The 144,179-nt window shown below is 32.6% G+C and overlaps 8 protein-coding genes across 10 annotated transcripts; 4 read left to right on the forward strand and 4 right to left on the reverse strand.

Moving 5' to 3' along the window:
• Positions 1-5,886: 5,886 nt before the first annotated feature.
• Positions 5,887-15,395, reverse strand: LOC130640738 (uncharacterized). The gene is made up of 10 exons (XM_057447267.1): positions 14,984-15,395; positions 12,824-12,986; positions 12,561-12,641; positions 10,588-10,824; positions 9,862-10,032; positions 9,479-9,511; positions 9,190-9,267; positions 7,865-8,197; positions 7,567-7,680; positions 5,887-7,155 (listed from the first exon to the last, which is right to left on the reverse strand). Exons 1-10 carry the CDS (start codon positions 15,047-15,049, stop codon positions 7,109-7,111), a joined length of 1,323 nt encoding a protein of 440 aa, XP_057303250.1. The 5' UTR covers positions 15,050-15,395; the 3' UTR covers positions 5,887-7,108.
• Positions 15,396-15,539: 144 nt separating this feature from the next.
• Positions 15,540-34,619, reverse strand: LOC130640737 (CLK4-associating serine/arginine rich protein-like). Its single transcript, XM_057447266.1, has 21 exons — positions 34,398-34,619; positions 33,783-33,880; positions 33,511-33,549; positions 29,265-29,324; positions 29,022-29,101; positions 28,533-28,620; positions 28,029-28,147; positions 27,198-27,235; positions 26,585-26,643; positions 26,398-26,476; positions 26,144-26,214; positions 25,921-25,962; positions 25,135-25,263; positions 23,998-24,714; positions 23,533-23,560; positions 22,852-22,912; positions 22,703-22,761; positions 18,926-18,972; positions 18,515-18,552; positions 18,221-18,276; positions 15,540-16,029 (listed from the first exon to the last, which is right to left on the reverse strand). The coding sequence occupies exons 1-21, from the start codon at positions 34,494-34,496 to the stop codon at positions 16,021-16,023; spliced, it is 2,016 nt and encodes a 671-aa protein (XP_057303249.1). The 5' UTR covers positions 34,497-34,619; the 3' UTR covers positions 15,540-16,020.
• On the reverse strand, positions 30,138-32,661 carry LOC130640740 (probable ATP-dependent DNA helicase RecS). The gene is made up of 3 exons (XM_057447268.1): positions 31,766-32,661; positions 31,393-31,453; positions 30,138-30,952 (listed from the first exon to the last, which is right to left on the reverse strand). Exons 1-3 carry the CDS (start codon positions 32,293-32,295, stop codon positions 30,944-30,946), a joined length of 600 nt encoding a protein of 199 aa, XP_057303251.1. The 5' UTR covers positions 32,296-32,661; the 3' UTR covers positions 30,138-30,943.
• Positions 34,620-39,390: 4,771 nt separating the features above from the next.
• LOC130640741 (cilia- and flagella-associated protein 61-like) lies at positions 39,391-81,339 on the forward strand. Of its 2 annotated transcripts, XM_057447269.1 has the most exons (41): positions 39,391-39,583; positions 46,677-46,827; positions 48,299-48,375; positions 48,559-48,626; positions 49,049-49,169; positions 52,133-52,200; positions 52,405-52,469; positions 52,602-52,725; positions 53,044-53,080; positions 53,173-53,216; positions 53,307-53,337; positions 54,451-54,482; positions 54,625-54,682; positions 54,757-54,793; positions 57,118-57,200; positions 57,963-58,002; positions 58,384-58,452; positions 58,928-58,998; positions 59,072-59,161; positions 59,299-59,335; positions 59,580-59,657; positions 60,080-60,217; positions 60,940-61,008; positions 61,797-61,849; positions 62,076-62,151; positions 62,386-62,436; positions 62,596-62,672; positions 62,804-62,905; positions 63,186-63,272; positions 63,433-63,589; positions 65,097-65,193; positions 66,069-66,242; positions 66,915-67,033; positions 67,480-67,528; positions 67,719-68,006; positions 73,847-73,923; positions 74,669-74,779; positions 78,645-78,748; positions 79,248-79,338; positions 79,693-79,752; positions 81,052-81,339. In XM_057447269.1, the coding sequence occupies exons 1-41, from the start codon at positions 39,444-39,446 to the stop codon at positions 81,190-81,192; spliced, it is 3,642 nt and encodes a 1,213-aa protein (XP_057303252.1). In that variant the 5' UTR covers positions 39,391-39,443; the 3' UTR covers positions 81,193-81,339. The 2 variants fall into 2 exon arrangements, with proteins under 2 accessions (XP_057303252.1, XP_057303253.1); XM_057447270.1 differs by lacking the exons at positions 73,847-73,923; positions 74,669-74,779; positions 78,645-78,748; ... (1 more) ...; positions 79,693-79,752; positions 81,052-81,339 and adding an exon at positions 71,772-72,903.
• An 11,266-nt stretch (positions 81,340-92,605) lies between these two features.
• Positions 92,606-94,215, reverse strand: LOC130640742 (protein transport protein Sec61 subunit beta-like). The gene is made up of 3 exons (XM_057447272.1): positions 94,119-94,215; positions 93,837-94,036; positions 92,606-92,852 (listed from the first exon to the last, which is right to left on the reverse strand). Exons 1-3 carry the CDS (start codon positions 94,119-94,121, stop codon positions 92,765-92,767), a joined length of 291 nt encoding a protein of 96 aa, XP_057303255.1. The 5' UTR covers positions 94,122-94,215; the 3' UTR covers positions 92,606-92,764.
• A 320-nt stretch (positions 94,216-94,535) lies between these two features.
• Positions 94,536-100,533, forward strand: LOC130640744 (lysine-specific demethylase 8-like). The gene is made up of 2 exons (XM_057447275.1): positions 94,536-99,159; positions 99,286-100,533. The coding sequence occupies exon 2, from the start codon at positions 99,314-99,316 to the stop codon at positions 100,496-100,498; it is 1,185 nt and encodes a 394-aa protein (XP_057303258.1). The 5' UTR covers positions 94,536-99,159; positions 99,286-99,313; the 3' UTR covers positions 100,499-100,533.
• Positions 100,534-101,017: 484 nt separating this feature from the next.
• On the forward strand, positions 101,018-129,362 carry LOC130640743 (titin homolog). Of its 2 annotated transcripts, XM_057447273.1 has the most exons (20): positions 101,018-101,107; positions 101,216-101,372; positions 101,460-101,525; positions 106,320-106,430; positions 108,982-109,114; positions 109,778-109,812; positions 109,988-110,540; positions 110,852-111,083; positions 111,588-111,914; positions 112,529-112,717; positions 113,003-113,070; positions 113,481-113,618; positions 113,995-114,049; positions 114,289-114,391; positions 114,661-114,849; positions 115,993-116,053; positions 116,147-116,201; positions 116,303-116,353; positions 116,625-116,727; positions 117,395-129,362. In XM_057447273.1, the coding sequence occupies exons 1-20, from the start codon at positions 101,063-101,065 to the stop codon at positions 117,445-117,447; spliced, it is 2,724 nt and encodes a 907-aa protein (XP_057303256.1). In that variant the 5' UTR covers positions 101,018-101,062; the 3' UTR covers positions 117,448-129,362. The 2 variants fall into 2 exon arrangements, with proteins under 2 accessions (XP_057303256.1, XP_057303257.1); XM_057447274.1 differs by lacking the exon at positions 106,320-106,430.
• LOC130640745 (uncharacterized) lies at positions 101,553-106,167 on the forward strand. The gene is made up of 2 exons (XM_057447276.1): positions 101,553-102,856; positions 103,986-106,167. Exons 1-2 carry the CDS (start codon positions 102,748-102,750, stop codon positions 104,204-104,206), a joined length of 330 nt encoding a protein of 109 aa, XP_057303259.1. The 5' UTR covers positions 101,553-102,747; the 3' UTR covers positions 104,207-106,167.
• Positions 129,363-144,179: the final 14,817 nt, after the last annotated feature.

Consider the following 144,179-nt stretch of genomic DNA (forward strand, 5'->3'; position numbering starts at 1 on the left):
CAAATGGGCTACGCTCGCTGGCTTAGCTCCGCAAAAATGGAGGGCACAAGCTCATGAAAATTTTATTGAGAAGTCCTGAGCAGAAAACCCCTGTGAGAATCACAAGAGTTTTTTAAAAGAACAACGATTTGCTCTTAATGTATTTGTTCGAGGCTACATGGACACATGGAAACGGGATATTGGAGATGAAACTTTTCATTGATTCACGAAGAAGACAACGTGGACGACAAATTTGCAATGGCAAATACTTTTGAGGGATGTACAGTTGGACATGTCCCTAAAAATCTCAGCAAATTCTTCCACCGATTTACAAAAATTCCCAACTGCGAAATAACATTTCGAGTCACAGGGAAACGTATAAACAGAGGGACTGGTTATTGTCTGGAAATTCTAGTTCTATACAAGTTTGTTGGCGTTGATAAAAGCGTTATTGGGCGAAAAAATATTAAAAAGATAATTGTAAATAAAAAAGTTAATAAATGTACGAAATAAAGATGAAAATCGAAATTTTACAATTTTTTTTTATTTGTCCGCTTTACACAAAGTTTTTTCAAGGGAAAATGCCATTTGGTGTGAAAAAGTGTCCGTTTTATAAAGTGTCCGAATTATAACTGTCTGCCTTGTTTTCTTGAGAGAACTTGACCTGAAATCAGTCCGTTCTAAGGAATAGTGTCCATTATGAGATGTCCGTTTTAGACCATGTCCGCTTTCGAGAGATTCCACATGCTTACAACGTCACTCAGAATATATAGCACTCCATTATTTTGCGTTTTTCGGATCTTTAAAATACACAAATAAAAGTTGGGAAAAATTTAGTCACTTTGTTGCCGAGTAAATTTTTAAATTTAGTTGCCTTTTGCGGACTAATTTCCAGATCGAAAATGACCACGAAAGTTTGAAGACTATATAAATCAGTCAATTTCAATGATTATTTTTCTTTTATGTGAACATTTCCCTGCTTTGAAACGTGTAAAAAAAAATGAGACTTCTCTTTAAAAATGTTATTCAGACTGATCCAAGACTCTTTTTAGTGTTCTTGTTTTTGCCGTTATATTTCATTGATACCGATTTCAAAAATGCGCAAAAAATCAAAATGGCCGAAAAAGAAAAAACAGGCAAAAAATTGGTCGTCGGCAAAAAAAAATTAGTCACCTAGGAAAAATTTGATCACTTTTTGGCCACTTTTTTTACCAATAAAGTATATTACGGACTTTACGAAACAAAAACGGGGACTATCTGCAACGACATTGTACCGTTAAACTTTCGAAAAAGTGTGAAACTGACGTAGAAACTGACAACAACCCGTTTAACGTACTAAATTTTGAAAAATCTTAAGGTCGCTTTTTCTGCGTGCTTTTTTAGTAATACTTTTTTGTAACATTCTACTTAATTCTTTTCGAGTTGAAGGAGAAAATGCAACTTTGTTTTGGGAGTTTACACAAGCATACTCCACAATTTGGCTTCGCTTATGAGCATGGCAAAGAAGCCTTAACAATAATGGGTTTTAAAATGCAACCAGTTTGTCGGGTTGCAGTTTTGCACCAAAAAAAAGTGTGAATACTGATATTATCAACATTTTAGCTATGGAATTGTATATTTAATGTTTCGTCGAATAAAAGCAAACGACATAATGAAACATAAAGGCGTGTGGCCAGTTTACTTGTGTGGGCTATCAATTATAAAAACTTGTCCGTTTAGTCTGTAATTTTCTCAGTATGTATTTATTTGCTGTAGTTTGGTCCACGTTCATCAATTTTTTTGAGAAATCTTATCGTTCTCCTCAAACATGCTAAAATAATAAAAATCATTAACTAAACTATAGTTTATGCAAAATCCATCAAAACAAGTTTTAGGCCAATAATTAGGCCGAATTTCACAAAACGGGCGTGACTTGGCTAGTACGGTTAAACTAATTAAAAGTCCCGGTTTAATTTTATTTGCATATCGACAGACAATGTTAAATCTTTTGTAAGAACTAATTTTGTAGGTGGAGTGTGCAGTCGGTTATTACGATAAAACCACGAAAACGTTCCTTCAGACAGTTCCTTTGATGTAGTTCTTTAGGTGTAGCTTTTTAGATGTAGCTCTACATTCTGTTTCTCAGAGTTCAAAACAGAATAATCCGAGATAAGTTAGGAGGACCCCCAAACTGTCGCCATAACACATTGGCGAGTATGACGCATTATACGTACCGATGTAATGACGATGCGATGGCAACTGCATGGCATATCAAGTCAAATGGATATAAATCAGATAACATTGTATTATATCCGTGTTATTTATTATGCAGCGCGGTAACAAAGAGCTTATTTTGTTGATTAATTTATTTTTTAATCTTGTTTGTGATATCCTTTGAGAATAAAACAAAAACAGAAGTAAAATTAAAGCATTCACTCAGAAACTAGCTTGTCTCAAGACATAACTTTTAATAGAACTCAAGCATCAAAGTAGAGCATCGAAGACGGTTAACCAACTGAAAATTGCATCTATGAATTCAACCGGAGCCGAGAAAACACCAAAACAAATTCGACAGGAAGCCATTATTAATTCTTATGGACTGAAAATTATAAATCAACAGTTAGCAGTAGAACTTAATTGTTCCAGTGAGCACATGCGACAATTTTTAACGAGAGAGGAGAAAGATAGAAGAAAAATTAGAAAGAATGAAGAGAAATTATTAAGTAGAATTTTACAACTTGAAAAATGAATATTATACAACAAATCAAATACAAATCATAATGTTTGGGTTAAACGCCCCTTTAAATAGGCGCATATGTGGAGGAAGGTGTTTTGACAAACGCCCTATAATGTATCCGTACTATGGAAAGACGACAAACTTAACATTACTATCTCGTTATTGGGAAGTACATTAAATAAATAAATACAAACAATTTTATTTATCCTGGAGAAAATGTCTTGACTTCGAAGTTTGATTGGAAGAGACAAAAATAAACAATATATTGAATAAGAATTAGTTGTTTGATTCTTATCATCTGGTATCAAATTGCCATTTGGCAGAGAAAACGAGAATGTAGTAAGCATAATTAGAGTGGTAGCTGGAATAAAGTAAATACGGTGTCGGTTTTCTCTTTTATTCCAGCATCTTCACTATTCCCACATCTCTAGGAAACCAGCCTTTTTTGCGTGGATTGAAAATCAATTTCGCTTCCTGCATCCTAGATTGTTTCATATTTTTATCGAGTTAGTACCATAACTGCGTTATAGTTTCCATAATCACGCTCTTCCAATATTCCTAGTTTTCTAGTAAATTTGCATTTATATCTAAGGTTCAAACGACATACAGTGGAATCTCTCTGAAGCGAAAACCATTGGTACAAAAAAAATTGTCCGCTTTATAAAGATTTTGTCAAAAATAGTTTTAGGCAAAATTTTGTCCGAAATATGTTTTTTAAACTTTATTTTACAATGATAGCGAATTGAGGCGAAAATATAGAGTTGATCTTGAGAAAAGCTGTCGAATAGGTAAAAAAATATTTGAACTTGTAAAAAATTGTAACACGCCTAAAATAGAAAAATATAAAAACATCGTTAAATATTTTTTTGTCGTCATGTCTTCTTTATAGGGAGCATTTGTAGTGAGAAATTTCATTCACTTAGCTTTATGAATGTCCACTTTATAGATACTTTATTTATAAGAGTTTAGCCTAAGATCTATCTGTCTTAGCTATCAGAGCTATCCGCTTTAGATGGTGTTTTTTTAGCAGTTTTTCGCTGTAACAATGTGTAATACTTACTGTAATACTTATCACATACCGTTTTTGTGTGATAGTATAGAACTTACTATTTTTTAGCATTGACCGAGTGTATAAATGACATTTCAACAATCGTCTGGTTCAACTGTCTGGCTTTTGTACTACATAACGCAAAAATAAACCTTATCCAATTAGTGTAGGCTGAATTAGCTGGTATATGCTGAAAATTAGTGATTAAGTATGGGAGTACTAAATTAACTGATTTCCACTATTGTAACTTCGACAAAACAGATTGTAATAACCAACCGTATAGAAAGTTTAAGTCCAAGCCAAACACTCTTTATTATAAAAGCTATGTTTAAAATAAACGCATAATTTTCCCAAATGTTTAAAGGTTAAAATAGAAATCACGGGGTACATTTGTCTCACATTTTAAGTCTATTTTTAAGTATTAGGTCTTTAGGGCAATGTGTTTCCGCTATATGTGGTTGGCAACAAACATGTTCAAAAAAACCACAGAAGGCTTTCTTAACATACTTTACATAATTTCAGCTTCAGAATCAATTACAAATCAATTTTGGCTCAAAATGTAGAACTCTTTGTGTACGTATATATATAAGTCTTTTAAAACCACAGTAAGTAACATAAATTAATTCTAGGATGCTGCCAAGAGATTATCTGAACTTACATTTCCGTGAGACATATGCTTTTCGATACCATTTTTTGTAATTAAATTATTTTAATTAAAAAGGTTTCCACAAAGAATTTGTTTCCCAGACTAATAAAAACTAAAAATGTCAACTCGACCATTAATTAGTGAGTCTGAACAAATGGATGCTTAACGGAACAGAACAAACCTGGCAAAGAGCATGAAAATGTACATCTTTTACGCTTTCGTTGTAAACTCTATTAACATCGAGCTTTTTCGGTGTAGTGTAGTAATGGCTAAGAGGGGGAGGTTGCAAGCATGTTTCTTATTTCAACAAAGAAGCCATTTATCCAAAAATTGATGCTCATGTCATTACACTTGGTACATCTATAGAATATTGCATTCAAAGATTGTCGAGTTAAAAATACAAATAAAAAAAATACAAAGACGTCATTATGTCACTAAATTTGGTTTGTATTTTAGTACCCATACCTCTCTCTAACCACTTCTTGGTTACCATATAATAACCAAACGCAACTCACAACACTCTTACGTGGACGGAAAGCCAGCATGTATGCAGTGCTCTCGTATTGCGTTTATGGGACGAAAATGCCGCAATAACAAAATTTCAACGCTAATTCACATGTTCACATGCTTAACAAAAGTTATGCTCTGTCAAAAACGCCGAAGGCACGCGAGGAGAAGTTTGCCTAAAACCTTTTGTGACGCAAAACAAAATAGACATTGTTTTTTTAATAGAAAGTAGCTATTTTACGGAAACTAGTTCCCAGGCTCTGTTGAATTTTCTTTATATTGGTCGGTCGTAATCAACGCTTTATTACTCGTCAATAAGCAAACTGGACATCGGTTGATTTATATATATTTATATATTATTTCTAAAAAAACAATGAACATTTATTTTACAAAACAAATTTAAAAAAAAAAAGAGAATTTTTATTCATTTTTAATTTATAAAACATTTGGAAATTTTAGTATGACCTTAAATTAAATTAAATCAAATCAAAAACCATATTCGGACACGTACATGAGAAGACGGCTTTTTTTTTCGTCTTAAAATCCTTAGATTTACTTAACACGATTTCATTAAAGGGATTTGAGTTCTTGCATAAAATCCCTGACTAGACACGGCTACAGAAATTATAAAAAATAAATTACAAACTGTTGCTTCTTCACAAGTCCAAATACCGTAATGCCTCGATTAAAGTGGAGTTCAAATATGAGGCAAGACAAAGACAAGACGTTTACCGGGATCCCAACCTCATCAACAATTATACTTAAAAGTTTGTGTTTTTATGGATAATTCTTTTTTCGAACAATTTCGTCCCGCCCCGACTAATTAGGATACCGCTTGAGCTAAGCAGGATCCCTGTTCAGGCAGAACGTTCTTAAAATATAAACATAGTGTTATAGGACGAACAAGATACTTTCCAAAAGTTAAAGAAGACAAATGCAGTAGAGTCTCCATAACTCGAACGGCCAGGGGGAAAAGGAAACCGTTGGAGTTAAGGAGACGTTCGAGTAGTCGAGGTTTTCAAGTTTTTTCCAAATTTTTCCCTTATTTGCCTACCAGATGAAAAAAAACAGTATATTAAGTACGTAGTCTTACTTATTGGGGGTTCTGGGTTGGTGAAATACAGAAACAGAGCGTTTTAGTTGTTTTCTGCTCAAATTTATTGAAAAAATCAGTTATAATTGATTGTTTACAAGTATCATCATAATCTCGTTTGATGTTTTTATTCAAGTCCTTTAGGAAAGCCAACGTTTCTTCCCCAAATTTCGAGAAAGCGTTGTTGTTCGAAACACAAACAAAACATTCGAATCATGCATTCGAACAATATAAGGCCCACAACACACGTAAACATTAAAATATGAAAATGATAAAGAGTTAAATGATCAGGAAAACTCTTATCAATTTTTTTCAAAATGCCACAAAATTCGAATTATGGAGTCAAAAAACTTTAAGAACAAAATAATCTGTTCGACTTAAGGGAACATTCGAGTTATGGAGGTTCGAGTAGTAGAGGTTTTTTTATAAGAGTTTATTAGGAAATTTTCACGGTGCCAACGAATTCGTTCGAATTAAGGAGACGTTCGAGTAATAGAGGTTCGAGTTATGGAAACTCTACTGTATGACAAACTTCTTTCCGTGTAAAGACAAGACAAAATTACCGGGAAACGTCCTGCGCCGACAATCGTTCTGTCCGGCCTCTCATGTAATCGCAAACCCCCCCCCCTCCCCCCTCCCCCTAAGCCACCAGCTTTAAAAAGCGAGAGAAAAAGTTTTAATAACCACCCACCCCTCAAAAAAGAGCAGAGCTATTCTATATGCTACGGCTGTGACATCGCGAAAGTTTACCCTAACGGTAAATGAAAGAAAACCCTGGGAACTAACTGGATGCAAGTGGTCATAACCAAGTAATTAATTTCCATTACAAATGTAGTTATAAAATCAACATCTCTTTTTATAAATAACCAATCATATTTATACACATCAGTTGTTTATTAAGTTTCCATGGATACCATGAACGTTATTTCTAGTCAGTTTTTATTGATTCATTACACTCTTGTGTCTCCATTACAACAAGTTTGAGGAAAACAGATCTGCGCTTTACAATATACTTTTCCGACTGTTCTGTTTTATACAGTTGTTGTACAGCAGTGCGTATCTATGAGAAGCCTCCTCTTAACTCTTATACAAATATTTCAACTGTTTGCGCTCTCTTTTTCACGTTTTTATATCTCCTTTCCAAGTTGTCAAAAAAGAGAGAAAATCTAAAAATAAAATGTAGACTCGCATTAATAACATAACAAAAGCCTGACCTGCCCCTGGAGTTACAACTGGATTTGTATCATAAGTTTATTCTTAATATATCGCTCTTTCTCCTGTGTAAAATCAGTTTTACGCAAAATATTCTAGGGTTGGGGCTTATTAGAGGAAGGGGTGTTCTGCAATGTTTAACTATATCAGAAAACGTTGAAAAAATACAGAAAGTCAATCAAGGTTGAAGGTTAGAGAACACCACATCGCTAAGTAATGAAAAAATATAGATGTATGGTGCAGAATAGATACCGAATCTATTATTATTATTATTATTATGAATGAGATGCATCAGTTACGCAGGCCCTGCTCAGTTATTAATTTATAAATCAGAGATTATTCGACGACAAAATACCACTGCATACCTCTACATTTGCATGTTATGCATCCATTTTTATCTCTTTCAAAACCAGCATTACACGACAAAGTACAAAACGCAACAGGAGGGCAGCCTCCAGTACGTCGGGTTGGAAGAATCTCTAAAAAAAAAAATGGAAAGCACTAAAATACAAGGGTTTTATGAAAATGGGTTGTTCTCAGCTAGGCCTTAAGAATACTTGTTCATTTCAACCATTTGAAATTTCAAAAACTCCATAACAGGTTCTCGGAAACAAGGCTAAAGAAAAACTAGGTTGTATGAGATTGGATCAAATAAAATCTTACTTTTTCCTTTTTCGTTCATCTTTTTCTTTTTTTTCGGAACAAATGCGCCATCTTTTTTAAACCCTAAGCAAATTCTCCATTCCTTTTTAGTTATGTATAAGTCCTGGTTTACATTACATGAATTTAATAACGAATTCGTGCAAAGCGTCGAAATATCTTTTAACTCGTTCTTCACAACTTTTAATTCGTTTTCTTGAAGTGCGCCATTTTTATTTCTATCAAGCTGCTTGAATTTCCAAACAAGTAACTTATTGATTGTGTGCATACTTCGAAAACCACGCTCAGCTAAGAAATTTTCAATGCTTGTTTTTACTGGCTTTATGAAATTTGGTTCTATAAAAAAGGCGCGAGATTTAAAAAACAACAACAATTTTTTGGTAGAAAGTTTTTAGCTCCTTTTGTGGGTTTGCGTCGTATGATTAGGGCGAAGGAGGAAGGGCGAAGTAAAGATTACGTCGAAGTTATTAGGCCGCCATTTTTATATAACCCGTAAAGGCTTAAACTGATGTTGTCGAGCTAAAAAATATAGGAATGTAGAAAAACCGAATGAAAAAAAATATATATAAAGGAAAAGAAGAAATTACTAATCCTGGTTCACAAGGATTCTTATTTTTTATTTATTTTATGGTAGAATCTCAAAGTTTCTGTAGTTCCGAAAGTTTTCAAGGCTCAAAACTAAATTTGTGATAAAATAGTATCTGACATCAAAACTAACAACAACAATAACAAAAAGCAACAACAAAGACAGCAAGAAACAACAAAAATAATATCAACAAACAACAACAACAACAAAGAGGACCACAACAACAACAACAACAATAACGACGACGATAAACTTTAAAAACAATTAAATAATTATTATCACTTTACGTAGCATGCTGTGAATATGACCACATTACAGAATCAAGAGTGGAGACATTGCAGTCTGTTGAATATTTAACTTGAGCTTATCTGGTCTTAAAAATTAATTAGCAAGTTAAGTCATAATTTTTACAACATCTTGTGAAAAAAAAAACGTTCTATCTGCTTTGTGACGTATACGTTAAGTGAAAGTATGTAAAATGTACAGGTTTCGATTACGTTTTATGTTTTTGCCTAACAGATGTCAGATCTAAGACACCATTTTAAACTAAGAAAAATTTTATTCTTTTGGTCAGGAAGAAGAGTGTAAAAAAACCCAGGTTAGTGTTTGGGTGAGTAAACAAGACGTATGTTTTATAAAAAGCCATTGATTGAATATTTTTTAAGAGGGTGGTTGCAACTGCAATTAATATACACACAATAACTAAATAACTAGAAATTACTTCCGATGACCAATGTATTACCTTTAGCTATGATTTCATCTTCTATACTCGTTTTGTATTTTGAAATTAAATCTTCCATGTCTGATTCTGTACATTTTGCTAAGGGGAAACATAAATACTTTCTATGCAAGAACTGTAGGTGCATATATGACGAGAGTTAAATATTAACAGTTAAACAAATTTACTGACTAAGATTTCAAACTTTCAACAATTACAATAATTTTGTCGACTTAGGAAATAAAGTTAACTGCCTAAAAGGGGGAAATTGTTTCCTCAATTACGATATAAACGGAAAACGTTCGACACTTACATGTTAGTGTTTTTCGAGCTTCCCAATTTTCTCCTAAAAAAGAAACAAAATCGTTTTTTAACCAAATTCACACAAAATATATCTTTTAAAATGAATATTTATTTTCGTTCTCCAGTTAGAAGCAACTTTTTCACTAAATCTAGCGGACTAAAAAGTAGAAAAACCAACTAATTGACCATTAGAATCAACTTCGGGGCGGCTTCGTACCGTCAACATATCATAAGCATAAAGAAGCTTAGGGACAAGGTTGTACGATAACGAAACATTTATAAATAGCTGCCTTGCCTACTCGCCTAATCCTAAGTTTTTATAACACGGTTTTACATCGAAAAAACTAGTGAACATCATCAAGATCAGATTTAAAAAATTTTAGACTCACTTACTCACTTTGGTGCAATCGTATTTCTGTTTGTCTTCTTCTTTGAAGTGGATAATAACATTTCCATCATCAGCAGAACAGTAGCACACATTTAAAACACATTGCAGGGCTGCGTATTTCCCATCTTTTAGACAACTAAAGTCTCTAGACTTTCCTGTACAGCGGGCAGTTCGTTCTAATGGTCATATAAATTACAGTTAGTGGTACGACATGGATAAATAGATAATTAGACACATTTTTGTCAATCTCACGATGAATTAAAAAATCTAGGCAATATCAAAGCTGTTCCTTTTTAAAATTTAACTTAACTTCATTTAACCTTTTTTCTGAACAAAAGTTTCCATTAAAGCGTTTTCAACATTAAGTAATTTGGCATGCTTATTAGAATTTTTTCTGGTCGTATTACTTCTATTAGACGCCAACGTTCAAACATTAGGAAACTGTAGGCTGGAAAGCTTAATATAAACAGACCTAACGGAATATATATTCTTGAATATTCTTAAACAGGGTTAGTCAAAAGTATTCGTTGTTATTCGTAATGGGAGGCTGAAACTTTGTACTGATTCTTGGATGTTGGTTGGTTAGAAAGACTTCAAAATGGCGGCTCAAAGCTTTAAAAATACACGACCAAGAAATTTATATTCAGGTAATTTAAAACCTCAGTTTAAAACCTCAAAAGTAAAAAACTAGTAGAATCCTTTTTCGTAAAAAAAAGAACTAGTCAACACACCTGAGCTGGTACTTGTCATAAAGCATCCAATAAATTCGTCTTCCGTAACTTTTTTGTCGTTATTTACATCACAATGCTTTGCCATTGTTTTTAAGCATTTTCTGCTCTTGCGATATTTTTTAAGTTCGCGAAAGAGTATGGAGAAGGTTTTATATTTCACATATTGTCTTTTTGTTTTGTCCAGTTTTAAAAAATTCATCTGTAAACACATTCTCAACGTTTGATCGTTTGGGATGCCTACGAAGAAATATGTCGACATAATTTTACTTCTCTAGAGGTGACGCTATACACAAATCCGATGCTAGAGACGGACGAGGTTAAATCATTGAATTTCCGCGCCCGAAGGAGTAGGAAATTCTTTAAAACCGTCGTTTTTTCTTTCGGAGCATTTTTTGAGAAAAAATCGACCCTGGGATTTCACGTTTCTCTGAGAGGAGGATCTAACTAACCCTGTCCCAAATAGTCAATTGCAACGTCACAGATTTAAACTTCGTACCCAAACTCCCTAAGTACTGGGAAGTCATCTAAATGACGTTTCAGGCCAAATTGGTATTTGTTTTTGGACAAAATTTGGCACAGTTAACAAAAAAGTATGCTGAACATGATGGTGACATTAAAATTTTAATTTTTTCCCACCTTAAATGTCATTTTAGGCCAAAATTGGTCCAAAAATTAAAACTACTTTATTTTGGACAAAATTTGACACAGTTAACAAATAAAGTATGCTGAACATGATGGTGACATCAAAATTTTGATTTGTGTCACCTAAATGCCATTTTAAGCCAAAATTGGTCCAAAAATTAAAACCACTTCATTTTCGGTAAAATTTGGCACAGTTAACAAATGAAGTATGCTGAATATGATGGTGATACAAAAGTTTGATTTTTTGTCACTTAAATGTCATTTCAGGCCAAAATTTGTCCAAAAATTAAAACTACTTTATTTTGGACAAAATTTGACACAGTTAACAAATAAAGTATGCTGAACATGATGGTGACATTAAAATTTTAATTTTTGCCACTTTAAATGTCATTTAAGGCCAAAATTGGCCTAAAAATTAATACTACTTTATTTTCGACAAAATTTGGCACAGTTAACAAATAAAGTATGCTGAACATGATGATGACATTAAAATTTTAATTTTTTGCCACCTTTAAATGCCATTTTAGGCCAAAATTGGTCCAAAAATTAAAGCTGCTTCATTTTCAACAAAAATTGGCAAAGTTAACAAAAAAAGTATGCTGAACATAATGGTCACATCAAAATTTTGATTTTGTGTCAACTAAATGCCGTTTAAGACCATAAACGTTTCAATCGCAAGACTTTCAACCATGAATGGCTGTATTTTTTGTTAGCACGTTTTGTTTGCGTTTATTATAAGATATAATGTCACTTGTGTGCTTCATCTTCAGAGCTTCATGCACCAAACCTCTTCGAATGTTTGGCACGATAACACAACGAATAAGCAGGTTGTCATCAAATGTTTTGGTAGCGAACGGAAATTCTTAGAGCCCCCAGGGCTTCTTGTTTGACATTTAAATAGTATACACCGTAAAATGTCGTTTTTTTAGAATAAAATGTTGTCGTATAATATTCGGTATATCGTATAGCGTATACGCTTCGCCTTAGCGATTGACAATACTCATAAACTTCATTTTGTATTTTTTATGTTTAGAATAGGGAGGGATGATGTAAAACTTGAACGACAGATCGACGTTCAGCATACACTTTTCGAAAAAATCGGAGGATAATCACTAACCGATGCTTATTAAAACCGATGTTTATTATTCTTGCAGTAAAATTTTTGACTTCCGTTTTGCTTTAGTTTTCATTCTCACTCTCCCCCACTTTTCCTTCTTCCGCGTTTCATTTATTGTTTCTCACACGGAGAGTATCTTAGTACGTATATTTGTTTTTTGTTATCCTCCAGGGAAGGTTGTTTACAAAAAATGTCTACAATTATCTGTGCTTACCAAACTTTTGACAAGGTGAACCACTAACTTCAAAAAACTGTCGTACCAGCAGCTTTCTCGCAGTTTCTTTGTCTTCGCATTCTGAAAAAAATTACGCAAAACTAAATTTAGGAAATTTAAACAGAAGGAAGAGTTTACAACCTTCGGTGCCGGCAAAACTAAAAATAGGACAAGACACATGAAAATGGTGACAAAAATGTATCGACTTTGAAACCACATTCGCATAGGTAAAACAAAGTGATCGAAGGGTAGGTAGGATTTACCTGTACATCTGCCAGCGTAGGCAATCTTTATCGATTTTCCGTTCTTGCAGGAACTTTCTCGCAGCTTGCACAAATTTTTATACGTCCTCATATCTGTTCCACAAATTGGATCAACTGGAATGTCCGGACATCTTCGTGTTGGACATAAGAATGACGTCACTCCCTAAACATAGCATGATCGGGGAGTAAAGTACATATTTCGTGACACACGGTTTGTTTGAAGAAACGTCTTTTATTAGAGCGTTTAAATTTTGTTAATGCTAAACGGTCTTATTTAAAACTAAAATTCAACTTCATATTTTCTTCAAGTAACCGTAACAAAGTATTTAATTTTGGGCACGAAAATGCGCTTTGCTAAGACTATACCAGACCTTTTGCAACGAACAAACTGAACATTATTGTTGTGTTGAAAGGTTTGATAAGGCTTGGGATGTTCCAAAGGCTTTTTTTTTAATCTATAACTGATTCCGTTTTTATTTATAATCTAAGGTTGTCACACTAACTACTTCTTAAAACTTAGATGATTTTTTGCTTAACATGCAGCTTGGTAGAATAATCAAAACGTTTAAATTTTGCGTTGACATACCTTTATATTCAACGAGAAGTGAACAAGCACACGTCGAGTCGGTGAAGAGAATAAGGGAACTTTTGTGCTAGTGAAAGTCTCGGTAATCTTCCAAAATTTTTTCTATTTCATTTTTATTACTCAGAGAAAGTAAAAACTTAAACTTTTTATCATTTTCTTTGTCGACATCGGCATTTACTTTTAGTTTGGTTCTTATATTATCTATTATAATGCCCGTATACGTCTGTCCGTCCGCCCGTCTATCTGTCACGCAAAATGGTAGCTTAGCTGCGACGGACGAACCCGTGGATTTTTCCACGGGCTAACGACTAGTTTTTTATTAATTTAGGTCTGTCAAAATATCATACAGTTACAGCAATAAGATAAAAGACACCTAAACTACAGATCTAGGTCAATGGCTATCTCACTTAAAGATCTCTGTCTGTGAGAGGTTATCACAACAAACTTCGGGGAAAGAAAAGGAACTCCAATGAGCAAAATAGGGTCTTAATAGATGGGGACTTGATGGTCAACCTATCTTTATTATACACCGGTCACAAATTTTTTTGCACGAAACGATTGCTGCAGGACGGCACAACGTTTTTAAGGAATAGTCCTGGAGGCGAGGAAGATGGATTGGGTAAAATATGTTGTTTTCGAATATGTAATGACTATTTTGACCATAATTACACAACCCCGTCATCATTTTCTTACATATTTTAGCGATTTTAATGTCACAGGTTGTATCCATAGGTTGTCATCTGAATTTTGTACATTCAGTATTAACTCTTTATTCCTGTCAATTTCTGACTAAAATTCTTGACGTTTCTCCGATTTTCCTAGCTATTTTACACGTATTGAAATCTTAGATTATCTAAAAAACATGAAATTTCGTAATGATGAAGAGTGTAAAAGAACAAATCTAAAATTTAATCCATCCTAATATCGTAAAAAATAAAAATAGATTAACCGCTTACACCTAAAATTCATGACAGATTGGACACCCTGTTGTTTCAAGGTCTTTTTGTATAAGTAACGTAGTAAAAATTCGTCATTATTTCTCTCACATTGTTTTTACAAAAAGACACCTAGCATTAAAAGAAGTTAGCACCATCTGAAAAGCACTTAAACAATCCGGGTAAGGTTACATTTTTGAAATATCACGAAATCCGAAGATGTTGATTTATGACAGAAAATTGATATTATAAAACCTCTAAAAATGGTGTCTCAATTGCTAAATGAAAACCCGTGATTTATTATTTTTTTCAAACCGATAGTTGAGAAGGGTGTTAATAATTTGAAGTGGGTTGACTTTCAAATTGAAATCTGAAAGAGAAGGGCAGTAATAACCAGAGACCTTTACTCAAATTGACTCATCCTGAGTTTTGTATAAAAAAAAGTAGAGTGTAAGATTTACAGTTCTGTTCATTGTGTTATCAGACTTATTTTCAGAAAAATATAAACATTATTACTGCGGACAAGCTAAGAAAAATAATTTTCAAAGAAAAAAAGGTGCAAATAGCTGTTAGAACTTCCATCTACTGAAGATGATGGCACAATCTAGGGTAAGAAAGAGAGACAGCCAAATGACTTACCTGGATTACAAATATGATGGCAAACAACATTGCTTGAGGGTTGTATGGATGCAACATGGATATCATCTTTTAAAAGTCTCTCCTGTAACACAACTTTTTTATGACTTAAGAAAATAAACGTTTTGTAGCTTTCCGCTTTTTAGTGCATAAACCATTTACCAGAACACTATTTTAAAATCCGTAAAATATTTCCTTGCAGTCAAAAATACGTTCTTACACTTTTCATAACATGTATGTATAGATGTGTATTGTGAACCGTAATTCCACAAATAGTTTGAAATGCACTAAAAGAATTTTGACCTTTATTTGTTTAGTGCCATTAAACATGTTTTAACAGCGAATCGCCGATTTATTGATCAAATGCTTATCGTATTTATCCAAGGAATTGACAAACAAATTCGATCCGCGTCATTTAAGGATTTAAGCTGAAGAAAAGACTAGACTAAATATTTATGTAATATGTCTACAAGTTGTTAAAGTTTTATGAACTCACAACAATAATTTTAATCGATTTGTTTAGAAACTTTCAAAAAAAAAAAAGAAAAAAGAACTTCCATTGACGAAATCACGCTACAACTATATTTACTGATATATTGATAAAATAATCTCCACTTTGTTTTGAGAAACAAACTAGCCGTTGGAGTGTCATGTAAACATATACAAAATATAACGGGGACATAGCAAAGGTATAAAATCTCCGTGATAAATAACCAAGAGACGTTTGTTAAAATAAAAATCCGATATGTTTACTCAAAAGATTTATCGCCTCAAGAATAAGATACGTGAAAAATCACAGACGCCACTTGACTAGACAAATAAGTATAAGCAAAGTCACCAATTCACAATATATGGGTGATATAAAAAAATTGGGAAATCAAGTCTAACCACGACAGTTCTGAAGTGTCAAAGTCTCATTTTCTATCGACATAATTCCATATACGTCTCATTCAGCAACATTTCACGTTTCCAAGATGGGCGTCATGTAACAACGTCACGAACTTCTTTTAACGGTTTGGTTTTGTCACGACGTCGCAAGTCTAGGACGGCTACAAATGAAGGAACAGCATCCCGTTAGAGATAATAACACTTTTTCTTTTTAAAATCTAACACAGACAAACACGTTTAATTTTTCGAGATTCGACTTGTTTAACCAGTTTTCTTTCAAAACGTTACCTTTTGTTAAAAAAACTCATGGTTTGTAAAGGCGCTTATTGGGGGCGTCAAAATAACGGGGACGTTCAATGGAAACATTAGGATACATATAAGGAAATAAAAGGGTTCAGTTGCGTGATTCTTATCGCACTAATATTTGCGTTAATAATCCTTCAAAGAGTAAAAGTAGTTTACAAGAAAAGTAGTTTGTAATCCCAAGGCGGAAAATTTAGTCTACGAAAGCATGATATTGGGTTTATTTAATTAGCTCAGGTTTCGCGACTTTCGGCAGGTTAGCCTTACTGAGTCAGCCTTACCTGTTCACACAAGCTATTAAATTTTCAGACTAAACCTCCTCCAATGCAGTCGATAGGGGTAATTCTATTACCGCTATCGACTGCATTAGAGGAGCCTCTTTTATCGTTGCGTGTAGTTTAAGGAATAAAAAAAAGCAAATTACCAAAAACTATGTTTTTTTGTAAAATTCATTATCGACGGGTATACATCTCATATGGAAAGAATATTATATATAGAATATAAAGAATACTTTAGAACAGGTAGCGGCTTAACTTGCAAAAAGTATTTTCGTCACCGAAATTATATTTTTAAATTTTTATTGAGTTTAACATACATCTGAGATAATAAGAAGGCTTTGACGGTGTTTTTTATTAAACCTTTTGTGTTTTTTTAGGTGTAGCTACGCAAGTAAACTCTTCGTTCTTTTTATTTTTATTGTTTTATTTGCTTTCCATCAGTTTGTGTTCATGTCCGACAAATCACATCACACAAATAACACAAAGAAAGTAGACATTTTTGTGAATATTTTTATTTTACTTTTCCTGAGAACTGAAAAAATGTAATTATTTGTTACAGAATATGAGCAGTGTATTACAGAAACAGAAAGAAAGAGAAAAGAGAGAGTGAGAAATACAAGGTAGATAGTTTCGTCAAAATGATGTTGTACATCAATTTTTGGTTCTACTATCCAGAAACAATCGCCTTTTTGTTCGTAATTTTTTAGCATTTTTTAACCGTTATATGAAATGGAATAAACTAATAATCTCATATTGGGCCTTAACATAACTTATCTAACGTCGAAGTCACACTGAACAGTTGAAAACACATGTACTTCACTAATTTTAGATTAGCCACCGAATTCACGCTAGATTAGCTATGATGTAAACATTTATCTTCAATTTAACCAATCGCAGCTTGACTTGGGCTAATACCAAATTTTGTTCAACTTTCTATACATTTTTTGTAAGCAACAGAATATTTTGTTGTCTGTTGACTATCGAACGAATACTGACCGGTTTTGATGCTGCGCTGTGACTGAAAGATTTTCTTATGCAAACAAAAAATTAAAAAACATTTTTTTGTGAAGTTGTTCTTTCCAAGACACCGAGAAAAAAAGCAGGTTCGATTTTGTTACTTCAGAAATACTAATTTGTTTTGTTTACATAATGAATTTAATTTTATAGATAAGACGCAGTCGGGTCATAACCAGTTTGCGAGGTCTGTGCCCCCGATCAAGGGGACAAAGCTCAAGCGAAGTCTGTACTTTCAAGCCACGGCTTTAAATTTGACATTAAAACAACATAGCCGGTAAAAATCAATTTTAGGAAAGACTAACTTACATGTTTGCTTGCTCACTTAGGCTGGTTTGTCAATCGGAATCAAACCATTGTCACGTCTTTTATCGTACGAAACTTAAATGACTTTTTATTATTATTATTATTATTCATATTTACACAGGTTGACTACGTCAGAATATATACATATCTGGTATCAATGCAGGACCTAAAACTGTTTTTCTATAACCTCTGTTGTTTCTTTTTTTTCTGTTTCTTATATTTACCCACTTCGGGCTGGTCGTTTTTTACAAACTTTCTTATAAGCCCGGGGTCAAAAGTACAGACTTCGCTTGAGGTTTGTCCCCTTGATCGGGGGCACAGACCTCGCAACCTGGTTATGATCCGACTTGAACGATTTCAGCCTTACTTTGCTTAAACATAATGCTTAAAAAGGCATTTTAATAGACAGCAGATAAAGAAAAAATTAAAATATTAAGCGGCAAAAACCTACCGAGCGACTGCGAGATTTGTAGCGAAATTTCGCTGCATCATAACTTGGCAAATGACCTATGAAAATTTAAAAGTTTTGGTCATTCAAACATAGGACAAGAACAAGAAAGAAATCTAACAGCATGTAATGCCTCAATTAAAATAAAAATCTGACCAATGACTCGTTTTCACATTAGAAATGCGATAAAAAAATACACAGAAGTAACTACAGTTCTATTGACGGATTACACGAAGTAAGATAGTACTTCCATATTTACAGTTCACACAAATACACAAATGCGAATGGGTACGCTACCTTTAGGGGACGGAGAACGACGCCTATTATCGTGGTCTCTACAATAAAGAAGTAATTATTCTAAATAATTTATTTATTAAAAAAAGGGCAAGGTGGGGGGGGGGGGGGGGGGGGGGGGATAAGGGATATTATAGGGACATACTTTGCTGGTGCTTTATTTTGTTCAAAGGAAAATTTGTTGAAAGAAATGCAACATCACTCTAGCTTGCATGACAAGCAAGCCGGTTCACGGAGAGACCAACACATTTCTTTCAATTTCAAATAAAGGTCCCTGTTTTAAACTGTAGCTACAAATCTAACAAGAATCAAGTATAAAAAATTCATAAAGCCAATCAGGATGAATAAATTTGTTTAGTAACAACAACAACAAAAGGTAGTTAACGTTTACGCTAGTGTAAGCAGCATAAATACCTCATTCTCATCATACGGCTCATTTCGTATATCTGTATATCTCTCTCCTAAAACAACAGAAAAAACATTGAAGTAGGATTGCATTCGTAGTGTGTTACGAAATGTGTATTGAAGTTTTATAAACTACAATTCTTCCTTAAAAATAATAGGGATATTGAACTGTCCAGAACGATACAAAATTTGTCTGTTAAATAATGTTTGTAGTTGTGTATATTTCAACTGCTGGAATGTTCTTGTTTGTAGAAAAAACGCTCTCTGCGATTAGAAAATTTTGACAAACGCCATGAGCTTCAATTTTTCACGATATAATAAAATAGTATATTATGCAAGAGAAAGACTGTAAATTACTGAGTAGTTGACCAAGTTCAGTGGAACTTTTTGTGATTCGAAAAACCGCAAAATTTTTGCACTTTAGCAATATTAAGCGGTTGACTAAGTTTAGTGGTATTTGCAAACTTTTATATTCGCGGATGATTAAAAATTAAGTTTCGTATTACTTTAAAGTTCAGACTTCTTATTTTAACTTTATTCAAGGGTTGGGATCTAAGAATATCGCGGAATGGATTTTTATGATTAAATCTAATAACATTCCTGCGAATAACATTCCTGCGAATAACATTCCCGCGAATAAAATTTCGCGGCTTAAGACTCTCTGATATTTCGCAGAATTAAACTTTGTGACATTTGTGAATAAAACGCGTTACAGAAAAATACTTCTGTCACAAAGTTGTGAAGTACGCGCAACATGCTTTCACACTGCTGGTAAAATAACAAAAACTAGACAGAATTATACAGAACATGATTACACTGTTCGGCATTATAGTATTTTACAGTTGATTGGACAAACAAGTGCGACTACTTTTGTGAGAGCAAATATGTTAATTAACCGTAGTTTATTTAAAATATTTGCTAATATTGTCCTGATATGCTACGTCACTCCATATATGGACCGAATAGAAATGCTGCGTAAGCTGCGAGTGCAAATAGAGAGACCAGCGACTGAGCTGTGGTCATACAATAAATACTACCCAAGTATTGAGAGCATGTTTTTAACTGAGGAAGTTATCGAAGAAAGTGTATCTAATCATGGAAAACTTTCAGAGGAAGCCATTAAAAAACAATTCCTGAAAGCATTGACAGGACAAGATGTAAATTTATATATATTTGGAGAATCTGTGAGTGTAGGTGCGGACCTCGGTGAAAACAACATAGAGAACATCTACCATTATGCGCTTGCTGATTGGTGGAATAAAACAATAGGAAACGTGACGGGTAGCAAAATGATTCGTCGCGTTTTAGCCGTGGGAGGTGTAGCTACAGATTATTTTGATCGATGCTGGACCGAATATCTAGAAGACAATGAAACATTCGATATTGCATTATGGGAGTTCAACATCAACGATGCATCTTTTACGAATGGAACATCGGTCGAACGATTTACAAGAAGTGTATTTTCCAAATTTAACCGCCTAGATTTATTATTTACTATATTTTACACAAAGAATCTTCTCGCAGCAAAGAGACACAGCTTGAACGAAGACATCGTGAAAGATAATGCGGAATATTATAACTTAACATGTATAAACATAGAACCAATGACCAACCATTCAACGGAAAAATTAGAATTACAGCACATGTACACCAAAGATCATCCGTCAATTCTGGCGCATGCGCATATGGCTTTATCACTTATTTCATACTACACCAGAGTGCTTCTTAGACTACTAGATTCACTTGTAGATGAAGACACTAACGACAAAAAATATTTAAACTTAACATTGCCGTCTCCAAAATTCGTAAAAAACGACCACTACGACACGACTTGTTGGACGGCCGTAACTTTCGACTTCAACAATTACAACTTAAAGCACTCTCTTTTTGCTTTGTCAGCTAACGCGAGCAAAGGATTTAAACAGGTATTGGATGGATGGAAAGATGTTCCAGAGATTCGCTCTGATATGACTGGAGGTTACAAAACAAGCGAAGCCAACGAACATCTCTATTTAACGTTTAACGTGACACGCAACGAAAACCAACAGAGCAGAGAAGTATCGTTAGCGTTTCGGGGAGAACCAAACACTTATACATCTATAGAGATGATAAAACATGCTTTAGTTGAAGCGAAGTATAATATCACATCACGAAGTGCTGGCTTGCAAGTAATCCCACTTGGTGTCTTCTCAAAAGGGAGATGGACACTGCATGTTGAGTCAATACGTGGAGGTATACACATATGTGCCGTTATAATATGCTAACATAAAACGTTAAGATGTTGTCTTCACAACTTCAGCTTCATCACAACATATGGTCACAATTTTAGATAAAAAAGAGGACTGGCATCGGGCTAAGGATAAGTTAGTTTTTAGCAAGCAATAAAAAAGTCAACTTGCGCGACGGTAACGCTCTTCACCACGGCACATGGATGTTAAACATCGTGCACACAATAACATGGGAGCCGAGACCATTTATTTACATTTGCGGTTTGTTTGTTTGCCTTAAGTACAACTGCGAGTTTAGACGAAATAAACGTGTTACAGAATCTACGAAAAGAACTTAACCATGTATACGGTTTACCATCCATCTAAATTGGCGCATGCGCACATGACAATATCTTTAATATTTTACTACAGAAGCATCATCTTGCGAACAATAGATGCCATGCTCGAAAATGGAAATCTTGTGAACACAATTATGAACATTAGAAAGTTACCGTCGCCTGTATTCGTCGAAAATGATTATTACGACACTACGTGTTGGACTGCCGTAACTTTCGATTTCAACAATCACGACTTGAAGCATTCTTTATTTGCACTGTCAGCAAACAAAACAGACGGATTTTTACAGTCTTATTCAGAAATTCGTAACGTACCTGAAAGACGAGTTGATGCCACCGGTGGGTACCAAGCAACACAATCAAAAGAGAAGTTGTTTCTAACATTTAATATTGGTCGCACTGACCAAACAAAAGAAAGAGAAGAGTTTGAAGTGTCAGTGGCGTATAGAACAACCACGAATACCTCAGCTTCATTAAAGATGTTTACAAACGACGTGTTTGTTTTACCAAAACAACTAATCATTCTATCAACAGATTACGATGCGCTATTTGTAGCTCCACTGGGGTATTTTCATGATGGCAGATGGACATTGAGTGTAGAAACACTTTGCGCTGGGATAAAAATATGTGCAATAATTATATGCTAAGTTGAAGTGGAATATACTTAAATAAAACTTTAAGAAGAATATAAACACTCACTGGAAACTGGAAAAAACAATTATTTGTCGTTTTATGGGTTAACACAACTTTCAGACAATAAACTTCAATTTCATTTTAATCATGAAGACTTCTTCAAAAATCATGTATATAAAAATTGACACCCACTCAGGACAGTGCCATTAAGAATTAGTAAGATAGATAATAAAAATTAGATAAAAAATATAGATAAAAATTAGAGAGAACAACTGATACAAGAAGAAACATTTCGACATTACGACAGAAATATTTTTAAGAGGGTGATAAACGATTCATTTCGTTAAACTCCAACGCTGCATTTGAAAATGGCTGATAATACGCAACACAATTTGCAAAATTCGATTTATAGGGTTGCAATTTTTGATACATTTTTTCCCCAACTTTTTATGTCCAACATGTCTAACTTTTGAAATCGCGAATTCGACAAATTGAATCAAACAAGGGTGATACAAAATGAAGGTTTTCGAATCCGGCAACCAGGATTCAACAAAATGAATCGTGTATATCTAATCTAAATGGTGTCTTACCTCCATTTCTTGATCTTTTGCGATTTGTTTTTTTTGCTCTTCCCTCTTATCAACTTTAACTAAAGATTTATAACAAATAACATTATAATAAATATCATCTGTAGGAAATCAGGGTTATGTAATTGGAAACAAACAAACAAAACCCTCACTCTGCTTGTTTAACATCTTCTGCATTCTAAGTTTCATTTTTTCACGTGGTGTCAATTTATTCTGCAACAAAAATAAATTACGTGATGGACTTCCACCAAAAAAATTATAAATTAACAATCAACAATCCCTGACGAAACGTATTGATACAAGTTGGCAAATTTCGAAGTTCGTCACTACAAATAGTTTATAGACGATTTCCGCAATAGCTCTACGCAATTTGAACTTATTAACGTCTACGGCGAAATTAGGACTTAGGATCTCAGGTTATTTGGTTAGAAATCAACTCCTAAAATCAGCTTATTGCTGCTGATGTCAGCGGTTTCCCAAATTTCGGTGGATTATTCTGTAATGGGGACATGCAACTAGTGCATTTTAAGGCTACTGATCTAACCTACGCATCTAAAAAAGTAGCACTTCCACGCCAGCATTAAAAAATGGCCAAAAAGTGCAACTGTCTCAAAAGATCTTGAAATTAATTTCCCATGCCTTTTATAAAAACATTCATGAACATTCATTCATAAAAATGTTTTCAGGCAACAATTCAAAGAGACACGAAAGCACGACTTTTAAATTTCATCCCGTCATTCTGATGAAATCAATCTGCTGACTGCCTGACAATATTTTCGAGTCTGCTGACCTAGTGACAACCCAACAATGAAAGTAAATAGAAGAAAATTTACCTTATCAACTGGTGTAGCTTTGTTAGTACTGAAAAAAGAAAACAATACATGGGTGTCTTACTTATTATTTATGCTAAACAAACTAGCCCTAGCGCGTTGTAACGTAAGTTTCGTAAATTTAAACCAGCCCTAGCACGTTGTAACAGAAGTTTCGTAAATTCAAACCAGCCCCAGCGCGTTGTAACGTAAGTTTTGTTAATCCAAACTAGCCCCAACGCGTTATAACGTAAGTTTCGTCAATTCAAACCAGTCCTAGCGCGTTGTAACGTAAGTTTTGTATTTTCAAACCCGTCTCAGCGCATTGTAACGCAAGTTTCGTTTATTCAAACCAGCCCCAACGCGTTGTAACGTAAGTTTCGTAAATTCAAACCAGCCCTAGCGCGTTGTAATGTAAGTTTCGTAAATTTAAGTCAGTCCTAGCGTTTTGTGAAATTAGTTTAATTTAGGAAAATAATTTCCACTTACCCTAATCTCTTCATAATTGCTCGATGTGGGGACTTTGATCGTGAGCGACTTTCTCTCGAAAGACTGCGCGAACGTTTTCCTTTCGAACGACTTCGCGAACGTCTTTCCTTCGAACGACTTTCTTTTGAACGACTTCGCGAACGTCTTTCTTTTGAACGACTTCGCGAACGTCTTTCTTTTGAACGACTTCGCGAACGTCTTTCTTTCGAACGACTTTGCGAACGCGATTTAGTACGGGATTGTCTTTTACTGTCTATTTTGGATTTTTCAGGAGACTTTGATCTCTTATATCTTTCCTCTCTTGTTTCAGTTGACTGTGAGCGTGATCTAGAATCCTTTCGAGACCTATCCTTGCGCGTGGAAGATTTTGAGTTTTTATTTGAGTTGGATCGCTCACGTGAGCTGCTACTACTGGAACGAGACCTATGCGACCTATGCCGACTATTAGAATGTCTCTCTGATCGATCACGCGAACGTGACCTAGAGTACCTATGTGAGCGGTGTCGTGACCGAGACCTTGAGCGTTTACTATGTCTGCGTCTATCCCCAGAACGTGAACGTGATTTGTGTTTATTGCCAGAACGTGAACGTGAACGGGATCTGTGTCTGTGTCTGTCACGGGATCTGGATCTACGATGTCTACTATTTTTATTTCTCGACCTAGATCGACTGCGAGATCTATGGCTAGAACGGTTTCGGTGCGAATCGTCTTTTTTTCTATTTGATTAAAGTCATAACAGCAAACAGTTTTAACAAGTATGAGTAAAGTTCAAACGCAAAAAATAACGTACCATAATGGAACAGCAAATCGATAACAGCAACATAAAACGAAAGAAAACAAGAGAAATAATTAGCAAAAATAAAATAGGAATAGGTATAAAAATATAGAGTTATACATGAACATCCTTTATTTAAAATTTAATCAGATCTGAATCAAACATTTATTATGCTCAACCAAAAACAACAAATGGAAGTATTTGAATTTCTTTAAAGAATTAATTCGCACAATGTGTTGCATAGAAACTAAGAACCCAATTGAAGGATCCTTATTAAAGTCAAGAGTAAAAACAGTAGAATTTAAGCAACTGAAACCATAAAAACAGACAAACAAAAAAAGGGAAAAAGTTATATACCGACCGAGGATGCGATTTTACTTTCGGAATTTTTTCGTCTTTTACAATATCACCTCCGAATTCAGTTATGAATTCAATTTTTTCTTCAACGATGGGCGAGTTAGAACGAGAGGATGACGATGAATCGCTTTCCCTTAAAGAAAGTACAAGTCATACCCTAAAATCTCAATGAAACACGTACTCCGTATTTTAGTTGAAAAGCCACACGATACTGTTTTAGGCCAACCGCAAATCAATTTACAGGAAAGGCGTTTTAAGCAACGTTTACACGATTGAACTTGAGGTTGAAACAATTTGTTGAAGTACTTTTAATAATGAAAAAGAAATTAACCCAAGATTACTCATATAACGCCCCTATTTTTTCAATCTCTAAAATAACAAGGAAAAAAACGTCTTAAATACGAAAGCTGTTTTAATGCAAAATTTTCACATTTTTTATTACCTTTTACATTTCTCTTTTAAAATCTTTTATCTTCAAATTTTCAAATTTTATTTTCAACACAAAATCCCTGCAAAGTTCCTTAAAGCTTTGAAAAAAGATCCTATTTAACACAGATAATATACATATTATAAACAATGGAGACTTTCTTTTAAATTTGGTGAAAAATTTGAGATTACTCAAATTTATTTACCTGGTTAAAAGCAGGTTCCTATTTGAATCGTGAAAACGCTGCTTTAAAGCAAACTTTATTAATGGTGCATTATCCTCTAGTTTGTTAATATTTGAATTGTGCGTAATAGTGACAAAAGTGTGACCACAATGTTTCTGTTAGAAAAACATGAAATATACCTATCATTGTCTTGTGCTGAAGTGTCTTCCTGAACAGCAAAGCTAAAATATACCATATAAGTTCTTGTAAAGGTCTAATAGAAATAACACGATCATCATTACCAACAAAAACGACAACAATACCACCACGGAAAATAACTCCACACACACCACAATCGATAGCAACAACAGAAAATAACAAATACAATTCACATTAAAAAATAAACAATGAATTCTTTTTTACCTTAGGGGTGATCCACGCATTGTTTTTTGCTTTATTCGCAAACACCTTCGAGCTGACTTCCCCTTTCTGCCCTAAATTCAAAATAACATCGCATTTCAACATAAGAACTGCGATTACATTGAGTTTAACTTCACCTACCTTTTCACACACAACACTACGTGTCTTTTTAATTTATAACCAGTGAGGTCAATCACAATACATAAATCCATGGAGCAAAGTAGAACATCAAGAAACAAAGGAATAAAACGGCTTACAGGCATTTTTGAACGTTCTTCCTCTTCTGCTTCAAGCAACTTTACATATTCAAATTCTTTCTTTTCAAGTAAAAGTTGCCTAGAAGAAGGAAAATTTTCTGTTAATATACAGTATGTGCAAAAACATAATTATATTCGTGGCTAGATAAAAGCAAATGATAAAGCTGATGGTTTAGTTTCTACTGACTTGCAATATTGTCCATATCCCACACCATATCTCGTGGCTAAAGCATCCAAGTGATTTGTCTAAAACGCACACCAAAATCTGTGTCAAACGGTCCAAGAAATAAAATAATCATACTCATCAAAATATTGTCATATGTCAGAAATTGGTAATATAAGTCTATTAAAACTGTTAGAAATGGCATGGCATTCTAAGTGTAAAAATGGCGTGGCATTCTAAGTGTAGAAATGGCGTGGCATTCTAAGTGTAGAAATGGCATGGCATTCTAAGTGTAGAAATGGCATGGCATTCTAAGTGTAGAGCTATTAAAACTTCTCAATTCTCAGAAATATTTTTAATTGACAAGTAGATTATTAAAAATACAATGTTGTTATAATGTACAAAAAAGCACGCTGTTTTGTGTATAGACAGACAACATTGTATTGGCTTGAGAATTTCACAGTTTACATAAATGCATTATTTACAATCAGCCTGTCTAATTCAAATTTTTCATGTCAGCAAAAAAGTAAGGAAATGCAATGTCTTTTTCCTGCTGACTTTGTTAATAATAGTATTTGAATCAGGAATTGGTGAGTGCGAATTAAATAAGAAAGGCTGTAAATAAAAATAAACTGACCTGTTCCTGGGTCAACTCCAACACATTAACGTTAATATCTAAAAATAAAATAATTTGTTAGTATGATTCACACTGTTCGCAGATACCTATCTTAAGGAAATAATTTTTGGGAGAACTAATTTTTCCGAGAAATGATTTGGGGATAAAATTTAAATTTTGCGAGAACTATTTTAAAGACTTTTATGTAGTACACATAAAATAAAATAAAGACTGCTAAAATTGATATTCACATTTATGTCGTTCTAAGTAAATCAGTAAAAATAATAAAAAAAATTAGTGTAATTTAAAAAAAAAAAAATAAAAATAAAAATTTCACGAAATTTGTCAATTGAGTTTCCCAAATAATTTGTGCAGAAACCAATTTTAACGAAATTGATAAAACTAGTGAAAAATAATTTGTATAAATTTTCACAACGAAAATTAGTTTCCTTATTATCAATTGCACAAAATTTTTTATATTCCACCTTTTTTATTTCCCTCAATAAGACAGGAAATAGGTAGAATTTGATTAACCACACAAACTGCTTTAATTGTCCATATGAAAGTGTTTAGGTAAATAAGTGGTCACATCTTAGAAGCATACCTATACCCTATAGCCTATAGTTATGGTGGCTGCTTTTTTAAATAACTGTTAAAAATAGCTGCTGCTCCTTCTTAAAATCAGGTAAAAATATGTTAACGCAAATTTTGAATGTTAAAAATTTAGAGAATCTTTATTAAATAAGAAAACAGAAACATTTATCCAAGAAAAAAAACCATCTTGTGATTGCGAATCTTAGCAAATTTGAGAGATACTTAGAGAAATCAAACTGTAGCCAAAACTTTACATACCTATATCACTCAACTCTCCATCACTTTCCTCATCAGTATCATCCCTATCATCATCATCCGACACAGCTGTGGAATCATCATATTTGTAATGGATTTTTGCTTTTGCTTTACTTGCAGATCTTAACATTTTAGTATTTATCAAGACAAGACTAAGTTGACTAGCAGGATTAAAAGAGAACTGAGCTCTAAGTTGGTAACATAACTAAAAACCCAAATTTTCAAAAATCCGGTATAGATTTTTCAAAGTATATAGTAACACTTTTTAATCTATAAAATTTAAAATCTTCTTTGCAATTTACTATTTTTAGCTAGTGTATAACTTCTGGCTAATTGGGAAATATGTCTTTTTTTAACTTTATTATTCCCAGTTGTATTTTTTATTGTTTTTAAGAAGCAAAAAGGGTTAGTCAGGCCATCAAAAAAATTAGACAAAAATTTTAATTAAGTTTGAAACTTAATTAATCAAGTTTGCAAAATTAAGCAAATCAAATAGTATATTTTTACTTTTGTTTCTCCAGCTGGGCCTGTTCAGCCTGTTTTCTTCCAAATGCCTCCTCAGCTTCTAACTGTTTTAAGTAGCTTTCTTCGGATGCTAAAACAAAAAAAACAGTAAAACACAATGTTACTATACTTAAAGAAAGAATAATGACTGATGAAACTCAAAAACACGTTTTAGCTCAGATTAACTGCTTTTGGCTTTGATTTAAATCAAAACATCAAAATTCAATAAAAAACATATATCATTCCAGAAGGTATATTGCCTGTAAATATATCAGCCAGGACTTAAAATATATTCAATTTAGAACAATAATGAATACAGCAACCAATTTTTATTAGAGTAGCTAGTAAACAAAATAAACAGTTCTTTCTTAAAAGGGGTTACAAAGAATGTTTTTAAGTTTATCAAAATAAAAACTGGTAATTCAAAGCATGCTTAAAAAAATCCTGATGTAAAAAAATAAGGACTTTGATTTTGTCCTTGCTTTTTAGTACCTCCTGTTGCATCTATTTGCACAAGTGTTCTGTATCTTTCATAGTTACATTTTCTTTCAAACTTTTCGTCTTCGGGGTCACTAAAACGGTATTGTTTTATATTTATTTATTTAGTTTGCTTTATGTATGTACACTCCATATAAATGATGCACCTGCAGTTCTTTATCCCTCAATATTAGTAATTTCAAATTACTACCGACATAAAAATATTGACTTAGGTAAGAATCGAAGATGATATTTTACCTCTCTTTAGTTTCAACCTTTTTTTCTGGTATAAAATCAAGATGTGCTCTCACATCAAACCTAAAACAAAACAGTATTCAAGTTATCAAAAGAAAAGCTTGCTCAGCAGGCCTGACTGAATTTGTACTAGCTTTACTGAATTTGTACTAGCAATTGTACTAGCTTGTTCCTTTACACAGCATAACTGTTAGTAGACAAAAGGACCAGTTGGACAGGCAGACCTGCAACCTCGACCCCAGGGCCTGTAGCGTTTTTTGATATGAGGATGAAACGCGTACGAGGCCCTGGTACAACAGACTTACTCAACCAATGAGAATGCGTATACGGCTTTTTTAAATTATGCTAAAAAGATAATAAATGCAGAAGTATTTTTTGCAAGCACAGCATTTTATAGTAACAACAAATATGGCGATGAGCATTACGCAGATTTTTTGGTAACTTGTTTATGAAGAAAATATTTATTAATTCACGTTATTTTTGACTTTCCTTGCATCGTTACAAATTTATCGGTGCTGTTCAAAATTTTTAAACATTATTTTTGTTGTTTCACTGATGGGAAAAAGGCAGCTGACAAGTCAAATGGAATGGTGCGATGAACATCTGTCCTGCTAACGAAAGTAGCAGGTACTTCTCACCTTTTGTTGGGACACAATACTTATATTTTTAAAAAAACTGCAATTTAATTTTTGTTTTCACATGCTAAAAAGTAAACAGAAACTTGGTTTAGATGCAACTTTTTTAGTATGTATGCTGGCTAACTAGCTAGATACTGTTAGCTAGCTTGAAGATGCACAACAATGACAAGTAATCTTTTTTATGTCACAATTCAAGGGATATTATTTGACAATTTTTTGGGATAAGAATACTAGCTAGAGCATTAAAAAATATTTTAGGAAATAAAGTATAGCTAGCTGTATAAATAAAAGGAAATATATATATACAAAAAATAACAACTAATATAAATCTTTGTTTTTAGGCAAAGGGAAAGAAAATATCACACCACATAAAGTTTATAGTGGATGTGATAAAGTGTGTAGACTGTGTGCTGAGACTGACTTAAAACGATTTAGTCAAATTTTTGGAAATATTGGAACATCAAAACAACTTCAAGAGAAAATACAAGGCACTGTGGGTATCACAATTGTGCAAACTGATAACATAAATGATATAATCTGTCGTAAATGTGAAAGAAAAATTGAAAACTTTGTACAATTTAAGATTTTGTGTCGGAATGCACAGATAAGCTTTCGGAAAAATTGCAGTGTGAAAAGGGTAATATCGTCACCAGAACAAAAATGTACCACAAAGAAACTCAGAGGTAAAATATACATTCTTTCTTACCTATGTTTTAAAAATTACATATATCTTTTTTATATATACTATGCATATACATGTATACTTTTTTATATTTTATATATATTCTTCAAATTTACTATCTTGATTTATAGTGTCACCAAAAAAACAACTGGTTTATGAAAAAGCAGGAAGCACATTACAGAATTCAACAGTGGAATATGATAAGTCTGTGTACCATAAAGACAGATTTGTATTTCAATCAAGACTATTAAGTGAAGATCAAGTTGACCATATCAATCAGAAAGGTAAATTAAGAATACCAAGTACAATCGCAAATATCTCATCTCTCATACCCAGCATTTACTTCTCACAAAAATGTATCATCACAGCATCTATTGAAAGAAAGTCAAAAGAATTATGCAAGAAAAAGAATGGTAGTGTTTTATATGGGACATTATTTGAAGATATGAATAACTTTAGTATTGAGGCAATTTGGAATGAGTTGAAGGTATCTCAGCCATTTTTAATAGATGTATTTGCTGCTACATCTGGATTACAACTTAGCCCCGATAGATTGCCAGAAGTTGCAAAAGTCAAGTTTTGCTTCATATACTCTATCCTAATGAATATTAAATGGGAAAAGCTATCACTTTTTCAAAGACTTAACACAGTTTCACTAATAGAAGGCGGTGCAAGTAAAAAGGTAATCATGTATACATTTTTTTCTGTTTGGATTAACAGATATTATTGTTGGGGTTTTCATTCCAAGTATATGTTTTATTTTAGCCAGTGTTTTTTCTGTTGCGGTAGCTGTAAGTGCGATAAAAGGTACCTCTCTAAAAAAAGCTCGCATTGCGCCCAAGTTTTCAAATTCTTTGCGAAATTCTTTTCCCCTTAAAGATAAAGAAATATATATATATTTTAGGATTAACATTTTGTTAGTTATATATAATAATTTTGTTAGTTATATATAATTTTATATCTGTTTTATATTATATATATACATTTTTGTTATTCAGTTGTTGTACAGATATTCTTGTCTTTGTTATTTTATTAGCATTTTGCAATTAACATTACATTATTGCATATTTCCTTATTAGAGAAATTATTCTTGTATATATATATATATATACATATATATATAATATTTAACTTTTTTAAAGTTGTAGCTATATATATACCTATATAAATAAAGTAGTACTTACCAGGTGTTCAAGCAGTGAGCCTCATCAATGACACAAGCTTTGACATTTTTTTGATAAATTTTCGTTTTCATCAAAGTTCTTCCTCTCTCACTCAATATAGCCTCTGGATGGCAAAATAGGAAGTCACAATGACCATCCAATACAAATGATGGTAAGACATCTTCTGTTTTATCACTCAGACAGATATCCTCAAACAACGTCTGTACAGCATTCTCCTCAAAATTTAAGTCACGTAGGATGTAGCAAGTCATTCCTACTTTTTTCAGAAAATTCACTTGATCTTCCATAATTGCGTTTAAACAAGTGATTACAATGACAATTGAAGATTTTTCGTCTTTGTTTCTCATGACATCTGGTAACAGTTGAAAAATTAAAGATTTCCCATATCCTGTTGGAAACACCCCAATGACATCCTGTCCTCTTACTATGGACTCCAAGCACTTGACTTGTTTGGGTTTAAAGTTAAGGTCAGGAAAATTTCGACACTCCAGAGATCTTTGAATTTTCTCCAAAATTGCGAAGGGTTCCATCGCATCATCTGTTATTTTTGACGTAGATGTAAAATTAAGAAAGTCTATTCTATAATATTTAAAATAAGAATAATAATAAACATTTAAAGTGGCTATCCCAGAAAATCACAAAAACCTATAGTTAGTGGATTGTTTCCACTATACAATACTATATGTATCATACACCACAAAATGACTAGAAAGCCATTAAGGGTTGTATTTACTCTGTAATTTTACAGTGTAGCTATAGGTAGCGCTGGCTAAAGTACCCTCCCGCCACTAGAACACCATCTTCGATCGAAAACGTCACGCATACATTACGTTTCTCTGCATGCTTAATTTTGGGCGAATTTCAGTCTGTTGTACCAGGGCCTCGTACGCGTTTCATCCTCATATCAAAAAACGCTACAGGCCCTGGGTTCGAGGTTGGCAGACCTGGGGTGGAATAATTGAGATTGACAAGTGTATAAAGGAAAAGATGAAACTTTGGAAAGAGTGGAAGTCAGGTCGTAGTAAAAGTAATTACTTAGAAGCGTTCTTGTACAGCCCCATAAGCAAAGTCAGAAGCAGAGAGAAACAGATTTGCAGATGTGTTTAAGAAAGCAAGAGAAACAACGAAGGCTGATCAAAATAAGTAGGCAAGAAGTATATACACTGATGAAGGTGTTTGGCTAGAACAGAGGAGAAAAAGTTAGCTTGGGACAGAAAAACTTAGTTTCTTTCTTTGCTAACTAGTGGAGTCTTAATAAATTAATTAAGGTGAAAGGTAGGCTGTACGAGGTCTGCATGAGAAGTGTTATGTTATACGGTAGTGAGAAATAGGCAGTAAAGCAAAAAGATTTTGACTGTTTAGAAAGAAATGATTTTAGAATGATTTAGGTAGATGTGTAACACCAGTTTGTTTGACAGAAAAAGTTCAGATGAGCTAAGAAGCAGGGTAAGTATGTAGTTATATTAGGTTATCCAGATAAAAAAGATTGAGTTGGATGAGACATTCAGAAATAATAAAGAAGGATTGCTAAAAAAGGAAACTATAGTTGTTATCGCAACGATGCAAGTTTTATGTAGTTTTAATTAGAAGAGAATTTGGTCCTTCTGTACAAACTTATAGAACCAGGACAAAACTGGAATGAACAGTATTTGTTAGCCTGATTTCAATGTACATCTACATTAACCTCCAGAATTTGCACCATCAACTTTACTAGTACTGGTAGCCCATTACTAATTTCACTATACCTGTCGATCAGTATGTCTTCGTCACCTTGCCAGGGCATACTAAAATACAGATTAACAGTAACAAAAACCGAAAAAAGTAACCCAGAAATTAATCTAGCGTTTATATTTAATTCTTAATTAAAAATTTTATTAGGTTTTCTCTGAGAAGTAAATTTATTTACCAGGCTGGGAATGCAGAATTCTGTGATTCAATTGCAATTGATAATTAAAAATCAAAGATCTGCCTGTGAAACAACAACAACAACATCAACAACACCAAAATCAACACTTACAGTTGGCCATCAGTATTGTTGACAGATGAGCTTTCTCCAAGCATATGAAATTTACATTTCTGACCATGGATTCTAATCAACTGATGAGGATCCATTCTCTAAAGCAAAAGAAATGAAGATAAATTATGATTTTAGTATACTACATTTCCCTGATATTGACCAAAGTACTCAATAAAACTGAATATGAAGTCAGCTTGAAAAATTTTACACACTTTAATACAGTAACAACAGTAGTCTGGGATTACTGTAGGCGACTTGCCATTATTTTCTGTTACAATTAGAACTTTTTTGGACACCCATGTTTTTAAGTTAGCTGTACTTCCCTCAAGATAATGTTTTACTTGCTTATTAACCTGTATATAAATATTCTTATACACTTATAATGATCTGTATTTAAAAAATAAGCTCCAATAACAAATTTTATTTGACAAGAATGGCTTTATAGAAACAAATAACATTACATAAGTTTCTTGTGGCTTCGTTTTACACCAACAACTAAAAGAATTTTAGTTTTACCACAAAATAATCAAGATAAACGCAAACACAATAAACAGAGGAAAAAAACAAATTAACAAGCTGATAAGTGTGAAAATGAAAAGTAAAATCTTTACCTACCATTTTTGAGTAAAAAGCCTGCCTTCGTTCAGCCCTTTTTTTATAATCAATGAGAATTCCCCGCAACTTTTTTTCTTGTTTCCTTGCCTCCTGCCACATCTTGATTTTTTATTATTTAACTGTTTGTTAAAAAAGATATTCCTAAAAAGTAATTAAAAATGTGCTGTTTATTGTTAATAAGCTGAAAGAATGAATAGTACAGTACTGGGATCCAGACACTTAACACCATCGACTGTGCACCATGCACGAAGAATACGATCCATCCTACTATCGAAATAAAATTTTTGAGCACTATGAACACTGCGATCTATCGTTCTAATTATGTTGCAATATCAACAATCTTACAATATTGACTTTAAAATTTAAAAAAAAATCTAATTTGGCTTATTGTTTTTTTTATATATATAAATAGAATAGCTTGCCAGAAGAAAAAATATAGCATACTATAATAATTTTCAGTTAAACCATTAAAATGGGTCATAGAAAGCAAAAACATTGTTTAAGTATTGGATATGAGCATTAGTGGTTCTTTAATGGAGTTGTAAATCACAGAAGTCGTCAAAGACAAGCTTAAAAAATGCTGGTCGCGGACACAGTTCTACAGAGGCGTAACTGTAAAAAACTAAGGGCAGGTCTTACTTGTTGTTTGCTGCATTGTGCAGAAGAGAAACTTGGAGGAGCATATTATTCTGGGCCTCTTTTTGGTATATGATATACAATGGTAGAACTTGTAGAAGTATTCTTCCTTTAGTTTGTCAATTTGTCATAAATGTGACCTGCATTGTAAAATTTTTTCATGGAAATTCTGTAGATGGACCTTCATCAATGACGTTTTTACATTTTGATGATTATTTCATTGCATAAAGAATAAAAACAAATTTCACCAGAACCGAAACTTGTATATTTAACAGAACAAACGACCTGAACAGCTCACTGATGAGAAGATTGATGTGCAACTGTGAGGGTATGACATTTTCTATACAGTACAATGTGAGACCATGTGTGCCATAAAGTAGGTCAATATGCTGCTAATTTAATATTTCACTTCGTGCAGTAGCTGTTCACCATTATTGTTTTGGTTTTTATATTGAAGCAGAACATGCTATGGAAGCAGATTATGAAAACAACCTGTTTATAAACAGGACAGCTGGATTACGTACGCATGGGCTGATTGTTTTTTTTTTTGCCCTGATTATGTCGTGGTGACTGGATTATGAACGCTGATAAAATTGCTGCAGGTTGTGATTGGCATTTTCGTCGAACTTTTGTGAATGAAACATTGACTAATTATTGTCACTAGGCATAGCGAAAAACACTCTTGACGTAATTCTTAGTCTAAACTCCTCTTGTGAGTGCATTTCGACATAATATACTTTGAAGTAACTAAATTTCACTAAACTTTTTGATTGTTAGAGGTGATGACGAATGATATAAAATCCGGATGGTAGCGATTATGCTTGTTCTATAAGTGAGGAATAACGTAAAAGTGTAGCTAGATAGATAAGTAGATAGATGTGCATATTTTATATACATTGCTAGCCTCACAAATATCGAGGGATATATCCTGTCTATTATTTCCAGGAGGGGCCATGGCTTACATGGAGAGTCCTAGAGTATTTAATGCTCATTTTGAGCTATGCAGACTTAATTAGGGCCTGCGCTCTACTAGACAACTCCTGGCAACATCCAATGGCTCCCAGTGGAAAGAATTGTAATTGTTGTCTAAAAGCAAAGCGATTTTTCTGGGCATGCCACTAATAAGAATATAAATAATATAAAAGTGTTGCACATAAGCCTGCTCTATTGTGTTGTTTTTATGTATTTTCTGACCTGTTTATATCAGAGCAAGCTGCTGGGAGGGCGCAGAATTCATTATAATTCGGGCAGAACATATACATGACTATAGGAAGATTAATATAATGGAATCTAAAAATAAAAAAAGAACTCCACTGTAAAATTAGCTCTATGATGAGGAGCTTATTATACATATGTATCGCAATTATCTAGCTGAAAACAGGCTAATAATATTGATTCTCCACAACTGTTTGTTATTAAGTTTGATTTGACATGTTACTTAGGACAAAAAATCAAAGTTTTTTAGGAATCTTGGAAAGCGGAAAAACTAAAATATCTAAAATACTGCTGCTGCACTGCAGGAATCGGGAAGAGTTGGACAATGCTGATGTAGAGAAAAAAAGTGGAAAGTCTTTTTGGATATCGTTACGCAAAGAAGATGCACCATTACTTTGGCGCCATTTCACATACTGCGCACATGATTTCGTGTCCTTCAGTGTTGGATGCGCGCACGTGATATCAAGCGGTTTTTATACATTGTACAATTATAAATTTAAAAAGGCAATTAATTTTAAGTTAAAGCCTCTAACTTATATAAACCTCTCGTATCTATAGTAAAATTATAAACAGAGAGCATCGTTAGGAAGCTAGACACATTTCAAAGCATTATATGTCTTAGATTTTTATTAATTTATATCTCATTTTCAAAGAGAGTAAAAGCTGGTACACGGCCCTGGGGTATCAAACGTCGTGCAGTTTCCATGAAAAATATGTAAACACAAACAAACAAGCCATGCCGCTTTAGGGAAATCCGAAATCTTTTTGTTCTGTGCTTTTAAATTTTGGGCTGTCAGTAGCTATTATACGTATATATGTATATTTATGTATATATTTTGGGCTGTTAGTAGCTATTATACGTATATATGTATATTTATTGCATATTAAACTTCTTACTACTCACCAATTTCTCGGAGCATGAATGATTTATATTATTTCTAGGACAGACAATGGGCAACTGGATGTGACAGCTAGCTCTCCCTGCGGGTTCTAGCTACAACCCTCCTTAAAATATTCTGAGACAAGTAATGTGGTAATTTTCGAAGTTCATAAGTTATTATTTGGCCTCTTTCTATCCTGGATTGACAAATTTAAACTTCTCAGGCTCAGTGGTGAGAGATTTTGTAGGTCAAAGAGGAGCTTTTTTAGCATCGTCATTCGTTGGTAGTACCTTCCATGGAAACAATAAGTGCATACCCATCTAAAGTTATCTTTTTACATTTCTACAGTTTCAAATTGTTTTCATTAATAATAGGTGAAATTATGTCACTCATTCATATGAGATGTTTTTGCAAGTGTTTGAGATTTTAATAAATGTTCATTATAACTGTATCAGAAAGGGTATCAGGACAAAAGTGCACAGGGAGAGGTGAGATCAGATGAGTAATTATGTGCGTACATATATATGTCCATTAGTGAAAAATATGTTAGGATATTAAAACAACATCATAAAGGAGAAAGAACATCAAAAAAATATTTGAAAATATATTACTTTAAGGTTACTGTAAAGGAAACAATTTTTTTTAGGTTTTTTTACAAAAAATTCATGACATACAGAAAAAAAATTCTCTTTCCAATGACATATTTTATATTCTATGAAAATATTTGGAGCATCCCTTTTTACTGGAAAAAGCCTTTTTAGACTTTTATCCTTCACACCTTTGAAAAAAAGGTGTGAAGGATATAACACATGAGTTGAGCATATTTTTTTGCAAACATTATGCGTAATATGGAACTCCGATATAAAAATATACATAATAATATTTTTTAGATAGTTCACCTTCACTATCGAATATAATTACAAATAATTTCATAACAACGGTATAGAAAAAAAAACCGGAAACCTTTTTGAATTTAGTTTATGCTGAATATAATGGTACGAAAACGAGAAGTCTGCGACTACGCGTACGGAAAAAGAAGCCATTTTAAAATGTATGGTGAAAAAAATTGGTGTGTGTTTATTTCATTATATTTTCTTTTTGGAAAATTACCATCTCATGAAAATAACACCATCAAAACAGTCTTTCATCAAGCATTCAGAAACAAAAAAACATAAAAAAATATAAAAGTATATATTGATAAATTATAAGAATTTTTCCGAGATTACTCATCAAGTGAGTTTTTTCCTTTACAGTAACCTTAAAAGTCTTGTTAATCTTTAAAACTGATTAAAACCCTTTAAACTCCCAAATATAATGTTGTTTGTCTCCCTGGGTGGTTGTCATTTGCATTTGAAAAGAAAATAACAACTATATACTTGTTAAAAAAACAAAAATTTAGAAGAAAATTATAAATAAAATAACCAGAAGCTTAATCATTGTAAAAATCAGAGGGATGTAAAACAATTTTCTTTAAACACTAACTCTTTAATATAATCCCAGCCTACAGACTGCACAAAATTTGGAAGTGGATGGTTTTCCCCATTTTCCCCATCATTTTGAAATGATCAAAAAAGTACTTTTGTCTCAATTAAGCAGATGATTGTATAGATTTTGTGTCTGTCACATTACAGACGATAGTGAACCAAGCTAGTCCCAATCAAGCTATTTTTAAAATATGTCTAGGCTCTTTTTTAAGATTTTTCATAGTTTGCAATCAGGGTGTACACTTTGTCAGGAATGTTAAAAACTTGGAAAATATGGCACGCACATGTACCAAACTTGTAAACATTTACAACTTGTTTATTGGATATATAATATGCACGTATGAAAAACTATATATATTGGAGTGAAAGTTAAGCAGCTGCGAAACAATAAATTACCTGTCATAACACATCTATCTATATACATAAGCTTAACACTTAGAGCAACTTTAGAATGTCATTGTTATTTCCACCAGTTTTTACTAGCAATCTGACATTGCCACTAATAAAAATATACTTTCTGCTCTGACTGTTGTATTAAACAATAGTTTGGCTGCTCTGTGTAATCTTTAGAAGGCCTTGTGTACAATTAGTTTTGTTCTGAACTTTGGATCACTACCTTGGGATTTTTTTAGCAGAAATTGAGAGGGTTTTTTCTGTAGCAGAAATTAAAACGATTTCTGTAGCTGATGGCCTGAAAAGAAATAGATCATAGTTATAAAAGATTTTTTTTTCACAAATTTTAATTATATACAGTCCATATTTTGTTAATTCTTTAGTAAAATTGCAGTAATATATACATTAAACCATCTATTGAAAAAGAAAGTATTTCAATGTCTCGTTCAAGTAATAATCTGTCAGAACTTGCCATCTCAGCTCGAAGGACTGAATCGTTAGATGCTTCTGAAATATCCCAACTTGTCACAAATCAAACTTATGACTTGTTTGGAAGAGTCCATATTGCGCACATTATGTAAGTATATACAGTATCATTTGAATGTAACTTCATCACGCTCACACAAGTTTTTAGCAGCTCCGTTGTTTTTTTAAATCCATTTGTTGAGAATTCTTGAATTTAGGAAAGTTTATGTCTTACATGTTAGTTATTGTTTCTACACAAAACATTTATGTTATATCTTGGTTTTATGTGCAATGTGTTGTGATATTTTGTTTTTTCTGTTTGCACCATTAACGTTTTATACACAAACGTAATATTCTACCCATTATTATTATTCTGTCAAATTATGTCAGAAGATTTTTGTAGAATTTTATTTATAAAGGCAGAAAATATCATTAAAAACTAATAGATACAATAAATTGATGCTTGATAATAAACCCTTTTGTGTTTTTTCTTCAGCAGCTATCTGCTGTAATATATTGTCTTAGGCAATTAACATACCAAAATTTCCTTATAACCTCCTGCCAAGTCTTTCTCGGTCTGCCTCTGGGTTTTGCCCCAGGGACTATCAAGTCAATTCAATCTTCCTATCTGGATAACATCTTTAATTCTACGGATACTTAGCCTTCTTCTTAGCTCATCTAAACTCTTTCTGTCCCTCAGACTGGCGTTACACATCCACCTAACCATTCTCATATCATTCCTTTCTAAACGATCAAGATCTTCCTGCTTCACTGCCCATGTCCCACTACCGTACAACATAACACTCCTTACACAGGCCTCATACAACCTACCTTTTAACTCAATTGACAAGACTCTGCTAGTCAACAAACAAAGTAACTCTCTGAACTTTTTCCAAGCAGAACCTATCCTGCAAGTAACACTTCTTCCAACGCCCCCTTCACTGCCCAACATATCACCTAAGTAACAGAAGTTCTCAACTATCTCAACTATCTAACCAGCCACTGTTGTACATCATTGAAGCTGGAAATACTTTATTCTCTATAATCTCACCTTTGCAACGCTTGCATACAAACTGAATGTCAGCTCTTAACCTTCCACTAATACTACTGCACTTCTTATGTACCCAATGCTTGCAAGTCTGACAAAAAATTGAGTTACTACTAACCCCTTTCCTGCAAACTCCACAAGGCCACTTTCCAACTACAAGGTCACACTTGGCTGCAATGCTACTAATCTTCCATCGACTCTGCTATGAGAACCAAATCATCTGCATACAATAACTCCCATGGACAACCTGTTCTGAACTCCATCGACAGCGCTTCAAACACTAGAACAAACAACAAAGGACTAAGTACAAAACCCTGATGTTGGCTATTATAAGCATCAGCTCAACATTCATTTTCCATGGTAGCATCGATTAAATAGGGCATATTAATCATCTATTGATCTGATCCATAGACTGTTAAAAAGCTTGAATTCCTCTAGATCAAGTCCTTATTACCTCCTACCAAGTTTTTATTGGTTTACCTCTGGGTTTTACCCTAGGAACTATCAAGTCTCTACACTTTCTTACCCAATTATCTTCCTTCATCCTTTCCTAGTACTCTGACCAACTTGCCAATATAAATGCAGAGGTAAACATGCCTATATCTATAAGAACAAAGTACCCAATCACGCACCCAAAGCTTCCATAATGTTTGCGTTAGTGATTCTGAAATATAAAAATTCAGGAAAAAAAATCGGAAAGGTGAAGTAAAAAAATTCCTTTGCCTCTGTACACCAGTCATTAATTAAACTTTGTTACTACTTGTGGAATAAGCAATATTTATATGTAAATTTAATTACAAAATTCTATTGTATTCTTTTTTTAGTCTTTTTGTTTAAAGCTGTTACACAATAAAGTTTTCGCTTAAATTTTGATGAAAGGGGAACTGTGATTGCAGAATATAAAAAAACATTAATATTCGTCTTTCATAGACAAAGAAGTGAGAACTGAGACACTTGCCAGTTCAAGCGCTCCGTTATTGTGTTTGGGGTACCTAAGTTTAAACATTGCCTTTTGTATCAAACTTGAAAAAAAATATGAACAGCTCAGCCAAGCATAAAAAGAAATGTAACCATATCCAAAGATATTGTGATAATAGTTATGCCATTGGAAGACTGCATACCATTATGTTTTCCTCCTGTTAAGGCCTTTGTTTAACTTATTAAAAACACTGGAAAATGACTCAGCAAAAAAGCTGAGCGCTGCTTAGGCAATTTTGATTTGGATCAGTAATTTCTTGCCAAATTTCTTTTTGCTTAATTGCAAGGACTACAACTCAATTTTCTTATCTGGCTAAATTTAATGATATGAATACTTAGCCTGCTTCTTAGCTCATCTGAATTCTTTCTGTCTTTTAAACTGTTGTTACACATCCACTTAACCATTCTCCTTTCATTCCTTTGCTAAACAGTCAAGATCTTCCTGCTTTACTGCCCATCTCACAACCGTACAACATAACACTTTTTATACTGGCCTCATACAACCTACTTTATATGATAAGACTTTGCTAGTTAAGAAAGCTACTCTATATTTTTTTTCTAAGCAGAACATATTCTTCTTCTAACACCCTTCCAACACCCTACCTGTCATATCTCCTAAGTGACAAGTTCTCAACTATCTTGAATGACTCATTGTTATATTTAGCAATTTTGTTGTCTAAAATCTCACTATTGCAATTGCATACAAACTATATCAGCTCTTAACTACCTGCAATACCACTGCATTTCTTATGTAAGTGTGACAAAAAATTGAATTACTAATCTCTTTCCTGCAACCACAAGGCCTTGCTGTACATACACCGAATTATCTTAACCAGCCACTCCTTCACACCTAATTTTCTTATAATCCAACAAAAAACTTTATGTGGCACACTATCAAAATCTTTCTTTAAGTCTACAAAAGTGATTAAAGATTCTGTCTCTTACCTAAATGTTTTCCTAAAGCTGTCTGAGTAAAAATATTGCATCAACAACAAAATCAAATTGCATCCTATCTGTATTAATTATTATTTTCAGTCATTTATCAATCCCCCTTTTAATAACTTTTATTACTTGATGAACCAACTTTAATTTTATACAAATACCTCCGTCTAAGGCATCACCCTTACTCTTGAAACAATTGACTATCACTTGTGATAACACCATCCTCGACAGCCCTCAAAATTAGTGTCGGCAATCACAATTGCTGGCCCGGGTTCATTTCGCGACAGCAAAAAGCTGTTGAGGCTGTTCAGATTCACTTGTTTGATGTGTTGTCCGACTTTCTGACTAAACAGCCTACTAATGTAATTGTCTATTGTTGCTTCACTCTATTGCGTCAAAATTATTGCCGAGCGATTGCCACTGGAAACAACTATGTTTTTCGGGCTGTGCTATAATTTTTTTGGTAAGATTTGTAATAAGCCCAACTTTAAATTAAATTAGAAAATACATCCCTATAAAGGGAAAATCCCTATACAACAGCTAGAACTGGATACAGGAGAAGAATATTAGTAACCAGTGGACGAGTAATAGTGTGCTGTACACTTGATTGATCTTACTCCTCTCAACTACAGCAAGAGCGAAGTTGTCAAAAAAAAAAATAGATGTACAGAACTGATGAAACAAATGAAAGGAACAATTTAAATTACAATCGTCAACAAGGCTTTTTAAATCTTCCCCAGTTTTCTAAATTATCACAGCACTTACCTAATGCATTTTGTTTACCAGCTGGAACAGAATTGGTAAGTGTACATTGTTAACACAGAGAGTCAACTTAGGACTACGTTATAATCACGTACAACTGATACAAAGGTGTTCCTATATGACTTTTACCCATAACATCTATCAAAATGATACATCCGTCAAAGCAATAAGTCCATATGTACAGAATTGCTAAAACAAAAATAATCCCCTCCTGCTACAATAAAGTTTCATCCGATATACAAAGTGGAACTTATACATACAATTCATTAGTCAGTTTTCTAAAAGACAAACCAATGAAGGAAAATTTCTTAAGTTTATATATTCTTCATATCACTTAATTGCCAGTCAATGAGGATAAAACCATCCTTTATAATCTGATTGGCAAGACTTGTAATAAGCCCAACTTCGGCATATCCAGATGCTTTCACAAACTCTGCAACAACATTTGACTCTCCTGCAGCCTCGCCAATATTCATTTTCTTAATAGCCCCCACAATCCACTCTGTCTTGATCTGCACAGCTGCCCCCTCTACTGCATCATTATCAGGAAAAGTATCCTCTTTCCAATCAAACTTAGCAACCTCTGATCTCTTCCAAGCTAACTTTAATCCTGCTCTGTACTAGCCAAGACATCTCTGTATACACTTCTCACCTACAACAATTTGATTAGTCTTCTATCTTAAACACCTTGTTACACTGGCCTTCTCTTCTCAACACGTAAGAAATGCACCATAAATAATTTTTTTTAAACAATTATCTATCAAAATCCCACAAAATGTAATTCGTTTTCTATCTTCAAAAAATCTGCCCACAGAAATTAGATATTTAAGGTAATTATTTTTTCCTAGTTTTTGCCAGCCTAGAAAGGAAATGTTTTAACTCCACATATGTACATATTACCTTTCTTTTTAACTGATTTACAAAATTGCATTAAAATAAGGTAAATCAAACCTCTTGGAAATGGCTGTTTAGATCTGATCTTTTAGCAAAAGGTGTAATTTAAATTTTGTTCACATCTTGTTTCTTTCCACTAGTTCTTAAAATGCTGCTTTCTTGAAATTTTTTGTTCCTGACGTCTTTAATGACATCTGTTAGCAAAATGTATTGTTGAGTCACATTTCTGACACCTCCTGATTTTGCAATCTCTGTCAACAGGATTCATTTAAAAACGTCTGGTCCAATTCATGTTCTCTTTATATATTTTCTGTGCATTTCCATACACAATACAATACTTCACAAAAAAACCCTTCTTTAACCAAGGAACAGTTCCTGTAAGTGTGAAAACGCATGCGCACGCCTTGGCACATGCCTAAATCGTTCCAGGCGTGTGATTAATGGAATAAGCTACATTTTATCATGGATTTAATTGTAGATAATTTCTTCATTTGACAAAATAATTGGAAACCATAGCAAGTCCCAATTTAATGGATTTTTTTTTGCCTGTAAAAACGAAACCCACGGGCGGTATAAATTTTTTTCTGTAAAAATTTTGTTAAAGTGTAGCTGAACTTTCTGAATGAACTTTAAAGTTTTAAGCCACGTGGATAAAGATTTTTTTTAATTTGAAAACAAAGCATATTTTGCCTATTTGCCTGTGATGACCTGAAAAATACCTGAAAAATGATGACCTGAAAAATAAACAAATATAAAAATGAAAGTATAGTCATGCATACTATTTCGGACATGTAGAAAAGGAAGTTAAGATTGAGAGAGTCGCTATACCAGTAGACGCTCGAGCATCGTGTTGGGGTTCACGATTTAAAACGTCTCCCACTTTTCTACCGCAAAATGAATGTACAACAAAAATAACCTCAGAGCCCGTATCACAGGCGCAACATTCTTTTCAAGTAACGCGTGCGTTTTACATCGCACGCGTTGCTTGATTTACATGTGTGAATCATCGCATACCTACTCAAATATTCCTGAAAAAGACTGGATAAAGTGAAAATCATAATAATAATGAAACCTTTTCTATGAATTTCTTATACTTGCAGTAGTAACATTGAGAGCAATCACTGCATTGTCTGATAATGTTACCACAATAGCAAAAACTCAAATCGTTAACTTTGTAAGGTCATTAATACTGTGTCCCTTAAAATACTTCTCTTTAGTTAAGATGATTTCATAATAGACAAGCTTTTCATCAATGTTTTTCATCTTTTCATCTTTTGCTAATGCCGTATGCTATATGTGCTAAGCAAATATTATGTGAGTCTGACTTGACAAGAGACTCGTAAAAGGTCTTAGCGAAATTTTGATCAGAAGTATAAAACTTTTGGTTCCTTTTATCTGATTGATTAATCAGCACAAAATAATATGGTTGATGGTATTACATTTTTTGTTCACTAAAAACATTTTAAGCAAAAAACAATGGATTTAACTTTAATTTAACAATTGCATAACTGTACAAAAATTGTTCTAAACTGTTCTTTTTAATTCACATCAATCTCTGTAATAATATTCAGACTATATGTCTACTTCTAATGGAGCCCAAAATAAAACGTTTGATATGCTAAATGGAAAATAAAGTTACCATGGGATCATGTCAGCATGTTAATTAATACAGTTTGGGGTGAATACTGTAACCAAGATTAGTGAAATCATTTCATTGCACGCATCACTTTCATACAAATATATATCTTAACAACCTGGATTCGAATTAGCAGGTTACAATTCATAATTTGTAAATCGAAATATCATCCTTGTAAATTATTCTACAAAAAAATGCCAAAATTGCAATTCCCATTTTTTTTATTAATTGATTGTATAACATCTATATTATAATACCCGCATACGTCTGTCCGTCTGTCTGTAACGCAAAATGGTAGCTTAGCTGCACAGTTAGCGAGACGCACGCAATGCGGTATAAAAAGGAAGGGCGAACCCGTGAATTTTTCCACGGGCTAACGACTAGTATTTCTATAATGGTTTATGTAGCAAAATAACTATTAACAAGGGATCAATGGAAAGTGGCCTACAGTGCTCTCGCACCACAGCTACAAAGAGATTTTCTTCTCTATAGTCAACAAATCTTCGCAAACTGACTGTATAACTTTAATACCAATCCTAACAGCCATTGTCAAAGTTAATTTCGTTTTCCAAACATACCCTGTTTTACATTTTCTGGCATATACACTAGATTAATTACTGTCTGTGATGGCGTATTTCGAAAAGTCAATTTTTGATGAACCTTTTACAGTTAAAAACAAAAATATTTACTTCTCTAGACTTTTACCATGATAAACAAGAACAGGAAAAATAGAAATGTTTTCACAATGTGACAATATTGCGTCCATGTATAAAAAAGCATAACACAACAATCTAAAACAGTTCTTGATAAACATTTCATCAATAACGCAACATCAGAAAATAAATATATTAAGGCAAAGAAAAATGTGTGAAGCTAAGTAGTAAGTCATATCTAGCTGTATTATATGCATATAAGGAATATTATAAATTGATTAAACTATTTTAGAGAGAAGGCCAACTTAGCAGTGACACTTACTGACGACACAAATGCAGTTGTAGGACATGCAGCATTTTACGATCAACCTAACTGGAATGTTTCAAATGACAGGCATTGGATGTGTTGGCTAAAAGAGAATTTTAATATCACGACATGTGATGTATGTACAATATATTTTTGATTATTATTATTTACTTTATTATTATTTTTTGTTTCTAACATCAAAAAGGTCAGTAGAATTAGCCAGTTGCTTTTATAAATATGGTGATGATGATAATTAAGTCCATGGCAAAATTAATTTACTCCAAATTGATAGATTTGAGATACTTATTTTTAAGTTGCGGATCTAACTGCATAACTTAGACCCTAAGTTTTAAAACCATTTTAAGCATTGACAAGTGAACTTTAACAAGTTTAAAGTCTGTGGGTCTAATATAAAAAGACCGTAAATCATTAATTGTGAGTAGGGTCTCTTAGACTAAGCATTTATTTCAATAATTATTTAAACATGATTGTAGAAGTGCTCCAGATTTACAAGAAGAATAACGTTTTATATCTGAATATATTTCCTAGATTATTACCTGGTTAATGCTTGTGGAAAGAATGATTTCCAAAATACTAAAAAAAAATTCACAGATAAACTCTTTTACTTAGTCTGCAGAAAAACAAGTCTGTAGATACAGCTGCATTTGCAGTTGGAGCAAGTATACATATTTAGTCGTAATTTTAATTGGTAATAGAAAAAACTTTGTATTAGCAAAACATGTTGTGCACTTTAATTCCATGTATCTGCTCATCCATTTGAAAATAGTTGTCAAAACCTTCCATCAGATAAAACTTTAGCGTCCACATCAAAATAAACAATAAGCCCATGATTATTCAGTGTGTATAAGCAAGTGTGATTGGTTCATTCTTGTCCTGGAGTCTTTGGTTAATTAGTCTGAAAAATTTAAGATACACATAGAATTGTGTATTTATAGATTGCATTGGATTACAACAATGTCATTTTTGATTTATTATTTTTTTCAAGTCCTATTTTTGTTCATATTGCAATTCCACCTTTTCTTGAGTAATTAACCTTCAAATAAATAAAAATATGTATTTACTTATACTCCTTTTATTGAAGTAGTTTGATCTATCATCTGTCTATAGAATGTATTTTTTAGCAAAAACGAGCTTTTTTTGCATACAATCTGGAAATGTTTTTAAAAATTTGATACAAACCTTGCAGAAAATATACTTAGTAACATTCATGGTTAAAATACAGCCAAAACCACAAAAGAGCTAAAAGTATGGTGACTTTTCAGCAAGAAAAAGGAGAAAACTGAGTATTTTTGCTGCTATGCAACTGATATATTATTGATATTATCAGCCTTATCAAGATGCATTGAATTTAAAGAAAATTTAATTTATTTACTAGTAATTTAAGATACTGGTTACCAGTTTTATTGATGATTCTATTATTTTATATACTGGTATAAAATTGATACCTAAAAACCATGGCATAAATTTTGTTAAAATTTTATATGATTATATTTATTGACATACAAAACTTTGATAGGACCCTTAACCTTCTTAACTCCCCCAAAAGAGTGTCATGGTGCTCATTCAAGTATATTGTATTTTTGTAGCCTGTTAACAGTCTGTTTATGCATTACTATGTAAGCAAAGAAGAATATTCAGAAGGCGTCATAAACGAAATTATAAGGTAAAATATATTTATTGGATCATTTTTCATTCATTTTCTGATTTTTTGATTGATTTATTTTACGTTAATTACAAAACAGCTTTTTTCTTTGTGACATTAAATATATACTTATGGTGATTGTTTTTAACTAGTGTCACATGAAACAGGAATTAAAAAAATTAACCATTTTTATTATTTTTTTAGAACTATATTTTATGCTGTTCCTTTGTTGCATTTTGTGATTCTTATTGCGCCTGTTTCATTAAATATTGGTAAGTGTGTGCAATAAGAGTCTATGCAAACATATATTGGCAAGTTTTTGTTTGTTTTGTGATGATGTTTTTAAGAATGTGTTAGTAATTTAGGAATTACTTTAAAAGTAATACACATGTTTTTAAGCATACAGTTTACACAGAGGAAAATCAGTGGTAAACATGTTCTCACTCCCATGTTTGTAATACAGAAAATAAGACCATATATAGAATGTTTCAGCTTTGAATTCCATTTTTTATTAATAATATTAAAGTCAAGGTGAAAAGTAAATATCCTATCATTTATGTTCAGCACAAAAAAATTAATAATGAAATTCTGGTTATGCACTTGTGTGTGTTATCTGACAAATGCTGAAGAGCAGGCTATGTATTCCTTTGAAATATGGCAGATACATGAAAATAAAATCACCTTTATCCTTTAGACAAATCCATTTCAACTGTCTTTGAACCAATCGAGAGAACATCGGATTACAATGCAGACCACCAAGCATATGTATGTCACAGACATAACCATTGTCCTGTGTTACATATAAGGGAAGCTAGGTAAGTTGTCATTTCACTGCTTTCACATGTATGTTTAAGTTCCTAATTTTTTCAACATTTTGGTTCCAGAAGAATATTTATAAACATATTTTAAAAACGCTAATTATCAACTAGTTTCAAGTTTAGTCAAGTAAGGTCTTAAGATTTTAAAAACATGATAGTGTGTTAATCACTATTTTAATTTGTATTTTTGATGAAAAATTAGAAGGCAAGTAGCACTTGTCTCCACGTCGCTTATAGTATACCAATTCACCATTGTAAAAATCTTTGCTGGTAGATGTCCGTGTTTGATGACTGAGTTCTTGTTTAATTCTCCTTGAGAATTCACTTTCAATGAATGCTTTGCGAGCAGCATGCAGGACATTCAGATGATTCTCAATTAATTGACTGGGTGTAACTGTTTGAAGACCAGGAGGCATGGCTGTAAGCACAGATGGGAGATTTGGATTGCGTCCAAATATAAGCTGATTGGGACTGAATCCATGGTTATTATGCAATGCATTCTTGGCACAAGTGGCCCATGTAAGTGCATTTTCAACATAACAACTAGTGTTGTCGACAATTTTCAAAATCATATTTTCCAGTATGGCATTATGACGCTCACATACACCATTTGACCATTTGACCATGGAGCTTCTGCTGCTGTTATATAAACTCTTGTGTTTAACAGTTCTGCTACATCTCTTAAGAGCTCATTGTTGAAATCCCCTCCATTGTCTGAAAAAATCGAGTTTGGTGTTCCAGAAATAGCAGCCCAGTGTTTGAGAATTGCGTCTACGATAATTTCCTTATTCTTGGATTTGATAATTGTTGATGCACTGTATCTAGAGAACACATCAATCATATGAAGTATGGTTAACTTTTTATGATTAACTGTCAGGAATTTTAGGTCAATGGCAAGGCATCCATTGACATCTGAGGGCATTGGTAGTGAGACAATTAGCCTCGATTGAGCCCTTGTATATCTACTGCATGTGTCACAAGAGTTAGTAACATTGTCAATTTACAGAAATAATTCTTTATCTTCAACATTTGCATCTTGGAGAAAACTTTTCAGTTTGCTGCTGTCTTTAGGATGTCCAAACTGCTTGTAAAGCTTTGTAGCTATTTTGCATTTTTCCTCAGGTGATTTTACAGTGAGATCGTTGACTTTGAATATAACTCCAATGGCATTCTCACCCTGAGATGTTTTGTTAATAGCAACATGTTGTAATATATAGTAATGGCCATTTGACGTGTGTTGTAAAGGAATGACTATTCCAAACATAGTGATTTTATCATTAACAAAGTCAAGTTGGCTATTAGCTGCTGTCAGACTCTGTTTTGATAACAAAAACAGTAATTCACAATCGACAACATCAATAAGAATATGGGCTTGCCTTCCAGCCATATTAACAGGGATATTAATTTGTTTAACAGAGGGGAAGCTTCCACCTGGCCCAAATTTAAAGGACTTGTTACTCTTACTTTCAGCTAAAGCTATCCCTTCTGGCAAAGTGTATATGTAACAGTCAAGCTAATTTTTACCACAAACTGTTGATGAACATCCTTAGTCTATTAAAGCACATTTCAAAGACTTTGCTTCCTTTATTCATGAAATACATTATAGATTTGCAATGGTGACATTGCAATGGATGACCGTCAGGACCATTAGAATTGTACTGGCTTCTTCTAGCACTGAAATATTTACCACCTCTGCCACGTCCACAAGTGTTCCAATTGTTAAAACGTCGTCTGTCAAATTTTTGACCATATAATACTTTGTGCCCAACACCAATATCAATACTGTCTGTGCTACTTTCACTTTGAGTATATTGATCATAAATGGCATTTATCTGTTTTTTCATAGAGTCATATGTGAGGGAAGAACTGTAGCACGTGTTAGTTCACGTGTAGCTTTCAGTAAATCTCTATTTTTCAGTAGTTGATATGCAAGAACTGCAGTTCGTAACTCAATTTTGAAACTCTTAAGTTTTTGATTAAGCTGTTTAAATTCATTTACATAATAACCAATCAACATTGTCTTGGAACGGTGAAAATTCTCATATTTTTCATAAGCATTGAACATTGCTTGATCTGCAGTAATACCATAAAGTTTTTTTAATTTATTAACAAGTTTATTTAAACCATCGTATTCATTCAATTATTCTTTCATTAAGGCTGAAAATGCCTGGCATACTTTTGAATTTAAACTCAACTAAACAACTGGCCCTTGTTTCTTCTTTGGAAGTTCTGTAACTACTTCCCATAATTCCAGATCATGTACAAATGCATCAAAATCTCCATCTTCAAAAAATTGGGGCAATCCATACTTTTTTTGCCATCATGATTGTTCCAGTTGCCATCTTATTATACAACCTGGTACCAGAATGTAAATAGATCTTTATTCTTAATTATGGCATAAAGCCGTACATGTAAACCTAAAAGATATAATGAACATAATGACAGCACTTGCTTTCATTACCAATAAATTATCAAATGCCATGTTATAACAGTACATACAAGCAAACGTATGTTATGTTTGTTAAAAAACAACTAAAAAGCTTTCTCACCTCATTTCGTTTTAAACTGTCAAAAACTTAGGTGTAATAACGATTTTTTATGCCACTGGAAACTTACGTATTTTCTTAAAAAACCGTAAGAAGGCTTTCTAAGGAAGTTTAAACATTGTTGAAATTTGTTTAGAAACTGTCTAAAAGCATTTTTTTGCTTACAAAACCATCGAGAGGGTTTTTATGAAACTCGAATATTGCTGTATTCTGTTTTAAAACCATTAGAACGTTTTCTTACAAAAATTTAAAGGTGAATAATATGTTGTAACAATACTGCATACTAAAGATATTCCACGCTGCTAGAAAAATAATGTTATAGCTCGATGCTATTATAATTGCATCATATTTTGCAAATTGAAGTGTATTGTTATTCAACTATATATACCTTCAATGCGATTGTTTTCTTTCTAGAATTGAAGATCATGATGACTTGATGCCAATTTTTGATAAACATAACAATCACCTAACAAAAATTTATGGTAAATTTTAACTGTGATTTATTCTCGATTTTATCATATTAACCGTGGTTTTATTTTGCAGTAATTCAGTATTATTAAATTTAAACTTATAAGTATATTGAAGAAAAATGATAAAAGCTTTAAAAAATTAGAATTTTTTAATTGTGGTCATGATTAATGCAAAGTTTTGCTATCTAGTTGTTTTGTTATTTCTTTTACATTTAGGAGAATATTTTCTTGCTGAATTAATCGAAGCCCAAGATAATGATAATAAATGCATTGTAGGGGATGTAAGTGTGTTTTTTTCTTCCTAAATTTGCTTGTCATTTACTTAGTGCTGTGAAATTTTAAAAATCGATGATGCTTCCAGAGAAGGAAGAATATTTTGAAGGTTGTTTCATTACTGTTTTGCTCTCAAATAGGTAAATGGGACTGCAGTGGGTTTTATGAGTGTATCAACAAACGTGAACACATCTATACTGAAAGAAAATTTCGAACTTGAAGTTTTTAATTACTTTTTAAAGAAAATTGAAAGGAAAAAAGAAGGTAATGTAACAAATCAAGAAGTTTTGTGATTTGTTTTATTATGGCTTTATTTTGCCACATGGTAAAAGATCTTCTTGATGCGCAAAAAATGTAAACATCGCACACCCAAAACCTTCTTTTGTTTCTATATTTCTAGGATTTTTAATATCCAACAGGTATTCGTTTTACTTTAAGCAGCTTGGGAAAAAAACTTAATAATATTACTTTTTTATTTTTCAATTATATGTTAAGTTTTTGGTAAATTGGTAATTTTGGTAATGCACTGTTATGTGTGTACGACCTTGAAATAATCTGCTTTGTATTTACTGCTCATTTTAGTCATACATGAAAAAAAAGAAGAGCCAAGCAGAACTAGGTAATTGGTAACTTGTTGGATCATATATTTCTGCATGTATATATGTCATCGTTCCAGATTATAACTTTTGTTTGTTACCTTTATTTCTTTAGTCTTACACCATCAAATCAAGAAGAAAGCTTGGACACAGAAACTTGTTAGCTACCTAATTTTCTTTTTCTTCTGTCTATGATATTATCGCATGTTCCTTTGTATGCTGCTATGAACAATGATTTTTTGCTTTCAGCTCATGAATTAACCACACCAACACCAACAAAGTGAGTTTTTGAGAAATCTCTTTTAAATCTCTTACTGTTTAGGTAGATCGATAAACCCTGAGCTTTTCCAAGCTTCTAAAATAATATCATACACAATTTTGTTAAGTACCTTTCGTTTTGTTTTGAAATCTTACCTAGTGATTCAAAGTGGAGACTTTTTTGAGGAATTAAATACTAAATGGTACTTTCCTATATGCCAACCTGCGTTTTATGCTTATGCTGCATAAATTATGATGTCATATTTAAATTTTCTGTCATCAGTAATTTTAGACTTTTTAGGAGGTGCGCATTCACCACAAAATTAAGAGGCCTGAAATGAGCAAACAAGTGTCACTGACTTAGCAAGACTTATTGCCTCCTATCTAGGGGTAGTGTGGCCATTGAGTTATATTTTATATTTTAGACTTTTTTATTAGTATTATAGTAAAAAGTATTTCCTGTTTAATATATATATATATATATTGAAACATATCTTGAATTTGCCCCAAATCACGCATGTCGAGAATTTAGTTGTTTTTTTTCCTCATTACTTTCTTCTGGAATAATAATAAATTTTCCAAGTCCTAGAACTTGTTTCCTTCTTACTTTTGCGTTTTGCAGAAAAAAATGTCATAAGTTTTTTTTATTCCTTGGCTTCCATTAGTAATTTGTACCACATCAAAATATGATTTTTGATAACACTTTTTCTTTAAATTTAATCCTTGTCTGAATTATAACATTTTTAAAATTATCTGACCATATTTCATGTCATTTTGTGAAAAATAATACCCACAAAATTTTTGCAAACAATTCCTAAACATTAATACCTGCTTTGTCCTGCAATAGTTAGTACCATTATGAAAAAATGGACCAAAATAAAGCTGATTTAGAGCAAGAGTAACAAAGTTATGTCCATTTGATGCCTTGAAAAAAGTTTCAACATCTAAGCAACATCAGTAACAAGGAAGAACAGTCCTTAAAAGTGGATAAATTGTTTAGTGCCATGACAAAATCATAGAAATATATTTTATTTTTTTACAGTAGTATGCTGTGTATAACGTTTGTGTTCTTGTTTTTTGATACAGTACTTGTTAGTAATGTTTTCATGGTTTAATTTAAGTACTCTTATTATAGTCGACTTCGATCCCCAATGTCAAGAAATAGAGGTAAGTAAATGTTTTATATTTTCCAACCCTCTCTTCCATTAGCTTATTTCATCAATTTTGTGTTGTGATGCAAATATGTTAATATGTAAAATATGTTAATATGTATAATCTAATTGAATCATAACTTTGTAATATGTATTAGCTTCACCTATTAAATCTGCAAGAAGTGTAAAGTTAAGTTCATCGCATTTAGAAGAGAGGTTAGTTATTCACACTTTGTGACATTTGACATTCTTATGTTGTTGAATACTTACTTTATTTACCTTTACTTTAGACCTTCTTCTAGCAAGAAGAAGGAACAGGAACCTGAGGTAATTGTTTGTCTCGATTATTTTCTGTATTAATAAACGTATTCTGTGTGTTCAAAATGACTTTGCACAGCTTCAGTCCAGATCGCTAGCAAAGTAGATCATTTACTGATGGTTAACCCAGGGATTTTTTTCATGGGTTCATAACTAGTTGTCATATATTTACTGTTATAACACATTGACTAGTGGAGGATTTTTCCATAGTTTTGCTTTTGCAAATAAAAGGATGCATTTATTTGATAAACCTATACCGTAAATGATTGATTAAGCACCCAAGGGCTTATTTGTAAAATGGGTTTTGGGGGAGGGGGCTTATTCGGTAGGGGGCTTAAAAAATTATGCAAAAATCTAGTGTGCTAAAAAATAAAAACAACGATTTTAACACAACATATCTTTGTAAAAGTATAATAAAAACAAACACTAATCGATCTCAATATCACTATCGCCTTCTTCGTCCTCGTCTACGATCATCTCTAAAGGAGCTGCATCAATCATTTCTTCGGCATCTTGGATAAATGGGTTGTCTTCTGTCTCGTTTAACAGTTGTATTTGTTCATTGAGCATTGCAAGACCATCCTGACAGGGTTGATGCTCTTTGAAACAATGGATCTCTTTATCCTTGCTCCCATCAGTAGCCGATGTTAAGGCACACGCTTTGAACGATTCACATATTAATTCAGCTGGCAGCTCCTTCCAGGAAACAAGAATCCAGTTTACAATTGTGCTGCGAGGCGGAGGTTTCATATTCCTGCCATAAGTTACTTGATGAATTCTGACGGTTTCAAGCCATTCATCGTATTTCTCTATGCAATATGCTTTAAACGGCTTGTTCCAACTAACATCCGGTGCCTGAATATATTTAGTCCAGCCTCCAGGGACCAAAACGGTGTCAATCTTTTTAGCTTCAGGAGATGCCCCAATAACTGGCATTAAATGACACTCATATGTATCCCAAGCTAACAATCTGTGTTTAAAGCTAAATTGTCTGAGAACAGTATTCGTCCAACTAACTGTTAGATCGGTATTCATCCATCCGTTTGTCGAGGAAGCTATTATGCACCTATTTCCAGTTATTTCGTTTCATAAATTTAAAAAGCCAACCATTTGTTGCTTCAAATTTTTTCGTCATACCTATCTGGATAGACAGTAATTGTTTACTTCCTGATAAGTTTCCTTGACAAACAATCCATTCTAATACTTTTTCCTCCATTTCACCGCTCAACGGTTTTCTGCCAGCCCCTTGTAAACGTTTTCTTTTCTTGTTACTAACTGACTTTGAAAGTTCTTGTAAGTCATCCTTTTTTTCTTCCAATCACGAATATAATGGCAGTCAACTTTATATTTCACCGCAGCAGCCCCAATTGATTTTTTTCTGCAAAGTCAACAACTTCAAGTTTAAACTTAATCGTATAAGAACTTTTTTCTCTCCTTTGTGAGAAGTTGTTGTTGGTTCTTCTAGTTCCATTTTCGCAATGAAAATGAAAAAAATTGAAACAAAATTCTATTCAAAAACGAAACATTCGAATTACTTAAACATTTGAATTGGAATTCACAGAGCGAGAACGATACGAATATAACGTTGGTTTTATTTGTCACGACGAATAAAACTTTCAGAGTTGTTTAGAGCATTGTCAGTATCAATTGAGTTCCAGACAGCTATTCGTGGACATCATATTTATAAAGACGCTTGGGCACCAAATATTGGACAAAAATTAATATGCAAAACAGACACCCGGGAAGAAGCAATCCAATATGATCAAAATGCTATTGGCGTTTTTAAATCAACTGATGAAGTAACACTACTGGTTGGACATCTACCAATAGAAATTTCTTGTTTACTTACAAACTTTTTAAACCCAGCACCTGAAAACAAACTTGAAGCATTTGTGGTTGGAAAGAGAAAAAGGGAGGTCGGACTTGTTGTTCCAGCAAAGTATGATGCTTAACAGGGAGCAAGATTTTCGGAATTATATTGTTCGACAAATTGAAAGAAAAAAAAGAAAAACACCCTAACTTTGAATTGGATATTATAACCGCGAGTGTTATTAATACCTCAACCTGCGAAATAAATACCATTTAATCAATTGTTTATAGTAGTATTTTCTCAGTCCCTATCAACTATATTGAAATTACTGTTAATTCGAATAAGCCCATGGGGTCTTATTCGGGAAGTGGGGGGCTTATTTGTCAAAATGAGTTTTGGGGAGGGGGCTTATTCGGGAGGGGGGTTATTCGGGAGGGGGATTATTCGGGAGTGGGGGTTATTTGGAAGTGGGGGCTTACACGATCATTTACGGTATGTTAATAATGATCTCTTGTTATTTTAGGTTCAATACATTACTGAAGTATTTGATGTGGAGAGTGTATTTTGTATACAGCTCTACTGTATTGATGAAAAATATGAAGCAAGGTCAAATTTCAATTTTTACCAACATTTTTTACCTTAATGTTATGTTGCCAGAATTAGTATAAGTCCCTGCTAAATTTAAAATGAAGGTCTCTCATTCTGGTTTATCACTAGTCATATATATAAATCATGTTGACTATATTAGGGGGAAATGATAGAATTGAATTGCAGAGTAATTTATATAATTCTGAATTTTGCCTTTAATGTTTTGCAAATAAGTTATTATCATCAAATATTTTAAAGGGGAAGTTAAGCCAAAAGTTATTTTTGATGTTTAATTCAACTAGTCTGTATAATTAAGAGACGCCAGTTATATCCGTCCTTTTCTAGGTTATTTGATTTGAAATTATAATTTAACTACATTAGCTTCACAAATTTTAAAAATTTTAGTGACCACTTTTCATTTCAAATTAATGTATTGACGTCTTGAGTTCAAGTGTCTTGATAATATTGAAGACAACTTTTTACTTATTATTAACGAAAAGACTACATCATCCACATTGCCATTTACAAGTACACAGACTTTGCATATTAATATATAGGACTCTTTCTAATTTAAATATTACCAGCATACCAGTATACCCATTTATATTTATCCACCAATATCCCCATACATATCAATTCATTCTTGTCCTGTTATCAAGTGCATTCTAAATGCAGTCTTTTATACAGTGGCGTTATAATAGTGTCAAAAATATCATATGTGACTTTATAATAATTCCTTTCTCTTTGTATAACTGTTTTTTTTTTGGTTTGTGTTTATAGGTCTATTGATTTCTTACCTGTCATATTTGATCTCTTTAAAGTAAGTCTTAAATAACGTTTTTTATACTTGAAGCATGATGTGGTCATTGGATAATCAGGCAAACTTGATACATAATTATGTAAAATAGACTGATTTGTAAATTGTTCTTATTTTGTCTTTTCTTAATCATAACACAAGAAAATTTGCAAATTTCTGTGCCTTTATAATGCCTGCAAAATTAACTTTGTATTAATTTGTTTTTAAAAATCGCAAATTGTACTTTTTCCCTTATTTAGGACTAAGTCTATCATTAGCACTTAGTGCTAGAATAATGTTGAATAATTACTAGAGAATAAAAAAAATAATTTTTACAGCTTTTCATTATCAAATATTTAATGCTGTTTTGGTTTTGGATAATTTACATGCTTTTCTTTTTTGTAGGACAAAGATTTTGCCATAATAACTGTACCTCATACAGTTCCAGAGTTTCCACTGATACAAGCCTTTCAGGTTTATCCTTTGCACTCATCTTAAAACTAACCAATAGTTGTAATTTATCCTTTGCACTCATCTTAAAACTAACCACTAGTTGTAATGCTAAGTCTGTGAATCATGTTGTACATTTTTCGAAAATTCTAGAACATTCGTTTGTTGTTTTGGAACATAACAACTTCTGAACTTTCCACATTTATAGCATAAGATAAAATTTATCAATATTGTTCATTTTTTTATATGTAACTTATAGTAACAATTATAATAAAGAAATCATGTCTTAGAATATAGTCTTTTAAACAAACAGTCCTTAAAAATTATGTATGTCATGTGTGAAGTTTGTACTAGTAATCTGTGTTATGTATAAGATACTTGTAAGGAAAATAGGGAAAATTCTGTCATTAAGGTGTCCAGAATTAGAAGGAATATATTGACTAAGTTATCCCACAGATCATGATCAATGTTATTAATTTATTATTGTTTTTATTCTTAGCGAGTTTCACCAAAATCAAATAGTGTGTTACCGCAAGAGCTATATATCTTCAATAGAAATGGATTGCGACGGTATGTAGTTTTTTTTTGTTTACAACATTAACAATAAAGTCAACAGTTGTTTCTTGCACACATTGAACTTTAGATCATTTCAAGTACGTACTTGCCGAACTGGGGACTTTGACAGCATTAAAAGTTTAACTGAGACAATATGTGGACATGCTGATATTTTGAAGTGAGTAAAGGTGCTTTTTGTTATTCGTACGTACCTGTAATAATGCTGCTTAATGTTAGATAGCATATATGCAGCATATGCAATCGTGGTTACATTCTCATATTATGATTTGTTTATGTCATGTTTGTTGTTTTTAGGGATGTAAAGCAATACAATGATTACCGAAGAGATGAGGTAGTTAAATTTCACCTATATTACTCTGTTCATTACTGTTAAGGAAGCTTACGGTTTGATGTTTTATGATAGTATGTTGTTGCTGCTTTATCGAAATTATTTGGGTACCATGTCAAGTGTTCTCTAGATTTGCTTCTGATAAATTTGGTATAAATAAATTTTTAAAAAATGCAATATATCTGCACTGTTTTATTGTGTATTCAGCTTGTTAAAATCGAACTTTTAAATGTGGTTTCTGTGTTAGGATGGTGTAAGAATCTATGCTTATGTTGCTGAAGTCATTGGACAGATAGTTGGGGTCTGCATTTTTCGACAAGAGAAAGTAAGAAGGTGTTTCAAGTGCCAACGAGTATATGATTTTCTTCTGAAAGATTTTACTTAAGACATCCATTCCTGCGAAGGGGGTTTTAGCGCATTTAAAGATCCCATTCGAGCTATGAAAGTCATGCCAGTACAGCAATAGCTCAACTAGACAACCGCCTAAGATATCAATCCTATTCCCATGCTAAATGCTAAGCAGAAAGGATAGATTCACACTTTTATAGTCTCTGGTATGATGCGGCCGGGGTTTGAACCCAAGTCCTCTTGCACCGGAAGCGAACGCTCTACCAATAGGCTACCATTCTAATTCCTTATTATGTTAAATATGACTTTGAATTAAAGAGAAATCACTTGTTAACACAAAACACTAAAGCACCTACGACAATAATACAAGAGTTAATGTAGATATTTTTTATGTTTTAGGACATTGAGTATATTCGTTCACATTACAACATTGAAGATTTTGTTTACTATCGTCTCCATGAATCGAATGAGCATGTTCACTTGCATCACTTTGTTTTAAATCCAATATTTCAACATTTTTCTAAATACTTTTTAAAGGCATGTACATTTTGTTTTATGTTTTATTGCATTTCAAAATAACTTTTCTTGCATACATTATTTGTGATCAACAATATTCTATCTAAAATTGATACTTGTAATCCAATAATGTTAGTTTTCTAGGGGTAACACTAAAAATTAGGGCTAAAAACATGTGCAATATTGAACAACATGAGGTGAAGTTACTCAATTTTTCAACTCAAAAGACAATACTGAATAAAGATACTAAAATAAATAAATAAATAAATAAATAAATAAATAAATAAATAAATAAATAAATAAATAAATAAATAAATAAATAAATAAATAAATATGTAAATATGTAAATATGTAAATATGTAAATATGTAAATATGTAAATATGTAAATATGTAAATATGTAAATATGTAAATATGTAAATATGTAAATATGTAAATATGTAAATATGTAAATATGTAAATAAGTAAATAAGTAAATAAATAAATAAATAAATAAATAAATAAATAAATAAGTAAATAAATAAGTAAATAAATAAATAAATAAATGAACAAATGAATGAATAAATAAATATAAATAATAAAATAGTGAGCACAAATTGCACATTTTTTTGTTTTTAAAAATGGTTTGAAAGGATTACAGGTTTGTTCGCAATTTTGAATTTGTGTCCCAACCTGCTAATTGAAATTCTTTAGTTATTTTTTTTTCTATTTGTTGTAATTTTCCTTATTTTTTTTTATCTTCAGGAGATTTTTTATCTTTCTAAAGCATCATGCATGTATTACCTGCTTTATACACAAAGCAATGAGAAAAAGGTAGGAATGTACCGTTTTTGTTAATCTCTGTTCGTGCTTTTACATTCCTTGACGCGTTTTGTGAGTAGTCTTTTAATAAACACAGAAAGATTTGTGTATTGAAATAATTTATAGATTCTAGAGCTTGTTTTTTGATCTCACCTTCTCTCCAAATGTATATAAAATTTGAGCTTACAACATTTGTCATTTGACAAAACATAACAAAATTTAAGTTGTTAGATTTGTGTTGTAATTTTGAAGTTACAGTCAATTTCTTCAATTTGAGTCCGGATTTAAACTTTTATTACTAGACAGTGGTTACCAAAACCACGCTCGTAGTTCAAACCCTCTGTAATTCTGCGAGCCAGCAGCATAATTTCGTGCAATTCTTATTAGCATGTTCTTTCATTTGGCTCTGAAGCTCTTTTTTGATTTTTTTACACTTTTTTTTCATCCCCTTTATTTGCCATAAATTATGTGAAATACAACCGTGCCAAACCTTAACATTGGTGTAATTCTTTATACAATCATTTAAAAATAGCATTAGAAGCCAGAATAGCATTTGGCCTCTTTTTAAAAAAATGAATATAGGCTCTTATAAAGCCGAAATATTGTTGTAGATTATTATAAAATAGTTGAAATGCAATCATGCATTTCAACTATTTTATAATAATCGAACAATGATTACTTACTAAATATAAAGAATGGCTCTTACTTGTACATGTTACCTTGTGCTTCTTTAATTTTACACATTGGTTGACTATTCAGATAATATACATATAGTCTTGAACACTCATCATATGTTTTAGAATACGAAGCCACATAGTTTGATAACCTGCCTAAATGATATGGTACCAGTAAGGTAAATTTAAACTTATTAACTAACTGTTTCCTGATTTTAATACATCCAACTGATCAATATTCCAATGAGACAACTGTTAGATTTTTCCTTCTTTAGGTCTTTATATAATTAAATAAGTGTGTAATGAATGTAGTAATTCAAACTTTTTTGTTACAATGTTTTTTTATTGTTTTGTTGTACTGAATTTACCAAATATCTTATATAATATATTTTTATGTAATTTTAGTGCACGACGTCAAATAATCTATCCCGTGGAAGATTTAATGGGGAACTCACCCGTAGAACAAGTTCTGTATCATAAGGTAAGGATTAGTTATGAGCCATGTGGAATAATCCACCGTATTCAGAACATTGTTTCTGGAGACACATGTCTGTTTTGATGCAATCACTGGTCTTGCCATATTTATGGAAAAATAAGACGTTTGTCAAAGCGACTTTTAGGCAATGTGACTATTTTGCGTCCCAGGTAGAGCTTTTTCTCGTGTACCCGAAGCATATGTAGATTAAACATTGTAATTGCTATATTTAATTTTTAGGAGCCATACGCTTTGTATCACATGAACAGAAAACTAACATTGGAACCAAAAGTAATATTTTATTGTTAATATTTACTTCAGCTAACCATAAATACAGAACCTTAAATTAGGAAAATGTGAATAGGTGTATAGTATTAATAATGAAATTTCTTATGAGAAAATACTAATTTTACGTGAAGCGACTCTCTTAACCAACCGATGCTCTTTAAGGTGGTTGTGAACATTCGAATTGTGGTTGTTGGTGCTTCAGATACTGCTTTATCAGCACTGCAAACACTAGTTTTCTGGTAAGGATGTCAGACAATTAGATATATATTTTCCAATACGTATTGGAAACGGGCAAGCACCTGCATTATCACTTTTTATGTAACAACATAGGTACATCGTCATATTTATATATTAAAATAAAAATTTATAGCCCACATTTGAATTTCAACAACTTGATTTTAATATCTGAAACAGAAGCATTTGAAATCGATGGTGCGTTTGATAATCTGAAAAATGCATTTATACCTCAAAGGTAAGAAATTAACACAAAAATCTATGTGTAACATACACTTTGATTGTTTACCATGCACTTTAATTTGTGAAATCAATGTTTGATCTATCTGACACAACAAGCACTCTTTTGTTGGCGTTTTCTTGTTTATCTAGTTGTTTTCAGGCATGGACATTAAATAAAAAAAATTGAATGTTTTTTGTCTTGAGATCATAAAAAGTTTCTTAAAATCCCACAAGCTGTTCCAAGATTATGGAGCAACAATTCTGTTTGTAAGATATTACTCTGCTTTTTTTCTTAGTTTTGATTTCAACAGCAAACAGAAGGCCTTGAAATCTCTTAAGACTTGGGTAAATTTTGTGAAAGGGAAATTAACAAGAATTGACAGGTATCATGTGTTATTGTTTTTGAAAGAAAAAAATAATATAATTATTATCTTATAAAGTTATTGCCTAAAGTAAACGACATGTTTCAAGTGAAAACTACTCTGTTGTACTTTTTGCTCAACTTTTGTTTTAATCTAGCTAAAACTCATTATTTCACTTTAGAAAAAACAAATGTCTTACAATAGATGGTTCACATAAAGTTCCCTATGACCAGCTTCTGTTGTGTACGGGTGAACAATACCATGCAACAATACCTACAGGTGCAGATGTTGAACAACTAGTCACAACTAGTGAAGCTGTACAAATAAAACGACGTCAGGTGAGCTAGTCATGTTTTATTCCAAAAACAAACCAGGATTTCTTTGATTAATACCTGACATGTGCAAGAGTAATCGTTTAAAATGAAAACACCGAGGTGATAACTGTGAATATACGTTTCACAAGGCTTTAAAGGGACCTAACACAAAAAATTATTCTAATGTTTGATTAATAAGCAACTCTTAGAAAATTAAAATAATCAAGACACCAGCCACTATGCAGTTTTTAAATGCACATGCTGACTAACTTATCACATTATCGATAACGTTGTCGTATGGTCAAATTAACATGCTTTCAAGATTTTCCAAACCTAAATATCGTAAGAAAAAAAAGAGATTTTTTAAAAAAAAAATCAAAAAACTGAAGGAGCGACTTTTATCCTGTGTGACAGGGTTTCTTTCAAAGAAAGTTTGACACCTATTTTTTTAAGCTGATATATTTTGTAAGCTGATAATTGTCACCCCGTGTGTAAGCAAACCATGAAGTTTACTGTGTTAGTTACTTGAATGTTTTTTATTATTATTATTATTATTATTATTATTATTATTATTATTATTATTATTATTATTATTATTATTATTATTATTATTATTATTATTATTATTATTATTATTATTATTATTATTATTATTATTATTATTATTATTATTATTATTATTATTATTATTATTATTATTATTATTATTATTATTATTATTATTATTATTATTATTATATTTACACTGGATAAAAACACTTCAACTAATAATCTTTCCCTAAATAAGTGAAAATCTTTTTCAAAATGATGAAAATCTCTTTCAAAATGGTAACCATATTTTTCAAAAAATAGAAAATCTCTTCCAAAAAAGAAAAAAAACTTTTTAAAATGGTAAAATATCTCTCGACTACAAAAACACAGCCAAAGGTTATGGCCGCAAGGCGTAAAAAAGGCTTGGTAACGAGATACAAGACCTCATCTCTCTAATGTTCAGAAAATGTCAATATTCAAATAAGTAGTTGTGGAGACAAAAGAAAAAAACGCTATAAAATTTTTTGACGAAAAGTTAAAGTAAAAGTCTTAAGATGATGGATGACCTATAGAAAGGCAATTACAATAATATGGCGTCAAGGTTTCTATCCCAAAATATTACGTAAAGCTAACTTAAAAATGCTTAGTTATAAAACTTTTAAAACTCTTCTTTTGTTTTCGTAAGTACGGTACTGGTGTGGGTTGTGCCGCATTGTTTAGACATTCGAGCGGTGCAAAGGTGTAAGTTAACTCGTAATTCTGCTTTTTTATATTTTGATAATGGTTGGTTAACTAGGTGGGCTAAGCTAAGAAAATATGTCTTCCTATTTTGACTAATTATCATGTAGCAACACCAATAAGGGGGATGATCTACCTTTTTGGTTTATTCATATACACATATATATTTTCTTCTGTATTTAGGTAAAACTAGTACAGCATTGTCTTATATATTCAGGAGTTTATATCCTGCTTTTATTTCTATTTTTGCTTCTTTTATTAGCCGCCTGAAGTTTTTAAACCAGAAAACGTATTCGTCCTGAATGATTTGCAGCAATGCTTCCAAGTTCAAGAATGGCTAAAAAATTCTTTTAAAACAGGTTGATTATATTTAGTTCGTGTGTTTAACATGAAATCATGAAGTTTACAAATAGTTTTTCTGTACGGCAAAATTTATTTAGAATTGCTGCACCTCTCTGAAACTAATCCTTCTCAAAACGCCCTAATTCTCCTCAAAAATCCTCAAATTTCCGCAATACTCCTTCATACTCTATTTTTCAATTCTCCTTAATTTTGGGAATTCTTCTTACACTTTGCAAGTCTCCTCTACAGGTACATCCCTAACAGCTTCCTCCTTAAATTTTCCCGCTTTTCGTGTCGCAGCGTACTGGATGTTTTTTTTTAAACGCAGATAAGTGCTACATGGGTACAGCAATAATAAGTTCTTTAATCAAATATTGTTAATTTCTTTAAAAAAATATGAAAATGTCTTCAAATCCTCAGTTTTGTTTATTAAAATACCTTCATTTTTAAAAAATGTTTTACCATTACCATTAAAGATCCTTAAATCTTTAAATTTGATTCCATAAAAAGAGTAAAAGCCCTTTTAATACTAAATCCTTGATTGATGGTATATAATTTGTAGTTTTATAAGTTGTTAATAATTATGTTAATACCTCAAAATACCTCAAAAGTTTATTTACTCATATCATTTTAAAGTTATGATTAAAGAGCTTAGTAAAACAATAATTTATAAACGGATAAGACCTAATTTTAGAGTAGTGGGCGGTAAATTCGTTAGTGTCTTCTTTCATTTAAACGTTCTCCTTCATCACCTCATTTGCATAAGTGTCTTTCCTCGAAGTTCAAAGTTTAGAAAGTACTCTGTGTGCGTAGTATAGAATTTATCGCAGTCATCTTGCGATGGGGTAATATGGGTGAAGTCAAAAAACGTAAAGTAAATTTACAATTATAGATAAAATCGTGGTATATGGCAATAGTATTGAAGCTTACACGTGTATCAATGGCTTGCTAACACAAGGTGTGGATGGTTGTTGTATTCATCATGTCCACTCACCATCTGTGCTACCATCTTGTTTTAATGAACCACATGTTGACGAAATTGTAAAACAAGAATTAGAAAAAGCTGGTAAGTTGACCTGATTGTGTTATGTAGCTATTCTGCTATGGTGTTCCCGTTATTTTGATGATCGAATCCTTTGTTTCATGATGTTGTTTACCATTCTCTTAAGACATGCAAAAATAATTAATACTGCGCGTTATCACCCTCGGTAGAAATCACACTGTTTAAATATTCAATCAACAATACTCTACATGTTCGTAGTTGTGTCGTGTGTGTTAAAATTTACTACCGCCACTTATCAAAACTACGCAAGCAAAAGAAGAGTAACCGAATACATCTTTAAAATGCACTTTTTTGTAAATTTTCATCTTGGTTTGTAAAGCATTTTATTATTTCCAACGTTTGTAATCAAGTTGACGGAAACGTTATCCCTTGAAGATTCAATTTTCCAAAAATTAAATAAACACCGCTTCAAATAACAAACGAAGTACTTTTCCTTTGTTATTCATAATTTAAATATTTGGTTGTTAAGATATAGTTTTGGCGTTTTTGCCTGTATTTGTGGAGAAATAATTTTGACTGATTAGAGATGGAAACAAGTTCCCTGTGCAAATTTCATAGTTTTTTGTCAAAGATAAAAGACACAAAAGCTTTATCATTGATGATTTTGTTAAACCTGATAAATATGCGAATTACTACAGCGCTGTTGTTCTGTATTAAAGTATTATTTTTTAACAGGCGTTCAATCCTATTATGGCTACACCTTAGCAAGATGGAACAACGATAGTAAGAATGAAGAAATTTTAAAAGTAGCGACCTTTACATCCGACACAAAGCCGCTATCACTGGAATGTCAGGTGAGGCCATTCTTTAAAGATGTAATAAAATTCTTAAGGTTTTCCTCTATTGTTACTGTATACCTTTTATTGATTTTATGAATGGACAGTAGATTTTTTGTATTTTTTTTTAACATACTTGGAAAGAATATATGTTGATAAGGCAGAACATTTCCAACTTATCCCAACAAAACGATAGACGCACTTTCGATATAACATACATATATTTTTGAGCTCTTTAATCAGGATAAAGTTTTAAACAATACTTGCTGGTAACATCCACATGACACCTTGTCGCATATTTCAAAACCTGGATGGATGTATTGTGAATTACGTAAAAACATTATCTACCTCGCCCACCTACCCACAATGCTATTAATAAGCCTAAAATTGTCAAAGAATATATCTAAAATTATATTAAAAAAAATTAAATCCCGCCATTTTCTTTTGTTAAGTTTTTTTTTTAGGCCTTTTTTTGCTTCGACAAGAAAAGTGTAGAATACAACGCGTTTAAAGGTGAAGTGGTTTTACTGTTTTTTGATTATATTCTTGAGCAATGTTACTTCTGGCTTGCTTGCTTTCAAAATTGCTTTTTTTCTCCTTTAGTAGTAATAGTACTAAACCAAAAAGATTACTTTTAATTGTGTTAGTCTGCAACAGGCAACATAGACATCGAATCGTCATTAGGTTCTATTCTCTACTTCAGCAATTAACGACAGCTGTTTGGTATTCGATGGGAAACTGGTTATTGATTCAAAATTTCATACAAATGACGAAAATATACAAGCTGCTGGCCCGTTGACAAAATATGCACGACGTTACCATAGCAACAATTGGACGCATGCTAACTTTAACTCACGGGAAATTGGAACCAAATTGGCTGAATCTGTTTTGGAGTTATTTGATCCAACCTTAGACGGTGTCATTGAAACAAATGATGGAGGTTTGATACCCAAGTATACAGAACCAAAGGTGATATCCTGTCAATTACCAGGTATGTTTTTCTCTCTCTATGTAGTTGGATTTGTTGTTATTTTCTAATGATGACATGTCTCCCAAACAAGGTAGAAATGTGTAAGCACTGCTGCGATTTGATTTAATTTAATCATTACCTGTGTTAAAAGAAAAAACTGAATTGTTTGTTTGTATGCTAATTTTTAAAAGGTGTTTTTTGTATCTGAAATATTTTTTGGCGGGGCGTAGCGAAGCCTATTTTCTCATTAAATGAAATTTGCGTGAGTTTCTCTTGCGAAAGTTTCTCTTGCGAAAGTTTTCTCTTGCAAAAGTTTCTCTTGCGAAAGTTTCTCTTGCGAAAGTTTCTCTTGCGAAAGTTTCTCTTGCGAAAGTTTCTCTTGCGAAAGTTTCTCTTGCGAAAGTTTTCTCTTGCAAAAGTTTCTCTTGCGAAAGTTTTCTCTTACGAAAGTTAATCTAATGGACAGTCTGTGAAGTTCGAAAAGTTAAAAAGTCATGTCGTTTATTTTTTAATTTTTTCGTAAATGTCAAAATTATTAATTTAGTCTTGTTATTTAAGTCGTGGTAGCTATTATGTCTGTTCAAATCTTCTTTTTTCCTACAACTTCACGTCCGCTGTGAAAATTGACGAGTTCAGAAACGGCGTTTTCAAATGCTTGTGGTTATGACCTCAAAGTGCCGTTCTTCTTTTCCCTATATTATATTGCGAGTTATAAGCTATAATCGCTTTATACTGATTTTTTCTTAAAAATTATCTGGTTGTAAACTGTAAAAAACAAACACTGACTTTAGACTGAAATTTTGGGGGGTTTTATTGACGTCAGTACAGCTAGTTCTTAATAAGATGTATTATGTATATATGTAACGATGTTATAGATCCAGTCCCCTTTCCCCTCAATATCTATAAAAAATGTACCCATCCCCCTTTTGTTTGTTCTAAAACAATCCTGACCACCTCAATTTGAGATATCTAGCAAATTCATGGCTTGCCTTTCAATTAACGAGGATTATAGTAGATTCTCGTGCCAATTGATTTAGTGAAGATCATTTGAACAGAAATATTTCCAATGTACCAACGGGAAAATGTACCAGCGGGAAAATATTAAATTTTCTATTTCATTTCTGTTTTTTATGTTAAATTATAATTTCTATACCTAGCCTTGTAATAATTTTAGCGTGCAGATTGTCATATTCCTCCCTCTCCCTTCTCTTAATAGGATTACATTACAATCCAATAGGCATTTACCAAGAAGACCCTCTCTTAAAGTTTCAATTTTACTAGCAGAGTGATGCTAAAATAAGCAGCACAATGTTTTTTTTAAAAAAAAAACCTCCTATAAAATATATATAAAATAATATATAAAATATATGATTATAACAGCCTGCTTTAGATATATATTTGGGATGGAAATGAAGTATATACTTCTCTGTTATCAAAATAAACCTTCAGTGGAGTTATGGGTCATAAATTAATTAGAAATGAAGTTTATAATATAGACGAAAAGCTTTTATGATTGGTATAATTGTAAATATTCAGTAATCTTGAAATTTGTGATGAGCTCAAATTTTTTTTTTTTTTTTTTGGGGGGGGGGGGGTAATTTTTGTGAGAAGTAATTTTTGAAACACTTTTAAATTTTTACAAGAACTATTTTTTGGCAAAGCAAGTTTAAAATATCATGTTTAAAATACCTCCTTGAATTGGATAAATTAACAAGTAAAAGAGATAAAGTTATAAGTGGTCTATAAAAAATACTTTTCTTTCAAAACCATACTTTTTGCTAAAAATAAAATTGAAATAAAGACTTAAAACTTGGTATGGAATGTTTTTAGGCTGGTTTGGAAAAAAATTAAGACACGAAATATTTTCGCTTGTCGTAGTTACTGAGTTCCTGTTTTAACCATTTTCAGGGACACCGATAAACGATTTTTGACAGTTGACAAAGATACATGTGCAAACATTAAGAGCGATTTTCAGAATTGAAATATGTCAGAGTCTAAGTGTTATGTTAGGGTCTAAATATATTGGTGTCATGTTTGATCGGTGCAACCCAGCTTCATATTTACTAATTTTTTGAACGCACTGTCTTACAGATAGACAATAAAAAGTATTTCATAATCCGGTTGTAAAATTCTGTTGCAGGTTGCCAATAAAAAAAAAGTCACGAAATGCCAGCTGTAGGTAGGTTTTAATTTTACCTGCATGAATAAGGTATCTATGAAATTCAGGGATATCTCAGAGACATTGTGATCCCATTTTTCCCCAAGTTTAATAATTAAATTCTCTTTTCTTGATAATTTATCAATTTCAAGGTAATATTTGATAAATTTTCACAAATAGGCTCCTAAGAAATATACGTGTTTTGGGGGGTTTATTTTTGTGAATCCGATTTCATTGCAAGTTAATAATTTAATTGAGGAATAAAGAACCAAATTTTCTATCCTCTCTAAATTTGCAAATTTACTATGAAAAGGTTTAGCTAGCTAGCTAATACAGAAAATTTGGTAACAAAGGCAGAAATTTTGCAAGCTGTGCAGATAGTTGATAAAAACCAGAAACAAATTTTAGAGGCAAACCCTTAGATTTGATTGATTTAAACCATTGTTTAGAAATGAACCTTGGTAGTAACAGTAACCACACGGTTATTAAATTTGTGCATTGGCATAAAATTAGCATAAAATAAACTCAATTTTCATAAAAAATGGCATAAAAGTAGAAGTGAAGTGCATAAAATAGCATAAAAATAGGGTGTAAATTGGCATAAAATTATAAAGAAAATGTGTGTTTTGCCCTGCGACCCCTGCTAATAGCTAAATGTAAACAAAATATATAAAGCTAAAATATATAAAGCTGGCTGTCATCAACACGTCTACATTAGGTTTTTGATCACCTACAACGTGTTAAATATATCAAAAACATTGTTAACTAGCTACACTTGTCTTTCTTATATCAGTTGCCTACTTTTTTATGCAGCTTTTTTTAATGTACAACGCGACACCATGAACTAGTCAGAAATATTTTAATAAATCTAACAAAGTTAAACCAAATTATAAATTTAACCAGCTTTATAACAAAGTTTTGTTGTTTACAAATATATTTGACCACAGCTCAATGTGCCATTTTAATCTTGACTTGAAAAAGTGCTGACTATAGAAAAAAATCGTAATAATTATGCGAAAATGTGAAAATGCAATAATATTTCAATCATTAATTTTTTATGAAAAAGCTTGTGTGACCTAGGAATTTTTTTTTCGTTATGAAATAAGTGTCACATATATGCCGTCACATATTGTTCAAAACAACCCAGGGAAACTGTGATGTCCGAAATTTTAAAGGTCATCTTTATTTTTCTTTCCTTAATGTCATATGCGTTAGTTTAATCATTTTTTACTAACGTCTGCGCTCTTATGTCCATTCATTGCATTACCATCGGGCTAGGTTATGCTTGTGTTACAACATGTTACATTGTGACTACCTAAATCTCCATACAAATCCTATAAATTTAAAAACACTTTGTAATTAAATAAAATTTTGGACATGAAAGTTTCAGACGGGTAATATCAAAACCAGAAATCTTGTTCATCCGATGTGTTTACCCGGTTTTCAGATTTTGACAATTATATCTTAATTTTGCAATCCTCATCACGATCACATAATGGACCAGCCCTAATTTCAGTTAATTTGCCGATATACTTTATTTTATACTGTATTACGGCATTTATCTTAAGCTTGTCCAAATGTGCAGGCGCTAACAAAAAAGTTTAAACAAGGAACTTTTTGCGCTATAGCGAAAAATGCCGTCAAATGGAAACGAGCCTTATAAAAAAGAGTTAAAGAATGAGAATGGATCCCTGGATTCAACCAATAACCATGATGATAAGTTTTTATTCTTTTTTTATAGTTATTATTTTAATTATTTATTGATTTACATTTTCACAACCAACGAAGACTCTTTGTGTTTTTTTTATTGTTTTGTTTTTGATTCAGAAATTTGTTTGACAAGGTGTTCTGCTAGTCGCATAAAGAAAGGAATTATATCAGGACATATAGTATCGATTTTTAAGTTCAACGGAAGTATTAAATGTCTACAAATCGTTCCATATGTTTACTCTATTCAGTGTACAGCATTAGAATCCCTTGAATTATGTGTTCAAACTTTACTTTTTTAATGTGTAGCCGCCGTAAATCGTTCAATTGTCGCCTGTGCTCCGTAATCTTCCGTGTCTTTTGTTAGTTTATTACTTGCGAGTTTCTTCGGCGTACTGTTGCGTGTGTTTTCTTTTACGTCGGTTTCATCTACTTTTCGTTTGGTGACGAGTATGTCGCCATTGTTATTTTATCATTCTAATATTTCGTGTACTTTCCGTACTTTGGTTTACGACAGTTTTGTTCGATGACGAGTTCGCTATTTTACGTCTATTGCCTTACTTTGCTTGTGTTTCTGTACTTAGGTTTATGTTGGTTTCGTTTCGCTTTTTTCTTCCCGTTCCTGTAGGTTTATCGCTCTACGATACGCGTGTCTTTTTACCACAGGTTATGTCGGTTTGGATTGTTTTTCGTCTTGTGAAGAGCTTCTTGCCCCTCTATTGTAGGTTATCGCTCTACTATTGCGTGCCTCTATAACGAGTTTATCGCCTTACTATGGTATACTATTTCGTTATTCTTGTTCGTTTAGTTCCTTCTGTAGTCAGCTGTCGCTAATTATTTAACGGCCATGACTTTTTTTTCAAAGCGATCAAGGAATTTCAAGTTTTTAAATAAAGTTGAACGCGCGTAAATGTTGCAGTTGCGCAAAGTTTCTTAGCGCTCGTACTATTACTAGTCTCTCGATTTCGTTTCGTTCCGACACGCCGATCCTACGTTGTTTGCGCTGATGCGTTTTGTTATTGTTTATGAGCGGCGAATACTCTGACTGTTTGAGTTGCTGTTCTTCATCATTGAAGTTGCTTGATAAGTAGTCGTAATGGCCAACTTTATTTCGTTTGATGCCACACGTCATGTTTATTTTGGATTTTATGTTTTTATTCTCTTGCATTTCAATGATGGCTTCTTGCAAAGCTACCTCCCAAGTTGCTTGTTCTGGCTCGTTCATCATCTCTTTTCTTAGTCTATTACGTTCTTCCAATTTTATATCTTTCCTTCTTTTTTGTTTTTTCAGTGAACTTAGGTGATAATATTTATAAAATTACGAAATATTTTAACCCACCCTTTTAGAATCTTAATCTGATACTGCTGGTTTCTGCGTTTTGTTGCGAATGATGAAACTTTCGTATCGTCGAATTTTTATAGACAAATGTTTAATGTGACGTCAGGGATATCTTTTGAAATAATTTTCCAACGCCGACAGAGAGACACTGATGTAATCTCCTTCACTTCTCCCAACTTGGCTTTATTACTTTTGTTATTTCTTCTTCGTCTGATTTTTTTCAATTAAAAGATTAAATCATCCCAGCTGGGTTATCCTTACGTACAAACTATTAATTAAGAATTAACCTGAAGTAGGATTTGGTAACTAGGTTGTTCGTGATATCCTTTCGATTGCAAGATTTGTTACTGAGTTTCCTAATATTAAAAAAAATATCGTATGGCTTTGCTGCGGCAAATCGCTTTTTTTCCCTATATGTACGCAAACACGCACTAGTGTAGGAGTTTATAAACTTTAACACTTTATTTTTACATTTTATCAACCGCTAATATTTTTTGTAAATAAACTTTAAAGTTTCGTGGAAAGTATGTGTAACCTGTGACGTCACTCACGTGGATATTACAAAACGGTGCTGTTATTGGTACACATCAACTTCAATTTTATTTACTGTTTATATAATGAATTTATCCTTACTAAACTCTCTTCTCTTTCTTCTAGGTGGTTATAATTATCTTCATATATGGAAGCCATGTGTTATAACTGCATTGGAACAACTTCGAGCTCAACCTGATTATGTTCGTATAAATTACAAAGCTACTTTTTATGAATTCCCGGGCAAGGATGTTTGGTCCAAAGAAAACAAAACCTATTTGTATGCATTGACTGGTCCGTTCCTATAGACAGCTCTTTATTTCGTTTTTTTTTTACACTGGGTATACTTCTCAAGCTACGATTCTGAATTAACTTCTAATTTTCTGGACACACACAACGAACCATATATGTTTTCGTTCAGCCTGGTTGTTGTTTTTGTTTCAGCTTGGATGTCGTTTTTTTATATGAGGGGATATTCTAAACATTTATAGATTTTCACTGTAGATAGATTTTAATAGCTCTGTCAGCTTAAAAGTTTACTGCTTCAAATTTATTTTTAAAACACACAACGAGCTAGCTATTAAAAGCACCTATAATCTCAGCCCTATGTTTCTTATAAGGTGTGTTTCTTATAAAAACTTATATAGCGTGTTGTATTTGGGTGGGCTCATGTTAGAAGTTTTATTATTTGGAAAACAACTCACGATGGATTTCTAAAGACTTTAAGTAAGATAAAACGTAATCAAGATAGTTAGATGTGTTACAGCAGCTTGCTTTGGTTTACTAGTCGAACTTTGTTTTTCTTATCAGCACGCCTTCGTGTTTTTTTTTAACAAAAGCAGTAAAAATATTTATGAAAAAAAAATAGATAAAGTTTATCTTGGGAGTAAAAGTGCGTGGGGAGTGAAAATAAATAAAAACTACGTTGTCATACTGTTGTTGCCATAGGGACAAGATTTGGTGACGGGAAAAATGGCAGGAGATGATGGGCTGGGCTATTTCAGAATTCATGTTAATCAGCATAAAGCTGTTCAAGATATAACTTGTCTATCCAAACAGGTAAATATCCTTAATTCTGTGATGTTTGGTAGCCCATGTCCACCTTTTGGTAGCCTGGATATCTATATTTTATCAAATATGTGATCCCTTCTCTATTTTCTTAAATTTATGCCCTTTATTGACCTTAATGTTCGGCTGTTAGCAGGCTAGTTGTACTGAATTTACTTTCGAAAAGATCACAGTTTATAATGTCTTAAAGGTTAAGTAAAATCATATACCTGGCTAAGTGAGTCTGGAAATTCAAAAAAAAAAAATTTTTTTTATTGTAAGGTCATGGAAAGTCGGGGAATGAATACTTTCCCCAGAAAGTTTTTTTTTACCACTGTTTTTTAGGTTTCTACAATTAAATAAATTTAAATAAATGATGAACCCTTTAAATTCTTCTTTCTTAAAAATATTTGTAAAAAGTCAGGTAAAATAGTATCTTTTAAGGCTTACTTGTGAGAGAAAATACCCCTTTTTAACACATAATCAGGGAATTTATTTTTGCTACTATGGAAACCCCCAAGATGCTTGTTCATGCTTTATGTTGTTTTTAAAATGTGCCTTCCATATATTTAAAATCTTTCACACAACACTGTTCGTAACTGCATCTGCTGTACAACTGTTGCACAACAAGTTTTAGTTCTTGTGCAAATGGAGCATCTGAGATTTTTTCTGCCACGTCATGAATTTTATTCGAGTAAAATGTCGTACTAGAAATTTCCTTATGACGCGAATGGGACAGTGGAATGTTGCTCTAAATAATATATATAATTCATTAAAATTCCACAAGATAAACAAGATTTGTAACAAATATCATAAAAATCAATCAAACACCAAATTTTTAATATTTTGTAAGACACGGCTGACAGTGAATTCTTTATTTGAAGCTTAATACGTATAAACAAAATCTCATTACGTTTAAAAATAGGCTTTGTCGTTTACGTTCGTATATAGAAGCGTAGTAATGTGTGTGAAACTTAGATCCTAGCCCTGGGTTTATTAAGATATTGAAAATTTTGCTTCGTCAAACACGTTTCCACTGCAAACGTATCTATGTAATTATAGTAAGCTCCCTCGTCGAAGTAAATTGCATGAATTCATGTTTTATATGAATTATTCTAAAAGACCTGTAAATATTCACAAATATTTACCAGTTTTATTCACTTTTGTTCGTTTTTGGTGAAGAGTTTCCAGTGGACACATTTCAACGTTGAGACAACGTTGAATAGACGGTGATGTCTGACGTGTTGATTTTGCGTTGAGAATGAAAGTTTTTGACATTTTTTTTCGATGCCATCTAAAGGCAGACATCAACGTCATTTCAACGTTGAAACAACGTCTCGCAACGTCTAATCAACGTTGTTTCTATGTTGTTTAGAAATGTTCTTTATTTAACTTCTTTTCAACGCTTTAACAACACTTTTGTAATAAGAAAATATGACATTAAAACATGTGTCAAGTATTCACAACTAGTACTTTAAAGAGATCTCAAGTGTTTCAATCCAAACTTGTCCCCAGTCTCGGGACGAGATTGTCAAAATATATGCTGTATTAGCAAATTTATTGCTTTGACTTCATGTGCCAGGCACAATACAACCTCTCATAAGGCAGTCGGTTAACACGCTTCGACAACCACCTAAAGTGTCAAGTAAAGCTGTTGCACAGAAGCCTTAAATCAAGCATTGGTTAGAGAAAAAGTATGTTTGCTTGGTAAAGTCAGTTTTGAATCTGAGGCTCTTTGTTATGAATACAGTTGCAAATAAGGTCATTTTGCTATATCGTGAATATATGATTAATCCTCATGGGACTTATTGATTTTTAAGGAGGCTTATTGGAAATCGAGTACTACTTGAACATTGTGAAAGCCGCAAACCCCCAATCTTGAAATCATGGTTGTAAAAGTTATTAAAATAAACATTATATTTTAGGACCTTATTTTTTCGTAAAAGCGCGCACTTTAGCATTACTCTTACTTAAACCAGAAGTCTAGTAAAATACTCACTGCAAAATAAACCGCCAAGCATATTTTGCAGCTCAACATATAGTTAATTTATTCCTGACTTAATTTACAAATATTTTTTTTACTAACAATCAAGATTCCCAGCGAAGAGGGACTTTCAGAAATCTGTAAAAATGTTCTTTTCTTAGCTTCGTTTAAGAATGAGAACGAAGCAAATTTCTCACTAAGTAATCTACTTACTCTTGTCTGTTCATAGACCTGCCTTCTTTTTTCGGCATTTTCGATTTATAAGTTGATATAAATTTCACAAATTATTATTTTTGAAAGTTTCCCGCCAATAACTAGGCGGGGTAATACATGCAACAAAATGGATATGGTAAAATGTGAAAACGAAGTTATTAACGTATATTAAATTATAGTTTAATAGAATATAGTTTTTTAAAAAAAATACGGTTTATCACTTCAAAAAGATAGGTTGAAATACTTTTTCCCCACAAAATCTTACCACACAAAACCCCTTGTCAAATGTTTGAAGAAATGGATCGAATGTTTCGTACGCTCCGATGAAAAAAAAACAATTATTATTTTTGTGTCCATTTCATCTGTGAATAAAGTTGTGAACAAAAATTTTAATATTACGAAATAATAAAATTATAGTGACATGAACAACTATACGTGAAAAATGACATTACCTTGGCACAATATATAAAATCGAAAAAAAATTTAAAATATAATCTGGTTCAAAATGATAAATGGTAACACTGTATCATTTCTCCATTAACTTAAAAGGGTGTTGTTGTTGTTGATAGGGAATACAACTTCAATTCAGTTCGTGAATAGAATAGTTTATTGCTCTTGCGACCTTTAACAGTAGCACCATGTAATCTTCGTTACTTCAGGAGCAAAATGATTTCTCCAACATTGTGGTAACATTGGTAATACGTCGGTGGAATAAGGTTTTGAGGATAGCGTTGACTAAACATCGGTTTATTGACGTGACATAGCTAGGGGTTAAAATGACATTGTTTTTCGGGTTTCAGAAACAACGTCACGTCTTCTATTTGCAATGTTTTAACGTTGAAATTACGTCGGTTGAAAAGACGTTAAGATAACCACGTTGGAAAGACGTTAATGATGCGACCGTTGTATTTATGCCGGGGGACAAAATTGAAAAGACGTTGAAATTACGTCGGTTGCATCGACGTTGCGAATTAGACGTTGAGTTTTATGTTGCGACGTCGCTGCCAAATTTCAACATCTTATCAACATTGAATAAACGTCGTGTAGCTACCCACTGGGATATTGTTATAGAATCTAGGACTAAAAAGAGGAAACTTAATTCGGTGGGTTCCTACTTTTTTATTCCTACTTGTGGTTGGAGAAAAACTTGTGTCATTTTCTTTATATCCACAGGACCACACATCTTGGATTTTGTTTTTAGCTGAAATTGTGGAAATAATAGCTGAATACCGATAGCCTCTCTTACTTGCTCGTTTCACCTTGTAAATTTTGCTAACTGCGCACACCGAGCTAACTACTACATCGCAACTAACGCCTAGGTGCTCTTTTAAGTAAAGAATGGAGGCAGTGTTTAGGATATGTACATAATTTTAGTTAATCAATGCAACAAGCCTATCTAAGTTTTATATTTCCAGCCAATCAACACAACACTCCTATCTAAGTTTTATATTTCCAGCCAATCAACGCAATAAATATATCTAATTTTTATATTTTCAGTCAATCAACACAACAAACCTATCTAAGTTTTATATTTTTAGCCAATCAACGCGACAAACCCTTATTTTTTAGCCAATCAACGCGACAAACCCATCTAAGTTTTATTTTTTAGCCAATCAACGCGACAAACCCTTATTTTTTAGCCAATCAACGCGACAAACTCATCTAAGTTTTATTTTTTAGCCAATCAACGCGACAAACTTGCTGTGTTTGTATGGTATGCATGAACGATACCTAAACAATATGGTGCAAAGATATACTGAAGGATTAATCACTGATTTTTACAGGTATATTTAAAACATTTTTCAAGTCTTTATCGTGTGCAGGGTGATCAAAAAATTTGTACTGCCAATCAAATTTCACATGTTGTTCCCACTAACAAAATTAGTGAAGTCACCGGATATCTGTAAAGATTACTGGGCTATGAGCTGTGTGTACAACTCCAGATATTGTAACCTGCTTTAATATCAACCAAACTTCTAATATCTATATCATAAAATATAAAACATAATTAAAAATCCAGCGGAAAGCGGATATTTAATAACAGTGTTTTCAATACTAAGGTGGCTATCCTGTATAAATATTTGGAAATAATAATAAAATAATGTAATTATGATAATAATATATCTGCTGTTCAGAAATTTTTATCCTAAGCCTCTATCTGGATCAAGATTGGATTTATACCCTAATGAGAAATAACTCTGTTCGCTTAATACATAATAATGTTTGATTCTTCTCTGATACACCTACACATTTCCACGCTTTCATAACATGTTGTTGTTTTAGCTATTTTAATGAATCATGGTGTTTGGCTATTTATCACGACCGTTTCAAAGACTTCAGAAATGAGATACGAGAGATTTTATCCACACCTGAGGTCAGTAATTTGTATTGTTCATACGTTATAACACACAACTTTATTTTACTGCGTTCGTATTCTTATGAAAGAGGTAGCTATACTGAAATAATAAAATTTGATCGTTTTTTTTTTGTGCACAGGTTTTTGTCGTAAAAACATTTTTGTCGAGCCAGGTATTTCCAAAACGAAAAAGATTTTCTTGAAAACGTTTTTTCTAGCTAAGGCTTTTCACACACACGCACACACCTCACTGTTATCCTAATCCCGAATAATTTTTGCACTTGTTACTTATCCAATGTAAAGTCTATCTTTCACGGAAATTGGTGAAGCCTCCTTGTTTTTATTGTTTTTGCATGCTTCAATTCTCCTTAGGGTTCTGAAGTTTTGTCAGTAGAAGAGAGAGTAAGGCGTATGGTTCGTGAGGACGTTTCTGTAAGTTGATTGCGTCAAATAGTTAAAATTATGTTTAACTAGTTTAAACAGTGTACTGCATTTTATTCCCTGTAAACTTTTATTCGTTAAATCCCACTTATCTCTTTAATAATAGCCGTCGTCTGTCTGTCTGTGTGTGCGCGAAAGCCGTTTCCCGTTGCGGAACACGAAATTTTTAAAATACGCACCAACACCAAATGCGATATATTTTTGCCAAATTTGTTTTGATCGCTTTCGCGTAGTTTATCAATCACGACGCCTGATTCTTTAAAAATCAATCCAAGATTTTCGCTATTTGATTTGAAAGTGGTCATGTGTGGTGGTCAGTGTTGTGAAATTTGTAGACTTGTTTAATCTTTTTATCTTCTTTATATTGTTTTCTGTTTTTCTCAATGTTAACATAAATATATTGTCACGTTTTTTAGCCACGTACAGATCTTAAACGCACCAGTTTTAGGATTTATGGCTAGGAACGAAGATTTTGAAGGCTACCTAGCTACCTAGCTAGCTACAGCCTTACTTTTTATTATTCTTTATGGTATAAGAGCTTTTTATCCTAACCAACATTTTTTTTATTGACGGATGTGGCTATTTAGCTAGCTGCTCAGTTATATCTGGCTAAAAAGTGAAAGTATTAAAAATGCAGTTTGGCTACAACAATATTCATAATTCTTATGCTAAATGCAGTTATAGCTAGCAACACTATTTACCTGGACTAACCGCTCAGCCCTGTGTTAGCAATGGACTGTTTCTTGTGTTTTTATTTAAACAGAGTCTGCGAGAAAATTTTTTTAAAAGGGTATTATTCCTCGGTTTAACTGTACTAAGCGCTCAGCCCCGCGTCACGATTAATTTTTTAACTTTCACGAAAACTGATTCTGCAAAATAAAATAACATTGACCGATTGTTTTTGCTATGATGGAGTAACAACGGTTTGTAAACTCTGTTTTTATATCAGCTATCGTTGCAGAAAAGTTTTTTTTCAAAAATATATTACAGTCGCAACACTAATAGTTTATGCGCTTTGATTGATTTACGACGTACTGTATACCTGTACTAAAGAGCTCCACCAGATCATGTTGCACAGTTTACAGCTCTTATTAACCTCTGCACAGAGTGTTTAACGCCGGGTCACTCCTTTACTTGTGGCTCAATCCGGCGTTTCGACGCCAGGTCTCCCGGCTAGTTTATATATAAAATTACTAACTATTCAGTATACGTATTTCTTGAAGTCTCTTAGGTTACGCTAGCATCGCCGCCTTGCAGTCTAGGATGGAATATTTTTTGTTTTGTTTTCAGTTATGCGCTGAAGAAAAAAGCCATCTAATGGATGCTTTCGTTGGGAGTGGGTGCAAAATGGCGATGGAAGAAAGGCTGAATTGTTTTCTCGATTATAATAAGTATCACTTGCCTATGTTTGCCAGGCCTGCGATGATGTAAACGTTTTTAAGACGAAGCATGACGAACGACACGTCTACAGAATGAAGTTTAGTGTTTATATTACCTGTTTATAACAAATGTTTTTGTTTTTGACATTTTTATTATTTATTAATAATATATTTCGTTTCCAGTTGAGAAACAAATTAACTTCGTGTTAAACGATTTTTTGTGTTCGTGTTGTTCTGCATGAATTTCTCATTCCAGTTAGTAAACGAGACTTTAAAGAGATACCGATGTCTTAAAAACGTATGCTCAACCAGAAATTTAGTCACGGGAGATGGAGTATTAAATTTTAAAAAGTTCAAGTTAGCGTTAAATTTGACATTTAATGAAAACCGATGTGGTTTTTTCCACTTTTTACTAAAAAAAATTTACATGAAAAAAAAAAAGACGATATAGGTTATATTCTGTATGAAAACATTTTCGTTGCGCCAAATTTAATATCCGCCAACATTATTTTACTAAAAATGACTATCTTAGCCTATGCTTTAGTGCAAAGCTATGGAGATATATCCGTAAAATTGATTTAATATGGCGAAAAAATCGACTTTGTTCACAAATATTGTTATCTCCATCGTAAGTTACGAACTCTGTTTTATTTACCTTTTGTCAGGCGAAATTGGTTTTACTTACAAAGATCACAAGCAAACTTGCTGAAGGCTTTTGCCATACCTCCACTCCTTAAAGAATTACAAACGTTTAGGGTTAAGTGAATGAATAAAAGTACTATTGGATGATACCAGGATAAAACCTTTATTTTTAGGCTTTTTTTTAGAAAGAGGTGTAATAAAAAATTGCGCCGTAAACCGCTGATTATCATTTGAACAAAGACCTGGAGATAAGCACAAACTTTTACCTTTGCAAAACAGTTTTTATTCGAGGTTCTCACACAGCGTAAACCGGTGCAACTAAAGCTAATTAAAAATGTTAAAATAATTTTTATTTCTTGCGTGATAAATCCAGCAAACTCAGCTTTCTTCGAGGAAATCAAATTTAGTTTCTCTTAAACGAGAGCTCAGATGCAAACAAATGTCAGAACAAATCCCTAAAATTCAAGCTCACCCCATACCAAATCAATCAATGAGCACGTGGTCGGCGTGGTCAGAAATATACCGTAGTTTATATGATACCCGTAGTATTAATTTTCATGAAGCCTTGATGCGTAAGTGTAAGTACTGCGCGAAAATACGTCCGCTCGAAAAGGTTAAGTGAAAAATTAAAGACCGATATTTGGTTTGTTGAAAAGAGACCTAATCTTTTCTAATATACAACTATAAATCGTCACTATCATCGCCTGGGAGGTTTTCTCTGGTTATTTCCTCAGATTTCTTGTAAACTGTCGTAAGGAACTAATTTTATATTTTGAATATACAGTTTAAGGGATATCGTTTTTTTATCATATAACATCGGAATTTTGAAAAAGCCTTTGTAATAGAGGCGATCTTCTGTACCGTGGGTTTCATACAACGACGTTATATTTACTTCCGTAATCAAGAAAGCATTCACAAAACCTGCAGAATTACTTTCAAGTCACGCACTTGCCTAGCCATTGGTATAATAAAGCAAATTGTTCGGATATGATTGATAAAATCTTGTACCTTATGTTGACAAGAAAATAAAGCAGGTTAAGTTAATTGTTTCTTTCAATAACCTTTTCAGTATTTAATAAGCTGCTTTTTAGTTTCTATTAGTCCACAAGAATATAAATATGCGAATTTTGGACTGCGCGAGAAAAAGTGCTGCGCGAATTTTAATACGCTAGATAATATTGATTTCTATTTGGAGTCATGCAATGCTGGGAGTATATCTGACATTGATAATAGACTTCTTTCAAAGTTGTTTATGTGTTTGATGCGTCGCAGCTATTTTTAATAAAGCTTTTACAGAAAAAAGATGGAATCTGCCTTATATTCAGTAATATAGGTAACACTATAACCCTGTATTTTCCCGTCTTCCCTCGTATCAAAAAGTCAAAAATTAGAAGTGATTTCCGAAATGATTTTTTGATGACTTATATATACTATCATTTACTTGTTGTTACGTAGGTGATTGTAAGTAAATTAATTTAAATAAAACATTTCAAAATTTCAAAAAAGCAAGGTTTTTAAAAATATTGAGACTGAGATTTTGATAAATATTAGGCACGTTTACAGCTGAAATCCTGTATTTTTTAAATATTATTTTATTTTCATTTTTTCCCTAAAAACCTAAAAAACTGAGGTGCCATTTTTATCAATTTATATTAGGTACAAACTGTAAGTATTAAGGTTAACCATCACAATGCTTGATACAAATGTACGATTATTGACAGTCAGTAAAAGAGGAAGTAGTGACAGAGGAAGTGTGACAATTACATGATTACAACAGCCAGTACAGAAAATATTAATTTTAAATATCATTTTACGCAGCAAATGTGGAAAAATGGTTCGTTGGTAAGTCATGCAGGTAAACTATAGCTACAACCCTGGAAAAATAATTGTGAAAATGCTATAAGAAAATCCAACCTTTGAAATCTCTTTACTGTGCCATCTCCTTTCCCCCGAAGTAATTTTCTTTAGGTTTCTTGAATACTTCTGTTAGCATCAGTCAAGCATATTCAATAATAATTTTTGGGGAATGGGGAGCTCAATATGATATTTACAGTATGTTTTCCAGGGTTTTATCTTAGTGCTGGCTAGTTTTTGGCTTAGCTAGCTATACTATACAAGCTAATTTTAATTTTTTTAACTGATTAGAATATGAAGTGCCACTGAGCGTTAGTAAACTGTATATAGAGTTTTAGTTCTAAATTTACTTGGAAACAGTAAATAAAAATGTATTCACATCATTCTAAAAACGTGGCTAGTAGGTTTAAGAGGTTTAGCTAGCTAGCTAGCTACCTAACATATACCAAAGGATACACCCTTAAAATCTGCAATATTTTAAATTTTTATGTCACACTACCACTACCAAAGCCCTCTGTATAACTGTTAACTACGATTATGTCAAACTGCCAGTTAAAAGCTGTAAAGGTCAACATTTTGTTGATACATTCTTCAAACTTGCATGTATCTGCATGTAAACAACTAGCATATCCAAATTTGCTCATAACTAGTCTCGTTGTGAGTAATATATTTCGCGGAGCCAAATGGATATGGAAATAGGTGTATTCAGACTATGAAAATGAAAAGGCAAAAAAAAAGACAACCAAAATTTTTTGGCGGAAAAAAAATTGCCTGGAATTATTTATTTATAATCTATACTGTTACTTGTTATTTACAAAGCTCGCGATGGCAAGAATAATTATCAAGTAACACCGGAATACAGACTATAACAAATGTTTTTGTTTTTAACATTTTTATTATTATTTATTAATAATATATTTCATTTTGCAGTTGAGAACAAATTAACTTCGTGTTAAACGGTTTTTTGTGTTTGTGCTATACTGCACGAATTTATCATTTTAGTTAGTAAACGAGACTTCAAAGAAATACCGACGTCTTTAAACGTATGCTCAACACAGGATTTAGTCACGAAAAAATAAAATTTTAGAAAGTTCAGGAAAATTTCCAAAAAATAAGTGCAGAAGTTGGAAAGAAATTCATACTTTTTACACCATTGAAGTTGACAACAAAGGAAATTACTTACAGTGGTGACAGGTTTTTTTATTTGGGGAAGCTAATCAGATGGGGTTAGAAACTAACCTAAAACAATAGCCCTTTAGGGAGATAGGGCGAGGTGGAATAGAAAAGCTAAAGGTAGAAGAAAATGGAAAAGTATTGATCGGGAGGAGGAGATTACTCACTAAAAAGTAATTTAAAAACGATGCGTATTTTTCTGTTCTAGCTAAAAAAAACTAAGGATCTGAAAAACATTTTTCTTGTAGAAAACTAGGCTAAAGTATATCCTACTAGAAGGAATTGTGGTATGGAGAGATTTTGACCAAATTGACTAGTTTTGTTCAATCGCCGAATTAAATCTACAAAATATATGACTATTCACTAAATACACACCACATTAATAATATTAATAAATCTGTTTAAAAACCAAAAACAATTCCGTTTACTTGATTTTAAACACAATGCCACAATCTGACGATGAAAAACCATGATAGATACTACTCGCCAAACTAAATCCACACTAAACTTAGCAAACTTTAGCTCAATTTAATCCCCGCCAATAATTCCATTTCCTTCAATTTCCACACCAAAAATTTCCACACCGAATTTTCTCTCTTTTTCCACCTGTAGAGCGTCCAGGCGCTGTATCTATTTATTTACTATTTTTTCAAGTTTAGAGTCGTGAAATTCTTTTTATGTTTTTATCGTGTGTGTTTTTAATACACGTGTTGCACTATACGCTAAGTAGCCCCCACTTTAAAAGAAAGACTTGTTTGAAGCCTGCAATTTATGAAATCTCAAGCCTCTTGATTAAAATCAGCTATTGCACCACGGTATAAAATTACAAAAGCAGACTTTTACACGGATGATATTTTTCTTTTTCCTTTTTTGATTTCCGCCAGTGTCACACAGGACGGATCTTTAAAATTGTTTGCTGGAACATAGAGACGAGATCTATATATAGAAAGACATCGTAGCACCTGGACGCTGCTATGTTGTCAGTATCCAGGAAAAAACATTTGTGAGAATGCCTCGTGCCATTCTTTACCAATCGGGCGATCAATCTGAATACAAATTGTGAAAAACTATTTCATCACAAACCTCTCAAAAATACTACCATTTTTTGAAATTCTTGCCCAACTGGGTAACAGCCTCATTTGGGGATGAAACCGACAACCACTTAGGTATGTGTCGAACACTTTACCGGCTGAGCTACTAATCCCTTCTTTAACAAATTTATTTGTGAAGTTGTGTTTGTGTTTGTACAATTTTTATGAAAAGCAGAATTCATGACATGGTATTTGTTATAATCACTAGTTTAGCTATATTTGTAATAAATTATATTTTGACATGATTTATTGTCTTCCCCCAGTTATTTTTCCCCTTCAGTCCTCTTCTATAGATACTGCATTTGTCCACAGTTGAGTCTGGCCTGTCCTCAGTTTTTAAAAATTCTCAAAACGTGTCAAGTGTCAACAGTTAGGCCTGTCCCATCTTATGACACATTTTCTAAAATTGCAAGAGTTATTTGTGTACAGTTGGGTTTTGTCCCATCTGATGACACGGTTTTTAAAAGTGCGGTATTCCTTTGTCAATAGTTGGGCCTGTACCAACTTAAAACGAATTTACAAACATTTGTTGGGCTAGGCCCGTCAATTGATGGTCCATCCCAACTGTGAACGCACCGACCCGTCTTTTGACTAGCTATTTCGCCTAAAGATGGAGTCACGCGTCTAAAAAAAGACGGGCCAGTCCCGTGTCAAAAGTTGGGCCAGTGTCCGCAGTTGGTTCAGAACATCTCCGTTATCATTTTTTAACAAAAAATAAGTAGGCACAGTTTTGTGTCTTACCACACACAATATCTTCTTTGCTAACTATTCTAGGATCTGGGTACATCATCAAGCATCATCGAAAAAATAAGATAGACAGTTTGGATTACCATATAATTATTATAATAAGATTTATTGTAATTCAAAGTTTTTAAATTTTATAAAGGTTAGACCGTAATATTCAACAGCAGTGTAACATTTTCACTGTGCAGTTGATTTAAGTGGTCATTTCTTTTAAAACATCAAATGTTTGGCTTCTATATAGAGGCAGTTGCACTTAGTGTATGAACGTGAAAATTTGCAACGCAACTTTATCTATTTTTGTTGTTGTTGTTATGTTTGACTCCTTTAGCCCTGAATTGTGAAAGCAAGACAAAAATACTGTCAATCTCTTTCTCCAGGATCTCTTGACCCCAGGCCTGTTATTGCGGAGCGTGGCTAACTATTTTCACTGCTTAGAATGATTATAAAGAAAAACTTTATAGGCGCGCAAAATGAAATCAATATACTCAACTACAGGAAAATCTTATCCAATTTCTTACTATTGCAATTAATTCAAACCCTCATTCTTGATCCAAGAGCTCTTTGAGATAAACCTCAAAAGTAAAAAATATTTTCGATTTTATCTCAAAAAGCTCTGGGGTCGAGAATGTTTTTTACATTGTTTGTCCAGTTTCTACGTGAAAATGTACTTTACCACTCTCCTCGTCTACATATTTCGGAGTAACATATGACGTCATTTTGAATAAGTCATGATATCTGATTACATCTACGGATTGACAATTCTTTGGTTTCAATTAAACCTTGTTGCAGAGAAAACGTATCTAAGTAGAAAATACTAGAAAATAGTTTAATCTGTGGTATTTGAAAGAATTAGCTGAAATGCAAATTAATATTGCTGAAGCGTTGTATAAAAAACGTTCTTATGAACATAAATACCGGTTGCCGATCGTATACAGCGTACAGATGTCTTTAAGCAGCAACGACAACCAGGTTGAAGATGATGATGATGATGATGATACTCCTCCTGTGATCAGTTTTGGCAGCACTGATGTAACTTTGTATGATAACAGTACAAATGATTTGGTTGATGAACTGTTTCCAGCACAAAGACATGATGAAGACGATTCTGTAAACGTTTGGAGCAGTCAGTGTTGAAAGCTTAGTTGACGACAAAAAATTTATTGAGACTGTAATAAGCATCTATGTGAAAGAAAAATCAAAATTGAATACTGATAATTAAGGTACGTGAAAAGAAACGAACATCTGATGTTTACTTCTTTACCTTTATCTTCTTTTTAGCAGCACCCTTCCAATCAACAAATAATCAGCTTCTCTAAAATTAGCCTGAGATTTATGGCCGAGAGAAAAACAGTTTATGCTAGGTACCCAATTATCTCTCTTTGTAAAATATGATTCCTCAGAGCTTATGGTTGCTTAATTGTGGCGCTGTTTTTGCTCAACTTTCCCTGGATAATTGCAGGAGCCGTCCTTTAATGGTTAAATCGTTAGTATAATCAAAACTAGAATCATTTATAGCCTCTCCGTTACCTTTATCACTCGACGGAAATACGCTGCTTATGGAAAAAGAGAACAGAGGCGCTGTTCAAACTCGATTTTATTTTTAACACTTATTAATTTATCGTTTAGGTATTTACGGTTCACCTCAGCAGTTACACGATTTTCTTGAATCAATCTACCTTGATTTCGAACCAGTGCAATCCTTTAAGAAGGTTCGATTTCGTGAACCATTACTTGACGTACACGTGTTCGAATGTGATGGAGGTAATGTTAACATCTGTGCGGTGGAAAGTGAAAGTGATGGACTTTGCAGTTGAACTGCTCATAAAGAAACGTGCTAATGCGTTTCAAAGATTCTTTAGATGGTGCCAAAAAAAATTTAAAAGCAACTAAGCTTTACGTTGTTCTATCTCAAGTCTGTCCTTACGAAAACAGATTGTTCATTCGGGTAGGGTAATCGATTAACCCTTTTAGGTGAAAGCAATGTACAATCAAGGAGGTTTAGTATGATTTTACTGTCCAAGGTTAGTCCCTAGGATTTAAAATTAGAGTTACGGTAAATCCTCAAATAAGCACCTAGGCGTTTATATACCTTCCCTGGTTTTGAAGGGGGTGTTTATTAGGGGAAAGGCGTTTAAAGGAGAGAGGCGTGTATTTAAAAATAAAACTGAATAATAGAATGACTACCATCTACACTCCTACTTTAATGGGATAAGTTTCGGCGTAGATTAAATTTCGCGGTTAATCTTATCCGTGAAATTTTAGTATTTCGCGGGGACTTATTTTCGCAGAAGTGGTCATAATAGCAATTTTTGCAAAAAGTAAAATAAGTTGTCAAAAGGGTTTGGGGCTGAATGGCACTGTCTTGTCTCCTAATTAAACTGGTCATTTCTAAACCAACCGAGACAAGTGTAGTTTTGCATTTTAGTTCAAAGCTCTTTCAACACAACTATAACGTCAGGTAGAAAAAACACAACTAGATAAAAAACGAAACGAAATTCTAATTGAATTAAAAAACCTGATTCGTCATCCGTTACATCCACTACTATTTCACTTCGTGGGGTACAAGGAACTTTCAATTGTTCATCTGTAAGGCTGGGAAGAGAACTCAAATTCGTTTAATCATTTTCATTAGAAGCTGGGAGCAAAGGTTCGACATCCTTAAAAGGGTCAACTGACTTGAGACTTTTGTCATTTCATCTTCAGTACTCGGTTAAAAATTAGGCCTACAAAAAAGGAAGTCTCAGACTGAAAACAATGAAAAACAAAAATTTTAAATTTTGCAGATCAAGGAACTTTTTAAAATTTTCGCGGATGGCCTGTTTCCAAATTTTCGAAGGGAGATATTTTCGCGGATAGTACCCAAATCTGCAAAATGCGCGAAGTTTATTCCCCGCGAAAATTTATCCCATTAAAGCAATAGAAAGGTATCAATTGATGAGTCAATGATGCTTTGGAGAGGACGTCTTATATTCAGGCAATACATTAAGGATAAAAAACAAAAATATTGTGTTCAATTCTACGAGCTGTGTGCATCTGATCATATGGTAATGAATGTCAAGATCTCTTCTGGTGAGCCAACTTCCGATATTCACTCGTTGGGTCAAACAGGAGCAATTGTCTTACATTTAATGGAGAACATGCTAGGAAAAGGTTATGAGCTGTACACTAATAACTTATATAATTCATTTGAATTGGAAAGCATTTGCTTACAGAAAATACCTATATATGTGGTACATTAAGAAGTGATCGTAAATCAAATCCAAAAAGGTTACCAAAGCAAAACGCATAAAGGGAGACGCTGTAAGCAGAAGCAGAGAGGGTGTCATTTTTACAAAATGGACTGACGAGACATGTGACGATCAGTACCATGCGCACACATGAGACAGTAAAGGTGTCCGACAAAGAAGGTGGGAAGAAGATGAAACCAACCAGCATCCGAGGTTATAATTCAGGCATGTCAGATATCAATAGGGATAACCAGATGGTCTCCTATTATGACTGCATGAGAAAAACAACACGATAGTACAAAAAAATAGCGCTGCACATCTTCGACATTTTTGTCTTCAACGCATACTGAACACCAAATATGGTAGGATAAGTCATTGACATTATTAAAGTACAGAGAAGCTTTTATTAGGGATTTCATTGGAGACAAAGTAAAAACAAGGTCTGTTTGTCCAAGGAGAACAAACACCATGCCTAATTTTCATGATGTAACTGCAATACCTCCGACTGAGAAGAATAGATTGTCAACAAAACCATGCCGAGTTTGTTTCAAAGAAAAAGGAAAAGAAACTCGATATGAATGCACTGTATGGAGCGAAAAGCCACCTTTATGTGTTGGGAAATGTTTTTTAATGCAAAGGAATAGTTTTTCTTGTAGTTTTTCATGAAAGATATTGTCAACCATAATCTAAAATACTAGCGAGTTTTCCAACTAATAAAATGGATAGCACATGTTTTTCTAAGTCAAATACTTTGACACTAACCTTTCTCCATCTAAAACAAAAGAAAAGTATTGTTTTAAATTAGCCAATTAGCTTTAAAATAAATTTCTCTATGAAACTACGAGTATACTCGTAGTTGGCAAAAAACAGCTCTGACGTACTACGAGTATACTCGTAGTTGGCAAATAAATAGCGCTGACGTAGTACGAGTATACTCGTAGTTGGCAGCGAACGTGTTAAATTTAAGCTTATTTGGTAAGACTTTTGAAACAAAACTGATTCAATACAGCTCTATGTAAAGGCAAAACATATCAGAGCTATTTGCCAGAAAAAAATACGACTCTCAATAATCCTAACAGAGGATGTAAGAAGAAAAATCAATTGGTAGTGTTTGAACCTACAGTTGGTAAATAGTTAGTGTGTAGTATCATGTCCCACACAGCTAATAATATCATCAGTTGCATCTCTTCTGGGTGGAGATTTACTGCAATGGTCAGAGAAAGAGTCGGTGGTCCGAACAGAAAGAAAATTGGACATAAACGTACAGGAATTGAAAGCGCCAAAACTAGCCTTGGTTTCATCGGTTGATTCTAGATTCTCTAACCATTCACTTTTAAATGAACAATAATGTAGCTTTAAACTATCTCAAAAAATGGGTGGCACCTGAAGAAAAGTTTTAACAAAGATAAGCAAGAATATCTGGACATACCTCTAGGACCTTTGCTGCTGATTTGTTCCACTTATGCGAAGAAACTAAGAAACTTTGATAAGCCAAATCAAAGGAACAGGGAAAAGTTGTTTCACTTAGTGAATGTTCCACTTGTCCTGGTTTTCAATTATCCGAAGAAACTAAGTCAGTCGCCTTTTCAATATGGTGGGAAATTTCACTTTTTCTAAAAAATCAAACTGGGATTCTTAGCCTTGAAATATTATTGGCAACAACTTGCAATGTTTTCTTTCCCTTAGGACAATTTCAGACGGCGAGCTGTTGGGTTGGGTTATTCTCTAGAATGCGGTTCAAAATAGCCCAGGTTAAATGGTGTTTATTTTTACTTCCGTTAATTTAAACTGCCGTTAAGTTTCTTTAGATTACCCACGAAGTATTTGTCCGAAATTTGTAACTTAAAACATTAAAATTTCGTTTTACAACGTACAAAGCTAACTTTTTAACACTATCTTTATCTTATTAGCGATATTTAACTGTCCCCTCTCTTGTTACAAGCTGAAAAATACAAAAAATTATAACAACAATTTATAAATTCAACCATTCTCCACAATTCGCTAATAATAGTTACCAATATGTTACTGTTTGGATAGACTTCATTATTTATATCAACAAAATGTTATCGCTTTTCTTCAAATATGTCTAATTTCTGAAATCTAGTTGCGGATTGATGTCGATTGATTTGTCTATTTTTGCAACAGAAGAAACACTTAAAATTTCATCTACAAAACAGTCTAAATCTAAAAATGCTATCAAATTTTAGGTTGCAATTTTTATTTTGATGAGATCGACCTGAGAAAGGGCTATAAATAAATCCGTCCTATAATTATATCAATTGGATTGTTTAATTTTGATTTTGGAATTCGACAAAATTTGATTTTATGTATTTGTTAAATTAAGTTGGGCATTTTAAACTTTTTAGATTTGTCGAAAAGAAGCGTCAACCAATCAATTTCTTTTCCAATTAAATTTGAGCAATAATTGAATAGGAACCTGTTTAGATGTCTCTGCACAATAACTTCAAAAATTGTCTGTGCCGAAAAAATTTAAAGCACCACGTACATTATTCAATTAAAAAAGCAACGATATAGCATTCTTTTGTATCGTTTATATGCCCATTTTTAAGGATCTTGTATATTTTTCCATAAAAATCTTGTTTATCAATGGTAACTTTTCGAACTAATGTAACGTAAAGATGATGAAGAGTTTCCAGATCGCAATATGTTTTGGTTTTGGTTTCGAAAGCTTATTTCCAAACGGTTTTCAAGGGTTATTTACAGAAGACAGTGGTTTATCATCTTGTTAAATTTTTTATAAATAAATATAAAACCATCCATACATTTTATCCGTACGTATATTGCGCACCAACAAAATATTATACATTATTCAATTAAAAAAGCTATAGTCTGTCATTTAATTTGGTATTTCCAGAAACTTTTTTCGATTTGTTTATGATCGAGTGTATTTACCCCAGATATGAAGCATAAAAACTGATGCGATAAATAATAAGCTCATCACCAAAACTGGAACTGGGCCCCTAAATTAAAAAATAATAATCATATAGAAAATATGACAAGCATTAAAGAAGTTCCCTTTATTACAATTTTTCAAGGCTTATAATTATTTAGAATACAAGGCCTAAATTGTTGGTTTGCTGTTTTCTGACTCATAGTTTTGTTGCAGGGTCGGCTAGTCAGCTTTTCGTCAGACAAAAAAATATCATTTTATGTCTACTCTGGTCTTCTCACGAGCCTAATGTATTATGCTGGGTTTTTTGTACCTCTGGGACATTGCAATCAGTACACTTTAGAATTGCTATTTGTTGTCATTCTTAGTCCCTGTGTATACAGCACAGTTGTAGGTAAAAAAAGACCAATAAAACTGGTTAATTACTTTGAGTTCTTTTGGATCAAATAAACAGGAAATATTTTTTTTTGGTAAGGTGAACAAATAGACAATATGCTATTCGATGTGGGTTAGGTGGTTTCACAAGGGATAGTATGGATAACCAAATCAAACCAGAATTCTGATGGCAAAACACACCAACCATAGCCCTTTTTTCTGATTTTAAGTCAATTGTGCTGTGTATATACCACAATTACTGTGCACATTTTAGCTATGACACTTTTTAAAAAAAATAAGTATTTATCTGGCTTAAAGATTACTTTACTTTCCTATTGTAGTATAAATGTTCTTAAATAAAAGTAAAAACAAAGTCAATAAAGTTATTAAATTCACTCAATTTTTACTTTATTCTATTATCACTAGCTATGGCTGTTTTTGTCACAAAAATGTTCTTGTTCTTAATTTTTAGTCACAAAAAGTGTAGAATTTAATTTTTATAAGAAATGTCAAAAAATATTTTGCTTCATATGCACAACAAGATTATGTATATTAGAAATGGTAGAGCACTTGTTGCTTATAGCCTGTTCCTAAAACTTCAGGATTTTGTGCTCATCATCTTTCAAGAGTATTTTTATCCAGGCAGTTATCAGGATGATTTGAGACTTGTCATACTCACACTTTAATTCCTGGAGAGTCCTCAGTGTAAAATCTCCACATATTTTGTGGCCCACCAGCGCCAGCAGCACGCCTAGTTGTTGTTGAAGAACTGGTTCCCTTTCGTGATCTTACTGTAGAACCACTACCACCTTTTGGGCTCGATGCCTTCCCTGGAGACCTTCCTGAAGACCCAACATTGGTTGCAGAGGCAGATTGAACCTAAAGAAAAATGAGAGTGTATGTAAAGGCCATCTAAGAAAATTTAATTCAAGAAAAATAAGTACACGTTGCTTCTACTCACCATTTTGACTTTCTGTTAGCGCTACGTCAGAGAGAATGAAGTTTACAAAGGAAACATTTTCAATCGAATATTTTAAAAGATATGGTCATGTATCCTAAGAGCTTTCCTCTTTTAGCAAAATATAAATTTAGTGAAATACCTTTAGGTGAAGTTGACCATGGTCTTTGTTTTGAATAATGCACTCGTCCAACTCGAAATAAAAATTTGTTCAGGGGGGTTCTTTTTAGCGATTAGACACTAATATCAGAGAATCGATCTCTTAAGTAGATTACTTATAATGCTTTTTAATAAAATAAAAATATAGATACCCAGAAGAGAATACGATGAGTATTTTTAATACATTTTTCTCGTTGTATGCAAAAGTACTTTAAATAGCACTGCCTAACAAAAATACACTCGATAAAGTTCTGGGAAATTCTGCACGAGACACCAAAGATGGCAAGCGCAAGCAAGGACACCAGCTAGCTGATGGTTTAATTCACCATTTTCTTATTTCGTTTTCTGGAAATAAGAGTGCTAAGTATATCTTAGTTCTAAACCGCAGGCTTGACAACCTTTGTCTTTTTATGGACAAGTTACCCACTTACAAATTAGGACTCCCAGCATTTAGTACTCAGTTCAATGCCATATTTTCGTGAAAAAATAGTATATCTAGCTAGCTAGCTATATCTTGATCCACATGACATGGCACTTAAAGTTTTGAAATGATTGTAAGTTTAAAATTGAAACAAGGTGCAAGTGAATAGGAAATGAATGGGATACAAATGGGAAACTATTTCAAAACTGTTTAAAGTGATTAAAAGACATGTTTTTGATTAGCTTTAAGGTGTGAGTAAGGGAAAATGTGTGATGTTTTAAAATAGCTTCTATTAAAATTACGTAAAAGTTGTAATATTGTTGTTTAACATTTTCTGAAAGTTTATAAAATTGCCTAAAAGATGATATGAAAATTATTGGAAACGAATAAAATTAAAGACATTAAAAAATGACCCCTCCTTTACTAATACATTTCCATTTACAAAACGTTTAGTTTTTCATGATCGATGTTCACTGTTTTGTAATCACAACACATTGATCTAAAAACTATCTGAAAATTATAGTGTAATTATTTTCCGTTTTGAAGATATTTTCCACTTACTTTTTATATTGAATTACAAACCATAATTTGCTAAAAAATATGTCATAACTCGAGATCTGTTCACACTTACGAATTAAATGTAAAATCATTTTTAGATATAACATCTGTCTTCAAAAACCGCTCACCCTCCACCTTGTAGCTTTTTTTAGTTTTGTAAATGAAGATGAAAAGGCTAGCAGTACTAACACAATAAATAAACATTTCAAAAAAGACCTTTTTAAAAAATATCATCACTTTTGTATAGTTAAATGGTCGCTACAGGTGTTTTTAACAACTTCTGTACAACACGCGTGTCTGCTCATGTTTGCACTTAAAACATATTCACAAGAAGAGAGATAGGCAAAGTAAAAATAAACAAAAAGGAAAAGGAAAAAATGTTACAAAATCTCATGGAATAGGGTTAAAAAAATGATCCAATATCACTAAGTCATATTCGCTATCACTGGATAAAACATCATTATTTTTTTTCGACTAACATTTTTGTTCAATTTGCATATTATTTTTTATTTTTTATCTTCACTTGGCTGGAGAGTTAAAACACTTTTTTCTAATTTTTTTTTCTCTTTTTTGAAGGAGCAGAAGCTTTATGACGAGTAGACATTTTTTAATATTTTATATAGCTCAATGTTGTTAGTGTTGCTTGCTTGTAGAAAAAACTTTTTCCCAAAAAAGCACAAATGAAAGTCAAAGTGAAAAAAGTGATTTTTAATTGATCAGATAAAAACAAACAATCGTTAAAAGAAAAGCGATACAAGAAATTCAATGGTATCGTTTTTTACAACGTTGGTTGTGATTACGTTATTGTTACAAAATATGCTTACCACAGTTTATTCCCAAAGTGAGAAACATGCATTTACACATATATTTGATCTTTTTAGCAAATTCAGCTGAAAGACAAATGATGAGGATTTTGTTTTTGGAAAAAAGTCACATTTCATCCTATTTTATATAAAAATAATTTCACCATTAAAAAGTTTTTTTATTTTGAAAGAAGTTAAAAATTTTTTTTTTCTCCCTTACTCACACCTTAAGCCAAAATCACATCAGTATATACAAACTATGTTAACAATACACCTTGTGCCGATTTTGAAGAAGTAATGCGCACACGTTTTAAAGAGACAATATTTAAAGGGCTATATTTTCAAAATGGCGGTTTTGGTAGGTAAAGAAACTAAAATCGTAAATAGCTGTATGTACAGTTTTGTCCTGCTTATGAGGGGAATTGATATATATTATATCATTAAAAGGGCATTTAAAGAAAAAATAGAATTAAAGCTATTAGTTTTTAATATCTTACTCAAAATAAATCCTTCTTGTATAAACAAATCAAAACAAACTTGGAGGTCTCAAGCTTAGCTGCCATCTATGAACTATCTAAGAACCAATGATATAAATGCCAGAACATATAGGAGCAAATTAAATATTCTGTCTTGTTTTTGTATATTCTTTAATTTAAACACCACAGACGGTGCATGTGCCGCAAATTGTAAACAAACGTCTCTGGGTTTTTACCATGGATGAAAATAATAACATACTTAACATTTTATGCCCAGAATTGTTTTATGGTCAAATTAATTCCTAATGTTTCCAGAAAAAACACAGTATTAGTAAGATAAATGTATTTCATAAACACCAAAAAAAAACATTAGAGATTGAGGTACAGTACAGTAGGACACCTAACATCGTGAATTGCGTATCATGCGCGTCGTGCACAATTCACGATGCTGTCGCAATAGTAAAATTTTTTAGCATTGTGAATGTCCCAATCCATTGTGGGGTCGACTTTCACGATGCATCGTGACTTTCGCGATCCATATTGCGATCGTCATAATACATCTTTAAACATTATAAAAATCACGTAATTAATGTCATGAGAGAATAGCGCAATTAATTATGAATAATTGTTTTGTTTTTGTTAATCAAAGATATTTTTGTTGTCGTAAGCTTTTTTCTTGTTTAGACTCTAACTTATTTAGTTGTTCTATGGGCCCACCCAACCCTAACTTTCACGATAAAAAAATCGTAGAAATATCAACAAACAAACATTTGCTTATCCAGTCTCTTGAAAAAAAAGATTATGAATGTTGTAACACCCTCCTTCGTTATGATTAATATATGTTTAAAATTACGCTGCTTGCTAAAATCTTAAATTTCTTAGTTGATATCATTTAGGAAAAATCATTAATATCATTAAATCTCTTTCAATGATATTAGAAAAATAATTAAAACAACATAAAATACGCATGTCGTAACACCCTTCTCCTGTTATTTTTTATTATTTTTTTGTTGTTGTTCCAACCATACATTCTTATTTTTCCATGAACTTTCATTAAATTGGACATTCGCCAATTTAACATTCGCTAATACAAGCAAAACATACATAGAAATATAAATAAAATGACCATGATACCAACAGACGTCAAGATCCAGTGGTGATTAGGTTGAACATAAAAAAAAAGAAAATAGTATTTTAGTTAGTTCACCTAACCAGCTAGCAACCCAACAGTAGATAGACCCTAGCAATTTCGATCACTGGATTTTTGAATAGTGCCGAAACATCACAACCTATACAATAATATCAATATGATGAGTAAGGTTGATAGTCATTTCTCTTCCAATGATATGAAATGTTTTAAACGTCGTATTACATGTTCGACTAATATGCGTAGTTTCGCTACTTCATTTGTTTTCTTTACATCTTTTGTCATTTGAGATTGTCTGCGCTTTCCAGGAGGAACAAGAACATGAATAAATCAAGCTGCACATTCTTCAATGATGTTAAATCCCTTATCAACCATGATTTCAGTATAAGGCTCGATTGAATCTAAGGAACCTAATGCTAACGAGATTGCCTTACCTGACACAATACCACCATAACCTTCTAAAGCGAATGCTATAAACCTATTTGGTGTAATAGCTATAAAGTACTTTGGCAGTATTATGGTGTTTGTAGTTCGACCAAGTTATACGTTGAGCTTGGTGGTTTTTGGGTGTTTTGATCCTCTGTTATATATCTCTGTTGCGTCAGGGATAGTATGCCAGTTTCGAAAAATTTTAAACTTATTTGGTTATGAAGCAGTAGCCTTCGAATTTCGCTTCGGCACTCAGCAATTGGCGAAGTAATTGCATTAAGCTTTGCGATAGTCGCGATGCATAAAAAAATAACGATGCTATCGCGATTGTCACTATTAATCGTGATTGTTGCGATGGATCGTGAATAACATTAAAAATATTAAACAATAGATGTGTATAGCTAATCTTGTGTCTTTGTTTTTGTTTTTTTACATTTCAAAATTCTTTTGCATCTTGTATTTTTATTAGAAATTGGATTTTAGAAATAAGGTAACTCCAACTTAATTACTTGTTCTACGGGCGAAGTAGATAGTAGTTTACGGTCTGTCGGTCGGCAATCTGAATCTGAAGATGGCCAAAAGCTTTTGTTAAATGAATTGGATTTGTTGACTCGCTTATATGTCTTTTTTATCTGTCTATTTTCTGCACAAGTCATATTTTTTATCAACTGGATATATCTTTTCCCCTTTTTTTCATCTATCTCCTTTGTACTTTGTGCACTATGCCCCATTGGAACTTGATCAAAATTATCCAATAACCCTGGTCATACATTTTAATAAATGAAAAAGTGCATGGTTAAACATTAATTATCATAATTAGTGGCCACCTATGTAGGTTTTTTGCCTAGGTTTTTTTGCTGTTGTAATTTTTGCCCTGATTAGTTGATAACAGAATTTTAGTGACATTTTAAGGTTTTAAGACGGTCCACTTCTTAGCTGAAAAAAGAGTGATCAAAGAAATGTTAAATATGGTGACTGAAAAACAAGAACAAGAATCTTAAAAAATATCTCAAATCAGCCTGGACTTCAAAATAAAAGATTTGTTGATATGGTATGATAATTTAAGGCTGGTATCATGCCTTGATTAGTATTTTTAAAATTATTTTTATTTGAACAACTTATAAAAATATGTCGACTGCCAGCTATTTGAGCTGTATTAAGTAATGTTTTTTTTCAGGTTGTCACTGATGTAAAAAAAGTGCAAAATGGGTGAACTTATTGAAGAATTTAATTTGGACACCATTAATCCTAAAGATGTTTTATCAAATATTAATGATTGTGATGCACTGAAGAAAGCTGTATTAGCATGGCAGTTATGTTTAGAAGGAAATTATATCCATGCTGCAAGTTTATCACAAGTTTTGCTGGACAAGACTTGGGAAGAACTAAATGTAGGCCACTGGAAAGATGTTGATATAAATATACGCTATCTTTATTCTTTTGCCTCACTTATTAAAGGCTTAAGTTTATATGGTCACAAAGATGTAAGAAGAGCAATAAAAGCTTGTGATATGGGTTTATTAATGGGAGCTCCAATTTTTGATAACATTTTATCTAGAATTGTATCTAAATTTACAAGGATGTTACCGTTATGCCTTACTCCAAGCGAAAAAAATAAAGACAATGAACCGCCCTCTAAAGTGATTAAATTTTATAACAATATGCCACCACTTGATTTTAGCAAGACTATTGAAAGAAAATGTGCACCTTCCTTGATGCAATTTCAATTAGACTTCATAAAAAAAGAAAACCCTGTAATTATTACAAATTGTATTACACATTGGCCTGCCATGGGTGAACATAAGTGGACTGTGAGTTATATCAAATCTATAGCTGGCTCTAGAACAGTTCCAGTTGAAATAGGAGATAAATACACTTCTGAGGAATGGACGCAGAAGTTAGTTAGCATGTCAGAGTTTATTGATACCTATATTGAGCCAAACAATAGTACAGGCTACTTAGCTCAACATCAACTGTTTGAGCAAATCCCAGAGCTAAAAGATGATATAACCGTTCCTGATTATTGTTATTTGTCTGATAAGGAAGACGAGAATGTAATAATAAACGCCTGGTTTGGTCCCGAAGGAACAATATCTCCTTTGCACCATGATCCGTACCATAATTTGCTAGTTCAAGTGGTAGGTTCCAAATATATCAGGTTGTACGATCGCAAACTTTCTGATTTTGTTTATCCTCATGAAGGAATGCTAAACAATACTAGTCAAGTGGATGTTGAAAATTGGGATAAAGACAACTTCCCAAAGTTTGGAGATGCTGACTATGTCGAATGTATCCTTAAGGAAGGAGAAATGTTATATATTCCACCAAAATGGTGGCATTACGTTAGATCATTGTCAACTAGCTTTTCTGTGAGCTTTTGGTGGCAATAAATGTGATCAATCTGTGAATAAATTATTTTTCTTAATTCTTTCCCTTCTTCTATTATGTTAATCTCTACTGTTTTAGTATGGCACAATTGCCTAAGAGATTAAGCAATCATACCAGGTTTCCATTATGTTAGATCCCTTGAGAAAAAATGGTAATCAGCTTGTTATATAGATACAGTATACTTTTTAAGTTTTATGTTTGTGATTACTACATTTGACTGTTGCTTAAAAAAGACTTCTACTACCCTTTGAAAAAATGATGGAGAAATATGGGCATTTTTTATGTAAAACATAGTTTTTTAGCTTGATCCAGATTTCTCTTAAATTTAATTACCTTTTTTCTGAAAATGTATGAAGCCTTGTTTCTTTATTTTATTATATACTTAAAAATGTATTAATTTATTTATTTCATTTTTTGTTGAACTCAGCCATGATAATTACTTCCTTGCAAAATCTTGTTCTGTTGACAAAATTTATGAATTTTAACAGATGTATAGTAGTGCAAAAAATAATTTTTAATGTAGGAAATAAATAAAACCAGAGTAAATATAGTTATTGCCAGGAAAGATGGCATTTTTTCGAAGAGCAAAACAAACAAAAGTTAGCAAAGAGGTGCGTCATTTACATTTTGTGTAATTGAAAAATAGAATGTTTCTCAAATGCATGTTTTTAATTTGTACTAACCTCCCATAAATAGTTACTATTTTTCTTAAATTTTAGTCAAAGGAAGGAGAAAAGCAACAGAGGACAGACAGCTTTGATATGTTTTCTGGATTGGAGATTGCACCAGCTGCAGAAGTAAAATCAACATCCAATAATTTGAATGATATACAGGATTTGAACTTGGAGATGTCAACAACCAAAGCGCCAACAAAGGGTAGGAGACAGTTATATTTGACGCATTTAGTCAGCCATACTTTCAGGGAATGCACTACTATTTTTTTTAAATCAAAACTATTTTTAGAAGAACATGTTAAACTTCATAAAGGTAAAGACGATGAAGAAGAAGTGTTCCCATTTCTGGTACAAGGTAATTAGACATTTGCTAATGGTGTATAAACCTTTTTTTTTAATATACTGAGCGATTTAAAATGTTCTTGATAAATCTGTAAGCTGAAAATGTTGCCGCAAGACGTTCTAGCACTCTTTCTTATGTCATTTTTACGGTCACACTTTTTTATATGTTATGTGTCTGTATATGTTATGTCCAATATTAAAAACACTTAAAGTTAAGTAGGAAATTGTACTCCACAAACATAATAATTCATGAAGAGGTTTGTGCTTGATGTTGGACACTACCTGGCAAAACCTGTAACATTTAGAAAAATTGATTTATTCCTGGAACGTCTGGAAAAACAGCTTTTAAATGATAATCCAGGAAAATATCTTTCTCCTGTTGTTCTTTCTTATGTTAGCCTGATTAGCCTGATTTTCATTTCTTCCAAAATAAAAGAAGAAAAAAAGTCTTTTCTTCCATAGCACTGTTTGTCATTAGTGAGAGAAGTGGAAGTGACAGAAGTCAGGCAGTGCTAGTTGAATGCTAATCTTAATAATGCTGGCTTATTTACAATTACATTTACCCGGTTTTATTTTCGAACCATTATAATATGTATTGTTACAGCCTGTTAGGGTTTGTAACATTTCTCTTGAACATCATCGTTGAAAAGTCCTGGAATTTTGTTTTCAAAATTCATTCGTTATTCTCAACAACTACAAGAAACTTTGTGCAAATTAGGTGTTTTCTATTCTCATTTTTTTAATTTAGGAAAAGTTTTAATTATTCATTGGCATTTTTGACAAGAATTTCTGTAGCTTTGCCAATTATGTACAAAATTATGTGATTACGATTGACTCTCTCTTAGGGATCGTCCACAAATTTCGTCCCATTAACGAGACGCTATAAGACGAAAAAGTTAAAAAAAATTCGTCTCGTTTTGTTCTTAATTGAAATTGAGACGATTTAAAAATCGTCTCATAAATATCAGGAGACGATATTTTGTCAATTCGTCTCAGAATAAAAAAAGTGGAACAAAATATTTTAAGACGAATTGAGACGAATTGAGACGCTGCGGTAAAATCACGGAGACGAATTGAGACGAATTAAGACGCTGCGGTAAAATCACGGAGACGAATTGAGACGAATTAAGACGCTGCGGTAAAATCACGGAGACGAATTGAGACGAACTAAGACGACAGGGTTTCTTAAACACGAAAATTTATTTAAAAAGCTAGTGTTTTTTAAAGTGGTTTTAATGTATTCAGATATTTCAGATAGCGACAGCGACCTAGATTGGTTGTTTACGGACGATTCTTTGTCCGATGATGAAAATGAAGATTACATCAACGAAATTTTACAATGCGGTAAATATTTATTTTTATCTCGTCGTAAAATTTTCAGCAACGGTCTTGAAAACAAAAAAATATATAATTGCCCAATTTATCTTGTGATTTTTCCGTAGTCATGAGAAAAAAACTACTATAATTATAAAACTATATATTTTCTTTATTCGTAAATTTAAAGCTCGATGATGCAAAATCTTTAAAAGATTTGTTGTTTTTTTACCAACAACACACAAATATTCGAAAAACCTCACTATTTTAACTTTTCTCTTCGCACATGCCGGTGTGAGCATAAGAAGTAAATAATAGCAATTGAAGTTTGTTGCGATATTGCTTCTGAAAATTACGAAAAAAAACTATTTTTGCTTTATTATTTTTGTCAACTTGCACTGTTATATTAACTTAATGTATAATTATACTTATACAATTGATTATGGTGGGCTGCACATTGCAAAAAAAAAATTATTAACAATTTTATGTGACAGAAACGGCTTGTCAGAAGCAAATAATGTTCCGCAAAAAAACTGTGTGACGTGCGGTTGCATTACGTAAAATGATTTCAGACAAATTAGATAGCCGCTTGTTTAGACACTCAGTTGAGCAGCCTAGTGCCCATGGATTAAGATTTGAATCATTTTTTGTAAACTATCACAAAAAAAAATCAAATGGATAAACTTTTTTCCTTTAGCCTTCAATTTTGTCAATTCAATACGCGATTTGTTTTATAAAAACTGCGTTTTTAAGAGCGTTGAGGCTGAGATTTTGCCAATAATTAAGAACATATTAAAAACGTACTCAACCTGAATTCCTTCACAGATTATAAGAACAAAATAATGTATTCCAGTAATCTTTTTTTGTTTGCTTGAATTTTTTATATTTTGTGCTGGACTTAAACATATTATCTCATGTATATAAATACATAAATTTCAGAAACTTTGGGAAAAATATATCAATAAGAACAAATAGAGGCTAAATTCTGAAGTCGTGTTCTTACTATTAAGAACAAAATAAGAATAAAACAGACTGAAAGTCTCAAAAGTAAGAATAGCCAGCCTCAAGTCAGATTTTACTAAATAAACATTAATAAACTTGTTTAGTAATCACTCGCGTCATTATTTGCATTTATAGAATAGTCTTTTTCTTATTTTAGCTTCAAAAAAACGAGGCAGACCAGCGCTACACGAGCAACATCCGGGCTTGGTTCCATGTATCGCATCCTACATAAGTCAGAACTCGGCCGAGGCCCATTTGAGGCGCAGAGACAGTATTATGTACACAAATGGTGTAAGCTTAAAAGATATTGTCTCTCACATAAAAAGTACGCTCGGGTTAAATGTGAGTAAGAGCGCAGTGCATTACCTCATGAGATGATTTATCATAGTTAATAGAAATATCTAAAATTTATTAACTCCCTATTTTAACTTTTCTTCGGGTATAGGTTCAGCATGTTTATGTTTCTCATAACATACTTAAAAAAAGAATCAAACTGATAAAAAAAACGACAACTCACTCGCACGTGTGCTCTGACCCTCTGAAACCAATGAATGAATCACGATTCGAACACAGAGCAGAAGATAAAAATTGTTACATTTTTCTTCTTGAAAAATTCGAAAAGGACGGTTTCTCTTAGCTCCCCAACATAACATTTAAATGTATTAAGTTAAAAAGAGCTAATATACTGAAATGTACGAACCATTACAGGCAGAATACACCTAAATACACCTAAATACACCTGAGAACAAACATCTTGACATAAATTTTGCTTTTATCCCTGATCTGTGTACTGGTTTCGTTTAGTTAATGAATACCATGTTAAGGCTATTTTCTACCTCAAGAAAATTTTCGGCGATTTTTGATTGGCTAATTTTAATGTTTTTCGATGATGTGACGTTTGCGGAGGAACGCCAGCCATTTCGAATATATCTCCCAGTAAAGACGAGCTATGTTTCGCATCTAACTATCTATATTTAATATCTATATATTCCTTCCTAACAACATATTTAAAGAATCCTAATCTTAAAGAATATTTATGGCTAAATTCAGTTTCAGATATACTTACCAGTAAATATCGAAAATAACTCAAGATTCCATCTGTCACGACCAATAATAATATTTTTTGTGAGATTTGTTTCGCTTTTCCACAACATAGTTCCAGCTTCGAACGACGAAGTTTGCTGTGATAAAATGTTGCCAAGTTTGATAAATATACAGACCGTAACATTCAACAATCGAACGAGTACAAACAATGTAGCTTAAGTTAATCAGTAGCTGTGCCACTGCTAGCCAGGAGACCCAGCGTAATTTTTCTTACCACCGGGAAATCGGAGTAGTTAAGGTGGGAAAATTACGCTGGGTCTCAAACGATTTTTCTGCGGCCAAAATCTGGCCGCGCTTTTTGATTGGCTAATTCTATTGTTCTCTGCTCACGTGATTATTATCGGGGAAAGCCCTTTTCATCCCGAATATTCCAGCGAGTGGTTTCACTCACCCTAACAAACATTAGTATTCTACAAAGTTTTTACCAAAGTAAGATTTGACCAAGCTTGGTAAACAACTCACAGATAAATTAAAATGTCCTCCGAAGCGATTAGTCACATTGTTCGATTTAAACTCGGGGTTTCCGCTGAGTCATTCGTTCGCGTCTAAGCTTTAGTTTGAGAGAAACTCATTTTATCAACTGAAGAAGAAAGCTTAGTTAACTAGGCTATGCCACTGCCGTTCCGCTAGAACAATGGAATAATTTCTTTTTCACGGAACAAAATCACGCTGGGTCTCCTGGCCAAGATTTTTAAAGTTTCGTGTTAAACTCACGGAAGTGTTCGAAAATATTTTTCAACTTTTGAGACGAATTTATTATAGCAGAGACGAATTGAGACGATTTGAGACGAATTAAGAAAATTCATAGACGAAATGAGACGATTCGGAGACGAATTTGTTTTTAAAATATGATATTCGGAGACGAATTTGTGACTATCAGGAGACGATATGAGACGAATTAAGACGGTTAAGACACTACAATGTTATCACAAAAAATCGTCTCGTATGAAAGAGTTAAGACGAACAAAACAAATTTACAAGACGATTTAAAATGAGCCGAATTTAGACGAAATTTGTGGACGATCCCTTACATATACATATGTTTAAATTCATAGTGAAATCTCTTTGAGAAACCCATCATTGCCCTTCTTGATTTCAAACTGTTTAAATTAAAAAAATAATTTCTTCCATAATCTGAACAAAAAGTCTCTTATGTAGTTTTATCAATAACTTGTCACCTGATCTTTATATATCACTGTCAAATTTTGAAATAATTTAGTCTGTAGATCAAGCATACAGCATACAGTATTTATCTAAAAATTTAAATTAGAAAAAAAATAACTGTATTTTGGTACAAAGTTAATAATCAACGCATATAACGATTATTGTTACTGCTCTATGTTCGATAATATTATGGTATTTGTATAACTGTGTTTCGATTGATTAGAGACTGACAATACTGACAGCACGCTATCTGAAACAATTGACAAACCAACAGAACATGATATAAATCGACCTGACACAGAAGTTCAAAAATGTCCAACGGACAGTGTGTCTGGTTAGTGGATTATGCTATTATTGTTTTTGTTATTGTTTTGTAGTTGTGTATTTGAGAATAAATGAGAATTCAACATTTTCCCATGCAAAAACTAGCAGGTTTTTGTACTTAAAAAATTTTTAAAAGAAATTTCCAGTAACAAATCCATTTTTTGTTACAAGTACCTATAACCCCAGATATCGTTTTTTAAATAAATTCGTTTTTTTTGACGGCTGCTTCAATCTTCGTGTTTGTTAAAAATTTCAGACCGGCTCCAATTTTTTTTGTGGCAGGTGACCTTGTTACATAATATTCATGTACCACTCAAATTAATGGCTTCTATTCGCTATAATTAATAATTATTAATATAGTTTCATAGCCAAAAACAATTAATATATCTTCCATACAAAGTTAAAAAAAATCTACTTATTTTCCAAATCGATCTCTAAACAACAGTTTTGTGATTGAGCAATAAAATAATGTATTAGCAGCAGGTGTGTGCATGATTTCTTTTATTTCAAGTTTAAAAGAATTTATTTCAAACAGGTTTTAAAATTTACTGATCTATAATCTATTGACCTTGGCAGGGTATGATGCTCAAATAAGCATTGCCAACCTTGTTCCCAAGGGTTGTTATACATAAAAAATAATCTAACAATCTCTTGTGACAAGGTTGTCTAAGTTGCTCAGTAGATGATATATAGAAAATATATTAAAAAACCAATAAAAAAAGAACACTACTTTAATTCATTCCATGGGACAGAAAGAGACAGAAATTACTGTCTAATTAAAGTTTGTCTTCTTATGATATTTTTCCAATATGCAGTGCAAACATCAATGATCCGGGTTTTGTCCTAAGAACAGTTTAATACAAAAATGTGGGGTAACCTGATTTAAGTTTAGAGTATGCTAACCTTGTCTCCAGGCCTTTAGGTTCTCAACTGCTCTGCACTTCTATGATAATAGCTTTCAAAGCACAAATCATACAAATAATATCCTACAAAACCCTCGTAATTTAGCATTTTTAGCGTCATCAAATAACTGCTGTCTCAATTTTCGCCCTTTTAAAATACTGTGGCAGTTTCTAAATCACATCGGTACAATTTACCTGAGGTAATTTTTGAACTCAACAATGCAAAAAATAGTTAAATGCTTAAAAATATTGTAGTTCAACGCAAAAAAAATGGCACATTATTATATGTATTTTAGCGTACTGCAATGATTTAATTCATATACAAGTGGTGACAAACTGCCTACAGCACAAAAAATGTTAATTTATTTTGGTGCCAAGAGTTTGTTTGTGCATTGCTGTAAAAGGCAACCAAACTGTATTCTGGAAAAACAATTTCTTTTTTCGTTGTAATATCTGTTGAATAAAATAGCGCTATCAGTTTGTTGTAACTGTTTCACCATAAAAGTCTTAATATGCAACCGATATGAACAAAGAAGATAACAATAATCAATGTTAACAATTGTCTTCCACAGCAATAGTCGCACAAGTAAATACAAACAAGGGCTGTCTCCAACAGCATATAACATTAAAAATCTTGATTGTGATATCAACGATCACTCAACCAAAATATATCAGCAATACTGGTGTTTCCACACTCTATTGTTTATCTCACCTGGCACATGTGATTGATCAAAGTCCTAGGGATTTGCGATTTTACCCCGGCAAATAATAATACAAAGTGGAAGCAAATGGAAAAAGAATGTGAAACATTTTCAAAACTATTTTAAAAGAAATACAGAAAAATTCCACAATTAATTTTTTTGAAAATTATTTTCTTTTCCCCAAGCAACAATCAAACCTGTAATAATTTATAACATGAAACTATTGTGATTATTATTCATTTTTTATTTCCACAGAACAACGTTTTGGAAGCTTAATCATGAACACGTACCAGAAATAATGTGTTACATAACATAAACACAAAATAAGGCTGCTCGATTTATTATATACGTATATAAGCCAATTAAATTGCAAAAAAATGCCATCAATTTAAGAAAAAAAAAGAGAATAGAAAATAATTTGTATTTATTTTAAACTTCAAATTTGTTTTAATATTATTTTAAACGTAATCTGAAGAGCAATTAGTGAAAAATAGGCTTCGGTTTAAAATTAAATAACATCTTTAACTTTAATTTTACATACGTTAATCTTAAAATTCATGGAAGAGGTTAGAAGTTACACCAAGTGAGTTTTGTGATTTGAATAAAAAATACATATGCTCATTAACAGAAAAAAATTAATAGGGACGATAAGTACCGGCTTAACATTTTATTGAACAAAGAATTTTTTTCTTACTTGTGGCACCGCACCTCCTTTAATATTTTATTTTATGCATTTTAATATTAAACATCTTTGAGTTAGAGCTTTTGAACTGTCTTTTCTTTCATGAAGAGTTCTTTTATCACTTGAATCACTTAAAAAATATAAAAAGAAATAAACACAATTTTCTACATCAAATTCTTGCAATAATGTCTGTTGAGGAAAGCTTAAATTGTTTTGATTTTCCTACTATACGGGGTTTTTTATTTTTTTATATTAACATTACCATGCAAAATTTAGAACCAGTTAAAGATATATGTGCCACTGAACCAGCTTCAAATAAACCAACTCCAAACAAGTCAGCAAAGAAAGTGAGAAAGAAAAGAGCAATTAGACCTGGTCAGGGAAATACATCAAATGTGACAACAAACAGGTTTGTGCATAAAAGCGTTTTATCATTAAAAAGGGATTCCAAGGGGAAAATAATATTGGATTTACATTAAACTTAAGAAGGCATTTAAATTTTAAAGTGTTTTTTAATTTTTCAAAAAACTATTTTCGTTACTAGGATGTTGGCACTTGAAGGTTTTAAAATTTAATAATGCTACATAAATTATTATGACATACTAATTGTTTGCCCATGCACCACCTGTTGTACATTTCTATATCGTGTATTCTTGCTCAACCATTAGCATGAAACTATGAATATTTTACTTGAACTAAGGTTATTACTTTGATTTTCGATCACAAGGCTCCTAGATTTTAAATTGGCTCACAGACAGACAGTAAATATTATAGTATAGATAAGGAATAGCAAATGTTGATATTTTATCTAGGTATGGACTTATAGATTTTATAGAAATTATTAATTAACCTTAAAAGCTTGGCCAAGATGAAACTCCATTGCTTGTCTCAGGCCCCTTAAGATTTAAAGTTATCTTGTGGTCTGCAAATATTTAAGTGTCATTTTGTCAAAAAATTTTATGTGATCAATTCAACTCTACACATTGATAAAGTTTGAATTTATATCCCCTAGTAAGTACAAAATTGCTGATGACATAAAATTATCACATCAAGCATTTAATTATTTTTTTAGCAATTTAAAGCAAGGAACTAAAAAGGCAGAAGAAGGTGTGAGATTATTTTGTAATTATAATGATAATGTAAAAATAAATCAAAACAATATTATTTTGTTCCAGCAATGTTACTTGAAAGGTTTTGTAAATGTCCTGTGAAAGCATAACAGATTCTAAGGTAATGTATTATGGCTAGGCTGCTTCTCTAATAACTGTTTATTTCTTGTTAGATACTGTAAGCATTAAATCAGACACTTCAAGTGTTCATTCTGTACAAGATCACGAAGATAACCAATTGAGTTCGGCTAAAGGATCCTTAAATGAAGAAAATGAGCATGTACAGGATCAGGCGTTCCTGGGAAGCTCTTCAAGGATGCAATGCACTGAAGAAATTCAGGTTGAAAGCGATACTGAAATGTGCAGCGTCGATGCCAGCAGTGGGCAACAGTTAGTCAGTGCAAGTGAAATAAAATCCTCTGTTGACCTCCCAATGATATCTACATGTGAAAATAAGGGTTCAGATGATAACCTTTGTTTAAACAACCAATTAACTGATAATGAAAATAATGTAGATAAAAATAGCAGTAATGATTTCGCATCGAGTAAACAAGATCTTGGACTAAAAATCGGTAACGCACACGAAAATTTAATTAAAGACGATGTGGACCAAATATCAGATAGGACTACTAGCAACAAAGAAACGTCCTATGTAATAGAATTGGACGATGACCAGAAGTTGATGCTCATGCTAGAAAGTCTACAATCACAACAAAAAGCTTTACAGTAAGATTATTTAACTTATGAGATACTTATGAGTATTTTAATGTTATTAAAGAATACTACCTATTCGGGCATTCTTTTAAAAGGTGTCACACTGTCAATCTTTTGGTTTGTATAATGTGAAATTCTTGTCTTGAAGCAAAAGTAGCTGCATGTGATATATTCGTAATTTGAATACCAGATTAGGGGCAATAAGAAATTTTTTTGTGAATAAGTTGCAAACGGAGAGTTCTCAGTGTTCCAGTGTTGACTTGCAAATTATCTTGCGTGTTGACGTTACAAAAAGTAAATCAAATGGATCTTCATTTTTTCAGAGTGGAATTAGATGAGTTAGATGAAAAGCAAAATGAACTCATTAGCAACTGGAAATCAGAACACCTAACCGAAAGTGAAATGAAGCTGAGAATAAAAGCACTCAGTGAGAAGCAAGCATTGTTGGTTACCAATGAAAATTATGCTGAAGCTGCAGAAATTGATCAGGAAATTATTGATTTGCAAAATCAGTTTGAAAATATCAAATACATACATCCCATCCTTAATAAGCAGGTATTTAAGACTTTTAGTTATTTTGAAATATGTTGAGCATGCTTTGTCTTAAGAGGGATTCTGTAACTTCACGAAAACAAAAATAAGTGATAAATTCAACTGGTTAACTTTTGAATGTTTGAATGGCAATAATGCACCTCGATGTTTTAACCTTAAGCAATGGTTTAAAACCTTAACGTTCACTCAATTAATAGACAGATATGTGAATACTAGTTGTAAACGTTTAAAACAAAGAAAAAAGTTACAAAAATAATAATAAAAAGGGAAACATAGAATTAAAGTTTCTTTTCTGTATAATTTGTTTGCGTATGTCATGCTATAATGTTTTGTCTGTAAAACATTAAGAAACAATAGAAAAGTGTCACTAACTAAAAAGCTGTTTAATTATCTTATTAGTTAGGAACATTAAAAATTAGAAACCTGGCGTTCCTCTCTGTAAACATCTCAACAGTATTTATTTGTCTACTATTGTCCTATACCTACAAATACCTATCGTCATTTTAGTTTATTGAACTGTTAAAAGAGTTTCACAATGTTCACACAACACAAGAAAATAAGAAGAAAGAACTTTATGAGCAATATAAGGAAATTCTGGATTCACAAAGCCACAGAATAAAAGAAAAAGACAAAATTAAAGAGAAACAACTGGATGATCACGTTTTGGTGTTAAAGGAGAAGAAACTTAAACTGGAAAGAGATTTAAGTCATGCTCAGTTAGATAAAAAACATTTGTTGAAAAACGAAAGTGTACTCAATGAAGAGATTGAGAAAAAGACAACGCTTTTAACCAAAGACAAGAATGCTTTTCTGGAAAAGCGATCAGCAGTACAGGTATATTTTAGCTGGAATTTAAAGTATCACCCAACCATGTCTAGAAATTTATTTGACTTCATCTAGGACCTTTTTAATAACTTTAATTGTTGGAGTGTTTAAGGCATAAAACATAGCTACACAAATTAATTTGTCGAGAATTCCAGAAAAGTGATATAAACTGAATTGAAAATAACTGAAGGAAAATAAATTTTTTGACGGACTTGGTCATTAATGGCACCATCACCTGGGCAATAGCAAACAAGAATATATCTATATTAAATTGATATTTATTGTCAATCAGCTGAAATGGTAGGTCCTAAATCTTTAGTATGTATACAATGCTTTAAATAAAAGCTGTCTTAAAGCTACAACTCTGTTCTTTCTTTGCAATAGAAGTTTCATTTTATTTTTCGCCATGCCCCTTTTTAAAATGTTTCATACGTACCAGCATCTTGCAATTATTTGCTTTCATAAAACAGAGAATTGAATTTAAAGAAGTGACATTGAGTAAAATTTATTATTTTAATAATTTAAAAATATTTAGAAATGCTAAAGTTTGATACTCAGGCCAAATATTATTGTTCCTTGTAAGCAATACCTTTATTATGTAGCCCTTTTCTTTATCACAACAGGAAGAAATTACAGACTTAAAGCTGAAACTAGCATTATTAGAAAAAACTGAAGAAGAGTACACCAATAACATTGACAATATTGATCAGCAAATTCAAAGTATCATAAATGAATTTCAACCACGAGTTGAGAGCATTAGGAGGGAAAAGGAAATGACAGAGAAAAATGAACTGCAGATATATTCAGACATGGTAAGACAAACATATTATGGAATGCCTAAACTTTTTTTTTACTTTAAAAAGGGTTTTATTTATATGTGTTGCACAATAATTTATATTTATTTTGTTAAATAGGAAATTCATTTATGTTTAAGTCTGCTTTGTATACCGAACAAGCTTTTTACAAACTTTGATTTACTAGAAAACGGTGTGGACAATCAATTGTGAATTCCTTTAGTTCTAGTTTCTACTGTAAATCCATAAATAGATGATCATCCATATTTTATTCACGATTTCAAGTTTTTCTTATTTAATTAGGAAGCATTGGTTGTGAAGGAAGAAGCTGTGACAAAAGAGAAAGAGATATTACATGAAGAACAAGAGAAGTAATGTTTCATGTTTTTGCATATTGAAATTTTGGAACTTATTTTCCTAATTCACAGATTTTAAATAATTCTTAGTTGAATTTAAATTTAAAAATTTCCCGAAGTAAAACTTTTTCAATAAATATCACAGGAGTTAGGTCTTATAAAATTCCCATGGAACTTAATTTTCTCTAAAATGCTTTAAAAAATATTGAATGCTTGCACAGAACAGGTTTATATATATCCAAATCAAATATGGTTTATGTCTTAATAACATGCAACACAGAAATGCTTTCCTTTTTAATCTTCTGCTTCTTAATGATGTAATGAAGTTAAGAAAACAAACTTTCACATTAAATACATAATACGATGGTATTGATGTACAAATAATAAAAAGGTACAAATAACTGATGTGTGTACTAACTCTTTAGAAACAAGATGCTCCTGAAAGAACTACAAGCATTTAATGACACCGCATCAGATCCCAGCAAGATGGAATTTTTTTCCTTTGATCAAGTATTTAGTAACTCTAAGCTATTGGGAAAGATTACTGATGAGGAGTACTCCAGGTAAAAAAATATTTCCATCAGTATTCATTCTTTCTAAGTCTTTCATCATATGGACAGGGATAAGAATATGACGTATTGATGGTGAAAGATAACTTCATCCCCATTAAAAGGTTACAAGTGGTGATGTTAATGATAAGATAATCAAGTTTGTACAGACTGAACTTCTGCAGCATAACGTAAATAGTTCAGAATAAGTTTTGTATCACTTCATCTTTACTTATTAAGAAATTGTGTGTGTATTGTATACTAAAAATGGACATGTTGTATTGGTCCAATTGAACGTATTTTTTCTGTAAATTTCTGCTTCAAAACCTTTTTTGGTAAAAAAAAAATCTCTCAAAATTATTTTTATTCATATATTTTTATGATTTCGTAGTTTGAAGACACTATTGTCAGAAAGAGAAGAAGAACTGCAACGTATCAAATGTCAGGTTTGTGATTTGTGCTTTTATTGTGTTGTGTTTTTTTTCCACTTCAACGTATTATTCTTTTTTTTTTCCTGTTTACTTGTTTATATGTAAACAATTCTTTAAACATTCCATTGTCTTAATTAGCAGGTTTCATTGCCTTTTCAATGGTTGTACAAAAGTTTGTTTAAAAAGTACTACTGAACACAGTCAACCCGCAATCTATATCATCTTGCTTAAAGCAGTCTTTTTTTCTCTTCCAGATTCTGGAAAACCAAACTAATCAAAGTAACCTGCAGCGTTCATTAAATGATCTAGAAACGAAAGTATCTGAATTGCAAGTTTTAAAGCAAGTGGCTGTGAAAGGTGAGCTGTTTTATTATCTTTCGAATCCTTGCACGGTGGTATTAGGTCAAATAAGTACTATCAATGCTCTGACAAAAATCTAGATGTATTTTAGTCAGTGTCAACCAAATTAAGTTTCACAAGTCATGCTCGCAAAATGAAGCCAAAAAGTTTAAAACAGCTTAAAGTGTAATTTTCAAATTAGTTTTACTACATAGCTTTGAGGAGAAGGTATGTGGCTGTGGACAGCTACTTGGATATTTCTTTCTGAACACTTTTTTTTTACACAGAAAGAAAATTTAAAGAAGCTCAGAAATACTCCGATGAGATTAAAGCTCTCACTGCTGAAGGTAAAGCAAAGCAAGAAACAGTTTGTCAGCTGGACGAAGCTATCAAACAGCAACAACCTGAAGCTGAAAAGTTGGAAGATTTAGTAAAGGAGGTGGAGAAAAATTTTCAAGAACAAGAAATTAAATATGGTAGGTGAAAATGATTTTTGTCAGTACTTAATCAATTACATATCTGATAAATGATATATGCATATTTTCAGGTACTAAGTGTTCATTATATAAACTATGCAAGTTTATCATTAGCAAAAAAATATTCCGAACGTGATTAGCTAAGAGAAGAGACATAAATACAATAAATGACTGCATATGTTTGTTAGTCCAAGTTTTGTGTAAAAGCAAATGAGATTCTAAATACATTCTTAGGAGAAATAAAATGGGTGGCCATGCATATTTCACAGAGGCAAGGCTATACTGTAATGTTCTTAACTTGTACTAATTTTTTCCATATCAAAGTTATCATTTACCATTCTGGGAGAAACGAGCCTAGCTAGCTATATTTGTTTAACAATTCGACGTGGAAGATTAGATATAAAACAGGTAAAAACAAAGGCAAATGCACCTTAAATATAAAGTATAAAAATCGAACTATCTTTAATGTATTTAGTTACTAATATTTCCAACCTCATCTTAACAATATTTTTAATAATTTTCAAAATTACGCATTCAACTATATGACCAAATTAGTTCTAATAATGTGTTTATTTACCTTGCGGAATGGCTCAGAAAGTAATGGCACAAAAATATCATATTTACTCTGTTATTTATATTATGCTGACTGCATTGGCCAAATGACGCCCATTTTAAAGAAATACTTTAAAAACACTCCTTTTCCAAAAGATTATTTCCATGCTTAGATATATATAGTTACAACTCATGTAAATGTTTTGTTCTGTTTATAATAAAAACTCTGCCATTCAAGTGCATTTAAAGCTCCCATTTGAGCTAGCACAACACCTGCTCAACTAGACAACTGCCTAAGATATCCATCCTATTCTCATATTGAACGTTAGGCAGAAGTGGTCGATTCACACTTTCATAGTCTCTGGCATGAATCGGTCAGGGTTTGATCCCAAGACCTTCCGCACTGCAGGAAAACGCTCTACCACAAGGCCACTACCACATTTAGATATTAGCTTAACTTCCAACAACTACCGGGAGAATTGTTTAATGCAATGTCTTTATTAGTTTGTTCTGTCCTTAATAGATAATATTGAATCGAAATTTCGTAATACTAGTTGACTATAATTATTACATTGTTGATTTTACTTTTAGATATGCAAATAATAAAGAACTTAAAAGAGGCTCAAAAGGAAGCTGAAGAAACTCTCAACAGGTGCATTTATTGTTGTTTGCTGTTTGCGCTGACCAGCAGGTATCATTTTAACTTATAAACGTAACAGTATTTGTTATATATTTTGTCTTTTAGTCACCCACACATTTGGATTAGGCAGACTATAGAATTACAACTTGATTATTTCAAGGTAATACCACACGTGAGATAGTATGCTTATGCTTGTCTTTGACCACAATAGTGTCCTTTTTTGCAGTTGTTGTTAGCGTCTCTGAAAATGATATTGTTTAGAGCATTGTCCAAAGTTTGGAAACAAAACATGATTTAAATGAACACGATCCGGTGAGCATACACACTTTTTATTACTGGTGTAAAAATTACATCTAAGGTGCTTTCGTTTAGCACCTAATTCAACTTAAAGACAAATTTTGTGTATCAATTGTTAGATTTTGTGGGAAAAATACTTCTAAACCTAAGAAAATACAGGATATAGGATACAAATTTATATATCGTTTTTTCCTTATATTCCATTAAGATATAAAATTTTAAACTGCTATTTTTGTTTTTTGTTTGCTATTCGTATTATTACTTTTGTTTTTTTCTTTGTCCTAAGGCTGACAACCAAGGAGTGAACAAGATGGAGTTACAACTTGAAATTGAAGAACTAGAAGCCAAACTAAAACTAGTTGTAGATGAAGAGGACTGGGAAACAGCAGGTAATTCATGTTCTCTGACTTTGTGAAATTATATCAAGGTTATGATTTAGTTGAATTTTACCTATTTCAGAACTTTTAAATAAAGCAGTACCTTCTTAAAATATGACAACAATACTTCCATTGTGGCTGTCCTGTAAGGATTACTGTGCAGCCGAACTCTGGATGTAGTTTTTACATAAGTTTGGTAAATAGTTTAAGAAATCGTTGTCAATGTTCATAAAATGACTTTTTAAAAAATGTGTAAATAGAATATTTTTACGAACTGATATAATCACAATATTCTCAGTCTTCTTTAAATTTTTATTTCATCAAAAGATTCGCTAATGTATGAGAACAGATAAAAACTAAAATGAAGGTATTAAGATAATGTTTGAAAAAAACCCAGCAATTTCTCTCTCCATAAATCTATTTCCTTTTGAGCTGATGTATCAGTACGTGTTTTTATTTTATCAATTAAAATTTTTCTGACCACAATCTTAGAAAATCTTCTGCCTAACTGGACATTAGTATTCTACTGAAATGATCAACAGTGTTTTGGAGAGCTTAAAACAATTTTAAAAAAATTTAGCCTACAAGGGTTTAGGTAATCAATAGAACAATCTTGATTCTGGTATTTAATTTCCAAAGCTAAAGAGAAGTTATTATTTCTGGTTATTTTCTGCTTTAGACAAACTAAATTATGAAATTGAAGCAAAACAAGAACTGATGAAGAAATGCTAAATTGGCGAAGAAAATTATGTTGTTACAAGTACTTTTAAATTAAATTATTTTTTATAGTTACTATTTTAAATTTATACAAAATTTTGGAATTATCAAGCAGTTGAGATTATGCAAACGCGACAAAATGCGACAAAACATCTAATCTACCAAATATACATTTGACATTATATTTTATATTATATATGTTCCAACATGAGGTAAATGTTAAAGTTAAATGCTAAATGAAAATGTTAAAGTTATGATATTATTATGCCTATGCAGCAGATACTTTTAATATGTTATGCAGGTATTTTAGTTAGTCTTCACTGTAAATAAGCCTAGTTAAAATTGAATTCAGGTATCGAGCTAAGCACTAGTATAAAAATAAATTATATAACACGTTGCTATAAATTCTGCTTTTCCATTGGGAAGTTAAGGTAAATTCTAAAACAGGGAATATTTTGGAAAAAGATATTACAATGTAACCTCTGAAGAGCGCTATTAGTAATTCTAAAAACACTAAAACGAGGAAAAATAATTTTTTAAATGCAATAAAAACAAAGTACACTTTACTAGACTGTCAATTATTTATATTGACACTAGTACGAACATCTTCAAACGAAAAAAAAAACAGGGCTGAAATCTTTGTCTATTATCTTTTCTTTTCAAGAAAACCTAATATATTTTATTTAGATGTTTACTGATAACCAATTATAAATGCACAAGTCTCTTTTTGTTTCTTAGGTATATTCTCAGAAAGAAAATAATTTCTGGATCTCTTACCCCTACCAACTGTAGCATACAAGACCATTAAGTAACATTTTTATACTCGACTTGCTTGATCAACTCATTGTAATGTCGTTTTATTTTTTCTTATTTACTTCGTAGGTTGCTAGTTATTCATACATTTGACCCAAACTTCGCCCTTTCGTGATTCGCTCCATTTCATTCCACACACAAAACACTCACAATCCTCTTCCCTTTCATCATTTTGAACTTTCTCTGCTTTCTTCCAAGTTCCTTTTTTTGTTTCTTTTGTCTAATCTTTTTTCTCTTTCATTGGTTTCAATAATTTTATCAATGAATTCAACTGGTGAGATAACATTGGAATCGAGTGGTTCCACTTGTTTTAAATATAGAAGCAACATTCTCAATTGTCGCTGATTTAACATATGCGAGACTTGAAGTAACTTGGATCATGCAAACTGATTATATAAAGACCATTTTCCTTTGCAAAATCAACCAAATGTTTTTTGTGTGTGCGAATTATATCCATCTATAATCAAAAGTACTTTATTTTTTTGAGAGCACCTTGTATGTTTAACAAAATGTTTGACATATCTCATAAAAATCTCTGATGTGATCCAACCGTTTTTTGAGCAATCACCTATCGAACCAACTGATGCATGGTCTAGTAATTCTAGTTTCATGCTCTTTCTTTTAAAAATCATGAGAGGAGGTACATAATTAACAGTAGCATGAACTCCTAATACAATTGTAGTTGTAACACCTTTCTCTCCACTGGTAATTCTTGAAACACAATGTTTCCCTCTTTCCGCTAGGACCTTTACAGGTTTTTGGACACAAGTAAGTCCAGATTCGTCATCATTATAAATTTGGTGTGGTTGGAACCCATGTTCTTAAAGCAAAGATCTTAAGTTCTGAAAATTTAGCTCAATACTTTCATGGTTTACACCATCACTCTGTTAATTGAGACACCCTGTGGTTTTTGTAATGATATCGATTTGTTTCTCTTCAAGATATTATAAACAAAATCTACACCTGCCATTTTCAAGTTCCTTGTTGAATGGATGTACACTTTTGTTTTTCTCAGTATAGTCATACACCACTCTCCTTAGATCAATAATGGTGAGACCATAAAAACAACCTTCAATCTTTTTTATTTGCTCGACTAATTGTCCTTCTTGTCCCGGAGTTAAGACCTGACGAATAGGTGACGAATAGGTGCTAACACTTTTTTGTGCATACTTTCAGCAGTTAAAAGTTTGATTTATTTTTCACTCTTCGGTGAAGAGCATCTTTAAGTACAGCAAATACCTCAGCTGCTTTTCTTATGCTCTCTCCCTCATTATTAACAGCATTAATAGCGGATCGCATGCTATCTAAACTCCACTTACCGCAGTCGTTCTTCCTTTTGTAGTTACGAAACATGGTAGTAATCGCATTTATATATTTTATCTGGAAGAACATTGCATAAATAATAACTTAATAATCATATGCTGCACAAAATTGTACAGAAAAAAACATAAAAGCACACAGATTAGTAACTTGGTGATCAACAAGTAGAGTCAAACTAGCATAAATATTCGGTGTCTCATCTTGCCCCGGGCTTATTTGGACTAAATTGGCCTAAGATTCTTTAAAATTCCCAAAATACTAAAAAAAAAACCCAAAGAATGTAAAGATTACACACGAATTTGCAAAGAACGAAGCAGTATGGTGCTCATTTTCACACAACTAGAACAAATTAACCTCTTTATTGACAAAAATTTTAGCAACTACTAAAAATTTATCTAAAATTTCAGGTACAGTGAGAAAAAACTGTATGAAAATCCACAAACATTTTCCTTTGTGCTTGCCCTGTCAATTTTCGCAATGTTTACATATCACTTTCAAGGTACCATCATAAAAAATTCGCAGCCTGCATATTTAGTTGCAAAAACAGACATTTCTAGTCTAACGTCTAAGCTTTCCCCACGTTACGCTGTAGTTTTTTGCTAGAGTCAAAAACCCTGATATCAAAAAATATAACTTGACTAGTTAACCAAGATCTTCTCACAGTTCTGTTTACTCTTACTTGATTTGCTTTATTTGCTCGTTGGCTAGAAATTTTTTGATTTTTCATTGTTGCAGTTCAAAATAAATAGAGTACACACTTCTTTCAGCAATGTTCCGTATTTAGGTGTGCCATTTCGCAGAAAATGGAAAATGTGCCAGTCTCCATCCATACCTAATGTTTATTAGATTTCAGGATATTGGTTAAAAAGTGCACATCCTTTCTTTGTAATTGAAAGAGTTATAATTCAGTAAGATACACCTGTTTCTTGAATTTCTATAGATTGTTCAGCTATTTCTGTATTTCACTCCTTGTGCTTTATATCTCCTCCAGAATATTTTAAAAAGTTTCTAAAATTGTGTAAAGTGCAACCAGAACATAGCACTAGTAATCAACCCCACTGAGGAGGGTGTGCGGGGTGGTTATTTTAGTTGCGTCACTAAACTCTAGTCTAGTTTTAATGTTTCTTTTTATACTATAAAATATAACTGCTCTTCTTCGTATACTTTTTCATTTTCTTCTGCATTGCTTATTAAGCTTATAATTCCATCTTATTATTTTCATTGCGCTGAGAAGATAGGAGAACACTATTGCTTTCAATGCTACAAAATTTACAAACCTAATTTACATTTACTGACAACATTGGAAATACCTTCGCCGTTGAATTTCGTATTTTCATGTCATATTTCTCAGTGGTGTCACCATTTTGTAAGTAACAATGGCATGTTGTGAAAAGATTCATTGCATCGTATCGCAACCCAAATAAAGAACAAGTGCCTTTCAAGATCGGTGAGTGTATGTCTCCCATCCCGCAGCGCGTTAGACGTGAAAAATATGGCATTCATAGATTGGTTATCCTTGTGAATGGATCCTGCTTCTATGCTACACTATGTATCTTAGAGATCAATAACGACAATTCAAATTTCTAATTTTGTGAAATGCTTAACTTTATTTAGCATAGTATTCCCATTTATAAACACACATACTTCATAGCAGTCCATTCGTTCCATGATATTAGGCTGGTTTGCCTAAACTGGTTAAATTGCTGGTTTTCACCCAGTGATACAGTAAATTCTTAGCTAAGGTAAACATTATACCTTTATATATCACCTGTCAACCTTTGCATCAGTTGACTGAAATTAACAAGTCAGCCGTTTAGAGCAGCTTGGATTTTTTACACAGTAACAAATTTTTTGCATGTTTTCTTGTGTGAAGGTCTTTTATAATAAAACATTGCGTTTCTAGTTTTTATTGTTAAAAAAATTAGCAACTGGATCATTTAAATTATTTAGATCGAGTTTTTAAATTTTAAAAATATTAGGTGTTTTACTTTTATCAATTTTTCACGTTGTTCAAAGAATAGATTGATAAATAAACAAAATAAATTTTATTTTGTTTATTTATCAATCTACTTGGTGTTGTTTGTTTCTGATACATTTTTTTTCTTTTTAATAATTTTTTTATCTGACAGCAGCTCAATCTCTCAACTCAAGCGTAATTTTTCATTTAGATACTGCTCCATATTCAATACATACAATTTATCATACTTCTTTTCATCCCTCATAACGTTATTAAACAATATTTTTCCAGGGTACCTGATAAAAAACAAAGGCTTTCGTTAATTTCAATATCATCACACAACCATCTTTAGAGAATAACTTTTATTCACTTTAATTATAATGGAGAAGTCAACCAGGACTTCTCCATTATCACTGGAGAAGTTCTGGTTGACGTAAATATTTGTACCTTACAATTTCCTTCCTTGTGCAAAAATTGGCTTTTCATCTTTTAAGTTTAAAAGCTTTGTAACAATTGGTTTGTCTTTCCGACGTTGTGCAGTTCTATGTGGTCTTTCGATCTGTACGCCTTGTACAGCCATTTATTTGCAGAAAAAGTTATGCTCCTTTTCTTCCATGTTCTTTCAAGTCTTTGCACTTTCTTGAAGTCCGTTAATACGTAAATTATTCCTTCTATCTGTTTCCAGAGTAACAATTTTTTATGTATTTATTTTAAAGTTTGTTTAAACTTTAATTATTCTTTCTATTTCATTTCGATCAAAGCGAAATTGTCATAAAAACGCCACCTAAATCCTATTAAAAATCTGCGTTTTGTTCTCGAGAAAGGGACTTTAAATAACAACCACGGCTCCAACCACATTGCTAAATAACAGACACGTTGTTATCTTTGTGGGGCTTGTTGTTGCGGTTGCGACGAAGGGTAAATTTCGCATTCGCAGTCTAGATCTCGATCACACGCGCACCAGAAAATTTTAAAAAGTGGCTAGTCATACATAGGTTGGTAAAACGAATGGAAGGTCACAGATGACATGGGGTATTAAAAAATTTGCTAAATGAATGAATGATTTATTCACACCTCCCTTTTTGCACTAGCGTCAAGAAAAAAACATATTTAACGCTCAAGTTTATCAGTGTATGTGTGGAAGTCTCTTTACGTTCATTCATCATGTAATTAAAAAAAACCCCTAAATTTTGATATATGTTAAAGTTTAAGAAACGGATATCGTATTATTTTTTAAAAATACATCCTGTGCTTTACTCAAGCGTAGTTTTCCATTTAGATGCTGCTTCATATTTAATACATACAACAGGCTTCGAATTAACGCTTATAAAGTGATTCGTGCTCTGGCCTTGTCGAGAGGGTTTGTTTGGTTTGGATTGGAAACCCTTTCAATCAATGTAAAGTGTCACATGGTCCTGCCAAGATGAATTTCCAATATAACGCCTCTTTACTCTTCAACAAAAGCCTACCCGTTTTTTTAAGTCTGACGAAGTGACAAGCCTTCTTTCTCGATTGGAGGTAATGGAACCCAGATCTGTTAAGTTCCCGGATCGTTGCAATATGCAGAGCTGTAAATGTGCTATCAGATAGACAAAGTTTCTGTACAACGAGGTTAATGCTGTGCACGTCACGCATTGACAATTTTCTAGGAGCACCTTTGTTATACTTTCTACTGTCCATCGGTGCATCATCACATATTGGTGCTTTTGCATGCCGATATATTGACGACTTGGTATATTGCGGATACATCTCAATTATCCGTTTCCCTCTCACTCCCTCTTGCTGATAAAGTACAGCTATTTCTGCAGAATGTCTTGATGATATTTTGGGTACTCCTCGCCCCTTTCTCAATGTTAAAATACCGTTACGGGGTACCCTGGGTTTCCAACAGACTAATTTGCCCTCAATTTATTATGCAAATGATTTTAGACGAAAATGAATTAGCAATTCATTAACCTGCTCTTCACCAATGAGCTCAGCTCATCTTTCGGCCAAGTAGAAGTATCTAACAGTGGTACCTGATTTTTAAACACAGGCGAAAGCATTACATCTTAAAGCGATTTTCCGTACTATCGCTAATTCTGATTTTATTTTTAGTTCGTAAGTTTAAAAGATCTACCTAATCGCTATAAGGACGTTTCTGTTTTGCTAAATAGTACGCAGTATTAAATTTAATATCTAGCGATACTTTATTCTCTGAGTGCATCTTCTTTAATTCACGATCAATAGGTGTATTCTGGACTACACTTTCAAGATATTGTTCGCCACCTAAATCTGTTTTTTCACAGTCTTAAACATGGCACTTCTGAAGAGGCAACATGCTAAAGTTGTTTTCACTGTTCGGTACATATAATTTCCAAAGGTTAGAAAGTGAGTTTGTCGACTTCATTTACAAGGAAAAAAAATTCTTATGGGCTATGCATGGTCTATTTGAAGATGCAAAGGATGCAACTTTTTAGCAAATATATCCCTCGTATTATACCACATTTATAGAAGGATTTAAATGTGTTTTAAAAAATGATCTGAATTCATTCAATATTGTTTAAAGATGTTCTCTGATCTACTACTTAAAAAGCTTGTTTGTGGACCATTACATAATTTATCATGTTGGTTGATTTCAGTTACAGTTAGATATTCTCCACAATCTTTTTTTACAATTTAGTTTTAAGCACTGTATTATTGACATTATATTTTTTAAAACTTTGTGCGAATCAATTTTTATAACAAAAAAACAGGTGGCACATAAACTCACAAGTTCTTGCTTTCCCAATATTTTTGGTGCCAATCAATTATAACAAAAAGTATGTTTACATGTCTTTGTCACAGGTTTCTGTACAATATTGTGACAGAGCATATTTCGAAATTGGTCAACACTACTAGAAAAATTTAAAATTGAAGTGTTGTGTGATATTTCTTCAAAAATGGTTTAATTAATGTCCCAACTTTGATAAAATTAAAAGGTTTTCTTTGCACGGTCCTGATCGTATGAGCGAGTGACTAAATAAATCTGTCGGATGGACAACTAATTACAGCGCTAAAACGATGGGATGCGTCATGATAAGATCGCTTTGGAATTGTCTCTTAACTATTGATATATGTTATAAGTTTCCAAACTAAAAATCAAATTTTATTAAGAACCATAGTTAAAAAATTTAGCGTATCCAGTTCAAACTTGTCCATCCGACAGATTTTCGTTACATAAAAATCAATATTCCATGGATATATCATGTGTTTACAATCTATTATTTTCAAAAGTATCAAATCTTGGATTGCTTGAACCAAAGAGGGCTGATCTGGAAACTCCTGATATGGCATTGTTTTTTAAATTCCATGAATACCAATAGTCCATCCGACAGATAAATTCTATCAAAATAGGGGTCTAAAAGACGTTTTACTCTTCGTTATATTAGAGTAATTTTCAAATTTTAATCAATGAATCAAAGAACTAAATGGTAAAGTCAGAAGAAAAGCGAGAAAATAACCAGAAAAAGTATAGTTTAAAGTTTGGATCAATGATTTAGAAAATGAGAATGTCCATCCGACAGATTTTCTATTATTCCTACTATACCTTACTAAAGGGCACCTGGTTGTTATCTCAAGCTTATGATTCTTTTACTAATGTTTTGCTACCGTGCTACGCCTTTTTTATACATTTCAACGTTTGGACGGGCTTTAGATCAGGGGAATCGAATGTTTTAAAAGGAATGTTTTTGTCATTTGGTACTCTTTTTTAACGAACGAATTATCAATCATGGGAAGACCAAAACTAAATAGATCAAAGAGCGAGGCAAACAAAGAATATATAAAGAAGTATCGAGAAAAGAATGCAAAAAAATATAAGGAGGAAGACAAGAACAGAAAAAGAAATAAACTTGAATATATGAAATACGTAGAGCCCAAAAAATATGAAGAACATCTAGAAAAAGACAGGATGAGAAAGAGGGAAGCCCGAGAGAGAAAAAAACAAGAAAATGAAAAAGCAAACAAGAAAGACCAAGCTGTTAACAGCAACGAAACTGAACCAACAGCAGACCCACAACTGACCACTGCAGAGGCTAACATGATAGTTAGCACTGGTGTTAAACCGTATATATTGCAGATACATCTCAATTACCCATTTCCCTCTCACTCCCCCTTGCTGATAAAGTACAGCTATATCTGCAGAATGTCTTGATGATATTTTGGGTTCATTTTACAGACCTCTCCCCCTTTTCTCAATGTTGAAATACCGTTACGGGGTACCCTGGGTCTACAACATTGAGAAATAGGGGAAGGGTTTCAAATTCAGAGTGCAGACTGAAGTAATGCAGCAGTGTTGTTATATATAGCAAAACAGAACTTCGACATGACGACAATTGACATTGAGGACTTACAAAATGTTGTATATTCTAACCTCAGTGGAGATTTTCTTTTTCTTGTTGCTGCCCTTCGTCTATTCTTAGTTTCAGAATTATCAAAATACTCAGATTTTAATGTGATTAAAATTTTTTAGAAAATATAATCTTTTTAATTCAAGAGTGCAGACTGAAGCAATGTAGGAGTTTTGTTACACATAACAAAACAGAACAACAATTGAAATGAAGCACTTACAAAATGTAGTATACTGTAATCGTTGTGGTGTTACTATTACAGATTTTTAAAAATATAACCTTTCAAAATGTTGTATACTGTAATCTCTGCAGAAATGTTTTTTCCTACTTGCTAAAAAAATTTATTTTATAAAACGCTTCATAAAGAACCCATCTGTCTCCATAATATTACTGTGGAAATTGAGCAGCATTAGAACGTTACACCTAATTTCATTGGTTCAACCTGGGTACTGAGGCAAATCAAATTAATTGCGGGGTTAGAACAATTCTTGTTCTTAATATTCATGTAGAAAAACTATTTAATAATTAACCAGTCTCTTTCTCTAGATTGTATACATCATTCCTGTACTTTAGTGCGATGGAATACAATGTGTCCGATTTTTTGGACGATCTTACAATGTATCTCCACAAAATATCACCTCCGTTTCCCGTTTCATATTGACAAGTTTTCAGTATTGACAAGCTGCCCATTTGTTACCCGAACTTCCGTGATTTTTCAAACACCAACCTTAATCACACAGTAACCAAAAATGTTCATCCGAGAGCAACTACAGATCCAGTATGAAGCATGGATTTTTAGATTGCTATAAGGTTTTCAATAAATAATTTTAATTGGAGAATTTAGGTCAGAGCATGGCCTGTACAAACTTCAATGCAAAATATCTGTCCGTAAAAATTTATTTCTTTAAGGTGATCTTTTTAAAAGTGTTTTGTATTAATTAGTTATTTGTATGGGTGCATCTTTGGGATTGGTTTTTCTCAATATTCTTAAGTCTCTAACACAATCTAATGTTATTGAACGCTGGTCATCTGCAAAGAATAAACGCAAAAACTTACACGTCAAGCTGGAAACGATCTCCTGTGCATCACCATTTGATACATTTGGTACAACTAATTTTTGAAAAATTAAAAATTAGACTCGTTCTTCTACACAAGTAAATACAAGATAGTGTAAAATTCTACATGAAATGCTTACTTTTGCTCAAGTTTTCAGGAAGAACATCAGTTTCTGTAAAATCTGTATGTACCAGAGGTTCTAGAATTTAAGCAAATATATTTTTCATTGAATACATGGCTATGCAGAAGAAGAAATTCTTCATGTAATTAATTCACCTTGCATGATAATGATATTATTATTATCATCTGTAGCTTCAACAATATAATCTTGAGATTGTAAGTGATCTGAAGGTCCCATTATGAAATATTTGCAAATTAGTTAAATTTTATTACTAGCCCTGACAAAAAAAAATTATATACTAATATGCATATTTTTAACATAGATCTATACCAGCTAAGAGCAGATCTTTACTGGATTGAACAGCAGTTGCATGAGCTATCTGGGAAAATAAGTAAAAGCAATATTATTCCGTAAAAGACATGTGGAACTATCATGCAATATATATTTGACCGAAAAGCTAAGTAAGCTCACCTTCTAAACCTTCCCTGAAACCAGTTAGAATTGGATTCCCGAACTCAGTTCTGTTATCTCTGATTCCAAATCCTGGAGTTGCAAACGTGTAGTCAGTCACATTTTGCTATCCTTTTTTCCCCAGAACCAGCATGGCACTATAACCATGTTTTTGTTGTAATCCAAGAAGCTAGAAATATAGGGTGAAATATCTATAGGTCAATAATAATAATTGTTTAAATTAAAATGTCAGAATACGTACTGAAGACCCCGCAAAAATGAGTCGGTCGGGCGGTCGGGCGTATTTTTTCCCGGGATTTTCAGATCGGTGCAAGCAAATTTGTTCCCAGGGCCAAGACAGTATAGCGCCACTCGACATCGTTTGTAGACCATTTTTCGTCGCCCTACTGTCAGGAGCCACAGAAGATTAATTTACGCGAGTTTTTGTCTTTGTGAAAACTATCTCGCGAAATTTTTTCCCGGTCTTTTCTGACTTGCCGACTCAAGAGTTGTTTATTTTCATCAACAACCTTACTTATCCAGATGTAAAGTTCTTGCTTCTAATAACAACACAAATATTAATTGAGAAAGAACTCCTCCACAATGCTGAAAATTCTGTTCAAAGCTCGTATTACAAAAACAATTAGCTAGCTAGCTATAGCTAATTAAATCTTTTTGTATTTTTTTTTTTAATAGTCTGCTGTAAAAAGCTCTTCCTCAACTAGCTCGTAGTGAATATACTAAAAACCTTTAAATAAATGCAAGGTGTGTTGGAGAGTAAAAAAAATACTTCTCACCTTAAAGCAATTCCTTTATCTTCACACCTCGCCTCAGATGGAATGTATATATCTGCACCTGAATTTCGATGAAGACTTTTACCAACCAAGGGATAAATATCCCCAGACAACAAAAATGTCCGAGAATAAACACTTTCTAAAAGTTCTTTTTGCATTTTACAAACAGATTCAACATTATCACACTTTAAATCAGTAAGTACCCGCGCCAACATGTCTGCAGTAGCCATGATAGTACGGAAAGAATCCAAGCAAAAAGGCGTGAGTCTTTGACTAATCATGACGGATGGGAGTTAAAACTATAGCCTAACAGGTTGTTATAGGTAACCACGCAGTACGGAACCTAAATTTCCTACGCCGGCTGCGGGCCACATATTGTTGGACTACGCATAGTGTGAAAATTACGTCACGATTTTGACGTCACATGCCCCTTAAGTGAGATGGGAGGGTTGCGGGCCATAGCTATTTGATTTTTGACTGACTGAGTGACTGATTAGTCAAAATGAATCAGTCAAAATCTGTAAGCTATAATTTGCAACCCTCTCAGTCTATATAGTATAGGCGAAATGGAGAGGGCTGTGAACCATAGCTTTTCGCGGTAAATAAATTACAATCTGATTTTTTAACGCGCTCCGTCTGTAACACCTGGATCGTCGACATTATTCGCTTGGCTAACATTTTTCGTCAAATTTACACTTATTCACGCGACTTATCTGACTAACCCTGGATCCGCGCCTGAACTTCATGGATTTTATTCCATAAAATAATTTTTCAAAAATGCAGGTTAACAAGGTGCACATTTCCTCGGTTTGAGCAAAAAAAGAATCAGCTAAAATGTCCTAATTTCGTGATTTACGTATTAATTCTGTGATGTGTTTTTTTTTTCCAATGTGATATTCACTGGAATTATTTTCAAAGTCTATATTAATGCTCTAATCGGATGTTATACACTACAGCTGTTTGTTTGTTTGTTTGTTTGTTTGTTTGTTCGGTACACACTCTAGGCTCTACACTAAATAATAAAATTATTTCACTTTGATTTGAAAAATCCCAATAACATAGCAAATGCAAAACTCTGGACTCCATTGGCGATAAATTAGTGACGTAACCAACAATTTTGTTGTCTATACTAAAGTGAAACCTTCTGTTTACAATTATATATTTGACTGGGGATAAAGAATCATCTGAAATGACAAAGATGTTTTTATGATCATAATGAAAATACAAAACCATTTGCTACACTGGTATAAACTTTAAAAAATTACGCAGTTTTACTTTCTCTACGTATGTGAACACTTTAGGACGACAGTTGTCGTTTTCGTGTCAATTCCCGTCCTTCTTAGTGTCTTTCATTTTTGCGTAAGATAAAAGAGGAATAACGGTAGATGTAATACCCTAACACATCTGATCATTGGTAAAAATCATAAAAAAGAAATATACTGTATCTCACATAAAAGATTAAAAAACTTTCTTTACCATCTCCAGCATTGTCTGTTTCTTATTCCAAGTAATCATAATACATACCAGTACTTTCCATTTATTTGCTGAATATTAGTGCTCTGTCTAGAACGCTTAAGGAAGCTTGCTTGTCAAACTTCTAAAGGAAAAAGTTAAGACGCTTAAAATTATAGAATTGCCTAACCTACGCTTAATTTTTCACCACCCGGTCAGGAAAGAAAAATTATTGTCCTTCCCATTTTCACTGATGACTTTTATCCCTTAATTTCAACCAATAAGAGAATGCTTGGTTAAGTTAGATGTTTTGTCGCAGTTGTCGCGCTTTTTCTTTGCGTTATGTTTTGCAGTTATTATTTGTAAATAGTATGTAACATTTTATTGTAAAGAGATATTTGTATAAGAAATATATAAATTATTGCATAAATGCTTTGTTAATCTATGGTTCCGGTATGATATTTGCGAGGATTTACCTGAAGACGACTTATCGTAAACTAAATATTATGGCATAGTCCATCTAAAGTCATCTGTCGTTAACCTTTTGTGATGAATTAAAAAAATGGACTCAAATTTCAAACTAGCTTTTTGGAAAAAATTGCATTATCTAAAAAGCTCGCCCTCATATTAAAAATTCTGCTCGCGAAGATAAATAGGTGTAAAGAAATCAACAAATGCTATCATGTTGTAATTGAATTATTGTTACTAATTTTCGTGGAAACAATTCGCATAATTATATACCGAAATATTATTAAAGATTCCAGTCGCAAAGATTAATAGGTGTGAAAAAATCAACAAACATCAATGCACCTCTCTTTTATAAGAAAGTTCTTTAGAGGAAAATCCTCAAAAGCCTTAAAATCTTAGTTTCGTCTTGTTAAGATCCAATTTTTTGAGACCTTGATATGTACATTTAAAACACAAAACCATCCAGTTTCTTTTTTCAGTCAAATATACATCCTAACGAAAATATTTTTTTTATTACTAAACTTCGTAAACTAATTCATGACTAAAGATAAAGAAAATAAAGATTTGCAAAAAAAAGTTGAAACCGCCATATTGCATGTTCGATTTGTTATTGAAAGATTCCGGTCTGTGTATTTATCAAATTTGGCTCCACTCATCACAACAAACTTTATCGTGGAAGGTGGATTTTTTCCCATTTCTTTACAACGCTTACTTACACCTTGACGGTTCACCCCTGTTTTAAATCCTTGCAAAGGGTAATGATAGGCTGTTTTGTGTGTGCTTTTATTTAATTTGAAGCCGTGATAGGTTTTTTGGAAAAGCCTATTACGTCTATAGGCATGCGTGATGTGACACAGTTTACCTTTACTAGAGCTCAGTCCAGTGTCACGATTAATTTATTAACTACTAAGCTCAGCCTGAAGTAAAATCTATTTTTGAACTTTTATCGGGAACATTCTCTGAAAAGTAAAAAAGGTTGGCCGACTGTGTGTGCTATGATTGGATAACAACAAGTTGTAAACTGTTTTTATTTCTGCTAAAGTTATATTTTAAAAGATACATATCAACCTAAACTCTAAGATGTTGTGGTAATAAATTTACGACATACTGCATACCTGTACTAAAACGTTCTGTCTGAATGTGTGTTGTTGTTTGCGATTCTTATTGGGCCTTCCACTGAGTATTAAACGCCAGAGCGCACAGTTACTTTACGCCAGGTCTCTTGGCTAGTTGAGAAAACCTACCAAACTGTTGTGAATTAGACTTGCACGACAATGTTAACTTTATGTAAAGTTCCTTTTATATTTTTTTAGTGTTTATAAGTAAAGTTAGTTGTACTGAGTCTGGTGTGACTTTTCTGGGTAACCGTAATGATCTGATTAAGCGCCCAGCATTTTTTAAGCGTCCTCCCCCCCTCTCCCCTCAAATAAGCGCCCAGGTAATTTTCTCAGAGTTCAAGAAGCGCTCAGCACTTATTAAGCGCCCTCCCCCCCCTTGAATAAGCGCCCACCTTATAAATTTCAAGATAGATTTCAACCAGGATGGAAACGTCAATGAGGATGGAAACGTTTTTGATTTATTCAACAATTTTGATACTTAGGCAACACAACTTTGCATTTTATTTGAAAAATTAAAGAAGTTTTCCGTTGTATTATTGATGGCTTAGTATTCCTTGCATTTTTAAAAATCTTGTTTGAGACTTTTAGCCTAGCCATTTTTCTTAACTGTTTCTTAGTCTTGGCCTAATCTCACCCTCCTGTTTTTTATATAGATGTTTCTTAGGTGTACAGCATGCCGTAAATCAAGTGAAGTGCATACACCATTATCGTGGCGCGGCTGTTACATATTGCTCCAAAAATACTTTCCTTCAAAAATATCTAAAATAAACACAGATCTTATCAACCTTTGTTATTCCATTATAGCAGAAACAATAGGTCAAATTATTTTTCTTTTGTGGGATAAATTTTTGTTAAAGTTAAAAATATAATTGTGATATCGGGCTGAGCTCTTAGTACAGTTAAACGGTGTAACACAGGCGTATAGGGATAATACACATTTGAAGAAAACTTTCTGAACTGTTTGCGAACTGTTTAAATAACAACACCAGAAAAAGTCCATTGCTAACATCGGGCTGAGCCAAAAATCCTAAAACTGGTACGTTTAAGATCTGTACGTAGCTGAAAACCGTGACAAAATATTTAACTTAACATTGAAAACAAGCAGAAAACAAATATTAAAAAAATATAAAGCTTTCAGAAAATAAAAAAGTCAAACAGGCCTACAATCGTGGACAAAAATATTGAGACTAAGGCAGTTTTTAACTCGTTATCCAAATATGGACAAAACAGTCAAATAGTCAATACTCTGCAGCCGGCAGGCTGCAAAGTCGCCACTTTTGCATACAGGTAGGCCAGCCAGAGAGGGTTGAAAAGCTGCTATTCACATTCTTTAGCACGCCCGCACACCGAAATAATTCACGTCGGGGACCACGAAGGCCCCGAAATTCGTGATTAATAGCCCTGCTGACATCAGCATCAATTAGCACATTTTAAGAATTTTGTATTTACCAAATAACCTAAGTCCACTCTGACCATTGACAAGTGAACTTTGACAAGTTCAAGATGTTTGAATCTAATATAGAATGGGCCTACGCAATTACTTGTGGTGGCGAACTTCGAAATTCGTTGTCTTGTCCCAACATACGGTGACCACGATTGTAGCTACAAACCTCCTACACACTGACCACACATTGCCCATGACCATTCTCAAAATCAAAATGGCCTTCATTCAGTCGCTAAAGTATATTGGAGCGAAAATCTTGGATTGTTTTTTAAACAATCAGGCGTCGTGATTAGTATACTGCGAGCATTGAAAACAAAGTCGACAAAATATATCGAATTTGGTATTGGTGTGTATTTTAAAAATTTCGTGTTTCCGCAACGGACACGGCGGACATACAGACAAAATACGGCTATTAATAAAGAGACTAGTCGTTAACCCGTGGAAAAATCCATGGGGTCTCCGTCCTTTTTATATCGCATTTCGTGTTTCCGTAACAGGATGCACCTTTCGCGGCACACAGACAGACAGACGATGGCTATTATTAAAGAGACTAGTCGTTAACCCGTGAAAAAATCCACGGGGTTGCCCGTCCTTTATATATCACATTTCATGTTTTCGTAACAGGAAGCGGTAATCCTTTGAACACACAGACAAAATACGGCTATTAAAATAGAGATTAAAGGAGAGGCGAACAAAAAACTTTTTTGTGGCAGCCACAAAATAAATTTTAGGCGAGGTAGCAAAAATTAAAGAACGTCTAAAGCCCAAAATCTAATAAAATAACTACTAGAACGCACTGTGCGATAACTGCAGAGAAGTCTCCCATTCAGGGGCCTGTGGGAATTAACAATGTGTTAAATTTTATGTAAAATTTATTTGCTAAAATTTTATCGCTTCTAAAAACAAAAATTTTAAATTACAAATTATATTCAACAGTTAAATAAATAAAGAAATATATGTATATTATATATAACAATATTAAATATAAAATGTAGAATACATAAAAATAATAAAATTTGAAAAATACGAAATAAATTATGTAAAATGTATATATATATTCGTCTTTATATCTTTGTTACAGTTTGTTCTCGATACTCGGGTGCTTCTTCCCTTATTTTTTGACATGTATAACCAGTTTTTGAATTGGCACAAACAAATCCATGTACACAACCGCATGAATGTCTAAACTGAATTTATATAAATTGATTATTTAAAGTCCCAACAGGAAATAGCAAGTAAACTGAGAAAAGGGTTAAAATAATGGCAATTTGTCCTGGTGGAGTTAAAATCAATTTTATACCAAATCGCTTTTAGTACAATAATAAGCCTTGTTTCATGTGAATTTTTTCACGTCTTGCTTCCTTGTGGGCATTGGTTTACACTTTTGTAAAACATCAGACAACTTAGAACAGATTTTTGATGCTGGCAAAATTACTTACGTTTTTTTTCATATAAAACAGAGGAAAGCATGATTCACCAGGTAAATTTAGTGGAGCACAAACCCCTCTGTCATAACTGTGTTTGAGACAGCATTGTTGTGCAGAACAATGATTATCAGTGTAGCAACTGTTGATGTAGAACTGAAATAAAGAAAACTATAGATCTTAAAGCATATAGAAATAGAAACTGAAAATACATTATGATATAAAACTTGGTTTAAGTTGCGAAAGCTTTTTTTTCATTTCGATAATAGAGAGATGGCGTAATGCGTAAAGAAACCCATCAAATACAGCATTTTCATTACTTCGATCATAATGTGTCGAATTTTTTTTTTTTGATAGATGTAATTTTTTTAAGAGTTTTGTTGCTTTACTTCTGCTGACCTTGAAAATGACGTTGATGACGCTAATACTTTAAAAGTAAATTGATCAGTGTTTTCATAAAGATGTTCAAACTGATGGACATTAAAAAACAACTGTCAACAAATCACGCAAATTTGCATAATTTTAATATCTGACATGTGAGTCAGAAACCATTCGCCCCCATTCAAAAACTGATCATAACATTTTTTGAAGGCGATGTAGACATCGAAAAGAAGTTGCAGTTTTGTCACGAAAAAACATCAAGTTCAAACCAGTCCTTTTTAAACTATAATAAATAAAGGAAAAACCTACCGTTGTTAGTTGTTCAATAGTGGGATCTCGTAATACCTAAATCAAAATATAACAAGTTTATTAAAACAAGAAATATATCAAAAATATGATGAATAAATAGGACAAAAGTGATTAACTTGTTATTGACATTAGCTGTCCAACTTTTTATTGGACCGAATTGTATTTTGCCAAATATTTTGCAAAATATATTTAAATTAGTCGGTGGCCCGTGAATAAATTCACGGGTTCGCCCGTCCCTTTCGCCCGCATTTCGTGTGTTTTGCTACTCGTGGTATTATTACAGACAGACAGAATACGGCTACTATTATAGAGAAAGAAAGGTTAATGAAAAATGTTTTTTTGTCGTGGTACTCTTAATATTACTAGCAAAAAAATCCTCAAACTGACTAACCATCGCACTTGTTGTTGTTATCAAAACCAGAAGGACTGCAACAAAATTTTTGATTTCCATAACTTTCTATGCTCTTTGAGATTATGACGCTATCAGAGAGCAACATATTATTTAAGCCTTTTAAAACAATGCCACTCTAATGTCGATTTCTTTGCATTCATTAAAAATATATTTCCCTGTTTTCGCGCCAGTAACATTGCTTTCACAATGTCTCCTCCACAGACGTTTTTTATGGAATAGTACTGTTTGAAGCACAGACAGACTTTCATATAGCGAAAGAGTATTCCTTTGTTATGTATTATAACTTCTAATCAATTTATGTCAACGAAACATGGTGGCCAATCCAGTTGGTCAGTATACAAATCCCTGGAGTATCCCTCACCCCTCGATAACTCCAGCCTAAGATTATTTCAACAACCAATTCTCCAACAAGCAATCTACAAAGAGCTCTTTGAAACAACGAAAAGTCTTTTTTTTTCTGTTCAATAATAAAATTAAAGTAAAAAAAAGCTGTATTTTTTTATTGCGCTAGCAAATTTGGCGCTAAAATCCTTGATTATTTCCTTCTAAGGAATTTTTAGAAGGAAATAATCAAGTAAGAATTGACCATGAATATAGTTAAAAAAATAAGCAACTTTCTTAAGCAACCAAGCAACCATAGCCAAACTAATCTTTTTAAGAAACTCTCTTCAAAAACATGAAAAAGGACCAATTGATTGGTTTGTTGATTTATTTGTTGTTGTTTTGTTTTTACAGATATTTTTATAGAAAAACATCTGTAATTTGGTAAAAAGGTGCCTTAAAATTAAAAGTAAATTGGTATAACTCGATATCAGCTTGTTAAGCAATGAAATTCTAAGAAGGTCAGAAGTTAATAGTAACTCGAGACAGAGCGAACTCGTAGTATTGCATATTATCACAGAAGCGCCATCAAAATTTTTATAAAGTTTCATTTTTACCAACAGTAGGTAAGACTAATTTTTATTAGTCACAATATAAATCTCAAAGGGTGCCAATGTAACGTTAAACGCAATTTTTGCGACAAAGCTTTCTCATCAAAAAGAACATGTAAATTTTTAACTGTAAAATTACAAGGTAACATGAGAGTTAGAACATTTAATAACAATCCTGCAATGGACAAATTACATCTTGTGTCACTCAGCTTAATGAAATTGACTATGATATGAAATCTACAACACCAAATCATGTTGGTGATGTTCCAAGCTTATATAACATTAAAAGCACCTCACGTGCGACAAAAATCAATATACACGTAAAAGTTAAGCAACCAAAACTTCAACTTGGATGTTCTACCTACTTCTAATTTTTGTTTTAAAGTTTTGGATAAAACAAAGTGTGAGATTTTCTCCATCGCACCAATGTATAGGGAAGTGATGGCCGCTGACGCGTTATAAGCTTAAATAGTTATTAAGTATCTGTAACTGATTATATTCTAGCAATGAACATCAAATTGTGCTTTTATATTCTTGTAACATTAATTAAAACATTAATTTTGGGATAGTAGACTCATCACCACTGCAGTAAAAGGAATACACACTCTCTTTTTATAACAACACATGAGAAAACTGACGCTAGGAATGACTGAAAAAAAAGAACATGGCAAGGCTAACATTTTTTATTTTCTTTTTTATGACAACAAGGAATCATGCTTAAAATATTTTTCAAGATAGAAGTTTTCTCAGAAGCATTTGTTCCGATTTTGCAAAACTGTAATGTAGCTATATATATAAAAAAAATTGAGCTTGGCATGTAACGGAATAAGACATAAAGGAAATTTCTTGATTCTGAACTATTCTGAGGAGAGGGAGTGTATCACAAATTACGGGTAGTCAAGCGAAGTTTGAAATAACACTCGCACAATCTCCGTTGAGGACATGTCATAGCAAACGTTTTTACGCATGGTGTGAATGAAATGAAAATGATCCGATTGCTTCTTATGTAAGACAGAATATGTTATATCATTTTTTTCATTTAACATCGAAGGTCATCGAAGGAAGTTCATTCAACGAGTGTTTGCGTTTCCTTCTGTTTTCATTGCACCTATAGAATAATACATTTATTGACTTATATGACTTGATTTTTACTCACTGCTTTTATGTAATGAATCAAATAACGCAAGCAAAAATTAACATAATTGATCAAGCGGAGTGCTAGCAGATGGTTGGTATGTGGTACCTAAGGCCAGCTAAAAATATGAGCTGACTCTTTCCGTATACGAGAATAAGAATGTTACGCTTAATCCTTGTATCAAAAAGGTTGTGTTTTGACACAGCAGAAAAATTAATATTTCTTAGAATCTGCGAAAAAAATGCCAGTAGAATCACATCCTGGAACACAGAAATATGCTCAGAGAAAGCATTGTAATAGCTAGTCTACAGTGGTTACATCATTGTGTGAAACAAATTAAAAAACAATTATTGGTACAGATTCACCTCGACAGTGAAAAGATTTCACGTAACAAAACACTCTACAACTTGTAAGAGCATTGCCATTGACCAGAAGAAATAAATAAATAAAAAATTTTGTCCTGTTTAATGCTGGATTTGCCGCCTTATCCACCTATACCAAACATGAACACGGTGTACAGTTCAATATTTTACCAGTGAGAAGATATGCGATAGGTTGCAGAAAGTTGTTGACTAAATCCCGTCAAATTGGTTTTAGTTCGGACATCGATTTGAATAAGGGTAAAACCAAAATATCCTTGGTATTGTCAGTAACAACCTTGGTTTAGAATCTTGGTTGTATTGTAGTAGAAACGTACCACCATAGCTTCAATACTTTAAAAGACGATATCCTATTGTTGGAGAACATTTCACTAACTATGGCACAAGAATGGAAATATTTTCCAAAAAAGGGTACTACTTTTGTGCATGTTTATCCTTTAACAATTATAGTATTGTTTTTACACTGCCAATACTGTATATAATTCGATACTTCATTGCTAAATTTTCTCTACGGACATTAAATTCTATGAAAATGCAACAAAATGAATAATGTATACATTCCAAACACAGGACCCACATAGATAACAGTGTTTCCTACACTGAAGTGGCTATATCCTTGATAAATATTCGAAATAATAATAATAATAATGACCGGTCCTCACGTATTAACATATCAAATTCAAGCACGGTCCTGACATCACTTAAGATGGATATTATTTTCAGCTCACGGAAGACTGGACAGGACATGATTAGCATATGAGATAAAAAAAGTATCGAATGTGTAGTATTTTATCTACGGAAAATTACTGCATTGTCGAAATATAATTTCTTTAAAACCCACAAAATTGAAATTAGAACCTTTAAGAATACAGACAACAAAATGATCAGATTTTAGTATTATTCGTCTAAATCGAAAGTGAAAATTCCTTCATTCCGTCTATCACCTGTTTTCGGACACTAAATTTGTTTTAGAATGCGGCGGAAAGTAGTGCTTATGACAAAAATTCCTACAATCAGCACTTTTTGCAACCATTCGCGTAAAAAAAAACTGTATAGCAACGCTCATAGCATTTTTAATGACTTTAGAAAACTCTTCTCCAATAAATGACGGCATTGAAATAATGGTGACCAATTCCAGCTAATTTGTAGCACAATTAAGTATCTAAACCGTAATAATTTTCGCGGATAAATGTTTTTGCAGGTAAAAAGAATATATTTTTTAACTTTCGCGGACGATAGTTTGTAAAACGTTTCGCGGTTTTTTTCATTCTGCAATATAATTACACAAGTCACTTTCTTGACATTTTAAAGACTAATAATTTTCGCGAATGGTGTTTTAAATAATATTTCACGGGTACATAATTTAGCGAATTTCAGTAAAAATCCGCCAAAAGCGCGAGAATAAGTAACTGCGAAAAACTTAGAAATATGTACGTTTGTTTGATTTACAATAAATGGTCCTGCGAAGTCCAAGATTAGCTTTGAGCCCTATAAACACGTGCTGTGTGAAGAAAAAGTTATTGTCTTCCAAAGTCAATCAAAAAGTCAAGTCGCCAACGCGTCACGTGACTATATTTACCTATGAGAAGACATAAAAAATTATTTTGAAGTGTATGTGTAGCTTTATTTGTTTTGTATGTTCCAAGCCTTGTTCCACTCTTTGTGTGTTAATGACCTATTGTGTATTTTTAACTTCTTTTGTTTTTTTGTATAATAGGCTTTTGTTGTGTATAAAGTTTGGTGTATATAGTAGATTCATGTGTGTGATGTGAGTTAGTGTGTGTCTTGCGAGGTAAGGTAGTTTTCTCAAAGTGGTTTAATAATTTTTTTTATTTCTTTTGTTTGAGTTATATTAGTATTTATTTTATACTTATTCTTATTTTCTTCATGCTGTACCACTTGCTGTTCACTTTGTTTGTGTTGGGTTTGTAAAACTCGTGAGTTAATCTTGTCCCTGGTAGAAGTGGCGTTCTCGTGTGTGTTTGTGTTCGTTTTGTTAATTATATGTATATATTTTTTGTCTGTGTACTAGGCAAGGTTTTGTATATTTATTCAACGTTTTCGGCATAACATGCACCTCTGTGTTATAACTTGTTAAATTCATTCCTAACCTGAGTGTAACTCTTGTTTGTGTGTGCGGCGCTAATAATTTAATCACAGCTTTTCTACAAGCATTTCATCTACATACTGATTATCGTGCGCTTCGTGACGTACTTTTGATGTTGATCTCATGTATTCAGTTAACTGTTGGTCTTATTACGATTTCCATTTATTTCAATCGAAATGAGATTTTAATGGGTCTTAATTCTTCTTCTTTTTAATGAGTACTTGATAAGCATCCTCGTCCACAGGGTTTGTTGCCTATGCCAAAGTCGCTAGCGCTTACTCGATGGCAAAATGGCAAAAAGGCAAAAGCCCATGGGGACAAGGTTGACTAAATATGATTGCCAACTTTGCTCCTCTTAGATAAACGTTACTCCCTCTACTACTTCCAAAAACCCGCCACGTTTCCCAAAAACTTTCAGAAAATGGGTCATTTAACGGTACTAGCAATAACACTGAACTCAGTGTTAGGTCTATCATGTCCCGTTCTGTTCGGTAACATTGTTTTAATTTGTTAAAGGACGATGAAGCGAAACGATTTCGGGTTATGTAACTTGTTTAGATAAAAATGTTTTCGCGTGTTGTAGGTTCCGTTTGCTTGAATCATAGTCATAAGAAAAAAAGACTATGCTTGAATCGCCACTATTTTGAGTTTGCGCGCGTATTCCTGTACGACCGTACGACGTGCTTTGCGATCTACTTTTGCTTTTATTGAGTGACGTTACAAAAAAAGACCTTTATAAGCATCTATTCGCCCTGAACCATTTGCTAATGATCTTGGAGGAGCAGGAAAGTTTCGAAAAATGAAATATTGGTGGGACAAAATTGTTGAGGTCGGTCCAAAATTAGGATATTATCCCAATGCTTCGAAATCTTGGTTGATAGTGAAGTCTGAAGCAAAAAGAGTTGAAGCAGAGAAGATTTTTGAAGACACAAATGTAAATATTAAGGAAGAAAGTACCTCGGAGGTTTCGTTGGCAGCGAGGAAGGAAAATCTAAATACGCAAGCAATTTAGTGAAAGAATGGTGTGAACAGCTTCTTGTACTCTCAAAAATTGCAAAAAGCCAACCACAAACAGCTTTTGCATTTTATAAGTGGCTTTAAACACAAGATAACCTACTTCATTAGAACGTTTCCTGAAATACAGCTTCATATAGTAGCTTCATATAGCAGCTTTTGACAAAGTAATTGACTCAGTTTTCATACCAGCATTCACTGATGGTCACATATGTTCTTCTGGCGAAAGGCTTCTTTTGTCATTACCTGCTAGGATGGGTGGACTTGCTTTGCCGATCTTTGCAGATGCAGCTCCGGAAGAGTATCAGAACTTGATTTTGGTGACTGCACAACTGGTTGACAACATTAAGCAACAGAAATCAGAAAATTCCATTGATATGGGAAAAATGAAGGTGAAACGTGAAATAGGAAAGAAACGTGAAGAAAATAGATCAACTATGCTATCACAATTGAGAGAAAGATTGAATAAATAGGATATTAGAGCGAAAGACCTTGCTACTACAAGTGGCGCTTCATCTTGGCTTACCACTCTGCCCCTTGAGTCAGAGAAATTTGTTCTAAGCAAAAGAGAGTTTTTCGACGCAATTAATCTCAGATACAGATGGCCTCTTTAATATCTAACTTCAATTTGTCCCTGCAATAAAGTGTATAGTGTAGATCATACCATGTCTTGCCCAAAAGGTGGATTTTTATACATGAGACATGATGAAATGAAAGATTCGATCGCCAATCTTTTGCAAGAAACCTGCGAGGACGTTGAGATAGAGCCGCGACTAATCCTTCTGACTGGGGAAGCTCTTCCACCAAATGCTATTCAAGGGGATGAAACTAGACTAGATATTGCAGCTAGAAGTTTCTGGCAACGTGGTCAAAGGGCATTCTTTGATGTAAGGTTTTTCAACCCGTTTGCTTTAAGCCATGTTCATCAGAATCTTCAGAAGGTATTTTGCAACAATGAAAAAGAGAAGAAACGAAAATGCAACCAACGAGTGATTGAAATAGAGCCCGGATCATTTACTCTTTTGGCGTTTTCGAGTTATGGTGGTTGTAGTCATGAGGCAGAACGATTCGTTAAAGAACTTTCGTTGAAGTTAGCGCGTAGACAAGGAACGGAAGAAGGTTTTGTGATGAGTTGGTTACGAACGAAATTAAAATCAGCAATCTTGTGTATAAGAGGATCGAGAACTTTGAAAAGGAATGACATGCCAACTGATCCATCAAACATCCTTATATCCCAGTCGGTTGGTAAAATTGACGTGTGAACGAGAACGTACTGTTGAATATTTTATTTTTTTATTTTTTGTTTTTGGCTAAAGCATAATTACACTAGCTCGCAGATGCTAGGGTATTCAAATACAGCTGTCCGTCCCAAAATGGAAATTTTTGCCTTTCTGAGCACCGATACGGGATTAGTCGTGTGTTCGAATCTCATCTTGGTAACTATTTTTACTTTTTTTTTTCTTTTTACTATCTCGCCTGCGAGGATGTGTTTCCAACTCGTAACTAACTAACCAAATGGTCAATTGAAACGTCACAAATTTAAACTTCATACCTAAACTCTCTAAGTACTTAGAAGTCATCGGCCAAAATTGGTATTTGTTTTCGACAAAATTTGGCACAGTTAACAAAAAGAAATAATGCTGAACATAATAGTGACATCAAAATTTTGCTTTTTGTCACCTAAATGTCATTTTAGGCCAAAATTGGTCCGAAAATTAAAATTACTTTATTTTCAACAAAATTTGGCAAAGTTAACCAAAAAAGTATGCTGAACATGATAGTGACATCAAAATGTTAACTTTCAACCATGAATGATAGGCTGTAATTTTTCTTTTTTCTAGTAATTTGTTTTTTTTTTAACTAAAGCTATTTCCTTTTTCGAACAATTAAGATCGTATATTATTTTTCTTTATTTTGCTTTTTCTCACTAAGTGACTTTCTTATAACCCGTTTTTTTTTTTTTTTTTTTTTTTTTGGGGGGGGGGGGGGGGAGAGGGTTTACTGAATTTCAAAAATTTTAGGTGGAGCTTGTGGTTTTTCTTCTTCCTGTCAGTCAGCATACTCCAGCTTCGTAACAGAAATCACAATTTCATAGACAGCTTTTTATAAACTTTGTTGGCGAGCTAGTTTACGTATATTATACGTCTTGTTTGCATATTATATTATATGATAAAAAAAGTAGTATCACTTCCTTCTGTCCGTATGTATTTGCGCAAAGTATGTGACACATTATTTGACGTCAAGTTTATTTATATTATCCAGACGTAATTAGTTTTAAAATGGCTATCACGTACAAGAAAAGTCTTGTACAAGAAAACCAAAAGCTTGAACCGTAAGATTAATTAAAACTGTTAAGTAAACTTTTGAAGTTACACAAATTATAAAAGTGGAGAAGAAAATCCGTGTATATGTAACAATCAAAGTGGATGTGTTCATTTTTCTTTGATGTCGAAAAGGTTACGGCACGACGTCAATAACACTAATTTAACGTTATCAAATAAATGAAGCCATTACAATGCAATTAAAACGGGTATATAAATTTCAAAATAATTTTTTTTTTTTACTTTTATCAACAAAATTTTTAAACCCTTATATCTTCTTAGGCGTTTGTCGAAGACGTATGACGATATACATTTTTCTTATCAGCGTTTCAAACTCTACGCATTACAGGAAACGGATAAACAAATTTCGCTAATTTATTTTTTGTTTATGCACTGCTGACGTAAGCAAAAGATTAGCCTATTTTTGGTAAATAATATAACCAGAAGCTTAAACATTATTGAAAAAGAAACAGAGTCGAAAAAGTTTCTCTTAAAATTTATATTTTGACCTTACATTCCAAAGGCCATCATCAGAATGCATATATTTCTACAGTAAAACCTATAAGAAGTGATAAAATTCGTTGATAAAAGGTTGCTAAGGTTGCATGTATACGAAAAAATAAAAATGATAAAAGTTAAATAGGCTCAATTATGTCTCCAAAAATGACCCTCGCTATAATTGACTCTATTTATAAAAGAGTGATAAAAAATTGCTAGTTAAAAATTTCTTAAAGATTTCTCTTGTGCATTTAGTGTGGGCTTTTAATGGTTATCGCTTCTTTTGTTATATTATTTACCATCAAATTATTTGCTCAAACCAATATTTTTGAGCCTATTTTTTCCAATTACTTCTTCCGCCTAAGTGGATTGTTCCATGGGCCTTATATCTCATTAACCCTTCATCAAAAGCTTAAAGCGCTAATCAAGAAAACGTATATGATCATTCATATACGTTTTCTTGACCAGCGC

Source organism: Hydractinia symbiolongicarpus, chromosome 4 (genome assembly GCF_029227915.1).
Source record: "Hydractinia symbiolongicarpus strain clone_291-10 chromosome 4, HSymV2.1, whole genome shotgun sequence".
Lineage (NCBI taxonomy): Eukaryota > Metazoa > Cnidaria > Hydrozoa > Anthoathecata > Hydractiniidae > Hydractinia > Hydractinia symbiolongicarpus.

Excerpts from the sequence above, each read along its gene's own strand:
- LOC130640745 (XM_057447276.1), top strand. The coding sequence starts at position 102,748 with ATGTATTCAGATATTTCAGATAGCGACAGCGACCTAGATTGGTTGTTT. Across the intron at positions 102,857-103,985 it reads CAACGAAATTTTACAATGCG|CTTCAAAAAAACGAGGCAGA; the intron begins GTAAATATTTAT and ends TTCTTATTTTAG.
- LOC130640740 (XM_057447268.1), bottom strand. The coding sequence starts at position 32,295 with ATGGAACCCTTCGCAATTTTGGAGAAAATTCAAAGATCTCTGGAGTGT. Across the intron at positions 31,454-31,765 it reads GCTCACTGCTTGAACACCTG|GGGAAAAGAATTTCGCAAAG; the intron begins GTAAGTACTACT and ends TTTATCTTTAAG.
- LOC130640742 (XM_057447272.1), bottom strand. Across the intron at positions 92,853-93,836 it reads GACTCTCCAGGAATTAAAGT|GGGCCCAGTTCCAGTTTTGG; the intron begins GTGAGTATGACA and ends TTTTTAATTTAG.
- LOC130640743 (XM_057447273.1), top strand. The coding sequence starts at position 101,063 with ATGGCATTTTTTCGAAGAGCAAAACAAACAAAAGTTAGCAAAGAG. Across the intron at positions 101,373-101,459 it reads AACCAAAGCGCCAACAAAGG|AAGAACATGTTAAACTTCAT; the intron begins GTAGGAGACAGT and ends AACTATTTTTAG. Across the intron at positions 112,718-113,002 it reads TGCAGATATATTCAGACATG|GAAGCATTGGTTGTGAAGGA; the intron begins GTAAGACAAACA and ends TTATTTAATTAG.
- LOC130640744 (XM_057447275.1), top strand. The coding sequence starts at position 99,314 with ATGGGTGAACTTATTGAAGAATTTAATTTGGACACCATTAATCCTAAA.
- LOC130640741 (XM_057447269.1), top strand. The coding sequence starts at position 39,444 with ATGTCTCGTTCAAGTAATAATCTGTCAGAACTTGCCATCTCAGCTCGA. Across the intron at positions 53,338-54,450 it reads ACCACACCAACACCAACAAA|TCGACTTCGATCCCCAATGT; the intron begins GTGAGTTTTTGA and ends CTCTTATTATAG. Across the intron at positions 67,034-67,479 it reads CGCTATCACTGGAATGTCAG|GCCTTTTTTTGCTTCGACAA; the intron begins GTGAGGCCATTC and ends TTTTTTTTTTAG.
- LOC130640738 (XM_057447267.1), bottom strand. The coding sequence starts at position 15,049 with ATGATATCCATGTTGCATCCATACAACCCTCAAGCAATGTTGTTTGCC. Across the intron at positions 10,033-10,587 it reads TATGACAAGTACCAGCTCAG|AACGAACTGCCCGCTGTACA; the intron begins GTGTGTTGACTA and ends TATGACCATTAG. Across the intron at positions 7,681-7,864 it reads GATGAACGAAAAAGGAAAAA|AGATTCTTCCAACCCGACGT; the intron begins GTAAGATTTTAT and ends TTTTTTTTTTAG.
- LOC130640737 (XM_057447266.1), bottom strand. The coding sequence starts at position 34,496 with ATGTGGCAGGAGGCAAGGAAACAAGAAAAAAAGTTGCGGGGAATTCTC. Across the intron at positions 28,148-28,532 it reads GCCCAGCTGGAGAAACAAAA|ATCTGCAAGTAAAGCAAAAG; the intron begins GTAAAAATATAC and ends TAAAATGTTAAG. Across the intron at positions 24,715-25,134 it reads AAAGTAAAATCGCATCCTCG|AAAAAAAGACGATTCGCACC; the intron begins GTCGGTATATAA and ends TTAATCAAATAG.